This window comes from Triticum urartu, chromosome 1, assembly GCF_003073215.2.
Source record: "Triticum urartu cultivar G1812 chromosome 1, Tu2.1, whole genome shotgun sequence".
Taxonomy (NCBI): Eukaryota; Viridiplantae; Streptophyta; class Magnoliopsida; order Poales; family Poaceae; genus Triticum; species Triticum urartu.
The window spans coordinates 77,287,606-77,431,784 of NC_053022.1; positions in this window are offsets into that span (position 1 = coordinate 77,287,606).

The following is a 144,179-nucleotide window of genomic DNA, read 5'->3' on the forward strand; positions in this document are numbered from 1 at the left end:
CGACCCAATCCAAGGGCTGGCGAAGTGGTTGTTTTTACTGACCATATGAACCGTGGCTTCTCACCGCCCGGCTCAAATTTCTTTAGAGAGGTCCTCCATTTTTTCAAACTCCACCCTCAAGGTATTGGGCCCAATTCCATTTCTAACATCTGTAACTTCCAAGTGCTCTGTGAAGTGTATCTTCAACAAGAGCCGACCGTGGAGCTGTTTAGAGAATATTTTTATCTGAACTGGCAGAACGAGTGCACCAATGGCCTTAGCTTGGAGCTTGGAGGCATCTCAATTCAGTGTCGGCAAGGCGCTGTCTTCCCCCTCATAGTCTTATCGAGTCATCCCAAAGACTGGAACCAGACTTGGTTCTACTGTCAAGATATTTCACCAACAAATGAGAAGCCACTGCTGGGTTATCGCGCCGAGCGTCTTGACTCCAAATTCGCGCTCCCTGACAAGCTTACGGCTGCTGAACGTAGGAAGCTGATCCCATCCATAAAAAGGATTAACGCCTTATTAGGCAACGACTTGACTGGAGTTGACCTGACCCGCTGCTGGATCTCATGGCGGGTTATTCCTCTGAGCCGTCGATCAATATTGATGTACGAGTATGGTGGAGGCCCAGACGACTCTCTTCGTCACAGCCCCGTTCAATTAACGGAAGCAAATATTGTTTCAATGTCAACCCTTGTGGTGAACGGGAAGTACGAAGACTGCAGTATCGTCGGGTTAAACCCTTTCTGCAAGCTTAACCCGACGCCAGAAGTAAGGATACTCTGATCTCTCTCCTTTGTATTTTTCTCAGCCGTATTATTTAACACTTGCCTAACCTTTCATTTTGTTTTTACCTGTTTGCAGGCCAAATCTGACTTCTGGAAGGTGAAATATGACCACGAAGCTGCCAAGAAAGCAAGAGTCGCTGCCATAACCGCCAAGAAAACGACCCGGAGGTCCAAAAAGAAGAAGAGGAGCACTGTTGAAGACATGATGAAACTCGACGAAACTTCTAAGTCAGAGGTAGCCCTTGACTCCCTTGGCCGACTCTTTTATAATCTTATTAACACTGATCATTACCAGTACGACACTGGGGCCAGTCAGGCCGTGGAAGAAGAGGTAACTATTTCCTTCGACTCAACACATTTGCCAAGACAGAAACTTCGAGTCGTAACCCGAAAAGTAAGGTTTTCACACCCTTTGGCTTATCTGGACCCTCACTTTCTTTTGAAAAAGCAGCAACATGAGAGCCGCCATCAAGCCCGGACCGAAGACGAACCGACTGTTGTTCTTCAACAAACTCCCAAAAATGCCAGAATGAGGTTTATTTCTTTGTCTTCGACTTTTTGTTAATGGATGTCCTTCCTTGTATTACTTACTTTGTCTTATCTTTGCAAGAGGTATCTCGCTCTTCTGGCGACTCGTCTCAAACCCAGTTTCCGGCCTTCAAGACTGTCTGTCGGTGTCAAAACCGGCGGATCTCGAGTAGGGGGTCCCGAACTATGAGTCTAGGAGGATGGTAACAGGAGACGAGGGACACGATGTTTTTACCCAGGTTCGGGCCCTCTCGATGGAGGTAAAACCCTACGTCCTGCTTGATTAATATTGATGATATGGGTAGTACAAGAGTAGATCTACCACGAGATCAAGGAGGCTAAACCCTAGAAGCTAGCCATTGGTATGATTGTTGTTCGTCCTACGGATTAAAACCCTCCGGTTTATATAGACACCAGAGAGGGCTAGAGTTACACAGAGTCGGTTACAATGGTAGGAGATCTACATATCCGTATCGCCAAGCTTGCCTTCCACTCCAAGGAAAGCCCCTTCCGGACACGGGACGAAGTCTTCAATCTTGTATCTTCATAGTCCAGGAGTCCGGCCGAAGGTATAGTCCGGCTATCTGGACACCCCCTAATCCAGGACTCCCTCACTGCCCCTGGGTAAGAAAAAACCCTTTGTCTTCCGTGTTTTTCAAATTGTCTCTTTATAATGACAGTCCGATAAGCTTTCACTTAGTGGCCAAGCTAAGTCTAAGAAGGCCAAGGTGATTAAACCAGCGGAATACCCGCCAGTACTTGCTCCTAAACTAGCAAGGCGACCTTCTCCTCCATCAACTGAAACTCCAGAAGACCCGCCTGTCAATGCAGAAGCAAATCCTCTTGAGCCGTCGTTTGATGACACCACCGTGAACCCTTCCGCAACTGGACCATTAAGCTCAGCCAACCCGCCATCACCGTCTGCGCAAGATGTTTTGATCACCGGGAGCTGCTTTGTTGAGTCGGGGAATCCAACCGTGTTGGCTCGCCACACGGAGAAACAAGAGGCATTGGAGAGACAGAAAGTGCGCTTTGATGTTGCACATTATGATCATCTGAATGCCAATGATATTTTATCCGGATATCTCAGCCATGTGCACTCCAGTCGCGACTCAGAGATCGAAATGGTCAAACAGATGCAGCTGAAATACGAAGTATGTTCTTCTGGCTTATCTATATTCTGCCAGCCCCCAAGTTTTCAGATTATGAGAGAACTGGAATGATCTGTAGACTTTATAATATAGGCCAATACTTTTACCGTTGAAACCTTTCTTGAGTTCAATAAAATAGAATAAAGCTTCACCTGTAGTCCCCAAGGGCCTGTTTATTTTGATCATAAATAAGCCGGTACTTTAAATTGTCTTGTACCGTATTCAAAGGACTTCATAATCCGGCTTAACCTTGAGAAACTTGCTGAATAGCATACATTAGCCCCCAAGTGCCAAGTGTTGTTAGTTTGTAAAGTACTTGGGACTTAAAGTATGTCTTTAGAGTCATAAGAAATTGTTTTGGCATACATTAGCCCCCAAGTGTCAAGTGGTTTTTTGTAAAGTACTTGAGACTTGAATCTTGATTTTTGAACTTTAAGTGAAATCTTGACTCATCTGGGTATGTTTTTTGCAGAATGCCTTATCTGAACTGAGCTCGCAATTGACTGACGTGAAGACTCGGCTAGCAGGTCAAGAGGCATAAATCCAGTCTGCTAACTCCAAATTGCAAATAAGTCTCTCTGAGACGGAAAATTTGAAGACTAGCTTCATTGCCAAGAAGAAAACCTGGGCAGAGGAAAAAACGCTTCTGACACAATGCGCCGAGAAGGCCGAAGCAGCCCTTGAAGAAGTTTCAACAGAGCTGAACGGTTTAAAGGGCCGGGTGTCTCAAATGGTGGCCGCCATCTTTGGTAAGCCGTATGTCTTTAATCTTGTGTACTGTTTCCTAATCCAGAATATAACCTGCCAGCTGACTTTGTTTACAAAATATGTGCAGGCCCACGAAGCAAGAATCTAAGCCAAGATCATGTGATTAAACTGAAGGCAGTGTATACCTTAGTGGAGCAATTATATATTGGCGCACAACGGGCACTTGCTGCCATCTCTCCTGTCAATCAAGGTCCCAACCGGCTCAGCGATGTTTTAAAGAAGCTGTCAATTTTGCCCGCCAGGTTCGAAGAGGTTAAGTGCTCCTATGCCAGAGCCGGAGCTTTGACTGCCCTGAGCCGCTCCAAGGCTTGGGTGCCAGATCTAGACCCGACTAATGTAGCCAGAGGGTACCCCACGGTAAAGGAAGACGGGTCACTGTTTGAACAGGACGACTTCATTGCTTGCGTGAGGGAGGTGCGACCACATGCGACTATTCTTGGAGATGAAACCAACATCGACAAGTATTAGCCGGGTTTTGATGTTGAAAATAAGAATATGGCAACTCCCTCGTACAAGGTGACAGATTTAATCCCGCCTGTTCGTGAAAATACATTTGCCCCGGAAGTTGACCCGACCGGCCTTATTGACGAAGAAGCAGAATTTGTCGCCCTGAATGGTTTTGACTGGTCAAAACCCAGCTTCCAGTCAACAGAGGGTGGTGAACCGGCGAGGGAGGAGCAATAACCATCTTCATGGGCTTATAAAAGCCTTGTAATAGTTTAGCTGTGAAAACACTGCATGCTTTGCTTATGCCATCGCGCATAAAACCCTTGTATGTGATTATGTGTTTCCTGATGTCAATATATGCATCATATTTATGGTTGTCCCTGTAATACTTCAGCTCTGCTCCTGTAAATACAAGAGAAAAAATTGGCTTGGCGGCTTAGTACCAAACGGGTTAAAACACCCAGCTTATAGCCAATATGTTTACCATAATAGAAAATAGAAACAGATATAAAAAGAGAACAAGGCTGAAACTAACCCTTTGGTTAATGCAGTAGACAATTGCGTAAAAATAATAGTCATACTTGTACCTCTGATCCTTAGACTACCGGTTTAAATAACCCGGGTAATGAAGTTGATAACTCCATCTTTGTGAGAAGTCAATACTTCTGAATACTTAATGATCATCATACCTTGGTGGCTTCGTTGTCAAATAGTCCACCCAGCGAAAAAGACCATGCTAATTATTTGTGAAATTAAGACAACAAAGAACTAAAAGGCAAATAACAGGTAATAAATATGATTTAACCTTGTATTTGAAGGTTGGGGGTTTCTGATTCGAATACGATCAGTAAACCAGACCAAAGGGGTTAAGCTAAGGTTCGAATACGACCATATACCCCCAGTGGTTTTGGCGTTGCACCGACCAAGAGGGTACCGACAGCTATGTTCTCTTTGGTTTGAATACGACCTATGTTTGAACAGGAAGCCCCCAAATGACCTTGAGAGGTTTTTAACGACCCTGATTCGGATACAATCCAAGTCGGACCCAAAAGGGGTTAAGCTATGATTCAGATACGATCAAGAAGCCCCCTAGTGAGTTTGGCCTTGAGCCAATCAAGAGGGTTACGACAGCTATGTTCTCTTTGGTTCGAATATGACCTATGTTTGAACAGGAAGCCCCCAAGTGACCATGATAGTTGCAGCTAGATTCGAATACGATCATAAGCTGGACTAAAAAAAGGTTAGACTTGATTCAAATATGATCAGCTCCTTAATAGTCATTTGAAAATAAGAAATAACAAAGATGCGCAATCTTTGAAAAGAAAAGAGACCGATGGTCTTGCTTTATTACTTATCATGGTATATACAATGTTAAAGTATGTACATGATGAGAGCCGGTGGCTCAGGTGTAGTATGGCCGAAATTGAGCAATGTTCCACGGCCGGCGGGTATCCTCTTCCGACTTACGTGAGTCTTTGTGCTCTCGAACATCAATGAGGTACTATGACCCGTTGTTTAAGTTTTTGCTGACCACAAAGGGTCCTTCCCAAGGCGGGGATAACTTGTGTGCATCGGACAGATCCTGGATGAGCCAGAGCACCAGGTCACCTTCCTGAAAAGTCCTGGATTTAACCCGGCGGCTGTGATAACGGCGCATGTCCTGTTGATAAATTGCTGATCGAGCCGCTGCTAAGTCTATTTACTCATCCAACTGTTGGGGAACGTTGCAGAATTTTTTTTTCCTACGGTTTCACCAAGATCCATCTATGAGTTCATCTAGCAACGAGTGATTGGATTGCATCTACATACCTTTGTAGATCACGCACGGAAGAGCGTTCAAAGAACGGGGATGAGGAAGGCGTACTCGACGTGATCCAAATCACCGGAGATCCTAGCGCCGAACGGACGGCACCTCCGCGTTCAACACACGTACGGTCAGCGTAACGTCTCCTCCTTCTTGATCCAGCAAGGGGAGAGGAGAGGTTGAGGAAGATGGCTCCAGCAGCAGCACGACGGCGTGGTGTTGATGGAGCTGCAGTACTCCGGCAGGGCTTCGCCAAGCACTATGGAGGAGGAGGATGTGTTGGAGAGGGAGAGGGAGGCACCAAAGATGTGGGGTAAGAAGTCTCCATCTCCCCCACTATATATAGGAGGCCAGGAGATCCAATCTCCTAGGGGGCTGTGGCCAAGGGAGGAGGAATCCCTCCTCCCCAAGGCACCTAGGAGGTGCCTTCCCCTCCTAGGACTCTTCCTTTAGGGTTTCCCCCACCCTAGGCGCATGGGCCCTAGGGGGAAGTGGCACCCCAGCCCACTTTGGGCTGGATCCCTTCCCACTTCAGCCCATGGGGCCCTCCGGGATAGGTGGCCCCACCCGGTGGACCCCCGGGACCCTTCCGGTGGTCCCGGTACAATACTGGTGACCCTGAAACTTGTCCCGATGGCCGAAATAGCACTTACTATATATAATTCTTTACCTCCGGACCATTCCCGAACTCCTCGTGACGTCCGGGATCTCATCCGGGACTCCAAACAACATTCGGGTTACTGCATATACATATCCCTACAATCCTAGCATCACTGAACCTTAAGTGTGTAGACCCTACGGGTTCGGGAGACATGTAGACATGACCGAGATCGCTCTCCGGTCAATAACCAACAGCGGGATCTGGATACCCATGTTGGCTCCCACATGCTCCTCGATGATCTCATCGGATGAACCACGATGTCGAGGATTCAAGCAACCCCGTATACAGTTCCCTTTGTCAATCGGTATGTTACTTGCCCGAGATCTGATCGTCAGTATCCCAATACCTCGTTCAATCTCGTTACCGGCAAGTCACTTTACTCGTACCGTAATGCATGATCCCGTGACCAGACACTTGGTCACTTTGAGCTCATTATGATGATGCATTACCGAGTGGGCCCAGTGATACCTCTCCGTCATACGGAGTGACAAATCCCAGTCTTGATCCATGTCAACCCAACAGACACTTTCGGAGATACCCGTAGTATACCTTTATAGTCACCCAGTTACGTTGTGACGTTTGGTACACCCAAAGCACTCCTACAGTATTCGGGAGTTACACGATCTCATGGTCTAAGGAAAAGATACTTGACATTGGAAAACTCTAGCAAACGAACTATATGATCTTGTGCTATGTTTAGGATTGGGTCTTGTCCATCACATCATTCTCCTAATGATGTGATCCCATTATCAATGACATCCAATGTCCATAGTCAGGAAACCATGACTATCTGTTGATCAATGAGCTAGTCAACTAGAGGCTTACTAGGGACATGTTGGTGTCTATTATTCACACATGTATTACGATTTCCGGATAACACAATTATAGCATGAATAAAGACAATTATCATGAACAAGGAAATATAATAATAATGCTTTTATTATTGCCTCTAGGGCATATTTCCAACAGTCTCCCACTTGCACTAGACTCAATAATCTAGTTACATTGTGATGAATCGAACACCCATGGAATTCTGGTGTTGATCATGTTTTGCTCTAGGGAGAGGTTTAGTCAACGGATCTGCTACATTCAGGTCCGTGTGTACTTTACAAATATCTATGTCTCCATTTTGAACATTTTCACGAATGGAGTTGAAGCGACGCTTGATGTGCCTTGTCTTCTTGTGAAACTTGGGCTCCTTGGCAAGAGCAATAGCTCCAGTGTTGTCACAGAAGAGCTTGATTGGCCCCGACGCATTGGGTATGACTCCTAGGTCGGTGATGAACTCCTTCACCCAAATTGCTTCATGTGCTGCCTCCGAGGCTGCCATGTACTCCGCTTCACATGTAGATCCCGCCACGATGCTCTGCTTGCAACTGCACCAGCTTACTGCCCCACCATTCAAAATATACACGTATCCGGTTTGTGACTTAGAGTCATCCAGATCTGTGTCGAAGCTAGCGTCGACGTAACCCTTTACGACGAGCTCTTCGTCACCTCCATAAACGAGAAACATTTCCTTAGTCCTTTTCAGGTACTTCAGGATATTCTTGACCGCTGTCCAGTGTTCCTTGCCGGGATTACTTTGGTACCTTCCTACCAAACTTACGGCAAGGTTTACATCAGGTCTGGTACACAGCATGGCATACATAATAGAACCTATGGCTGAGGCATAGGGGATGACACTCATCTCTTCTATATCTTCTGTCGTGGTCGGACATTGAGCTGAGCTCAATTTCACACCTTGCAACACAGGCAAGAACCCCTTCTTAGACTGATCCATATTGAACTTCTTCAATATCTTATCTAGGTATGTGCTTTGTGAAAGACCTATGAGGCATCTTGATCTATCTCTGTAGATCTTGATGCCTAATATATAAGCAGCTTCTCCAAGGTCCTTCATTGAAAAACTCTTATTCAAGTAGGCCTTAATGCTATCCAAAAGTTCTATATCATTTCCCATCAAAAGTATGTCATCTACATATAATATGAGAAATGCTACAGAGCTCCCACTCACTTTCTTGTAAACGCAGGCTTCTCCATAAGTCTGCGTAAACCCAAACGCTTTGATCATCTCATCAAAGCGAATGTTCCAACTCCGAGATGCTTGCACCAGCCCATAAATCGAGCGTTGGAGCTTGCACACCTTGTCAGCATTCTTAGGATCGACAAAACCTTCCGGCTGCATCATATACAATTCTTCCTTAAGGAAACCATTAAGGAATGCCGTTTTGATGTCCATTTGCCATATCTCATAATCGTAGAAAGCGGCAATTGCTAACATGATTCGGACAGACTTTAGCTTCGCTACCGGTGAGAAAGTCTCATCGTAGTCAACCCCTTGAACTTCTCGATAACCCTTAGCGACAAGCCGAGCTTTATAGATGGTCACATTACCATCCGCGTCTGCCTTCTTCTTAAAGATCCATTTATTTTCTATGGCTCGCCACTCTACGGGCAAGTCAGTCAAAGTCCATACTTCGTTTTCATACATGGATCCTATCTCGGATTTCATGGCTTCTAGCCATTTGTCAGAATCCGGGCCCGCCATCGCTTCTTCATAGTTCGAAGGTTCGCCGTTGTCTAACAACATGATTTCCAAGACAGGGTTGCCGTACCACTCTGGTGCGGAACGTGTCCTTGTGGACCTTCGAATTTTAGTAGGAGCTTGATCAGAAGTATCTTGATCATCATCATTAACTTCCTCTCTTGTCGGTGCATGCACCTCAGAAACATTTTCTTGAGTTGCGCCATTTTCCGGTTCAAGAGGTAATACTTCATCAAGGTCTACTTTCCTCCCACTTACTTCTTTCGAGAGAAACTCTTTCTCTAGAAAGGACCCATTCTTGGCAACAAAGATCTTGCCTTCGGATCTGAGGTAGAAGGTATACCCAATAGTTTCTTTAGGGTATCCTATGAAGACGCATTTTTCTGATTTGGGTTCGAGCTTTTCAGGTTGAAGTTTCTTGACATAAGCATCGCATCCCCAAATTTTAGAAACGACAGCTTAGGTTTCTTCCCAAACCATAATTCAAACGGTGTCGTCTCAACGGATTTCGACGGAGCCCTATTTAAAGTGAATGCGGCAGTCTCTAAAGCATAGCCCCAAAAAGATAACGGTAAATCGGCAAGAGACATCATAGATAGCACCATATCCAATAGAGTGCGATTACGACGTTCGGACACACCATTACGCTGAGGTGTTCCAGGCGGCGTGAGTTGTGAAACTATTCCACATTTTCTTAAGTGTGTGCCAAACTCGTGACTCAAGTATTCTCCTCCACGATCTGATCGTAGGAACTTGATTTTCCTGTCACGTTGATTCTCAACCTCACTCTGAAATTCCTTGAACTTTTCGAAGGTCTCAGACTTGTGTTTCATTAAGTAGACATACCCATATCTACTCAAGTCATCAGTGAGGGTGAGAACATAACGATAGCCACCGCGAGCCTCAACGCTCATTGGACTGCGCGCATCAGTATGTATGATTTCCAATAAGTTGGTTGCTCGCTCCATTGTTCCTGAGAACGGAGTCTTGGTCATTTTACCCATGAGGCATGGTTCGCACGTGTCAAATGATTCGTAATCAAGAGACTCTAAAAGTCCATCTGCATGGAGCTTCTTCATGCGTTTGACACCTATGTGACCAAGGCGGCAGTGCCACAAGTATGTGGGGCTATCATTATCAATCTTACATCTTTTGGTATTCACACTATGAATATGTGTAGCATTACGCTCGAGATTCATTAAGAATAAACCATTCACCATCGGAGCATGACCATAAAACATATCTCTCATATAAATAGAACAACCATTATTCTCGGATTTAAATGAGTAGCCATCTCGTATTAAACGAGATCCTGATACAATGTTCATGCTCAAACTTGGCACTAAAAACAATTATTGAGGTTCAAAACTAATCCCGTAGGTAAATGTAGAGGTAGCGTGCCGACGGCGATCACATCGACCTTGGAACCATTCCCGACGCGCATCGTCACCTCATCCTTCGCCAGTCTCCGCTTATTCCGCAGCTCCTGCTTTGAGTTACAAATGTGAGCAACTGCACCGGTATCAAATACCCAGGAGCTACTACGAGTACTGGTAAGGTACACATCAATTACATGTATATCACATATACCTTTCGTTTTGCCGGCCTTCTTGTCCGCTAAGTATTTGGGGCAGTTCCGCTTCCAGTGACCACTTTCCTTGCAATAAAAGCACTCAGTCTCGGGCTTGGGTCCATTCTTTGGCTTCTTCCCGGCAGCTTGCTTGCCGGGCGTGGCAACTCCCTTGCCGTCTTTCTTGAAGGTTTTCTTACCCTTGCCTTTCTTGAACTTAATGGTTTTATTCACCATCAACACTTGATGTTCCTTTTTGACTTCTACCTCTGCTGATTTCAGCATTGCAAATACTTCAGGAATGGTCTTTTCCATCCCCTGCATATTGAAGTTCATCACAAAGCTCTTGTAGCTCGGTGGAAGCGACTGAAGGATTCTGTCAATGACCGCGTCATCCGGGAGATTAACTCCTAGCTGAGTCAAGCGGTTATGCAACCCAGACATAGTGAGTATGTGCTCACTGACAGAACTGTTTTCCTCCATCTTACAGCTGAAGAACTTGTCGGAGACTTGATATCTCTCGACCCGGGCATGAGCTTGGAAAACCATTTTCAGCTCTTCGAACATCTCATATGCTCCGTGTCTCTCAAAACGCTTTTGGAGCCCCGGCTCTAAGCTATAAAGCATGCCGCACTGAACGAGGGAGTAGTCATCGGTACGTGCCTGCCAAGCGTTCATAACGTCTTGTTCTCCAGGGAGAACAGGTGCGTCACCTAGCGGTGCTTGTAGGACATAATCTTTCTTGGTAGCTATGAGGATGATCCTCAGGTTCCGGACCCAGTCCGTGTAGTTGCTGCCATCATCTTTCAGCTTGGTTTTCTCTAGGAACGCGTTGAAGTTGAGGACTACGTTGGCCATTTGATCTACAAGACATATTGTAAAATATTTAGACTAAGTTCATGATAATTAAGTTCATCTAATCAAATTATTCAATGAACTCCCACTTAGATAGACATCCCTCCTGTAATGTAAGTATAACATGATCCGAGTTAACTAGGCCGTGTCCGATCATCACGTGAGATGGACTAGTCAACATCGGTGAACATCTTCATGTTGATCATATCTTCTATATGACTCATGCTCGACCTTTCGGTCTTCTGTGTTCCGAGGCCATGTCTGTACATGCTAGGCTCGTCAAGTCAACCTCAGTGTTTGCATGTGTAAATCTGTCTTACACCCGTTGTATGTGAACGTTAGAATCTATCACACCCGATCATCACGTGGTGCTTTGAAACAACGAACTGTCGCAACGGTGCACAGTTAGGGGGAACACTTTCTTGAAATTATTATGAGGGATCATCTTATTTACTACCGTCGTTCTAAGTAAACAAGATGCATAAATATGATAAACATCACATGCAATCAAATAATAAAAGTGACATGATATGGCCAATATCACATAGCTCCTTTGATCTCCATCTTGGGGCTCCATGATCATCTTGTCACCGGCATGACACCATGATCTCCATCATCATGATCTCCATTGTCGTGTCTCCATGAAGTTGCTCGCCAACTATTACTTCGACTACTATGGCTAACGCGTTTAGCAATAAAGTAAAGTAAATTACATGGCGTTTCTCAATGACACGCAGGTCATACAAAAAAATAAAGACAACTCATATGGCTCCTGCCGGTTGTCATACTCATCGACATGCAAGTCATGATTCCTATTACAATAGCATGAACATCTCATACATCACATATAGATCATTCATCAATCATCACAACTTTGGCCATATCATATCACAAAGCACTTGCTGCAAAAACAAGTTAGACGTCCTCTAATTGTTGTTGCAAGTTTTACGTGGCTGCTATAGGTTTCTAGCAAGAACGTTTCTTACCTACGCCAAAACCACAACGTGATTTGTCAACTTCTATTTACCCTTCATAAGGACCCTTTTCATCGAATCCGCTCCAACTAAAGTGGGAGAGACAGACACCCGCCAGCCACCTTATGCAACTTGTGCATGTTAGTCGGTGGAACCGGTCTCACATAAGCATACGTGTAAGGTTGGTCCGGGCCGCTTCATCCCACAATACCGTTGAAGCAAGATAAGACTAGTAGCGGTAAGAAAGTTGACAACATCAACGCCCACAACCAATTGTGTTCTACTCGTGCAAGAGAAGTACGCATAGACCTAGCTCTGATACCACTGTTGGGGAACATTGCAGAAAACAAAAATTTTCCTACGGTTTCACCAAGATCCATCTATGAGTTCATCTAGCAACGAGTGATTGGATTGCGTGTACATACCTTTGTAGATCACGCGCGGAAGCGTTCAAAGAACGGGGATGAGGAAGGCGTACTCGACGTGATCCAAATCACCTGAGATCCTAGCACCGAACGGACGGCACCTCCGCGTTCAACACACGTACGGTCAGCGTAACGTCTCCTCCTTCTTGATCCAGCAAGGGGAGAGGAGAGGTTGAGGAAGATGGCTCCAGCAGCAGCACGACGGCGTGGTGTTGATGGAGCTACAGTACTCCGGCAGGGCTTCGCCAAGCACTATGGAGGAGGAGGATGTGTTGGAGAGGGAGAGGGAGGCACCAAAGGTGTGGGGTAAGAAGTCCTCCATCTCCCCACTATATATAGGAGGGCCAAGGAGATCCAATCTCCTAGGGGGGTGCGGCCAAGGGGAGGAATCCCTCCTCCCCAAGGCACCTAGGAGGTGCCTTCCCCTCCTAGGACTCTTCCTTTAGGGTTTCCCCCACCCTAGGCGCATGGGCCCTAGGGGGAAGTGGCGCCCCAGACCACTTTGGGCTGGATCCCTTCCCACTTCAGCCCATGGGGCCCTCCGGGATAGGTGGCCCCACCCGGTGGACCCCCGGGACCCTTCCGGTGGTCCCGGTACAATACCGGTGACCCTGAAACTTGTCCCGATGGCCGAAATAGCACTTCCTATATATAAATCTTTACCTCCGGACCATTCCGGAACTCCTCGTGACATCCGGGATCTCATCCGGGACTCCGAACAACATTCGGGTTACTGCATATACATATCCCTACAATCCTAGCGTCACCGAACCTTAAGTGTGTAGACCCTACGGGTTCGGGAGACATGTAGACATGACCGAGATCGCTCTCCGGTCAATAACCAACAGCGGGATCTGGATACCCATGTTGGCTCCCACATGCTCCTCAATGATCTCATCGGATGAACCACGATGTCGACATTCAAGCAACCCCGTATACAGTTCCCTTTGTCAATCGGTATGTTACTTGCCCGAGATCTGATCGTCGGTATCCCAATACCTCGTTCAATCTCGTTACCGGCAAGTCACTTTACTCGTACCATAATGCATGATCCCATGACCAAACACTTGGTCACTTTGAGCTCATTATGATGATGCATTACCGAGTGGGCCCAGTGATACCTCTCCGTCATACAGAGTGACAAATCCGAGTCTTGATCCATGTCAACCCAACAGACACTTTCGGAGATACCCGTAGTATACCTTTATAGTCACCCAGTTACATTGTGACGTTTGGTACACCCAAAGCACTCCTACGGTATCCGGGAGTTACACGATCTCATGGTCTAAGGAAAAGATACTTGACATTGGAAAACTCTAGCAAACGAACTATACGATCTTGTGCTATGTTTAGGATTGGGTCTTGTCCATCACATCATTCTCCTAATGATGTGATCCCGTTATCAATGACATCCAATGTCCATAGTCAGGAAACCATGACTACCTGTTGATCAACGAGCCAGTCAACTAGAGGCTTACTAGGGACATGTTGGTGTCTATTATTCACACATGTATTACGATTTCCGGATAACACAATTATAGCATGAATAAAGACAATTATCATGAACAAGGAAATATAATAATAATGCTTTTATTATTGCCTCTAGGGCATATTTCCAACACTAACAAGTCAAGTGCATCCTGTCTGGCTTGTTCATTATTAGTTTCAAAATAAGCTGCCACACAGGGCGAGTCATGACGGATGTCACTAGGCAACACTTCTTCTGCTCCATACACCATGAATAAAGGTGTGTAACATGTAGACCTGTTAGGTGTGGTGTTGATACTCCACAACACCGAGGGTAGTTCCTCTACCCAACAACACGATGTTCGCTATAAAGGAACCATAAGCCGGGGTTTGAGACCTTTTAAAATTTCCTGATTTGCTCTCTCAGCTTGACCATTGGATTGAGGATGAGCTACAGAAGAAACATCAAGCCGAATATGCTCATGTTGACAAAACTCCTCCATAGCCCCTTGGGATAGATTAGTGCCATTGTCAGTGATAATGCTGTGTGGAAAACCAAAACATAATATCACCTTTTTCATGAACTGAACCGCCGTGGCCGCATCACACTTACTCACCGGCTCTGCCTCAACCCACTTTGTGAATTTATCAACTGCCACTAAAAGATGTGTCTTTTTATCCTTAGACCTTTTAAAAGGTCCCACCATGTCAAGCACACAGACCGCAAACGGCCAAGTGATTGGAATCATCCGGAGCTCTTGAGCCGGCACATGTGCTCTTCGTGCGAACTTTTGACATCCATCACATCTGCTGACCACATCCTCTGCATCGGCGTGAGCCGTCAACCAGTAAAAACCATGACAAAAAGCCTTGGCCACCAGAGATTTTGACCCGGCGTGATGACCACAATCGCCTTCATGGATCTCACGAAGAATTTCTTGGCCTTCTTCAGGGGAAACACACCGCTGAAACACTCCAAAGACGCTGCGATGGCATAATTCTCCATCAGAAATCATCATTGACTTAGACCGCCGGGTTATCTGTCGAGCTAGGGTCTCATCCGCTGGCAACTCTCCCCGGGTCATGTAAGCCAAGAACGGCACTGTCCAATCTGGGATGACATGAAGAGCCACCACCAACTGTGCCTCCGGGTCAGGAACGGCTAGATCTTCTGTGGGTAACTTAACAGACGGGTTATGCAAAACATCCAAAAAGGTGTTAGGTGGCACCAGCTTACGCTGAGATCCCAACCGGCTTAAAGCATCAGTCGCTTCATTCTTCCTACGGTCAATGTGCTCCACGTGATAACCTTTAAAATGCCCTTCAACAGCATCAACTTCACGGCGATAAGCCGCCATGAGAGGATCTTTGGAATCCCACTTACCTGAGACTTGTGGAGCCACTAAATCTGAGTCGCCAAGACACCGGAACCGGCTTAGGCTCATCTCTCTGGCCACCCGAAGACCATGGAGCAAAGCTTCATATTCCGCTGCGTTGTTAGTGCATGGAAACATTAGCCGCAACACATAACAAAACTTGTCACCTCGAGGGGAGATTAGAACAACTCCAGCCCCCGAGCCTTCCAGTTGTTTGGATCCATCAAAGTGAATAGTCCAATATGTGTTGTCTGGTTTCTCTTCCGGCATATGCATCTCTGTCCAGTCATTAATAAAATCAACCAGTGCTTGAGACTTGATCGTAGTACGTGGTACATACTTCAACCCATGAGACCCAAGCTCAATGGCCCACTTGGCGACTCGTCCAGTGGCTTCTCTGTTTTGAATGATGTCTCCCAAAGGAGCAGAGCTAACCACAGTGATTGGGTGACCCTGAAAATAATGTTTAAGCTTCCGGCTCACCATGAACACCCCATATACAAGCTTTTGCCAATGTGGATATCGTTGTTTGGATTCAATTAACACCTCACTGACATAGTAAACCGGCCGTTGAACCGGGTGTTCCTTGCCAACCTCCTTGCACTCGACCACAATCGCCACACTAACATCTCGTGAGTTGGCGGCTATGTATAACAACAGCGGCTCTCTCTCAACTGGAGCAGCAAGGACCGACGGCTCAGCAAGATGTGTCTTCAGATCTTCAAAAGCAGAGTTTGCAGCATCGCTCCAAACAAAACCATATGTGTTCTTCATCATCTGATACAAAGGCATCGCCTTCTCCCCTAACCGGCTTATGAACCGGCTCAAAGCAGCAACACGACCCACCAGCCGTTGAACGTCATTGATGCACGTTGGTTTGGCCAGGGATGTAATTGCCTTGATTTTCTCCGGGTTAGCTTCAATACCTCGGTTGGACACCAAAAAACCCAAGAGCTTGCCGGCTGGGACTCCAAAAACACACTTAGCCGGGTTAAGCATCATTTTGTAGACCCAGAGATTATCGAAGGTCTCTTTCAGATCTGCGACCAAGGTTTCCTCTTTCCTGGATTTTACCACTATATCATCCACATAAGCATGAACATTACGCCCAATCTGATCATGAAGAAAATTCTGCACACACCATTGGTAAGTCGCCTGGGCACTCTTAAGCCCAAAAGGCATAGACACATAGCAGAAAGCTCCAAAAGGAGTGATAAAAGTCGTCTTCTCCTGATCTTTGACTGCCATCTTGATCTGATGATAACCTCAATAAGCATCCAAGAAACTCAACCATGCACAACCCGCCGTAGCATCGATGATTTGATCAATACGGGGGAGGGTAAAAGGGTCAGCCGGACAAGCCTTGTTTAAATCGGTGTAATCCACACACATACGCCAGGTGCCGTTCTTTTTGAGTACAAGCACCGGGTTGGCTAACCACTCTGGGTGAAAGACTTCTACATTGAACCCGGCCGCCAAGAGCCGGTCCACCTCTTCTCCAATGGCCTTGCACCTTTCTTCATTGAACCGCCGGAGAAACTGTCTAACATGTTTAAATTTTGGATCAATATTGAGAGTGTGCTCAGCGAGTTCCCTCGGGACACCCGGCATGTCGAAAGGTTTCCATGCAAAGATGTCCCGGTTCTCACGGATGAACTCGATGAGCGCGCTTTCCTATTTTGGATCCAAGTTTGCACTGATGATGAACTGCTTGGATGAGTCGCCAGGCACAAAGTCAACCATCTTGGTGTCATCAGATGATTTGAATTTCAACACCGGCTCATGCTCTGTTGTTGGTTTCTTTAACGACGTCATGTCTGCCGGGTCCACGTGATCCTTGTAAAACTTTAACTCCTCTGTTGCACAAACAGACTCAGCATAGGCAGCATCACCTTCTTCACACTCCAAAGCTATTTTCTGGCTCCCATGTACTATAATGGTGCCCTTATAACCCAACATCTTGAGCTGTCAATATACATAACACGGCCGAGCCATGAACTTGGCATAAGCCGGCCATCCAAATAGAGCATGATATGGGCTTTTGATCTTAACCACCTCAAAGGTTAATGTTTCTACTCTAGAGTCATACTCATCTCCAAAGGCTACTTCCAGTTCAATCTTACCAACTGGGTATGCCGACTTGCCAGGTACCACACCGTGAAAAACATTGTTGGATTGTTTAAGACTTTTATCAGTCAATCCCATATGGCGGAACGTCTCATAGTAGAGGATGTTGATGCTGCTGTCTCCATCCATGAGTACCTTAGTGAATTTATATCCACTGACCTGAGGCGCCACTACCAAGGCCAAGTGACCCGGATTATCAACCCGGGGTGGGTGATCTTCTCTGCTCCACACAATAGGCTGCTCTGACCAACGTAAGTAACATGGAATCACCGGCTCAATGGCATTGACGGCCCTCTTGTGAAGCTTCTGGTCCCTCTTACACAAACTAGTGGTGAACACATGGTATTGCCCACTATTCATCTGTTTTGGGTTGCTCTGATATCCGGACTGTTGCTGCTGATTACCTTGGCCGGGTTGTGGATTATATCCTCCTTGGTTACCAGGATGGCCCTGACCGTGAAATCCTCCTCCACCTGAACCGGCGCCCGGGCCATGGAAACCGCCTCCACCTGAACCGCCACCTGGGCCGTGACCTCCATCAAACGTGTTTGAATTTTTAAACGCCTTCATGATTGTACAATCTTTCCACAGGTGGGTGGCTGGCTTCTCCCGAGTGTCGTGCCTTGGACAAGGCTCATTCAATAGTTGCTCAAGGGTGGGACCTAACCCACCCGACCGAGGGGGTTGCCTGCCCTTGCGCCGTTAATTTCCGCCCTGCGCATTGGTGTTAGCAACAAACTCATCAGCCTTACGTTTATTACCTCCTTGATTTGCCGGGTTATGCTGGTGACCCTTGCCGTTGCCGTTCTTCTTTCCCTTCGCTGTCTTTTCTTCGTCAGACACCGGGTCTTTGGTACTATCAGAATCAGCATACTTGATGAGAGCCGCCATCAACTGGCCCATGTCATTGCAGTCATGCTTGAGCCACCCCAAGTTCTGCTTCACAGGTTCAAAACGGCAATTTTTCTCCAACATCAAGATTGCTGAGCCGGCATCCATCTTATCAGACGAATGTATTATCTCCTTTACCCGATGCACCTAATGGGTTGTAGACTCACCATCCTCTTGCTTACAATTAGTCAGGTCCACAATCGACATAGGCTGCTTACACGTGTCTTTGAAGTTGTGGATGAACCGGGCCTTCAACTCAGCCCATGAGCCGATGGAATTGGGTGGCAACCCCTTCAACCAAGTATGAGTCGTTCCATCCAACATCATAGTGAAATACTTGGCCATTGCCGCGTCGCTGACCTCCAACAACTCCATAGCCATCTCATAACTCTCAATCCAAGCCCCAGGCTGTAAGTCGGCCGTGTAATTAGGCACCTTACGGGGCCCCTTGAAGTCTTTTGGCAAACACTCATTACGTATGGCTGGCACCAGGCAAGGGACACCTCTGGTTCTTGTGGTCACCCCTGCCTCAACTGAGGTTGCTGGGTAAGCCGGAAAGGTTTGATGAACCGCCTGCTCTGCTGCCAGTTCAAGCGCTTGCTCCGCCTCTTGCCGGATCCTCTCCTGATCCGCCAAGTTAACGGCTCCAACCTGCACCGGCTCATACCTGTGCAGCCAGTTGCGGCGTTGAGCATTGCTTGACATGTCAGCTGACTCCATATGCCTACTGTAGCTTGGGCTCCGGCTTGGGCGAGGAGTTGAATGGATCCTGTCTCGACTGTAGGAGTATGCATCCTGCTGTGCCAGAGCTATTTGAAGAAGTTCTCTCATCCTTCGTGTTTCGATCGCTGCCGGAGAGTCACCTTCCATTGGGAGAGCCGCCAAACGGGCCGAAGCTGCAATGAGGTTCTCCAGGGAATTGGAGAAGTGACCCGGTGGTGTTGGCACATAAAGAGGCGGAGCAGTGTGTATACGAGGTGGTTCCATGGTGCGCGGCTGAGCTGGTGCTCCGGGCGTCGTGATCTGATTTGCCTCCGACGGGTTACTTGCCCTGGCCCCGGGTGTATGAAAAAGGTTCCTAGGATCAAGTGTCAGAGGCAGACGTGACTGAGTTTTCTGGTGCCTTCTCCTCATGACCTTGTTCGACGCGTAAAGGTCCATCGAGAGCCGAAAAGTCTCTGCCTGAAGCTGCTAAGCACGTGCGTCCAAAGCCTCCCGCTCCGCGGCCATCCTGACCTCCTCTGCTGCTAAGTTTTCCTTGGCTTGTACCATCTCCTCATGTACACATGCCACCTCTGCATCATGATGAGCTTGATTCGCCGGTTCTACCACGGTAGTTAACAGGATCGTCAGTTTATCCATGAGGTCCATCAGAATCTGAGTCGAGGGGCGCGCGGGGTCTCCTGACCCGGCGGCAGCCGACCCGATGGCTGTTGCTGCTGCTGCTGTGGAGTTCTGTCCGGGCTGTGTTCCTGCCATGAAGACTCCGGCCCAATTTGGCGGCTCAAGGGGGTCCGGAATACTGCTGCCATCGGAACAACCCCCGAGCATGCCATCCTGAAGCTGATACAAAGAGTCCATCTCACCTGTTGATGATGTAGCGTCAGAACAGATGACCGTCTCAGCGCCTTCCACCGATCCTTCAAAGTATTCACCGCCGTGGACGCATCCTACGAAAGCATGCTTCACGATAGATTGAACACGGGTGGTCCTCGCGTGCTGAGCCGTCTCGACGAGGTTGGTGTGGATGTCCGGCTCAGGGCCTGACTCGCCGATCCGGCCGATGAAGACGTGAATTCTGCCGAATGGGACCCGGTACCCATACTCAATTGAGCCGGCCTCGGGGCCCCAGCCTTAATCGTCGATGTAGAGCTTGCCGCGACGACTCTTGGTCATCCGGCCCATAGCGTATCCCTTGAGCCCTTCGAAGTTGCCCTTCAAGAACTCAAATCCACCATGCGCTGGCCCCATGGTGGGCGCCAACTGCCATGGAATTGTCACGGCAGATGTCCTAGCGAAAGGACTTAGTCGTAGGGTCATCGCAACTAGGAAGCTTAAAGGGGTTAATCGGGACAAAGGACACGAGAGGTTTTATACTAGTTCGGCCCCTTACGATGAAGGTAAAAGCCTACGTCTAGTTGTGTTGGTATTGCTGGGGTTTCGATCACCAAGAGGCTTAACTCGCCGGCTTGGTTATCGATCTCTTGTTTCTTGCCCTAAGCCGCCACCGGGTCGTCCCCTTATATACACGGGTTGACGCCTGGTGGCCTACAGAGTCCCGGCCGGCTCATAATCGTGTCCGGCTCGGTGACTTCCTTCACATGCCTTTCTTTACAAGTCTTTCCTTACATACGACGGTTTGCAATATTGGGCCTTAAGCCACCTCTAGGCCTTTGGGCCTTCTATAAGATTTGATAAACTATCATCTTAATGTTTACTGGGCTTCTTGTGTAACCCGCCATTGGGGCTGACCCGGCCCCTCCTAGGCGGGGCATAACTGATAGCTACATCCCCAATAGAAAGGAATTACTATGTCAGCATGATATCACTGTGACATCAGCAGTCAACATGACGGCTGACCAGGTGAAACTAACCAGTGGGTCCCACCTGTCATAGAGAGTGGGGCTAACAGGGGTTTATTTTTAAATAGACAAAGTTAATTAGCAGTAGGGCCTGACATGTCAGTGACTGATTAGGTTAACTAGTTAGTTTTATTTATAAAAATGTTTTAATTAGTTTAATTACACGGTGGGGCCCGCATGTCAGTGCCACTGGGCTGCCCAGTCAGCACGTTGACTGGGTCAACCCAGTCAACGGGCCCCCCATAGCCCACTGGCAGTGACCCAAGGCTGGGGCCCGCCTAGCCACGTCGACGGACGGCGCCGGAGTTGCGCCGGAGTTGCCCCGGCGAGCCAAAACGCGACGAAGGGCGCCGGCGAGCCTTGAGATTTCGCCACGGTGGCCCAAGACGGGCGCGGCCAGGCTCTCTGGAACGACCACTTTGCGCTTCGTCCGATGGAGGGGAGCACGACGGCGGGGTGGCCGGAATGGTCGCCGGTGACGACATCGGGCGAACGCCGAGGCCCGACGAGTTTGAAGGCGAGGCCATGGGGCACGGTTTGTCACGGGGATGGGTGCGTTCAAAAGCAGAGACGAAGGTTCGTCGAATGGTAACGATACCATGGCCGGAGAGGCAGTGTAGCGATAGTGGCGAGCGGCGCGGCGGATGCCGCCGTTCGGCCACGAGAGGGATTGGCGATGCGGCGCGTTAGCGAGCAACATGAGAGGCTGGGCAGGGCGTACACGTTGCGGCGAGGCCAACGGTCGTGAGCCCGTGACCATTTGGGCACCAGAAGCACGCCGGCGGTGAGCGGAGGCGGCGACGCGTTCGGGCGCTCGTCGAGGTAGGTGCTAAGGGGCACGGGGAGGGAAGCAAATGTCACGGGTGGCCTCAGCGAGCAGCCCTGAGCATGCTCATGTGCTCGGGTGAGCATGATGATGCCCACAGCGACGGCGGTGAGCTATGCGGCGGAGCTGTGTTCGGCGGTGATGGCAGCGGTGGCTACGGCGATAGAAACACATGGGAGATGGAGGGGAACGTCGCGTGGGCTTACAGTGAGCCTGCAGTTGTGCTTAAGCACGCTCGGGGAAGATCAACGATGACGAATCAACGACGAAGGCGAAGACGGCCGTAGGGGAAGAAGAGGTTGCTGGGCTCGCTGTGGTGGCTCCCAGCTTGCGCTGGTTAGATCCTATGGCGTAGTCGACGACGGCGGTGCTTGCGAACGCGTTGGAGAGGTGCGGCATGTATGGTGGCCACATTGACGGCGATCAGTGGCGACGAGCTCGCGCGGCCGAGCTCGGGATCGAGCGAGAGGAGAGGGGAGAGGTGGATCTGGGGAAGGAGAGGCGCAAGTGGGGGAGTGGGAGTGGCGGTAGGTGGGGGAGGACTCGAGGAGCCGGGGCGGCCTTATCCCATCGACGCTGGCGAGCTGGTGCGGCTGCGCGCGCTCGGCCGTGCACCGGGTCGGTGGAACAGGAGGGAGGGGAGAGTGACCAGGGAGGAGGCGTGGGCCGGCCTGCTGGGATGGGCCGAGGCCCATGGGAAGGCCAGGGGCTCTCCCACCCCTTCTTCTTTCCTTTTCTTTTCTTTTCTTTTTCTCTTTTTAGCAGCTTTTGCTTTTTCCTTTTAGCCAATAATGACTTGCAAAATTATGCCACTGGCCAAAACAATTTCAAAGAATGAAAGTGCACCGCCACAAAATGATTGTGAGACCTTTTTGAAAAAGTATGCCAATTTTATAAAATAAAAAGTCATTTAATATATTGCTTAGGTCACTATTTTAATCAGCTTAGGCTACTTAAACCCTTTGCAAAAATGTTGGTTCACCACCAATTTTAGTTGTGGATTATTAGGCACATGATGAACATTTTAGTTTTCATGTTTGAGCAATTCTGAATTTCACTCAGAATTTGAAATTGAAATCAACTGGAAGTTGAAATGAGAGAGAACCAAGGATGATCAAACACTTGTTTAGCAAAATGATTAACTTAACCCTAGGGGTTACTGTAGCATCATTACACAGGGGTGTTACAGAGACCACGCAAGTCGCCTAGTACCTGCACAAACAAACAAGAACCTCGCAACCAATGCGATAAAGGGGTTGTCAATCCCTTCACGGTCACTTACGAAAGTGAGATCTGATAGAGATAATTAGATAAATATTTTTGGTATTTTTGTTGTATAGATTGAAAAGTAAAGATTGCAAAATAAACAGCGACAAAAATAGCTAGTTGATTGGAAAATAATATGATGTAAAGTAGACCCGGGGGCCATAGGTTTCACTAGTGGCTCTCTCAAGATAGCATATATTACGGTGGGTGAACAAATTATTGCAGAGCAATTGATAGAAAAGTGCATAGTTATGGTGATATCTAGGCATGATCATGAACATAGGCATCACGTCCGTGTCAAGTAGACCGAAACGATTCTACATCTACTACTATTACTCCACACATCGACCACTATCCAGCATGCATCTAGAGTATTAAGTTCATAAGAACAGCGTAACGCATTATGCAGGATGACATGATGTAGAGGGATAAACTCAAGCAATATGATATAAACCCCATCTTTTTATCCTCAATGGCAACAATACAATACGTGTCGGTTCCCTTTCTGTCACTGGGATCGAGCACCGCAAGATTGAACCCTAAGCTAAGCACTTCTCTCATTGCAAGAAAGATCAATCTAGTAGGCCAAACCAAACTGATAATTCGAAGAGACTTGCAAAGATATCAATTCATGCATAGAAGAATTCAGAGAATAATCAAATATTGTTCATAGATAATCTTAATCATAAACCCACAAATCATCGGATCTCGGCAAACACACCGCAAAAAGAATTACACCAAATAGATATCCAAGAACATCGAAGAGAACTTTGTATTGAGATCCAAAGAGAGATAAGAAGCCATCTAGCTAATAACTATGGACCCGTTGTGGTAAACTACTTACACATCATCGGAGAGGCTATGGTGTTGATGTAGAAGCCCTCCGTGATCGAACCCCCCTCCGGCAAATTGCCTAAAAGGTCCCCAGATGGGATCTCACGGGTACAGATGGTTGCGGCGGTGGAGAAGTTGTTTCATGGCTCCCCTCGATGTTTCCAGGGTATAAGAGTATATATAGGCGAAAGAAGTAGGTTAGTGGAGCTACGAGGGGCCCACGAGGGTGGGTGGCGCGCCACCCTACCTCGTGGCCGCCTCGTTGCTTCCTTGAACTCCACTCCAAGTCTCCTGGAATGCGTTTGTTCCAAAAAATATCCTTGCGAAGGTTTTGTTCCGATTGGATTCCGTTTGATATTCCTTTTCTGCGAAACACTAAAATAGGCAAAAAACAACAATTTGCACTGGGCCTTCGGTTAATAGGTTAGTCCCAAAAATAATATGAAGGTGCATAATAAAGCCCATTAAACATCCAAAACAGATAATATAATAGCATGGAACAATCAAAACTTATAGATACGTTGGAGACGTATCACTGGCCCATTATGGATTTCTCATCATTGCGGCTCATGGTCACTTCTAGCCCGTTAACAATCCTCTATGTATTTGGGCCGAATTATAGCCTGGTGTGTTCCTGGCCTATTTAAGGTCCTGCTACATTTGGGCCCATTTGTTGGCAAATGAATCTCTTGGACCATAAATAGATCGTGATGGAATTGGGCCATTTTCGGCCAGCTTTGACTTTCGGCCTATTAGCGGCCCAATGTAGATTTGGGCCACTTCCATCCTAATGTGTTTTTCGGCCTGTTAACTACCGACACAATCCATGGGCCATATGTGGCCCGACATCACATCGGGCCTATTAATGGCCCATATTCTCAATGACACAAACCTACCAAGTTCGAGCTCTTGCTCACTCTATTTCGTGAGGGGCATCAAATTATTTTACAAAAGAAACTCCGGTTTCAAAAGGAATGGCACCGAAAGGTAAATGTCGGTTAAGTGTGGAGTATATAGGTTGTTTAAGAAGAGAGAATCGTTGGTTCCTTATAGTCATTTCTCCCTAGCCCGCCCGCACTTCCGTCCTGTTAAAGGCCCGTCTAGTAGGTCGGCGCAATTACGACCCGTGCTGACTTTCAGAGTGTTAACGATCCGCCATGTAAATGGGCCAATATAAGTTGAGATACATTTCGGCCTGCTAAAGACCATTGGGATATTTAGCACATTTTAGGCCCAATCATCTTTCGGCCAGCTATAAGCCCTGTGTATATTCCGGCACAATGATGGCCAAATCTGCATTTCGGCCGGTTAAAGGCCCGAGTCATTTATGGGCCAAATAAGGCCTGCGAGATATTTAGACATGTTAACGACCCATTATTACTATGGTCACGGGCCTACAAATGGAACGAACAGAAATAAGAAGAGCTTACGCTGATTTAGGCTCAGTTATTTTCTGTTGGCTACATGCCGATTATGGCCCATAATCGTTTTTAGCTCCACTCGAGTTGTGGGCCAGACGAATATTGGCCCTTTGGGCTCCTACGATGCTTTCGGCCAATAGGAGACTGATGATGCCGAATACATTACTAAGAATAAACCTACACTATACAAAAATAGCTTGCTAATTTCTATGGCCTTTGACATCACAATATATATTGTATCGCAGCAAAATAAATTGCAGCCATACAACAAAAGGCCTGTTGGCATAAAGGTTTATAGTCCTTGCAGACAAATGCACCATGAGATGCATAGAAGCAAAGATCATTTGACCCGAGTGGTAGTGTTTTAGGCTGTAGAATTTGATAGAGCAGCATGACTTTCCACTTTTTCCGCCATTGCTCTTGAACAACGAAGCAAATGTCTGATAGTCTGGTTTAAAAACCATTCATATCTTGAAGGCATTTGTCAACCACTATTCTTATTTCAGAAACGACCTCCATTAGGGATTGGAATTGTGTTTGGAGCATAGATATATCACTCTGTCTAGCTGGAAGATTTTGTTCAGTAGGCAGTTTTGATGAGGTTACCTTAACAACCAACCTAGAATTATATAGGAAGGTACTTTTTGCACTATTAGTGGAGAGATACTGACGCACTGCAGCAAGAGGTGACATTGTGCTTGTGGTAGCCTCATCACCTTCAGGAGGTTGTGGTTGCTCAATCATTTGTTCCATAGCTTGCTAAAAGTTTAAATTTTGTACATTAGTGTACCAGATAAGAAGTTTCTAATGAGACAAAAAACAAACAAAATAGCTTTCATGTTTGTACATAAATTATTTTAGTGAACCCACCGTAGTACATTAGCATGTATTTTAGTGCTAAGTACATAATGAAATCACGTTTGAACATATGTCCATGTAGCACGCCTAATGTATTGTCTATTTCCTCACATTTATTGACATATAAGGATAAAGAGACACGGTTTAAAATATGATGAACATAGTATGACATCATTCATATCACGGGCAAACGGATATCAAACAAACAAGCTATTGTATCATTGTGTGGCCATGTGAACATCACAACTATAGTACAAATCAAGACCAAAAGAATATCCTTCCTCTCTTTTAAACCATATAAGGTGAAATGACACGTTAAGACAACTATGTATAAAAGTAACAGAGTAACTGACATTGGCTGCAAAGCAAGCAGTTAAATGAACACGCCACAGTAACAAGCAGTTCAAAGGCATGAAGAGTAAGGACTACAACATCAGCCTGGACTGGTGTAGTCATGCTCTTCATCTTGCTAGTGTGACAATCCTTGAAGATTTGCACTACATCCGGTTCATGTTCTTTTTGGTACGCACGGGCTTTTCTCTGTTTTTTGGAACATGTCAATATAGATACGATAATATGGCACAACAAAAAGAAGGAAATAACAGCTATTTACAAGAGCCTCACAGTTTGCAATATAGCCACGAGATCGAGTTGTCTCTTGAAATTTCACTTTAGAACGATTGGTCTTGTTCTTCAAACAGTTAGCCTAGAAGACGATATACTTGTAAGGCACATTCGTAAATACGAGTTCAATATATGATCTGATCACATACATATACCCTACCTGATACTTCAGATCAGACCAATGTTTAACAAGGGCTATCCACTTCTCGTCCGTAATATATTCCACTGGAGATGTTTGGGAGATTTCATTGTTAGCCTTGCCTTCAAAGTGAGTTTTTCTAAGGTGTTACCAATACTATCGCAAAGCAGACTGAAAAACATGAGTGCATGCTTGTTTGGTTGCACCATCTTTCAGATCCAACTTAAACCTCATCTATTGACAACAGGATGGGAGTCTCATTAGGAGCAAGCTAGAAAGTATGGGATAGAGCAAGAAAATATTACAAATGGCGATGAATAACACTACTTATGGATAAATGGTCAAGGAAGGTGTTAAACCGTGTTCCGTATATTTCATTCCTGTACTGGATCCACTTTGGGAGGATACGTGCTTCACATCTAACGGCAACGGTTGCCTCTGATACTAACTTGGCTGACTCTGTAGCATCACGTGGCCTTTTTAAACCTGCCTCGAAATGGATCTCCATTCTTCCTCCTTAAGATTTTGTTAACCTGTCAAGCATTATACCTGATGTCTGTTTCCTCTTGCGCCGAGGTGCTAGTTCAACAACGTATATGGAAAGTGTTAGTGCACATCAAACTGTGAGAGTACATATAAAGGAGCATGCAACTACAACATGACTTGGTCACATACCGTTTTGGTGTTGATGCTCATGAGGTTCATCTGATCTTTCCAAGTCCTGTAGTGTCAGCAGTGCTTCGGAAGTAGTGTTAGGTCGGAAGGCAGCTTGGGAACATGCCACTTGCGGAGCATTCGAACGAGTAACTCGTTGAGATATCAGTACTATGGAAGGAGGTGCTGTAGCTGGTGGAGCAGGGGATACTATGTTTGTAGATTTAGCCGGTGAACTTCGACCTTGTACAACACTATAAGTGCCAGCAAAATCTCAAGGGAAGCTCCTTTTCTGTTTCACCTGACGACTAACACCATCCCCTACCATACTATTTTCCTTGCTCTTTTTTGACTTTGCCATGTCAAGCCATACCCACAACACAAAAGAATAAAATTTGCCCTTCACAACTAATTGATGCAAGATATAGACAAGCAATACTTTGATGTAAATCAACCATATGAGTTGGATGGAATATGTATGAAAAATAGGACGACATGAAATATTCACACCTATGATGTGTAAAGTAAGCACAAGGATTTTCAAGAAATTAGAATCAATGCAAGTGAGACACCATATGAAAGATGCAACCAATATCACTCTGCCAAGTTATGAGTGTCTAGTCATAAGTGGCATTTCAAAAATGAGAAGCAATATGATACGTCTCCAACGTATCTATAATTTTTGATTGCTCCATGCTACTTTATCTACTGTTTTGGACTATATTGGGCTTTATTTTCCACTTTTATATTATTTTTGGGACTAACCTATTAACCGGAGGCCCAACCCAGAATTGCTGTTTTTTGCCTATTTCAGTATTTTGAGGAAACAGAATATCAAACGGAGTCCAAACGGAATGAAACCTTCGGGAACGTGATCTTCTCACCGAACGTGATCCAGGAGACTTGGACCCTACTCCAAGAAGTTTCCGGGGAGGTCACGAGGGTGGAGGGCGCGCCCCCCTGCCTCGTGGGCCCCTCGGAGCTCCACCGACGTGCTCCTTCCTCCTATATATACCTATGTACCCCCATTAGACCAGGAGGAGCCAAAAAACCTAATTCCACCGCCACAATTTCCTGTATCCACGAGATCCCATCTTGGGGCCTGTTCCGGAGCTCCGCCGGAGAGGGCATCCATCACGGAGGGCTTCTACATCAACACCATAGCCCTTCCGATGAAGTGTGAGTAGTTTACTTCAGACCTTCGGGTCCATAGCTAGTAGCTAGATGGCTTCTTCTCTCTTTTTGGATCTCAATACAATGTTCTCCCCCTCTCTCGTGGAGATCTATTCGATCTAATCTTCTTTTTGCGGTGTGTTTGTTGAGACCGATGAATTGTGGGTTTATTATCCAACTTATCTATGAATAATATTTGAATCTTCTCTGAATTCTTTTATGTATGATTGAGTTATCTTTGCAAGTCTCTCCGAATTATCCGTTTGGTTTGGCCAACTAGATTGGTAGTTCTTGCAATGGGAGAAGTGCTTAGCTTTGGGTTCAATCTTGCGGTGTCCTTACTCAGTGACAGAAAGAGTTGCAAGGCACGTATTGTATTGTTGCCATCGAGGATAACAAGATGGGGTATTTATCATATTACATGAATTTATTCCTCTACATCATGTCATCTTGCTTAAGGCGTTATTCTGTTTTTAACTTAATACTCTAGATGCATGCTGGATAGCGGTCGATGAGTGGAGTAATAGTAGTAGATCCAGGCAGGAGTCGGTCTACTTGTCATGGACGTGATGCCTATATACATGATCATACCTAGATAACCTCATAACTATGCTCAATTCTATCAATTGCTCAGCAGTAATTTGTTCACCCACCGTAGAATATCTATGCTCTTGAGAGAAGCCACTAGTGAAACCTATGGCCCCCGGGTCTATTCTCATCTTATCAATCTCCATTACTTTATTTTACTTGTTTTGCTTTTACTTTTTACTTTGCATCTTTATACCAAAAATACCAAAAATATTATCTCTATCAGATCTCACTCTCGTAAGTAACCATGAAGGGATTGACAACCCCTAAGCGTTGGTTGCGAGTTGCTACCGTTTTGTGCAGGTACGAGGGACTTGCGCGTGACCTCCTACTGGATTGATACCTTAGTTCTCAAAAACTGAGGGAAATACTTACGCTACTGTGCTGCATCACCCCCTCCTCTTCGGGGAAAGCCAATGCTAGCTCGAGACGTAGCAAGAAGGATTTCTGGCGCCGTTGCCGGGGAGGCCTACGCCAAGTCAAGTCAAGATTTACTCTCTCGTCAACGAGCCATTTCTGGCGCCGTTGCCGGGGAGGCCTACGCCAAGTCAAGTCAAGATTTACTCTCCCGTCAACGACCATTTCTGGCGCCGTTGCCGGGGAAGCCTACGCAAAAGTCAACATACCAAGTACCCATCACAATCTCTATCTCTCGCATTACATTATTTGCCATTTGCCTCTTGTTTTCCTCTCCCCCACTTCACCCTTGCCGTTTTATTCGCCCTCCTCTTTTTCCCTTTGCCTTTGGTTTGCTTGTGTGTTAGTTTGCTTACCTGTCGCTATGTCGAATTCCTTATCTTCTCCGTTATCTCCCGAGAATGAAGTGCTAAATTTTAAACAAAGGGAGGGAGAAAATCTAAAAGATGCTTGGTATAGAATTTGCAATGCTCAAAATAGATCTACCAGAAAGCAATCTACTTTAGTCCTTCTTCAAAATTTTTATGTAGGTGCTAATCCTTGGTATAGATATATCCTTGATACCATTACCGGAGGGAATTTTTTGGGTAGCCATACTTTTGATTCCTATAATGTTTTAATAGATTTATTTGGCTCACCTCCCCTTTTGGTTAATGGAACTGTGTTAACCTTGGAGCATGTTATGCAAAGGCTTGAAATTATTGAAAACAAAGTTGCTACCATTGAATCCCTTGAAAATCTAGATAAAAAGATTCATAATCAAATTACTCAATATGGATCTAAGGTAGGAATGACTTTGAAAAATATTAAGGAGAAGGAACCCATGGTTAATGAAAAAATAAATCTAGACTCTACTCGAATCGATAAACTTGAGGGTATCATTACCAACTTGGGAACTGCTTTTTCTTCCGTAAAAAGTACTCCTAGTCCTCCCACTAAAATTGCCAAGTTTATGTATGTTCCTAAAAATAAGGGTGAATCATCTAGTAAGGAAAATGCGGATCTTAAATCTATAAGTATTCACCCCGATCTTTTTACAATCATTAAGGAACCATATGCCACGAATGAATTTTTCGATCTTATGACTAAAAGTTTGATAATCACTAGAAAGAAAGAAAATTCTAAAGGAGGTGGATGCCTCATTGAAGAATTGCCTACCAAAGATGGCAATACCTAGATCTATCCTTGCTTTTATGCCTAGCTAGGGGCGTTAAACGATAGCGCTTGTTGGGAGGCAACCCAATTTTATTTCGTGTTTTTTGTTTTTGGTTCTGTTTAGGAATAAATAATACATCCAGATTTTGTTTAGATGTGGTTTTATCTTTTAATTAGTGTTTGTGCCAAGTTAAACCTATTAGATCTTCTTGGAAGATAGTTATTTGATCTTGCTGTAATTTCCAGAATCTTTGCGCTCAGTGCCCGAATTATCAAAAATAACCAGAACGTGATAAAATAGTGATTCCAATTGCTTCTGATCAATAAACAAATTGCCCAGGTCTTCTAATTTTGGTAGAATTTTTTGGGTTCCAGAAGTTTGCGTTTGTAACAGATTACTACAGACTGTTCTGTTTTTGACAGATTCTGTTTTGCGTGTGTTGTTTGCTTATTTTGATGAATCTATGGCCAATAAAATAGTTTATAAACCATAGAGAAGTTGGAATACAGTAGGTTTAACACCAATACAAATAAAGAACAAGTTCACTACAGTACCTTAAAGTAGTCTTTTGTTTTCTTTCTCTAACGGAGCTCACGAGATTTCTATTGAGTTTTGTGTTGTGAAGTTTTCAAGTTTTGGGTGAATTCTTTTGATGGATTATGGAACAAGGAGTGTCAAGAGCCTAAGCTTGGGGATGCCCATGGCACCCCCAAGATAATCCAAGGACACCAAAAAGTCAAAGCTTGGGGATGCCCCGGAAGGCATCCCCTCTTTCGTCCACTTCCATCGGTAATTTACTTGGAGCTATATTTTTATTCACCACATGATATGTGTTTTGCTTGGAGCGTCTTGTATTATTTGTGTCTATGCTTGTTAGTCTACCACAATCATCCTTGCTGTACACACCTTTTGAGAGAGCCATGTATGAATTGAAATTTGTTAGAATACTCTATGTGCTTCACTTATATCTTTTGAGCTTGATAGTTTACTCTATGTGCTTCACTTATATCTTTTTGAGCGTGATAATTTTTGCTCTAGTGCTTCACTTAGATCTTTTAGAGCACGGTGGTGGATTGTTTTAAAGAAAATTGATCTCTCATGCTTCACTTAGATTATTTTGAGAGTCGTTAATAGCATGGTAATTTGCTTAATGTTAATATACTTGGTATTCAAGATATGTGAAACTTTCTTTTTAGTGGGTTGAACACTAAGATAAGTTTGATGCTTGATAATTGTTTTGAGATATGGAGGTGATAATATCATAGTCGTGCTAGTTGAGTAGTTGTGAATTTGAGAAATACTTGTGTTGAAGTTAGCAAGTCCCGTAGCATGCACGTATGGTTAAAGTTGTGTAACAAATTTGAAACATGAAGTGTACCTGGCTTGTGCATCCTTATGAGTGGAGGTCGGGGACGAGCGATGGTCTTTTCCTACCAATCTACCCCCCTAGGAGCATGCGCGTAGTACTTGATTTTTGATGACTTCTAAATTTTTGCAATAAGTATATGAGTTCTTTTGACTAATGTTGAGTCCATGGATTATACACACTTTTACCTTTCCGCCATTTGCTAGCCTCTTCGGTACCATGCATTGCCCTTTCTCACATTGAGAGTTGGTGCAAACTTCGCCGGTGCATCCAAACCCCGTGATATGATATGCTCTTTCACACATAAACCTCCCTATATCTTCCTCAAAACAGCCACCATACCTACCTATCATGGCATTTCCATAGCCATTCCGAGATATATTGCCATGCAACTTCCACCATCGTCATCATCATCATGACATGCTTTACTTTTGTCATATTGCCATTGCATGATCTTGTAGTTGACATCGTATTTGTGGCAAAGCCACCATGCATTATTTTTCATACATGTCACTCTTGATTCATTGCACCATCCCGGTACACCGCCGGAGGCATTCATATAGAGTCATATCTTGTTCTAGTATCAAGTTGTAATCATTGTGTTGTAATCAATAGAAGTGTGATGATCATCATTATTAGAGCATTTCCCAATCAAAAAAATAGAGAAAGGCCAAAAATAAAGGAAAAAAAAGAAAGGCCCCCCAAAAAGAGAAAATAAAAAGGGCAATGCTACTATCTCTTTTTCCACACTTGTTCTTCAAAGTAGCACCTTGTTCTTCATGTAGTGAGTCTCATATATTGTGCTTCAAAGTAGCACCATGATTTTCATATAGTGAGTCTCATAAGTTGTCTTGTTCATACTAGAGAGAATTTTTCATTATAGAACTTGGCTTGTATATTCCAACGATGGGCTTCCTCAAAATGCCCTAGGTCTTCATGAGCAAGCAAGTTGGATGCACACCCACTAGTTTTCTTTTGTTGAGCATTCTTAGCTCTAGTGCATCCGTTGCATGGCAATCCATACTCCTTGCATCAACATCAATTGATGGGCATCTCCATAGCTCATTGATTAGCCTCGTTGATGTGAGACTTTCTCCTTTTTTGTCTTCTCCACACAATCCCCATCATCATATTCTATACCACCCATAGTGCTATGTCCATGGCTCGCGCTCATGTATTGCGTGAAGGTTGAAAAAGTTTGAGATTATTTGAGTATGAAACAATTGCTTGGCTTGTCATCGGGGGTATAGAAGTTGGGAACATCTTTGTGTGACAAAAATGAAGCATAGCCTAACTATATGATTTTGTAGGGATGAACTTCCTTTGGCCATGTTATTTTGAGATGACATAATTGTTTAATTAGTATGCTTGAAGTATTATCATTTTTATGTCAATATGAACTTTTGTCTTGAACCTTTCGGATCTGAATATTCATACCATGATTAAGAAGATTTACATTGAAATTATGCCAAAGTATCACTCCGCATCAAAAATTCTCTTTTTATCATTTACCTACTCGAGGACGAGCAGGAATTAAGCTTGGGGATGCCTGATACGTCTCCAAAGTATCTATAATTTTTGATTGCTCCATGCTACTTTATCTACTGTTTTGGACTATATTGGGCTTTATTTTCCACTTTTATATTATTTTTGGGACTAACCTATTAACCGGAGGCCCAGCCCAGAATTGCTGTTTTTTTGCCTATTTCAGTATTTCGAGGAAACAGAATATCAAACGGAGTCCAAACGGAATGAAACCTTCGGGAACGTGATCTTCTCACCGAACGTGATCCAGGAGACTTGGACCCTACTCCAAAAAGTTTCTGGGGAGGTCACGAGGGTGGAGGGCGCCCCCCCTGGGCGCGCCCCCTGCCTCGTGGGCCCCTCGGAGCTCCACCGACGTGCTCCTTCCTCCTATATATACCTACGTACCCCCATTAGACCAGGAGGAGCCAAAAAACCTAATTCCACCGCCGCAACTTCCTATATCCACGAGATCCCATCTTGGGGCCTGTTCCGGAGCTCCGCCGGAGAGGGCATCCATCACGGAGGGCTTCTACATCAACACCATAGCCCTTCCGATGAAGTGTGAGTAGTTTACTTCAGACCTTCGGGTCCATAGCTAGTAGCTAGATGGCTTCTTCTCTCTTTTTGGATCTCAATACAATGTTCTCCCCCTCTCTCGTGGAGATCTATTCGATGTAATCTTCTTTTTGCGGTGTGTTTGTTGAGACCGATGAATTGTGGGTTTATGATCCAACTTATCTATGAATAATATTTGAATCTTCTCTGAATTCTTTTATGTATGATTGAGTTATCTTTGCAAGTCTCTCCGAATTATCCGTTTGGTTTGGCCAACTAGATTGGTAGTTCTTGCAATGGGAGAAGTGCTTAGCTTTGGGTTCAATCTTGCGGTGTCCTTACTCAGTGACAGAAAGAGTTGCAAGGCACGTATTGTATTGTTTCCATCGAGGATAACAAGATGGGGTATTTATCATATGACATGAATTTATTCCTCTACATCATGTCATCTTGCTTAAGGCGTTACTCTGTTTTTAACTTAATACTCTAGATGCATGCTGGATAGCGGTCGATGAGTGGAGTAATAGTAGTAGATGCAGGCAGGAGTCGGTCTACCTGTCACGGACGTGATGCCTATATACATGATCATACCTAGATAACCTCATAACTATGCTCAATTCTATCAATTGCTCAACAGTAATTTGTTCACCCACCGTAGAATATCTATGCTCTTGAGAGAAGCCACTAGTGAAACCTATGGTCCCCGGGTCTATTCTCATCATATCAATCTCCATTACTTTATTTTACTTGTTTTGCTTTTACTTTTTACTTTGCATCTTTATACCAAAAATACCAAAAATATTATCTCTATCAGATCTCACTCTCGTAAGTGACCGTGAAGGGATTGACAACCCCTAAGCGTTGGTTGCGAGTTGCTACCGTTTTGTGCAGGTACGAGGGACTTGCGCGTGACCTCCTACTGGATTGATACCTTGGTTCTCAAAAACTGAGGGAAATACTTACGCTACTGTGCTGCATCACCCCCTCCTCTTCGGGGAAAACCAACGCTAGCTCGAGACGTAGCACAATACAAGCTAGAAATCAATGCAAGATGCAACCAATATCACATTGCCAAGTTAAAAGTGTCTCATCATGTTCACAACAATAGTATTTTGATGTAAGAACATGACATGATAGATAGATGCAGTGTATTCTAGAAACAGAAAGGCATGTCATATTCACATGTATAATGTATAAACTCAGCAGGTGAAATTTAATCAAATTAGAAGAAATACAAGCTAGAAACCATATGCAACATGCAACCAATTATCACACTGTCGAGTTAGAGCAAGCACCCGTGATGGTGAAGTAGGGGAGATGAACTCATCACATAGACTTGGAACTTCAACTACAGTAGTCGTAGCAGTGGCAAATATAGAGAGCCTCCGTTTGCGTTGGTCCGGAGGACCACCAACATCCCCTAACACACTCGTTTCCTTCCTCTTTTTTGATATTGCCTTCCAAAGTTAAAACCACAAGAAAAGGGATAAAATTGGCTCAGCATAACTCACTGATGCATGATACAGATGAACACTACTTTGATGTAAGGCAACTGCGGGGATATACCCCGCGGTATGAGCCGGCCGGATATATGACCCGGCTGGGGCTTGGCATTTCTTCGGTGACCCGCCGGAGGATTGGCGACTCACGTGTCTGGCGGTTCACTGGTATGACGACTCATGAGCCTGAAGACTCATTGGTGACCCGGTGGGTGTTTCAGATGGATGACAAGTCCCAAGGCCCAGAAGGCCGACTCATGTTATGATGGGCCGGATTAAGAGGAAAGGCATAAGGAATATTCTCCTACAAAGGAAGCAAAACTAGGACTCCACTTGTAATAGATTAATCGTAATCCTAATAGGACTGGTCATGTAACCCGCCCCTTCAACATATATAAGGAGGGGCGGGGCACCCCAAGAGGGAGAGGGAAAATAATGGCTAAGGCTAGACACAACTAAAGGGGAGCCGACTTATGCGGCGACTCCCTCATGAGCATAATGAGACCTAGCCACAAACAACATGTAGGGCTATTACCGGATGATGTTTCCCGGGGCCCGAAGCTGTCTAAATCCTTGTCTTGTGTGTTGATCCGCCGGCGTCTCTCGATTCTGACCAACCCCTTCGAGATACCGCATAGATGCGTTGGCCTCACGACTAAGTCCTCACACTAGGACATCTGCCGTGACAATTCCACGACAGTTGGCGTCTGCTACATCTTGAGCTTGCGTTGGTTTTCCCCGAAGAGGAAGGGATGATGCAGCAGAGTAGCGTAAGTATTTCCCTCTGTTTTTGAGAACCAATGTATCAATCCAGTAGGAGGCCACGCTCAAGTCCCTCATACCTGCACAAAACGATAGCTACTCGCAACCAACGCGATTAGGGGTTGTCAATCCCTTCACGGTCACTTACGAGAGTGAGATCTGAAAGATATAATATTTTTGGTATTTTTGGTATAAAGATGCAAAGTAAAAAGTAAAAGCAAAGTAAAAAAGCAAAGCAAGATTAAAGTGATGGAGATTGATATGATGAGAATAGACCCGGGGGCCATAGGTTTCACTAGTGGCTTCTCTCAAGAGCATAAGTATTCTACGGTGGGTGAACAAATTACTGTTGAGAAATTGACAGAATTGAGCATAGTTATGAGAATATCTAGGCATGATCATGTATATAGGCATCACGTCCATGACAAGTAGACCGAAACGATTCTGCATCTACTACTATTACTCCACTCATCGACCGCTATCTAGCATGCATCTAGAGTATTAAGTTAAAAACAGAGTAACGCTTTAAGCAAGATGACATGATGTAGAGAGATAAATTCATGCAATATGAAATAAACCCCATCTTGTTATCCTCGATGGCAATGATGCAATACATGCCTTGCTGCCCCTTCTGCCACTGGGAAAGGACATCGCAAGATCGAACCCAAAGCTAAGCACTTCTCCCATTGCAAGAACTACCAATCTAGTTGGCCAAACCAAATGGATAATTCAAAGAGACTTGCAAAGATAACCAATCATACATAAAAGAATTCGGAGAAGATTCAAATATTATTCATAGATAGACTTGATCATAAACCCACAATTCATCGGTCTCAACAAACACACCGCAAAAAGAAGATTACATCAAATAGACCTCCACAAGAGAGGGGGAGAACTTTGTATTGAGATTCAAAGAGAGAGAAGAAGCCATCTAACTACTAACTATGGACCCGAAGGTCTGAGGTAAACTACTCACACTTCATCGGAGAGGCTAGGATGATGTAGAAGCCCTCCGTGATGACGGCCCTCTTCCGGCGGAGCTCCGGAACAGGCCCCAAGATGGGATCTCGTGGATACAGAAAGTTGCGGCGGTGGAATTAGGTTTTTGGCTCATGTTCTGATCGTTTGGGGGTACGTATGTATATATAGGAGGAAGGAGTACGTCGGTGGAGCACCGAGGGGCCCACGAGGCAGGGGGCGCGTCCTAGGGGAGGGGGTACCCCCCACCCTCGTGACCGCCTCTCTGATGCCTTGGCGTAGGGTCCAAGTCTCCTGGATCACGTTCGGTGAGAAAATCACGTTCCCGAAGGTTTCATTCCGTTTGGATTCCGTTTGATATTTCGTTTCTTCGAAACACTGAAATAGGCAAAAAACAGCAATTCTGGGCTGGGCTTCAGGTTAATAGGTTAGTCGTAAAAACAATATAAAAGTGGAAAAATAAAGCCCAATATAGTCCAAAACAGTAGATAATATAGCATGGAGCAATCAAAAATTATAGATACGTTGGAGACGTATCAGCGCCCACCGTGGGGCTGGCGCACGGTGGTGTTGAGTTCTTGGAGGGATCACTTCAAGGGATTGATAAGCTCACGATTAGCCGGATGAGAAAAGAGCCGATGCAAAGGATTTACATCGTCTACACGACGAACAGTCAGAATAACAGAGACCGGATTGAGATAAAAGATAATTAAGGTTTGACGTTCTGTGCGCCGCCGGCAACAAGATGCGATACGTCGAAACCAACAGGAAATTTATCCGCGTACGACCATGCAATGGAGGGCAGGCGATCAGCTTTTTTCAACGATTGTCGTTTGCAGTATCTAGTCATCCATCAAAGCCAAGATCCGTCAATCGAGGGCATCAAGTGGTCCACTAGATCCAAAAAAAGAACGAAAATGTTAACGCCCACACGTGTGGGCGTCTGGCAACTCGCCCACACGCATGGATCCTCGTCCAACCAATTATGCACGAATCTTGGCGCGTTCTAGCAGTTTTTGTGTGCCACATAGGACTAAGCTGGTGTGTGGGCATTCATCCGGTTGCCCACACATCCTTTTTTCACCACACGGTTGGCTGGTGTGTGGGCGTTTAGCAATTCGCCCACACACTAGTTTCACGCACGCAGAGGGGCTGGTGTGTGGGCGTTTATCACTTCGCTCACATGCCCGTCTCCTAGCCCACACCCAAAGCTGGCAATTGCCATGTGTTTCTGCAGGTATATGGCAACTGCCCTAGCTTTGCTTGTAAGCAGATGGCAATGCTTTTTACCCGAGTTGCCATGTGTTTTTCCATGGTACATGGCAACTGCCGTAGCGTGCACGTAAGCAGATGGCAACTCTTTCTTTTACATGGCAACTGCCCTAGCATGCTTGTGAGCACATGGCAACTCTGTCTTTTACCCAACCATGTTTTTTTGCCATGCCTTCTTGTAGTGCTACATGGCAACTGCCTAGTGTTTAATGGGTGGCAACTCCTAAAGTTTTGAAAATCATGGCAACTGCAGTAGATCAGACCATACATGGCAACTGCAGTTGAGCAACCATGGCAATTGTAGTTGTACGACATGGCAACTGAAGTTCAGCGACATGGCAACTGCAGTTAAATGAACATGGACGAGGGTCTGAACCATAGCAACTGCGGGATGCACGGTGACTGTCACGCGGGCATGCGGGACCACGAGGTACGAGGCCTGACGTAGGGGGCGTGTGGGCGTTATCTATTTCGCCCACACACACGCGTGTGAGAGGGATCGGGAGGGAAAAAAGAGGTGTGTGGGCATTACTTTTTTTGCCCACACGTGGGTGTGTGGGTTGTTCCTCTTATACACCAAACAAAATGTGTGGGCAGCCTCCCTAACGCCCACACATGTGGCACTTATCGGCGTCCAAAAAGAAAGAAGAAGAGCCACGACCCAGAATTGGATACATCCATGACTCAGGAACGGATACGGCCACTTCTGCGGCTTCGTTCGTTTGTCGTCGCCGTGCCACGAATCGGCCTACCAAGCCGCCTCGTCTCTGCATCGCCGGCCGTCCCCGCCTCCGAGTCTCCACCTGACGCCATCTCCGAGTCACCCCGAGCACCTTGTTCTACATCGAGCCGCCGCCGTGGCTCGCCTACGCGCCCGCCGCTGTGCACCCTCGCCTCAGCGCTCGACCGCGTGCCCGTGCCGCTCCCATGGTCGTGCCCACCTGCCGGCTCACTGTCGCAAGCCGCCACTACTTCAGTCGCCGGTCTCGTCTCCGAGCGGCCCGGGCCTCGGGTTGCCTTTGCGGGAACAGGTCTGAGCTGTTGCTTCGTCTAATCGCCGCCCCCACGGCCCTTGCTTGAGTTGCCGCTCTACCTTCGGCCGTCCGAGCTGCTCCTGCCGGTGCGCCACTGAGCTGTCACACCCGCAGCATTCCTCTGCCGCGGCCGCCCCGTGTCACCTAGCCATAGCCTAGTTCTGCCACTGGCCCTATAGACGACCCACCGCCACTGAGTCGCCCCGGCTTGGCGCCGCTTCCGAGCTGCCCGGCCACGCGAGCCCGAGCCATCCCACTCGCCTCCATTGTCAGCGCCTAGAGCCGCCTTCGCCACCCCGTCAGCAGCCGGCACCGTGGCCTCGCCTTTGCCTCAACCGGCCGTCTCTTCATCAGCAACAACTTTGATATTGAAGATTGCAGTTTTCCTTTCACATCTTTGACTTGTGGAAGGCGCCATTGCCCCTTCTATGGAGACTTGAGCCACTTCAGTCTTCAGGTGTTATTAATCAATTACAACAGTAATGCCATGCATGAGGATCTGGTTGAGTTTTCTTGTTGGAAGTATTAAATATAAAAAGCAACAAACACACTGAGAAAATACTGCCAAGTTCCTATATTAAATCATGAGAAGTCAGTCCTGAAGAGAGCAAAAAAGCTTGCTATGATCATAGTGGTTAAAGCAGTTTTGGGTGCTGATTGGACACGCCGGGGATGCAAATGTGAAAATATTATATGCGAAGGCATCTGCGCGTAGCCAGTGGGTGTTAGTACTGCTTCACATCAGTATACACAAAACATCTGCTTCGTCCAACTATGTCCAGCATTACCCAACACCAACATCCTGTTCATCTGGCAAAAATATCAGGTGATATCCATCCAAGTTTATTTTCTTAAACATATTATTTTCATCAAAGAACAATTACTTGGTCTTATAATATTTTCGCAGGACCGTTATTCATTACAAAGGTGTCGTAAAGGGGCATGTGCCAACATTATTTTTTCGCTAGCACTTGTCCGTGCCGTACTGCTCGACGAATATGTGCACAAGTCGGCGCCCCCGCTACATCAACACACGCGACTGAATCATCGTCCGCGCCCATGGCTGAGCCGATTCCAACGCTGCGGGTGACTCTCTCGTCCGCACTGGCTTACAATGCCGCTACCGACTCTCTCGTCCGCGGCGGCTTACAATGCCACTGCCGACTCACCCATCCGCACTGGATTATAATGCCACAGCCGACTTGCCCGCCTGCACCGGATGATTCAATGGATAGGGCACACAAGTCTCTTCAACAACCAGCTAGGATGAACCACTGGCTGAATTATTGACGCAAAGCATACGGGGCCATTCACAACCCGCCATAGTCGACCTCAAGTTTCCGTGGATTCACATTGCATTATCAACGCCAAGGATATACAATGAGTGTTGCGAAGATCATTAACTTGCCACCTTGCTTCCACCGTCAACATATGACATCGGTCCGCTGTTCAGTTATATGCCGGTTCATATTAGGGCCAAGTATGAAGAATCTCAAGCCAACTCCTCGAGTCCTCTTGAGACTCGGGGGCTACAATGACATGACTCAGCAAATCTTACCAGTTCCAGCAGATTCAAGAAACTCCGGGTCATTGGAGGGAAGATAACCCGGTCCCGGAGGCTACCGTCATATTGGTGAAAATTTAAAGGCCATCAGAAAATTTCCGGCTTAAAAAGAAGGATTCCGGTTTAAAATCCAGCTCAAGGGAAATCTGTCTCCCACAAAGCTCTGAAGCTCTCAATATCCGATTCACAATCCGGCTCAAGGATAATTTGTCTCCCACAAAGTCTTGAAGATTTCAAAGCCGGTTTAAAGTTCTGGTTCAAAAAGAATTAATCTCTCGCAAGTTCGAGTTCTCAGAAAAATTACAAGGACCGAAGAGAGTTGGATGCACAGCATAACTCAAATATAGGTACCCGGCAAGCACAGCTCATGAATATGTCACTTGGGGGCTTCCTGTTCAAACATAGGTGTATTCACCAAAGAGAACATAACATTACTACCCTCTTGACTGGCTTGGAACACCAGGTGTATTCACCAAAGTTTCCAGGTTATTTTGTTCAAACATAGGTGTATTCACCAAAGAGGACATAACCTTTCCGGGTCATGCTACCTGTATACCAGCTGCTTCTTCATCAGGTAATCCTGATTGACCCGCCGAACTCTTAACAATCAATCTTTTACGGTGTATTCACCAAAGATCATGAGCTTGTTAAGGTTAAAACACCGGCTGTTATGTGAGAGCATGACTTATAGATAGTCAGGATAGATCCAGGCTACTAAGCCACCTTCATTGAAACTTGGTTAAACCTGCCTATTTGCTTGATGCTACTCTGACCTCGTATACTCTTGGTAAGTCATATCTGAACTTATCCAGGTTAAAACATCGATTGGGTCATGTGAGAGCCGACTTATAGAAAGCGAGGATACTCCAGTGGCTACCATGCTAGTTTCATTGAAGTATTCTGTTATCATACACATACATCATCATATATTGCATCATACATTGCATCATACATTGCATCATCATTACATCATCATATATTGCATCATCATATCATGCATCATATGTGCATGGATATACTAGTTTATATGGCAGGTTTTCAGGCCGAGTTATATTATTCAAATCTTTAATAGCCAACATGGCTGGATTTTTATTATGGTTATCAATAACCAGTATTATGATTAAGGTTTTCAAAGTCGCTTCAACACAATGGCTATTATTTATCAATGGATATGATTTATTCTACAATGAAAGAAATAGCCCCGAGTCGCTACAGGCTTATGACCCGGCACTTGGGGGCTACATTATTCAAGTTGAGATTACATCAAATATGCAGTCTCATATCGCTGCAAGCATGCACCATGACACTTGGGGGCTAATGCAAAGTCATTTTTACTGGCCTTATTGAAGACCCGACTCATCACATCATAATGAGCCGGCCCTTGGGGGCTACCAATTGCTCCTGTCAACAATTCCAGGTACACAAGTATTATTCCATTATACTGAAGGGTCCACTGCTCAGTTGGTAAAGCATAAAGCTCTTAACCTTGTGGACGTGGGTTCAAGCCCCATGATGGGGGTTACATCATATGATGTAGTTTCAGATTCAGCCCTAGTTGCCCCTCCCAGCGCCCCAATGGACGGCCTCCTCCATTGGGATTTCTCCCCCGGCCTCAGGGTCGAGGAATAGGTGTGTAAACGTTTTGGATCTACGGTCCATTTCGTCCCCAACCCTAACTCCAAGGAGTTCTTCCTTGAAGTTTCCTTCTCCTCGGCCTCATTTACTCTCTCGGTTGAATCGGTGGGATTGGCCTTACAATCTTGTATTGGAGGTCTCAGTGAAGGTTTCAATGTGCTACGACTGGGTGATCGTCGTTTTCGGTTCTCGGTGGCTTCCAATCGAGTGGGTCATTTTATTTTTGGCTTACGAGATCGCATCTGGCCGGACTTCATATGTCATTTCCATCTCCATCATGGTGCAACTTCTCGGTCTCGGATTGTTGGTTTGCATGTGGATACTGAACTCAATGGATTGGCATCTTCGCCTGGTCCGGCAATTAAATCCAAGTATCTCTCTTCCAACTCCAAGGATGGTATTGATCCAACATCGCTCACGGTTTTTCAAAAATTGGGGTTGTTCCACTCGCCGACGGTGGCACATTCCGGCGCTGGCCACTCACCGGAGATCTCTTTTGGAGGTTTATCGGGGCCGGATTCTCAGGAACTTCCTTATCCTTTTCGTATTGGGGCCATAGACATACCGAATCTGTCTGGATCTCATGTCACATTACCATCCTTCCGAGGGCATCTGTTCTTCCAAGGTTTGTGGGATGATATTCCAGAAGAAAAACTTTTGCATAGTCTTGATGGTTGGCAAGCTGGATATGATAATGAGAGTGTCAAGTTAATGGTGGATCTCTCTATTATACCCACTAAAGAATATATTTATGAACGGCTTAAGCACTGTTCTCGCTGTGATAGGTTTGGTCACTCACCTTCAATTTGCACTGGAATCTTTTGTCAAACGTGTGGGGATATCTCTGGAAAATGTTTGTGTTATTCATCTGATTCACTGCAACCAGTTGATCCGACCCCGTCACATCATGAGCCATGCATACTAGGCCGCTCTTTGTCCATATTGACCTGCTTGGCTTGTTCAGCTACTAGACACCGGACCGCCAACTGCCCTGGGCTTCGCCGATGCCTTTTTTCAACACCTGGGTCATAGGGCCCGTAAGCCCAACGTTTACTGCAGGTTGCCTAAAGTGCATTGGACACATATTAGACTACATGCAACTCCTTCTATTGAGATCCTACCTAGGAAAATCCCGCTATCTTCTATGGCAGATAACCCTGCGGAGGTTGGTATGGCCTGTACTAATCAGGATATGCAGGTACACAAGGTTTGGGTTCAGAAACAGAATATCTCATGCCTATCGAACGTGGCTCCTTCCCATTGCTTCTCGATACGACTCCCTCCTCCTCGTGTAGTCAAGTCCGCCTGCCAGACTCACCAATCGACTGCAGAGACACCTCCCTCGAGCACGCCACCACTGCCACCTCCACCAAAAACCACCATCGCTCCTCGCCGCCGGTGGTCCCTACCCCTGCTCTTCGCCAACGGACTGCTACTATGGCGAACTTCCCGGTGCGCCCATTAGACTTTGCTCCAGTGGGATCTACCTTTGGCAGAGGCCCAGCTCATCGCGTTCAATGCCATGTCATGGTGGTGGATGATCCTCCGCTCAACCATGATAGGTATGCCATCGTCTCCGTCAATCCCCCCATTCCTGATCATTAGAAGGAGTTCTGGCTGGCTGAAGTTTGCCGCATCATCACTATTGATCTTGAGTACGACTTACTTGATGATTTCATTTATCCGCTTAGCATTGGGGGTGTGGTTTTTGCGGATATGGAAAGTAGAGATGCAGTGATTCGGGAGGTACCTCATGCCTTGACTGATGATTCCACGTTTTCTTTAGTCCCGCATGATGAAGGTCTTAATATGCGCATGCCTGCCTTTGAATATGATGTCTGGATTATGTTTCTTTCCTTCCCTATGGATTATCAGACTGAGCATTACATTCATAAGGCTGTCTCTAATTTCAGTAAACTGCTTGTCTGGCCACGCCCAGGACAAAACAAAACCCGTGTTCTAGTTAAACGTCATATCAAAGATGTTGCTGAAGTTCCACACAGTCTTTTGGTCACTCGAGTTGGTCTGCTGCCTGGACTTGGCCGCTCTTGGTCTGTCCCAGTCTATGTGCTTAATGGAAGAAACACCATCCCTGATCTGGTTGGCACGGAGGAAGCTCCTCCCCTCCTTAATGCATCCCCGCACCCGTATCAGCTCCCGTTCTACACTGTTATGCAGCAGGCCAGGCTCGATGAGATGGCTGCACAGGAGGCGCCGAATGAAGCTGCTTGGAATGCCCCTGCACATGCACAGGAAGAGCTTCAGGAAAATGGGTGGCGTGCCTGGCCAGTTATTCCTCCACCTTATTCAGGTTTCAGCTTCAGAACCTTTCTTCAGTATGATGGGCCGTCTCTGATGGATGGAGTTGATCCTGGGCATAACATCCACGATAATTTGTCTGATGTCTGGGCGTATGATGAGGAAATTGAGGCGGTTGAAGCTTTGGCAGATGGTTTTGTTCTTGGGAATCCTATGGCACGTTCAACATTTCTCAGAGTTGGTGGTGATTCAGTTAATCTCATGGTTGCTCTTGACCAGGAATTTCTGCTTTGGATGGGAGAAATGCTCAAACACATGTACACTCGGTCCCTTACTTATGTGCAGCAGGAGACTGTCATGCTCCCACTTAACCCCTTCAGGGTCATTCAGCAGCACCTGAACTCTGTCCGAGCTGTGTGGCTGTCCAGTATGGTGCCCGAGCCAGACCTCATGTCTATGTTTTTTGGTGCTCACTTCCAGATGGGAGCCAGCATTATTCCTCGCAACTTGCTACAAGAGGACGAACCTGGCATAGCTAATGTTGTTGATGAGGAATGGATCTTGGCTGACCGATCCCCTGGAATTAAGGCCATCACGGCACATTTTATTTCTGAACCTGTCGAATCTCAGTCAGTTCCTGCTGCTCTACCTATTCATGGGATTGTTGTCCAGATGCTTGCTTCTTCGTCTCTCTTTGCGGTCACCAGTTCGCGTAATGCTAATGTGCCCCTTGACACCATTGCGGTTAGAAGGAGCACCAGGTCAAACAAGTACGATGGCTTCAAGGTCAACCAGGCCAATGACATCAAGCAGACAAGATCGAGGGTGAGAGCTCATGTGCTGCCTTCTGTTAAGGCCATTTCCATGGCGGCTGCTCCTACACAGGTGGCCTCTGCTTCCTGCCTGCCTCCTACCTCTATCGAGGAAATTCAACAGGTGGGTGTGGCCGCTGCAGGATTGATCTTGATGATTTATCTGCAGAGAAGCTGCTGGATGGCTAGCAGATGACTTCTACTACTGAAGACTGATCCTCTCGGCCGTCATGAATAAATCCTGGAACGTGTTATCATGGAATGTCAGAGGCATAAACTCTGAAAGCAAACTTTTGGCTCTTAGAAACGCAATTGATGCTAGCGGTTGTTCGGTCCTATGTATCTAGGAAACTAAACGTGAATTGTTTGATTTAGCTTTTATTAAAACTTTCTGTCCTAAGCGCTTTGATAAGTTTGCGTTTGCACCTTCCATGGGTGCTTCGGGTGGTATTATCACAATTTGGAACAACTCTCTGTTTGTGGGCACGCCGTGGTTTATTGACTCCTTTGCGGTGGGTGTTTCTTTTGTTTCCACGCAACCTAATGAGGCCTGGAATTTAGTCAATGTTTATGGCCCTTGTCCTGGACAGCGTCGGGTGGATTTTAGTTCTTGGCTGTTTGATCTCAATATACACAGCCGTGAAAATTGGTTGATATTGGGGGACTTCAACTTCATTCGTTCCACGGCTAATAGAAACAAACCTGGCGGAGATGCTACCGATATGCTCCTGTTCAATGAATTCATCCATGCACAATCCCTAATGGAACTCCCTGTCAAGGGCCGATCATATACTTGGAGTAACATGCATGATGATCCCTTGCTTGAACGGCTCGATTGGTTCTTCTCGTTGTCTAATTGGACCACTGCCTTCCCAAACATGATGGTCTTACCTCTTGGCAAACCAGTTTCTGATCACATCCCATGTGTTGTGGCCATTGACTCTAAAATCCCCAAGTCCAAGCTCTTCCGGTTTGAAAACTACTGGGTCAATCATGAGGGCTTCTCTGACGTGGTCGCACGCTCCTGGTCCAAGCCATGTCATGCTCCCAACTCCGCGGCACTTATCTCCAAAAAGATGAAAAATCTGCGATATGAGCTTAAACGTTGGAGCCGTGGTATCTCCAAACTGAAAATCATGATTCAAAATAGTAACGAAGCTCTCACTCAGTTGGATAATCTTGAGGATAAACGGGCACTCTTTATACAAGAAAAAAATTTCAGGCGTATCTTGAAATTGCATCTGAATATGCTGTTGAAATATGAGAATGACTATTGGAGGAAACGATGCACTATTAGATATTTGAGATTCGCAGATGAAAATACTAAACTTTTTCAATCCCTCGCGACTGAGAGGTTTAGGCAAAACTCGATTGCTAACTTACGGGACGGGGACGTGGTAGTGAGTGATCACATCGGCAAAGAAGGGGTTTTGTACAAAACATATAAGGAATGTTTGGGCTCTTCCAAACCTACTACCATGCGCTTCAACCTCTCCCGGATCATTAGACGGATTCCTGGTTTAGATGAATTGTCAGTACCCTTTTCTAAGGAGGAGATTGATGCAGTGATAAAAGAAATGCCGGTCGACCGGGCCCTGATGGTTTTAACGGTTGCTTTCTTAAGAGTTGCTGGCAGATTATTAAAGAGGATTTTTACAGGATGTGTCAGGATTTCCATGAGGGCAACCTTGATATCACCAGCATTAGCAAGGGATATATTACCCTGATACCAAAGACCTCATCTCCTAAAACTGCCAACGATTACAGGCCAATAACCCTGATGAACCGTTGTCTGAAAATTGTCACAAAAATCTTGGCCAATCGCTTGCAGAAAGTTATCTTGAAGATCATCCATAGGAACCAGTACTGCTTCATTAAGGGAAGAACCATCTAGGACTGTCTTGCATGGTCATTTGAATACATTCACCAATGTCAAAGGTCGTCACGTGAGATTATACTGTTCAAACTCGACTTCGCCAAAGCCTTTGACACCATAGAGCTTGTCCCAATGATGGAGATCATGAGACACATGGGGTTTGATGACAAGTGGCTGGGTTGGATGGAAACAATCTTTGGCTCTGGTGTGTCCTCTGTCCTCCTTAATGGGGTCCCTGGCAGAAAGTTTTAGTGCAAATGTGGGGTGCGACAAGGCGACCCCCTCTCTCCACTGATTTTTGTCCTCGCTGCTGATCTTATCCAAGCCGCGGTCAATACGCGTTTGCTCGTAGGTTGATTGAACTGCCCATCCCATGCAATCGTGACGGTGACTATCCGGTGGTGCAATACGCGGGCAACACCATTCTGGTGATGCCAGCCTGCCCTGATCAAGCTGCCCGCATGAAAACAATCCTAGAGGGCTATGCAACATCGGTTTGTCTGAAGATCAACTTCCACAAATCCACCCTCATTCCCATTAACCTTGATCTGCAGCGCGCACTGGAATTGGCGCATGTCTTTGGCTACTCGGTTGGCTCAATGCCGTTCACATATCTCGTCCTCCCCATGGCCACGACCAGGCCGACACCGCTAGAGCTCATGCCACTTGCGCATGGAGTGGAAAGAAAGATGTCCATGGCACTGTCTTTGATGTCATCCGGGGCAAAACTCACTTTAGTCAATTCAGCAGTAACATCGATGCTAATTTATGCCATGTGTACGATTAAGCTTTACCCAAAAGTGATCGAGCACCTTGATAAGCTGCACAGATACTGTCTTTGGGCGAAGAACTCTGAAGATGGTGTCAAGAATAACTCCCTAGCAGCCTGGGAGTTGGTTTGTAGGCCCAAATGCAAAGGTGGGATTGGGATCATCGATATCATAACCCAGAATGTGGCCCTCCTTCTAAAGCATCTGTTTAAGTTTTATAACCACCAAGACGTCCCCTAGGTGACTATGATCTGGGATACCTATTACACGGGGAGAATACCGCATGCAATGGAACCAGTTGGCTCTTTCTGGTGGCGCAACGTAATGCAGCTCAGTGATGTGTTCCGTGTGATCACCAGAGTCACTTTGGGCAACGAATCCTCCTCCCCGTTCTAGAAAGATGCCTGGTTCGATGACCGTGATGCCCCCCCTAATGGAGATCTTCCCCAGAGCTTTCTCTTTCTGCTTGAACGAAGATGAGCCTGCTGTCAATGTTCTAACAGCTGCGGACCCGAGCTTGATCTTCTACCTGCCGCTATCGACACAAACTAGAGAGGAGGTTAGAGAAATCCAACAAGGATCGATGCATGTGCTTCTTGACAGGGAATGCAACGATATCCGGGAGTGCAACCTTGGTGGGGCATTTTCCTCCAAGACATACTATGATCACTGCTTCAGAGAAACGGTTGCTGATGATGCCTTTGGCTGGCTATGGAAGGCTAAGAGTCCGATTAAATTCAAAATTTTTGGTTGGCTGCTGTTGGTTGATCGCCTAAACACTAGGAACATGCTGAAACACATACACTTTGTCGTGGCGGGTAACACTTACACATGCATGCTCTGCCAGCACCCTCCCGAGGAAATAGTTGAGCACCTCTTCTTCACCTGCCCGTTTAGCCAACAATGTTGGGACAAGGTTGGCATGCTTTGGCCAAGCCTTGGGAATAGGCTCACTTTGCTGCATGCTGGCAAGGAGCATTGGCGGCGACAACTGTTCATGGACATCTTCTTAATGGCTGCATGGAGCCTGTAGAAAGAGAGAAATAATGTACACTTCAGAGGGATTCCACACTCTTTTGGTTCATGGTTGGCTAGATTCAAAGAGCTTTTGGCCTTCTTGGTTCACAATTGTAGGGAGGAACTGCGTTCTTTCCTAAACACTTACATACAAGACTTGTAATTTTGTTAAAGTAGCATCCTAAGATACATGGCCGAGGGCCACAAAAAACCCACATGTAACAAATGTTGTAACTGGTTCTTTGTGAGTAATACAAAGTCAGTGGGAGCCTCTCCTACTGTCGTTCATATTAAAAAAACATCATATGATGTTCTTTTCAAAGATATATATATATATATATATATATATATATATATATATATATAAAGTCCCAGCTCAATATTATCTTACTGAGCCGGCCCTTGGGGGCTACACGTTGTTGTTCAAGTCTACATGATCATATTTATAAAGTCCCTGCTCATTATTGTATAATGACCCGGGCCTTGGGGGCTACAATGGTTGAAGTTTTGATGAGTATAAGGCAATTACAAGTCCCAGGTTGCTGCAAGCATGACAACCCGGCTCTTGGGGGCTATATATATGGAGTATTCATTCTTTACTAGTGACTAAGATGAAAAACATGGATTTCTTCAAAGTGGCAGTACTTATATTAAAGCAAGTCTTAAGTCATCACTTTGTTTCTGCTCAAGACTTGAGGGCTACAGGTAATATGGATATAAGGGAGAAAAATCTTCAAATTCTCAGTTTTGAGTAAACCAGATTGACCCGGCGTCACCAATAACTATGACCCGGCGTCGGCAACAATTATGACTCGGTGATATCAATATTTACAAACTGGATATTTTGGCAATGATAAACCGGCAAGTTCTACAAGCCGGCTGAAGATCAGATGAGTATTTCAAAGACCAATATTTTTTGTTCATCATTGGGAGATGAGTCAAATGAATTATTCTTCACATTATTTCTCTGTGAGAAACCAACGTCAGCAAATTGATTATGAAGATGGCCTATTGAACCGGATTTTCTAGAAGAAGGAAATGACAAGGAGTTAAGGATGATCAGGTGCCGGCTTACAAGAATATTTAACCCGGAGCACAACCTGTCAAATTTGTTCTTGAGTTATTTTGCAGTATCAGTTTGACATGGATAAATCCAAATTAAACTGGGGCTAATGTCAGGGATATACCCCGCGGTATGACCCGGCCGGATATATGACCCAGCTGGGGCTTGGCGTTTCTTTGGTAACCCGCCGAAGGATTGGCGACTCACATGTCTGGCGGTTCACTAGTATGACAACTCACGAGCCTGAAGACTCATTGGTGACCCAGCGGGTGTTTTAGATGGATGACAAGGCCCAAGGCCCAGAAGGCCGGCTCATGTTATGATGGGCCGGATTAAGAGGAAAGGCATAGGGAATATTCTCCTACAAAGGAAGCAAAACTAGGACTCCACTTGTAATAGATTAACCCTAATCCTAATAGGACTGGTCATGTAACCCGCCCCTTCAACGTATATAAGGAGGGGTAGGGCACCCCAAGAGGGAGAGTGAAAATAATGGCTAAGGCTAGACACAACTAAAGGGGAGCCGGCTTATGCGGCGACTCCCTCATGAGCATAATGGGACCTAGCCACAAACAACATGCAGGGCTATTACCGGATGATGTTTCCCGGGGCCCGAAGCTGTCTAAATCCTTATCTTGTGTGTTGATCCGCCCGCTTCTCTCGATTCTGACCAACCCCTTCAAGCTACCGCATAGATGCGTTGGCCTCACGACTAAGTCCTCACACTAGGACATCTGCCGTGACAATTCCGCGACAACAACCGTGATACGTCTCCATCGTATCTATAATTTGTGAAGTATTCATGCCATGTTTACAAGAATTTTATATGGTTTTGGTATGATTTGAATGGAACTAACCCGGACTGACGTTGTTTTCAGCAGAACTACAGTGTTGTTGTTTTTTGTGTAGAAATAAAAGTTGTCGAAATGGGCTGAAACTTTTTGATAATTTTTTTGGAACAAAAGAGACCCCCGAAGCTTCGTGGGAGGATCAGAAGAGCCACGAGGTGCCCACGAGGCACTTGGGCATGCCTAGGGGGTGGTGGTGCCATGGTGCCTCGTGGGCCCATCTTAGCCCATCTTGACGTGAGACTGACACCAATCCTATAAATAGAGAAACCCCCAGAAATAATCCTAGAACTTCGACTCCGTCGCCGCAAGCCTATGTACCAAAGAGATCTCATCTGTAGCTCCGTTCTAGCATCCTGTCGGAGGGGGAAATCATCAACGGAGGTAATCTTCATCATCCCGGCGGCCACCATCACGAGGAGGGAGTAGTTCACCCTCGGGGCTAGGGGTATGTACAAGTAGCTATGTGTTTGATCTCTCTCTCTCTCGTGTTCTTGATTTGGTACGATCTTGATGTACCGCGAGCTTTTTAAATATATTTGGATCATATGGTGTTTCTCCCTCTCTATCTTGTGGTGATGAATTGAGTTTTTACCTTTGAGGTTTCACTACTATCGGATTGAATATTTTGGATTTGAGAACACTTGATGTATGTCTTGCATATGAATACCCATGGTGACAATGGGGTATTATATTGATTCACTTGATGCATGTTTTGGCACTCAACTCGCAGATTCCCGGGGTGACATTGGGGTAATCTATGCATAGGGGTTGATGCACATTTTCGTCCTACTTTCTCTGGTAGAAATCTTGGGGCACTCTTTGAAGTTCTTTGTGTTGGATTGAATATTATGAATCTGAAGTTGTTTGATGCATATCAAATAATCAACTCACGGGTACTTGTGGTGACATTGGAGTATCTAGGTGACATTAGAGTTGGTTGATGTGTATCATATGGTGTCATTTTAGTATGAACTCTAGGGCTGTTTGTGACACTTATAGGAATAACTCAACAGATTGATCGGAAAGGATACCCTACAAACAATTTCATCTTATGTTCTCTGCAAGATAAGAACTTTGGAGTGATTCGTTGTCACACATTGAGGGACTGTTATATGATTCAATTATGTTAGGACTGTTCAGAGATTGCACTAGTGAAAGTATGGACCCTAGGCCTTGTTTTCAAGCATTGCAATACCGTTTGTGCTCCGTTTTATCACTTGGTACCTTGCTTTTTTTATTTTTAGATTGAAAACCTATATCTACTATCCATATACTAAACTTATATCACCATATACTCGCCGAACTAGTGCACCTATACAATTTGCCATTGTATTGGGTGTGTTGGGGACATAAGATATTTCTTGTATTTGATTGCAGGGTTGTTTTTGTTGGAAATATGCCCTAGAGGCAATAATAAATTGGTTATTATTATATTTCCTTGTTCATGATAATCGTTTATTATCCATGCTAGAATTTTATTGATAGGAAACTCAGATACATGTGTGGATACATAGACAACACCATCTCCCTAGTAAGCCTCTAGTTGACTAGCTCGTTGATCAATAGATGGTTACGGTTTCCTGACCATGGACATTGGATGTCGTTGATAACGGGATCACATCATTAGGAGAATGATGTGATGGACAAGACCCAACCCTAAGCCTAGCACAAAGATCGTGTAGTTCGTATGCTAAAGCTTTTCTAATGTCAAGTATCATTTCCTTAGACCATGAGATTGTGCAACTCCCGGATACCGTAGGAGTCCTTTGGGTGTGCCAAACGTCACAACATAACTGGGTGGCTATAAAGGTTCACTACAGGTATCTCCGAAAGTGTCTGTTGGGTTGGCACGAATCGAGACTGGGATTTGTCACTCCGTGTAAACGGAGAGGTATCTCTGGGCCCACTCGGTAGGTCATAATCATAATGTGCACAATGTGACCAAGGAGTTGATCATGGGATGATGTGTTACGGAACGAGTAAAGAGACTTGCCGGTAACGAGATTGAACAAGGTATCGGGATACCCACGATCGAATCTCGGGCAAGTACAATACCGCTGGACAAAGGGAATTGTATACGGGATTGATTGAATCCTCGACATCGTGGTTCATCCGATGAGATCATCATGGAACATGTGGGAGCCAACATGGGTATCCAGATCCCGCTGTTGGTTATTGGCCGGAGAGTTGTCTCGGTCATGTCTGCATGGTTCCCGAACCCGTAGGGTCTACACACTTAAGGTTCGGTGACGCTAGAGTTGTTATGGGAAATAGTATGTGGTTACCGAAGGTTGTTCGGAGTCCCGGATGAGATCCTGGACATGACGAGGAGCTCCGGAATGGTCCAGAGGTGAAGATCGGTATATTGGACGAAAGGTATTGGAGTCCGGAAGTGTTCCGGGGGTATCAGGCTATGGCCAGCATGACCGAAAGGTGTTTCGGGAGCCCCGGCAAGTGTGGGAGGGCCTCATGGGCCAAAGGGGAAGGGTCAAACCAGCCCACTAAGGGGTGGTGCGCCCCCCACACCCTTTCCCACGTTACTTGGGGGTTGGGGCGCCTCCACCTGCTTGGCTTGGGGGGCAAGTCTCCCTAGGATTTTCCCTAGGGAGATCCAATCTGCCTAGCCGCCGCCCCCTAGGGGAAACCCTAGGGCGCCTCCCCCTCTCCCCTTGCCCCTATATATAGTGGAGGGGTGGGAGGGCAGCCGTGACCTCTTCCCTGGCGCAGCCCTCCCTCCTCCTACACCTCCTCCTCCTCCATAGTGCTTGGCGAAGCCCTGCTGGAGAACCACGAGCTCCATTGCCACCATGCCGTCGTGCTGCTGGAGTTCTCCCTCAACTTCTCCTCTCCCCTTGCTGGATCAAGAAGGAGGAAACGTTCCCGGGCTGTACGTGTGTTGAATGCGGAGGCGCCGTCCGTTCGACGCTAGATCGGAATCAACCGCGATCTAAATCGCTGCGAGTACGACTCCTTCATCCGCGTTCTTGCAACGCTTCCGCTTAGCGATCTACAAGGGTATGTAGATGCACTCTCCTTCCCCTCGTTGCTAGATTACTCCATAGATTGATCTTGGTGATGCGTAGAAAATTTTAAATTTCTGCTACGATCCCGAACAGTGGCATCATGAGCCAGGTCTATGCGTAGTTTCTATGCACGAGTAGAACACAAATTGTTGTGGGCGTCGATTTTGTCAATTTGCTTGTCGTTACTAGTCTTATCTTGATTCGGCGGCATCGTGGGATGAAGTGGCCCGGACCGACCTTACACGTACTCTTACGTGAGACTGGTTCCACCGACTGACATGCACTAGTTGCATAAGGTGGCTAGCGGGTGTCTGTCTCTCCCACTTTAGTCGGATCGGATTCGATGAAAAGGGTCCTTATGAAGCGTAAATAGAAATTGGCATATCACGTTGTGGTTTTCGCGTAGGTAAGAAACGTTCTTGCTAGAAACCTATAGCAGCCATGTAAAAACTTGCAACAACAATTAGAGGACGTCTAACTTGTTTTTGCAGCATATTCCTTGTGATGTGATATGGCCAAAAGGATGTGATGAATGATATATGTGATGTATGAGATTGATCATGTTCTTGTAATAGGAATCACGACTTGCATGTCGATGAGTATGACAACCGGCAGGAGCCATAGGAGTTGTCTTAATTTATTTATGACCTGCGTGTCAACTTAAACGTCATGTAATTACTTTACTTTATTGCTAAAGCGTTAGCCATAGTAGTAGAAGTAATAGATGATGAGACAACTTCAAGAAGACACGATGATGGAGATCATGATGATGGAGATCATGGTGTCATGCCAGTGACAACGATGATCATGGAGCCCCGAAGATGGAGATCAAAAGGAGCAAAATGATATTGGCCATATCATGTCACTATTTGATTGCATGTGATGTTTATCATGTTTTACATCTTATTTGCTTAGAACGACGGTAGCTTAAATAAGATGATCCCTCACTAAAATTTCAAGAAAAGTGTTCCCCCTAACTGTGCACCGTTGCGAAGGTTCGTTGTTTCGAAGCACCACGTGATGATCGGGTGTGATAGATTCTAACGTTCGAATACAACGGGTGTAAGCCAGATTTACACACGCAATACACTTAGGTTGACTTGACGAGCCTAGCATGTATAGACATGGCCTCAGAACACGGAAGACCGAAAGGTCGAGCATGAGTCGTATAGAAGATATGATCAACATGAAGATGTTCACCGATGTTGACTAGTCCGTCTCACGTGATGATCGGACATGGCCTAGTCGATTCAGATCATGTTTCACTTAGATGACTAGAGGGATGTCTATCTGAGTGGGAGTTCATTAAATAATTTGATTAGATGAACTCAATTATCATGAACATAGTCTAAATTGTCTTCGCAAATATGTTGTAGATAAATAGCTCACGTTGTAGCTCCCTGTTTCAATACGTTCCTAGAGAAAGATTAAGTTGAAAGATATTGTAAGCAATGATGCAGACTAGGTCCATAGTCCGAGGAGTGTCCTCACTGCTACACAGAAGGCTTACGTCTTTGATGCACCACTTGATGTGCAAACCCCTACAACGTCGTCTGTGGATGTTATGAACACCTAACAGACACGTCCTGATGATTACTTGATAGTTTAGTGCACCATACTTTACGGCCTAGAATCGGGATTCCAATGACGTTTTGAACGGCATGAGACATATGAGATGTTCCAAGAGCTGAAATTGGAATTTCAGGCTCATGCCCATGTTGAGAGGTGTGAGACCTCTGAAAAGTTCTTTTGCCAACAAGATGGAGGAGAATAGCTCAGCTAGTGAGCATGTGCTTAGAATGTCTGGGTGCTACAATCACTTAAATCAAGTGGGAGTTAAACTTGCAGATAAGATAGTGATTGATAGAGTTCTCTAGCCACTATCACTAAGCTACTAGATCTTCATGATGAACTATGACATGCAAGGGATGGAGTTCATCCCGGAGCTATTCGCGGTGCTTAAGACCGCAAAAGGTAGAAATCAAGAAGGAGCATCAAGTGTTGATGGTTTAACAAGACCACTGGTTTCAAGAAGGGTAAGGGCTAGAAGGGAAACTTCATGGATGGCAAACCAGTTGCCGCTCCAGTGAAGGAACCCAAGGTTGAACCCAAACCCGAGACTAAGTGCTTCTATTGTAAAGGGAACAGTCACTGGTAGCGGAATTACCCCAAATGCATGGTAGAGAAGAAGGCTGGCAACTTCAACAAAATTTATACGTGTCATTAATGTGTACCTCACTAGTACTCCTGGTAGCACCTGGGTATTGGATACCGGTTCAGTTACTATTATTGGTGACTTGAAGCAAAAGCTACGGACTAAACGGAGACTGGCTGAGGGCGAGGTGATGATGTGTGTTGGAAGTGTTTCCAAAGTTGATGAGATCACCATCGCACACTCCATCTGCCTTTGGGATTAGTATTGAACCTAGAGAAATGTTATCAGGTGTCTACGTTGAGCATGAATATGATTAGATCATGTTCATTGCAATACGGTCATTCATTTAAGTTAGAGAATAATGGTTATTCTGTTTACATGAATGATACCTTTCATGGTCATGCACCCTATGTGAATGGTTCATTGAATCTCGGTCGTGGTGATACACATGTTCACGCCAAAAGATGTAGAGTTAATAATGATAGTACCACTTTCTTATGGCACTGCCGCTTAGGTCATATTGGCGTAAGATGCATGAAGAAACTCCATATCGATGGATGTTTGGAGTCACTTGATTTTGAATCGCTTGACACATGCGAGCCATGCCTCATGGGCAGGATGACTAAGACCCCGTTTTTAGGTACAATGAAACGGGCAAGTGACTTGTTGGAAATCATACATGCTGATGCGTGTGATCCAATGAGAATTGAAGCGTGCGGTGGATATCGCTATTTTCTCATCTTCACTGACGATTTGAGTAGATATAGGTATATTTACTTAATGAAGCACAAGTATGAAACGTTTGAAAAGTTCAAGCGATTTCAGAGTGAAGTTAAGAATCATCATAACAAAAAGATCATGTTCCTACGATCTGATCAAAAGGGGATTTTCTAAGTTATGAGTTTGGCAATCACTTAAGACATTGTGGAATTGTTTCACGGTTGAAGCCACCTGGAACACCACAGGGTAATGGTGTGTCCGGATGTCGTAATCGAACCTTATGAGATATGGTGCGATCTATGATGTCTCTTACCGATCTATCGTTTTCATTTTGAGGTTATGCATTAGAGACAGCTGCATTCACTTTAGATAGGACACCATCTAAGTCCGTTGAGACAACATCGTATGAACATTGGTTTGGCAAGAAACCAAAGTTGTCGTTTCTTAATGTTTGGGGCTGCGATGCTTAAGGCTTCAGCCGGAGAAGCTCGAACCCAAAGCGGACAAACACATCTTCATAGGATACCCAAAGGTGACAGTTGGGTATACCTTCTATCTCAGATCCGAGGGCAACTTGTTTGTCGCTAAGAACGGGTCCTTTCTCGAGAAGGAGTTTCTCTCGAAAGAATTGAGTGGGAGGAAGATAGAACTTGATGAGGTTGTCGAACCTTCACTTCAACCAGAGAGTTACGCAACACAGAAAGATGTTTTCTGTGGTGCCTACGTCTGTTGAATAGGAAGTTAATGATAGTGATCATGAAGCTTCGGATCAAGTTGCTATCAAACATCGTAGGTCAACAAGGATATGTACTACTCCTAAGTGGTACGGTAATCCTGTCTTAGATATCATGTTGTTAGATAACAATGAACCTACGATCTATGGAGAAGCGATGGTGGGCCCGCATTCCGACAAATGGTTAGAAGCCATGAAATCCAAGATAGGATCCATATATCAGAACAAAGTATGGACTTTAGTGGACTTGCCCGATGATCGGCAAGCCATTGAGATAAATGGATCTTTAAGAAGAAGACGGACGTGGGCGGTAATGTTACCGTCTATGAAGCTCGACTTGTGGGAAAGAGTCTTTTCACAAGTTCAAGGAGTTGACTACGATGAGAATTTCTCACCCGTAGCGACGCTTAAGTCCGTCGGAATCATGTTAGCATTAGCTGTATTTTTCGATTATGAAATCTTACAGATGGATGTCAAAACAAGTTTTCTTACCAGTTCTCGTAAGAAAAGTTGTATGTGATACAATAAAAGGTTTTGTCGATCCTAAGGATGCTAAAAGGTATGCTGGCTCCAGCAATCCTTCTATGGACTAGAGCAAGCATATCAGAATCGGAATATATGCTTTGATGGAGTGATCAAAGCTTTTAGGTTTATACAATGTTTGCTAGAAACTTGTATTTACAATAAAGTGAGCGGGAGCACTACAACATTTCTGATAAGTATATGTGGATGACATATTGTTGATCCGAAATGATGTAGAATTTCTGGAAATCATAAACGGTTGTTTGAAGAGTGATTTTCGAAGGAAGACCTGGATAAAGCTGCTTACATATTAGGCATCAAGATCTATAGAGATAGATCAAGATGCCTGATGATACTTTCAAATAACGCACACCTTGACATGTTTTTGAAGGAGTTCAAAATAGATCAGTCAAAGAAGGGGTTCTTACCTGAGTTGTAAGGTGTGAAGTTGAGTAAGACTCAAAGCTTGACCATGGCAGAAGAAAGAGGAAGGACGAAGGTCGTCCCCCATGCTCTTGTCATAGGCTCTATACGGTATGCCATGCTGAAGTACCGCACCTGATGTGTGACTTGCCACGTGTCTGGCAAGAGGGTACAAAGGTGATCTAGGAGTAGATCACCAGATAGCGGTCAAAATTATCCTTAGAGGAATAAGGAAATGTTTCTCGGTTATGGAGGTGATAAAGAGTTTGACGTAAAGAGTTACGTCGATGCAAGCGTAACACCTATCTGGATAGCTCTGAGTAGAGATACCGGATACGTATAATGGAGCAACAATTTGGAATAGCTCCAAGTGGAACGTGGCAGCAGCATCTACGATATAAAGTTTTGCGAAATACATAGGGATCTGAATATGGCAAGACCCGTTGACTAGAACCTCTCTCACAAGCATAACATGATCAAACCCAGAACTGTTTGAGTGTTTATCACATAGTGATGTGAACTAGATCATTGAGTCTAGTAGACTCTTGGATGTTGGTCACATGGCGATGTGACCTGTGAGTGTTAATCACATGGCGATGTGAACTACATTATTGACTCTAGTGCAAGTGAGCGACTGTTGGAAATATGCCCTAGAGGCAATAATAAATTGGTTATTATTATATTTCCTTGTTCATGATAATCATTTATTATCCATGCTAGAATTGTATTGATAGGAAACTCAGATACATGTGTGGATACATAGACAACACCATGTCCCTAGTAAGCCTCTAGTTGACTAGCTCGTTGATCAATAGATGGTTACGGTTTCCTGACCATGGACATTGGATGTCGTTGATAACGGGATCACATCATTAGGAGAATGATGTGATGGACAAGACCCAATCCTAAGCCTAGCACAAAGACCGTGTAGTTCATATGCTAAAGCTTTTCTAATGTCAAGTATCATTTCCTTAGACCATGAGATTGTGCAACTCCCGGATACCGTAGGAGTGCTTTGGGTGTGCCAAACGTCACAACGTAACTGGGTGGCTATAAAGGTTCACTACAGGTATCTCCGAAAGTGTCTGTTGGGTTGGCACGAATCGAGACTGGGATTTGTCACTCCGTGTAAACGGAGAGGTATCTCTGGGCCCACTCGATAGGACATCATCATAATGTGCACAATGTGACCAAGGAGTTGATCATGGGATGATGTGTTACGGAACGAGTAAAGAGACTTGCCGGTAACGAGATTGAACAAGGTATCGGGATACCGACGATCGAATCTCGGGCAAGTACAATACCGCTGGACAAAGGGAATTGTATACGGGATTGATTGAATCCTCGACATCATGGTTCATCCGATGAGATCATCGTGGAACATGTGGGAGCCAACATGGGTATCTAGATCCCGCTGTTGGTTATTGGCCGGAGAGTTGTCTCGGTCATGTCTGCATGGTTCCCAAACCCGTAGGGTCTACACACTTAAGGTTCGGTGACGCTAGAGTTGTTATGGGAAATAGTATGTGGTTACTGAAGGTTGTTCGGAGTCCTGGATGAGATCCCGGACATGACGAGGAGCTCCGGAATGGTCCGGAGGTGAAGATCGGTATATTGGACGAAGGGTATTGGAGTCCGGAAGTGTTCCGGGGGTATCAGGCTATGGCCAGCATGACCGAAAGGTGTTTCGGGAGCCCCGACAAGTGTGGGAGGGCCTCATGGGCCAAAGGGGAAGGGGCAAACCAGCCCTCTAAGGGGTGGTGCACCCCCACACCCTTTCCCATGTTACTTGGGGGGTTGGGGCGCCTCCACCTGGCTTGGGAGGCAAGCCTCCACCTGCATGTTACTTGCCCAAGATTCGATCGTCGGTATCTCAATACCTAGTTCAATCTTGTTACCGACAAATCTCTTTACTCGTTCCGTAATGCAACATCCCGCAACTAACTCATTAGTCACATTGCTTGCAAGGCTTATAGTGATGTGCATTACCGAGAGGGCCCAGAGATACCTCTCTGGCAATCAGAGTGACAAATCCTAATCTCTATCTATGCCAACTCAACAAACACCATCAGAGACACCTGTAGAGTATCTTTATAATCACCCAGTTACGTTGTGACATTTGATAGTAGACAAGGTGTTCCTCCGGTATTCGGGAGTTGCATAATCTCATAGTCAAAGGAACATGTATAAGTCATGATGAAAGCAATAGCAATAAAACTAAATGGTCATTTATGCTAAGCTAATGGATGGGTCTTGTCCATCAAATCATTCTCTAATGATGTGATCATGTTCATCAAATGACAACACATGTCCATGGTCAAGAAACTTAACCATCTTTGATTAACGAGCTAGTCAAGTAGAGGCATACTGGGGACACCCTGTTTTGTCTATGTATTCACACATGTATTATGTTTCCGGTTAATACAATTCTAGCATGAATAATAAACATTTATCATGATATAAGGAAATATAAATAACAACTTTATTATTGCCTCTAGGGCATATTTATTTCAGTCTCCCACTTGCACTAGAGTCAATAATCTAGTTCACATAGCCATGCAATTTAACATCAATAGTTCACATCTTTATGTGATTAGTTCACATCTCCATGTGACTAATACCCAAAGGGTTTACTAGAGTCAATAATCTAGTTCACATCGCTATGTGATTAACACCCAAAGAGTGATCATGTTTTTCTTGTGAGAGAAGTTTAGTCAATGGGTCTGCCACATTCAGAGCCGTATGTATTTTGCAAATTTTCTATGTCTACAATGCTCTGCACAGAGCTACCCTAGCTAATCGCTCCCACTTTGAATATGTATCTAGATCGAGACTTAGAGTCATCCAGATTGGTGTCAAAGCTTGCATCGACGTAAGTCGTTACGATGAACTCTTTGTCACCTCCATAACCGAGAAACATTTCCTTATTCCACTAAGGATAATTTTGACCGTTGTTCAGTGATCCACTCTTGGAACACTATTGTACCCTCTTGCCAAACTCATGCTGAGGTACACAATAGGTCTGGTACACCGCATAACATACTTTATAGAACCTATGACTGAGGCATAGGGAATGACTTTTCATTCTCTTTCTATTTTCTGCCGTGGTCGAGTTTTGAGTCTTTACTCAAGTTCACACCTTGAACACAGGCAAGAACTCCTTCTTTATCTGTTCCATTTTTAACTACTTCAAAAACTTGTCAAGGTATGTACTCATTCAAAAATTTATCAAGCGTCTTGTTCTATCTCTATAGATCTTGATGCTCAATATGTAAGCAACTTTACCAAGGTCTTTCTTTGAAAAATTCCTTTCAAACACTCCTTTATGCTTTCCAGAAAATTCTACATTATTTTCGATCAACAATATGTCATTCACATATACTTATCTGAAATGTTGTAGTGCTCCCACTCACTTTCTTGTAAATACATGATTCACCGCAAGTCTGTATAAAACTATATGCTTTGATAAACTCATCAAAGCATATATTCCAACTCCGAGATGTTTGCACCAGTCCATAGATGGATCGCTGGAGCTTGCACACTTTGTTAGCACCTTTAGGATTGACAAAACTTTCTTGTTGTATCATATACAACTCTTCTTTGAGAAATCCATTAAGGAATGTAGTTTTGACATCCATTTGCCAGATTTCATAAAATGTGGCAATTACTAACATGGTTCGGACAGACTTAAGTATCTCTACGAGTGAGAAAATCTCATCGTAGTCAACACCTTGAACTTGTCGAAAACTTTTGCGACCATTCGAGCTTTGTAGATACTACTATCAGCGTCCGTCTTCCTCTTGAAGATCCATTTATTCTCAATGGCTTGCCGATCAACGGGCAAGTCAACCAAAGTCCACACTTTGTTCTCATACATGGATCCCATCTCATATTTCATGGCCTCAAGCCATTTCACGGAATCTGGGCTCATCATCGCTTCCTCATAGTTCGTAGGTTCGTCATGGTCTAGTAACATAACTTCCAGAACAAGATTTCCGTACCACTCTGGTGTGGAACGTACTCTGGTTGACCTACGAGGTTCGGTAGTAAATTGATCAGAAGTTTTTTCATGATCATCATCACTAGCTTCCTCACTAATTGGTGTAGGAATCACTGGAACTGATTTCTGTGATGAACTACTTTCCAATAAGGGAGCAGGTACAATTACCTCATCAAGTTCTACTTTCCTCCCCATTCACTTCTTTCGAGAGAAACTCCTTCTCTAGAAAGGATCCACTCTTAGCAACAAAGATCTTGCCTTCGGATTTGTGATAGAAGGTGTACCCAACAATTTCTTTTTGGTTATCCTATGAACACACACTTCTCTGATTTGGGTTTGAGCTTATGAGGTTGAAACTTCTTCACATAAGCATCGCAACCCCAAACTTTAAGAAATGACAACTTAGGTTTCTTGCTAAACCACAGTTCATACGGTGTCGTCTCAATGGATTTTTAGACGGTGCCCTATTTAACATGAATGCAGCTGTCTCTAATGCATAACCCCAAAACAAAGGGACATCATAGATTGTACCATATCTAATAAAGTACGGTTATGATGTTCGGACACACCATTACATTGTGGTGTTCCAGGTGGCGTGAGTTGCGAAACTATTCCACATTGTTTCAAACGAAGACCAAACTCGTAACTCAAATATTTGTTTCCGCGTTCAGATCGTAGAAACTTTATTTTCTTGTTACGATGATTTTCCACTTCACTCTGAAATTCTTTGAACTTACCAAATGTTTCAGACTTATGTTTCATCAAGTAGATATACCTATATCTGCTCAAATCATCTGTGAAGGTCATAAAATAACAATACCTACCGCGAGCCTCAACACTCATTGGACCGCACACATCAGTATGTATTATTTCAACAAGTCTGTTGCTCGCTCCATTGTTCCGAAGAACGGAGTCTTAGTCATCTTGCCCATGAGGCATGGCTCGCAAGCATTAAGTGATTCATAATCAAGTGATTCCAAAAGTCCATCAACATGGAGTTTCTTCATGCGCTTTACACCAATATGACATAAACGACAGTGCCACATATAAGTTGCACTATCATTATGAACTTTGCATCTTTTTTCTTCAATATTATGAATATGTGTATCACTATGATCGAGATTCAATAAACCATTTATATTGAGTGTATGACCATAGAAGGTTTTATTCATGTAAATAGAACAACAATTATTCTTTGACTTAAATGAATAACCGTATTGCAATAAACATGATCCAATCATATTTAACGCAAACACCAAATAACATTTATTTTAGGTTCAACACTAATCCCGAAGGTAAAGGGAGTGTGCGATGGTGATCTTATCAACCTTGGAATCACTCCCAACTCACATCATCACCTCGCCCTTAACTAGTCTCTGTTTATTTTGCAACTCCCGTTTCGAGTTACTACTCTTAGCAACTGAACCAATATCAAATACTGAGGGGTTGCTATAAAAACTAGTAAAGTACACATCAATGACATGTATATCAAATATACCTTTGTCCACTTTGCCATCCTTGTTATCCGCCAAGTATCTAGGGTAGTTCCACTTCTAGTGACCATTTCCTTTGCAGTAGAAGCACTCAGTTTCAGGCTTGGGTCTAGCTTTGGGCTTCTTCATGGGAGTGGCAACTTGCTTTCCATTCTTCTTGAAGTTACCTTTCTTTCCCTTGCCCTTTTACTTGAAACTAGTGGTCTTGTCAACCATCAACACTCGATGCTTTTCTTGATTTCTACCTTCACTGATTTTAGCATCGCGAAGAGCTCGGGTATCGTTTTCGTCATCCCTTACATATTATAGTTCATCACGAAGTTCCAGTAACTTGGTGATAGTGACTAGAGAACTCTTTCAATCACTATCTTATCTGGAAGATTAACTCCCACTTGATTCAAGCGATTGTGGTACTCAGACATTTTGAGCACATGCTCACTGGTTGAGCTATTCTTCTCCATCTTGTAGGCAAAGTACTTGTCAGAGGTCTCATACCTCTCGACTCGGGCATGAGTCTGAAATGCCAATTTCAGCTCTTGGAACATCTTATATGCTCCGTGGCATTCAAAACATTTTTGAATTCCCGGTTCTAAGCCGTAAAGCATGGCACACTAAACTATCAAGTAGTCATCATACAGAGCTTGCCAAAAGTTCATAACATTTGCATCTTCTCCTGCAATAGGTCCGTCACCTAGCGGTGCATCAAGGACATAATTCTTCTGTGCAGCAATGAGGATAATCCTCAGATCACGGAGCTAGTCCGCATCATTGCTACTAACATCTTTCAACATAGTTTTCTCTAGGAACATATCATAAATAAAACGGGGAAGCTATACGTGATCAATTGATCTACAACATACATATGCAAATACTATCAGGACTAAGTTCATGATAAATTTACGTTCAATTAATCATATTACTTAAGAACTCCCACTTAGATAGACATCCCTCTAATCATGTAAGTGATCACGTGATCCATATCAACTAAACCATGTCCGATCATCACGTGAGATGGAGTAGCTTTCAATGGTGAACATCACTATGTTGATCATATATCTACTATATGATTCACGCTCGACCTTTTGATCTCAGTGTTCCGAGGCCATATCTGCATATGTTAGGCTCGTCAAGTTTAACCCGAGTATTCTGCGTGTGCAAAACTGGCTTGCACCCGTTGTATGTGAACGTCGAGCTTATCACACCCGATCATCACGTGGTGTCTCAGCACGACGAACTGTCGCAATGGTGCATACTTAGGGAGAACATTTATACCTTGAAATTTTTGTAAGGGATAATCTCATAATGCTATCGTCGTACTAAGCAAAATAGGATGCATAAAAGATAAACATCACATGCAATCAAAATATGTGACATAATAGGGCCATCATTATCTTGTGCCTTTGATCTCCATCTCCAAAGTACCGTCATGATCTCCATTGTCACCGGCTTGACACCATGATCTCCATCATCTTGATCTTTATCAGCATGTCGTCACATGGTTGTCTCGCCAACTATTGCTTTTACAACTATTGCTATCGCATAGCGATAAAGTAAAGCAATTATATGGCGCTCGCATGTTATGCAATAAGGAGACAACCATAAGGCTCTTGCCAGTTGCCGATTATTTTAACAAAACATGATCATCTCATACAACAATTTATATCTCATCACGTCTTGACCATATCACATCACAACATACCCTGCAAAAACAAGTTAGACGTCCTCTACTTTGTTGTTGCAAGTTTTACATGGCTGCTACGGGCTTAGAAAGAACCGTTCTTACCTACGCATCAGACCACAATGTGGTACAGTGATTGCTTTTTGATCTTCAGAAAGAACCCTGTTCATTGAATCTGATTCAACTATAGTTGGAGAAACTGACACCCGCCAGCCACCTGTGTGCAAAGCACGTCAGTAGAACCAGTCTCATGAATGCAGTAATGTAATGTCGGTCCGGGCCGCTTCATCCAACAATACCGCCGAATCAAGAAACAACTAGTGACGGCAAGCAATATGTATATATACCCACGCCCACAACTCCTTTGTGTTCTACTCGTGTATATAACATCTACGCATAGACCTGGCTCGGATGCCACTGTTGGGGAACATAGTATTTCAAAAAATTTCCTACGATCACGCAAGATCTATCTAGGAGAAGCATAGCAATGAGCGGGGAGAGTATGTCCACGTACCCTCGTAGACCGAAAGCAGAAGCGTTAAGTAACGCGGTTGATGTAGTCGAACGTCTTCGCGATCCAACCGATCAAGTACCGAACGCACGGCACCTCCGCGATCTGCACACTTTCAGCTCGGTGACGTCCCTCGAACTCTAGATCCAGCTGAGGCCGAGGGAGAGTTTTGTCAGCACGACGGCATGTTGACGGTGATGATGAAGTTACCGATGCAGGGCTTCGCTTAAGCACTATGACAATATGACCAAGGTGGAAAACTGTGAAGGGGGCACCGCACACGGCTAAGAAATCAACTTGTGTGTCTATGGGGTGCCCCCTCCCCCATATATAAAGGAGGGGAGGATGGAGCCGGCCGGCCCTTCATGGTGCGCCCCAAGGGGGGATTCCTACTCCTACTAGGAGTAGGTTTCCGCTTTTCCTGAGTCCAAGTAGGAGAAGAATGAAGGAGAGGAGAGGGAGAAGGAAAGAGGGGCGCGCCGCCCCTCCCTAGTCCAATTTGGACCAGCCCATGGGGGGCGCGTGGCCTCCCCTTCTGGCCCTTCTCTCCTTTCCACTAAGGCCCATGAAGGCCCAATACTTCCCCCGGCGAATTCCCGTAACTCTCCGGTACTTCGAAAAATATCTGAACCACTCAGAACCTTTCTGATGTCCGAATATAGCCTTCCAATATATCGATCTTTACGGCTCGATCATTTCGAGACTCCTCATCATGTCCGTGATCTCATCTGGGACTCTGAATAACCTTCGGTACATCAAATCACATAACTCATAATACAAATCATCATCGAACGTTAAGCGTGCAGACCCTACGGGTTCGAGAACTATGTAGACATGACCGAGACTCACTTCCGGTCAATAACCAATAGCGAAACTTGGGTGCTCATATTGGTTCCTACATATTCTATGAAGATCTTTATCGGCCAAACTGCATAACAACATACATTGTTCCCTTTGTCATCAGTATATTACTTGCCCGAGATTCGATCATCGGTATCTCAATACCTAGTTCAATCTCGTTACCGGCAAGTCTCTTTACTCATTCCGTAATGCAACATCCCGCAACTAACTCATTAGTCACATTGCTTGACAGGCTTATAGTGATGTGCATTACTGAGAGGGCCCAGAGATACCTCTCTGACAATCGGAGTGACAAATCCTAATCTCGATCTATGCCAACTCAGCAAACACCATCGAAGACACTTGTAGAGCATCTTTATAATCACCTAGTTACGTTGTGACATTTGATAGCACATGATACGTCTCCAACGTATCTATAATTTTTGATTGCTCCATGCTATTATATTATCTATTTTGGATGTTAATGTTCTTTATTTTACACTTTTATATCATTTTTGGGACTAACCTACTAATTGGAGGCCCAGCCCAAATTGCTATTTTTTGCCTATTTTAGAGTTTCGCCGAAAAGGAATATCAAACGGAGTCCAAACGGAATGAAACCTTCGAGAACGTGATTTTCTCAACAAACGTGATCCAGGAGACTTGGAGTGGGCGTCAAGAAACAATCAAGGAGGCCATGAGGCAAGGGGGCGCGCCTACCCTCCTGGGCGTGCCCTCCACCCTCGTGGGCCCCTCATTGCTCCACCGACCTACTTCTTCCTCTAACATCCAGAAGCACCACGAAAACATAATTCCACCGCCACAACCTTCTGTACCCGAGAGATCCCATCTTGGGGCCTTTTCTGGAGCTCCGCCGGAGGGGGCATTGATCATGGAGGGCCTCTACATCAACTCCATGGCCTCTCCGGTGATGTGTGAGTAGTTTACTTCAGACCTTCGAGTCCGTAGTTATTAGCTAGATGACTTCTTCTCTCTCTTTGAATCTCAATACAAAGATCTCCTCGATCTTCTTAGAGATCTATTCGATGTAATCTTCTTTTGCGGTGTGTTTGTTAATCCGTGAATTGTGGGTTTATGATCAAGTTTATCTATGAACAATATTAGAATTCCCTCTGAATTCTTTTATGTATGATTGGTTATATTTGCAAGTCTCTTCGAATTATCAGTTTGGTTTGGCCTACTAGATTGATCTTTCTTGCAATGGGAGAAGTGCTTAGCTTTGGGTTCAATCTTGCGGTGTCCTTTCCCAGTGACAACAGGGGCAGCAAGGAATGTATTGTATTGTTGCCATCGAGGATAAAAAGATGGGGTTTATATCATATTGCATGAGTTTACCCCTCTACATCATGTCATCTTACTTAAAGCATTACTCTGTTCTTATGAACTTAATACTCTAGATGCATGCTGGATAGCGGTCGATGTGTGGAGTAATAGTAGTAGATGCAGAATCGTTTCGTTCTACTTGTCACGGACGTGATGCCTATATACATGATCATACTTAGATATTCTCATAACTATGCTCAATTCTATCAATTGCTCGACAGTAATTCGTTTACCCACCGTAATACTGATGCTCTTGAGAGAAGCCACTAGTGAAACCTATGGCCCCCGGGTCTATCTTCCATCATATTAATTGTCGGTGTACTAGAGTAGGGGTACCCTAGTATCCCGAACTTGTGCACGGGCAGTCGCAGCATCCCGCGGCAAGGCTTGCCGGGTGACCGCCAAGGCCCTCCGTGGTTCCTTTGGAGCCATTCAAGGACAAAGTATCCAAGCCAAGGAGACAAGACCCCGGCAAGAGGAGCTTGCCGGGAAGGCCAACCAAGGCATATCCGAGATAAGGAGACAAGACCCCGGCAAGAGGAGCTTGCCGGGAAGGCCAACCAAGGCATCTCAAGGAACTTGCCGCGACGCGCCACGCGCCCCGGCAAGGCCCGGTGAGCGACAAGCTCCCGGATGCGACAAGACAACGACCGCGGCAAGGCGCTTGCCGCGGCAAGACACCACTCTGTGTCCGCACTCCAGCACATCCACCAACGTGTCGCTCTGGGACCCTTTCAAGCGTATGTGGCAGGAGGCTGTGCAGCCAGCGGTGCGCGGTGGCAAGCGGCGCTGACAAGATTGCCATCGTGGCGGGCGGTGGCGTCCCTGACGGTCCCTTTTGCACTATTTAGGCGACGCAAACGGGCATTTAATGCCCTTGTCCCCTGCCGTCAGGGTTAGGTATGATACACTGTAACAGGTAGCTGTACCAACCGCAGCACCTTTCCATTTTTACCCTTGTCTACGTTGCCACCTGTCGGTGACCCCTTGAGCATATAAAAGGAGGCCCATGCGCAACGTAGGGGGGGGGGGTTCGAACTCTCACGCTCGGTCTCGTTAGCTGCTGGAGTGTACTGTAGCACTCCGTGCTCCCGAGCAAGAACTCAATACAAACCACAAAGTAGGAGTAGGGTTTTACGCATCCGTGCGGCCCGAACCTGGGTAAACTGCTCGTGTGTTTCGCCTCGATCCGCTCTTCGTGCGACCTCCGCCCCCGCCGAACCAAAAGGGACTCGGCCAGCCGGTCCCATAGGTGCCCGTGGATCAGTACCCCGGCATCTTTGGCGCGCCAGGTAGGGGGCGTCGAGGTTGTGTGAACCAGATCCGGCGTTCACACGAGCTAGATCTTCATCATCTTCATCGACATGCCGCCGAAGAAGAAGGCTTCGGAGGCGGCTGCTCCGTCCACGCCGAACCCACCACCGCCGGAGCAAACGGCTGATGGGGCGGGCGCCGGCGGAAGAACGGGCGTCGACGAGGGAGCTCACGGTGCTGCCAGGTCCAAGGACAAGGCTGCGCTGCCCATCGGCGGCGTAGCCGGCTCCCACAACGACCGGGCGCACTCCAAGACCTCGGCGTCCGTACATGCACCGCGCCCATCTCAGGAGGCGCGGGACCGGCAGCGTCATGGTATTCATGCTACCATGCGTTTGCTGGACCAAGATCGAGCTGGTGGATCACGAAGTGCTCAGGACCAGCATGCACGCCAACATGCTGGCACGAGCGGGGCACGGTCGCCTGGACGGGATACTGCTCCTTCTAACATAGTTAGAAGTCCGAGCATATCCCACTCCTTGCACCGTTCGCCACTGCCACCCGCCACTGCAGCAGAAGCTTTGGCGCGAGCTCAACTGCTCCTGGACTACCCTCCAACGGCAGACAAGATCGACGACTGGAGGGCCACCATTCAAAGTCTCATCGGCTTCGCCAACGGCGACACTCAACGGCAGCCGAGCACGTCGCAGCCGCGGCAAGTCAGCCAGGCATGAGCCGGTGGCGACAAGACCGGTGGGGGTGCAACCACTGTGCACTCTCCGCCCCGAAGGCCAAGATCGCCGACTCGCCGGATCCACCTCGACAGCGACTCCACCGCGTCATCAGATCCACGAGCTCGTCGCGATCAGCGCCAAGTTCTTCACGAACGACAGCAAGAAGACGCTCGTACTCGCATCGAGCGCCGAAGAGAAGCGCGGCATCAATCAGACCAGCGCACTGGGCCCTCTGTCGACATGCATGCGCTAGAGGAACCAGGCGGCTTGCCGTACGCGGTAGGTTGCCCTGCGTTTACTCATGAGCTGCGGCAAGTCCAGTGGCCCAGCACGAAGAATTTCAAGCCAGATGTACCAGAGAAGTACGACGGCAAGTCGCATCCGTCGGAGTTCCTCAGCATCTACACCATCGCGGTGCAGGCTGCCGGGGGGCGCGACGACAAGATCCTTGCCAACTACTTCCCGCTGGTGCTCAAGCCCAACGTCAGGTCCTGGCTCATGCACTTGCCGGACAGCTCCATATCTTCCTGGGCAGACCTATGCCATCAGTTTGTCGGCGCCTTTACAGGCGGCCACAAACCTCATGGCCAAGAGAGTGACCATCATATGCTCGCCCAGAAGGAAGGAGAGCCCCTGCGCAAGTACATCCAGAGATTCAGCCGTGTACAGCACAACATCCCAGATGTCCACCCTGCCGCGGTCATCAGCGCGTTCCATCAGAACGTGCGTAACCGCAGGATGCGGGAGGAGATGGCGATGTGCAAGATCAGAGACGTCAGTGAGCTGTATGCCCTGGCCGACAAGTGTGCACGTGCTGAGGAAGGGAGGAAACTCCCCGGAGAGAATGCAGGAGCAGGAGGATCTGACAGCGAGGATGCTGCCCCGGCAAAGAAAAACCGGCGGCGAAACAACAGGAAGAAGAAAGGCAAAAATGTGCTAGTCGTGGAGCAGTCCAGCAATGAAGGTGGAGCCAAGAAAGCCAAGGCTGGTAGCTCCGGCAAGGAGATTACCGCATGAACCAACTGCCAGGCTGTGGCAGTCGCCGACAAGCAGGACGGCACCGACAAGTAGTACTACAAGATCCACCGCACCAAGGGCCATGACCTCCAGAGCTGCAAGAAGGTCGAGCAGCTTGTCTAGTAGCAAAAGGCTAAATACGAGCGACGTGACAAGGAGAGGGCCCAAAGAGGTGCTGGAGAATCCGGCAAGAAGCGCGCCGGCCGGGGAGGACACCGCGGCAAAGCCAAGCAGCGACAAGGAGACAGACCTCCCCGCGGCCGCGACAAGGATGAAGATGACGACGACGACGAAGACATGGATGATGTCGAGACCAGTGAGCAGGAGTTCCAGAAAGCCACAGAGGTCTTGTGCGTTGACGGCGGTGCTTCTCTGCATACTTCACATCGCCAACTCAAGCAGTGGGTGCGGGAAGTCAATGCGGTGGAACCACCTGTCGAGTCACGCAAGCTTCTGAAATGGTCCAGCACACCTATCATCTTTGATATTGAGGACCACCCTGATCGCACAACTGCGGTCGGGTGCTTGCCAATGTTGGTTTCACCAACTATCCGCAACCTCAAGGTCACTAAGATGCTAGTTGACGGCGGGGCCGGCTTGAACCTGATCTCCTCCGCTGTACTCCACAAACTCCAGATCCCTGACAGCGAGCTTGAAGAGACCGGCACATTCCAAGGAATCAACCCGGCAAGGAGCAAGCCGAAGGGGAAGGTCACGTTGCCAGTAACATTTGGCAGCAAGTTGAACTTCAGGACTGAGAGGGTCACTTTTGACGTTGCCGATTTTCCATTGCCTTATAATGGGATACTCGGTCGTCCAGCACTCGCCAAGTTCATGGCAGCCTCTCACTACGCATACAACATGCTGAAGATGCCAGGCCCGATAAGCGTCATCTTTGTCCCTAGCGACAAGAAGGATGCTCTTATCTGCGCCGACAAGATCTACCGGGAAGCAGCAGCCGCAGCAGATCGCAAGTCACCTGCCGTTGAAGCTCCCGGGGGGAAGAAGAAGACCAAGTCCGGCAAGAGTTCTGATGCCCACTCCGGCAAGCGCACCTCTTCGGAGTGCTGCGCTGCCGTCGAGGATGCACCATCGAGCTCCACCGGCAAGTGTAAGAAGGCAATGGCAGCTCCGCCAGGACAGGACAACTTTGATTCAAGATTTAGACGAGACCTTTGCAAATCTGCGCAAGATCAGCCTCAAGCTCAACCCCGAGAAGTGTGTGTTTGGAGTCCCCTCCGGCAAGCTTCTCGGGTTCTTCGTGTCTCAGCGGGGAATCGAAGCCAATCCCGACAAGATCAAGGCCATTGAGTAGACTGAAGCACCCAAGCGCGTCAAGGATGTACAAAGACTTGCCGGTTGCGTGGCTGCTCTCAGTAGGTTTATCTCTAGGTCTGCTGAGCGCGCCCTGCCGTTTTTCAAAATATTGAAAAAGGCAGGTCCAATGAAATGGACTCCGGAAGCGGAGGCTGCGCTACAAGACTTGAAGAGATACTTGTCCTCCGCTCCAATACTTGTCGCACCTAAGCCACAAGAGAAGTTGCTGCTGTACATAGCGGCAACCAATCAAGTGGTTAGTGTTGCGTTAGTAGCAGAGAGGGAGGCAGATGACGAGCCAGCAACCACGGCAAGCGCACCCAGCGACAAGCAGGGGGCTTCCTCGACAAGCTCTGGTCCCGACAAGGATGGATCTGCGTAGACGCGCGAGGAGATACAGAAGAGAATGGTGCAGCGCCTAGTTTACTTTGTCAGTTCCCTTCTGCAGGGGGCTAGGACAAGGTACTCTGGCGTGCAGAAATTGCTTTTCGGCCTTCTCATGGCCTCGAGAAAGCTGCGCCATTACTTCCAAGCACATGAGATCACAGTTTTCACTCGCTTTCCGCTGAAGAGGATACTACAGAATCCAGAAGCGACAGGCAGGATTGTTGAGTGGGCACTGGAATTGTCAAGCTTTGGCCTCAAGTTTGAGAGTACTCCAACTATCCAAAGCAGAGCATTGGCAGAATTCATAGCAGAATGGACGCCAACACCAAATGAAGAAATTCCAGAAACGAGCATCCCCGGCGAGGAAGCAAGCAAAGAGTGGCTGATGTACTTTGATGGTGCCTTTTCGCTGCAAGGCGCCGGCGCTGGCGTACTGCTTGTCGCACCCAGCAGAGAGCACCTCAAGTACATAGTCCAGATGCACTTTCCCAAGGAGCAAGCAACAAACAATACTGCAGAGTATGAAGGCTTGCTTGCCGGTCTCAGGATCGCGGCAGACCTTGGGATCAAGAAGCTCATTGTCAGGGGTGACTCGCAGCTTGTCGTCCGCCAAGTAAACAAGAGCTATCAGAGTCCATTGATGGAAGCCTACGTCGACGAAGTGAGAAAGCTAGAAGAGCACTTTGGCGGCCTGCAGATGGAGCATGTTCCAAGAGCTCAGAACGACATTGCCGATGGCCTATCAAAGTGCACAGCACTTAAGTTACCTGTGGAACCAGGCATCTTCGTGCTCAAGCTGACTCAACCGTCTGTAACGCCATCAACTGGACAGAGCAAGAAGAGGAAGTTGATTTCTGGTAACTATTTTCCGGCAAAGCTTCCCAAAGCCGCCGCCAAGAAGGTCCCCAAGATCAACACCAAGAACGCTGAGGAGCAGTCTGCTCCGGCAAGCCCTAGGGTTTGTTCCGTTGAAGCAGAGGCTCCCGATAAGTTTTGCTCCGGCAAGCTTGTCGGGGAACGTCAAGCTCCGGCAGAGCCGCAGGTTCTTGCCGTAGAAGCGGATGTTCCCGCAGCAGCTGAGATCAACGCCAAGAGTGCTGAGGAGCAGTCTGCTCCGGCAAGCCCTAGGGTTTGTTCCGTTGAAGCACAGGCTCCCGACAAGTTTTGCTCCGGCAAGCTTGCCGGGGAACGTCAAGCTCCGGCAGAGCCGCAGGTTCTCGCCGTAGAAGCGGATGTTCCCGCAGCAGCAAATTTGCCTTTAGTCCTTGTTGTCGAGTCACAAGCTCCAGCATGGGCACAGCAGATTGTCCGTTTCCTTCAGACAGGAGAACTTCCCGAAGAGCAAGAAGAAGCAGAAAGAGTAGCCCGGCAGTCAAGTATGTACCAGTTTGTCGACAAGACACTGTACAGAAGAAGACTCAACGGTGTGAAATTGAAGTGTATTCACCGGGAAGACGGACAAAAGCTGTTGGCAGAGATACATGGAGGCATATGTGGTCACCACATTGGCGCAAGAGCACTTGCCGGCAAAGCATTCCGGCAAGGTTTCTTTTGGCCGACAGCCCTCCAGGATGCAACTGCACAAGTAACCAAGTGTGAAGCGTGCCAGTTCCATTCCAAGCAGATACACCAACCAGCTCAAGCTCTCCAAACGATCCCTTTATCCTGGCCATTTTCGGTCTGGGGGCTCGACATCCTCGGCCCCTTTCCCCGAGCAATCAGGGGCTTTGAGTACTTGTACGTTGCAATCGACAAGTTCACAAAGTGGCCGGAAGTGGAAGCAGTGAGGAAGGTGACAACACAGTCAGCAGTCAAGTTCTTCGGGTCGATTGTTTACCGTTTCGGGATCCCTAACAGGATAATCACCGACGACGGTACGCAATTTACGAGCCGCACCTTCGTGCAGTACGTCCAAGATCTTGGCGCCAAGGTCTGCTTCGCTTTTGTTGCTCACCCGAGAAGCAACGGTCAAGCGGAGAGGGAAAATGCTGAAGTGCTGCGTGGGCTCAAGACCAGGACTTTCGACAGGCTGCACAAGTGCGGAAGAAACTGGATCGAGGAGCTGCCGGTGGTTCTTTGGTTGATCAGAACGACGCCAAATCGAGCCACTGGCCAGACACCTTTCGCTCTAGTCTATGGAGCAGAGGCAGTTCTCCCCACGGAACTCGTATACGGGTCACCTCGAGTGCTCGCTTATGATGAGCTTGAGCGAGAGCAGCTGCGACAAGATGACGCGCTGCTCCTTGAGGAAGACCGTCTGCAGGCTGTTGTACGAGCTGCTCGCTACCAGCAAGCTTTGCGCCGCTACCATAGCCGCAAAGTTATTGCCAGAAGTCTCGAGGAAGGCGACCTTGTTCTTCGGCGTGTTCAGTCCGCCAAGAATTCCAACAAGTTGAAGCCGAAGTGGGAAGGCCCTTACCGGGTGAAACGAGTCACTAGGCCTTGCGCTGTCCGCCTTGAGACCGAAGATGCCATTTCGGTGAGCAACTCCTGGAACATTGAGCATCTTCGTAAGTTTTACATGTAAGGCGCGGTTGCCGGAACCCGTTCCGGCAACCACCTTTTGTACAAGTCTTGCCGCTGTTGCATGTAATCCTTTGTACAAAGCCGGGCGCAGACCCCGTGCATAAGTAAAGCTCATGTGCTCCGCACATCTTGTCAATTTCATGCTTTCTATTTTTTGCATGTGTTATCTGACACTTTGTGCAGCACCTACTCCCCGGTAAGCAATAACGAGTCGTAAGGCTCCATATCTTTATTTTCTCCTCTTTCTTTTTTCTCAAGGAAAGGAAGGTTCCCTCGCCCACAAGTTTGCCGGGGGGAAAGGAGAAGATAATGGTATGGACCAGGCGTCGTTCAAGAAAGTTTTGCCTTGCCGGGAAGCAAACAACAGAAAATCTAAGTTGCCAAAGTTTGAGCAATTAGATTTTTAAATTTTTTAAGTTATCTCCCTTGAACGACCGCACTTTGTATGGAAAACCTGTGCGCGGAGGAACCAACTCGTAGCTAGTTGCGCCCTTACTTTGTTTCGAGTCCGCTCAGCAACTTAAGTGAGCTGCGACTAGTTGCGACAAGGTTTCTTGTCGTTAGCGGCACTGCCAGCAGGCCGCTGACGTCCCGCATTCAGCGCTCGCGGCTAAGGTGCCTGCACCGGCAAGTTCCCTAAAAGCGTAGGGCAAAAACATACAAAGGAGTAATCAAGTAAAGGGAATAACATTGCAATCATTACCCAGAAAAGATTTATATTGTAAAGTAGCTTGTCGCGGCCCTAACAGATTGTTCTCGTAACATGACCAGCAGCGACAAGAACAGAAGGAAACGGGCGGCCTAGTCTACACGATCGCCCTCAACCCTCTTGATCCCGCTCACCTTGTCCACAATGGGTGCGACAAGGGTCTTGAGCGCCTCCAGATCAGCATCCGGCGGCAGAGTCTTCAGGGCGTTGGTGAGGTTGAGGCCTGGGTTGCAGAAGGCCACCTTCACCAACACCTTCTGGAGAGCTCCCGCGCAGATCTTGCGCGACTCCTCGGCCAGCTGCTTCGGAATCTTCTCCCGGAGCCGCTGGAGGGCCGTCGCCACGCCTTTGAAAAACAAGGTGAGCTTGGCACTGGGTTGGAGGTTCTCGTTAGAGGGATACCCGAGATCCTCCACCCCCAGCTGCGCCAGCTCCCTGTCGATATCTGCGGCAGCACTCACGAGACCATCCGTCCAGTGCTCCACTTTCTCCAGCGTCTTGGTCAAAGTGGTCAGCTTCAACTCAAGATCTGCGTTGGAGTCCTTGGCGGCGCTAAGCTCTTTGCCCTTCTCGGCGAGACGAGCCTGCATCTCTGAGTTGCTCTGGGCGTCCTTCTCCCGCTCAAGCTTGAGCGCGGCAAGCTCTTCACCACTCGCCTTGAAATCGGCCTCCAGCTGCGCCACCTTCGTCTCCAGCTCCTTCTTGGCGGCCTCGGCAACTGCGGCAGCATCCTCTGCTTGCTTAAGGGCTCTGCCGAATTCCTGCTCACGCGCGGAAAGCTCCTCCTCGTGGCTGTCGAGGTTGACTTTCCGCTGCGCCAGCTCGCCCTCCTGCGCAAACAGCTTCTCAGCGGCAAGCCGCTGTTGCTCTTCAACTTTGGCCTTCTCGAGGAAGAAGGCCTTCTGCGATTCGGCAAGTTGCTCCCGCTCCTCTGCCAGGGACCGGAGAGCTTCCTGGTGGAGACCCCGGAGCTCCTCTTCGCGCTTCTCGATATCTGCTCCCGCCTTCGTGACAAGCGCCTCGCAGGATTCCAGCTTGGCTTGCCGCGCGCGGTAAAGCGACAACAGCTTCCGCAGCAGCCGCTCCTCCTCAGGCTCGCCGCTGCTGCTGCTCGGCGCGTCAACTAGCGTCGGCCCAGCGGAGGCGAGCACCTCTCCGTCGAAGCTCTCTCCCTCGACCGGCGCCCTGGAGCTTGACGCCCAGGGGAGGTTGATGAAGACGCCATCGCCGGCCTTCAAGTAGACGCTTGGCCGGGGCTCTTCGGAGCCTGGCGCTGCGGCAGCGGCGGACGGGTCGGCGGTCGACGTAGCGCCTGGTGCTCCTGCGGCCTCAGGGCCGTCAGTGTGATCGCCAGATCCCCCGCCAGCTGCTGCGGCGGCAGCTTTGGCAGCCTCATCGCCGGCGGGATCATCAGCGCCGGCTGCTTCCTCGATCTCCATCGGCTCCGCAGCAGATGGGTCTAATTGCCGGAAAAGGGGAGAAAAGTCAAGAAAATATCCAAGAAGAAAAAGAACCCAAGGGAAGCTTCGAAGAGAAGATTACCTCTACTGGGTTCAGCGGTCGTAGTCTCCGTCGCCGGGGGGACGCTGGTGCTGTCCCTTGCCGGGGAATTCCCCCTTGCCGGAGGACTCTCCCTTGGCCTTTTGGGGGCAGTCTCCGGGCGCTCCTGGTGGGGCTGCTCTGGGCCTACACAAACCAACAATCAGATATTAGCAAATACAGAGTATCCATGCGCGCCTCACAGCGGAAAGCGAACCATATGCTTACGCTGGGGGCTGCTCTGGAGAAAAGTTGCCGGGTCCGGCAAGGTTGTCTCGGGCGCACCCCCTGCTGTCGCAGTGGGTTCGTCCTCGATGATAATCACCGGGACCTTGGCCCTCTTCGCTGCTCTCTGGGCCAGAGTCCTGAAAAGGAACAAGTTCAGAGTCAAGCAAATGAGATACAAGATAAAACAGCAAGAATTGAAGAACTACAAGTACAACAAGAGAAGCTTACTCTTCTTCTTCTTCTTCCTCGTTGGGGCTGAATGTGGAGAAGTCGAAGTCCGGCCCATGTCCAGCGCGAGGAGGCAGAGGAGTAGGTTCCCTTGGCCTCTTGGCGGGAATGGTGGCGGTGGCCTGAGACGACCCCGCTCCAGTTGCCGCAGCAGCATGAGGTGTTCCCGCAGCACCAGTGCTTGCCGCGGTGGAGCGCGTCACACGGCGCGGCGATTGTTCACCCGTCTGCTGCCCCGCTACGTCCCCGACCTTGCGGAGACGCCTTCTTGGCGAGGATGGAGGCTCTGCTTGCGGCGAGCTGCCTGAAGATGAGGAGGAAGAGGAGTTGATCTCCAGCGAGCCGCTCGTATCCTTGGCGGGCTCGCTCGACTCGGCGTTATGCCCGGCAAGCCCTTTCCCGCCGGCGGGCTCCCCTCGCTCGGCATGGCTTGCCGCCTCTGCTGCATCTGCCTCCTCCACGGTGAACCCAAATTCGCCCGCGGCTGCGGCTGCCGCCGCCTCTTCTAGCCTGGTGGCGATGCGTTTCATCTCCTCATCGGTGGTGTCGCGGGTGAGCCTATCCTTTTCATCGGAGCAGATCGGCACTTCTACCAAGTCGTCGAAGAACTGCTGCACAACGTCATCTGCAGGCTCTTGCCAAGTTGGGACAATTCCATGCGAATCGCACAGCGGCATCATTGCACGGATGCGGTCGAGTGCAGAGTTGTTGCACAGCGGAACAACACCCCCCGGCAACCTGAACACTTCGAGATGCTGAGGGTCGTACTTGAACAGCTCCTGGAGCATTGCGTTGAGCTCCAAAACAGTGAAGTTGAAATTGAGGCCTGGACGCAGCCTCATGATATCCGCCGCATTCTTGAATTCCCAAGTGGGCCTCCCCCGTTCCTGCAGGGGGGCAATGCGGCGGCGAAGAAAGTCTGCGCCAACAGCGCCTACAGTGAGCCCGGCAAGCCTGAGGCGTAGGATCCGGGTGACGACAATCTTCACCCTATCATCTTCCGGGGCCACGTCACTCCAATCGCTGCCGCATGCTACTGGGGTTTGGCGCCGGGCGGTAAACGGCTGCGGATTCTCCTCGTCAATCCAGCACCAGTCTGCTCTCCATTCTTCCCACTTGCCGCGGAACTCTCCCTCCAAATAAGTGTCCTTCTTGCCGGCCCTCGAGATCCAGGCGATTCCGCCGGATAAAGGTTCTCCTCTCTCTACTCGGGGCATAAAGAAGTGGCGAAAAAGGGCTACGTTGGGATGGACTCCGACAAAGTTTTCGCAGAGATGTGCGAAAACTGCCATGGTCAGAACAGCATTGGGGGTGAAGTCAAGGAGGTGGAATCCATAGGTGTTCATGATATCGTAGAAAAACTCAGAGAAGGGCGGGCAGAGCCCGCAGTAGAAGAACAAGGCGAAGAAAGGATATCCATTTGGAGCCATTTTCCAAGCGGCGGCTGGAAGTACCTTTGTGCGCGGATGCGCTCGCGTCTCCGTCGACCAGAAGAGATAGTAATTCTCCCTCAGCTCCTTCGCGGCAAGCTTGGGGGGGAAGACTGCCCGCTCCTTTCGCAGCGCCGCAAGCCGCTGCGCCTCGGTCGACTTCACAACCTTCCCCTTGTCGGCTTTCGGAGCCATGGCGGAAGTGGTGGAGGAGGTCGACGACGTTGGTGGTGTTGGTGGCGATGGGGGGCGGGGCGCTGCTCTCTTTTCAACTTTGGGAAGACGAGGGAGCGGCGGAGATTTCTGAGATTGGAGTAGCAACCGGCGAATGGGCGAACTGCCCCTGTTTCCCCTGCTTATAAGGAGGGAGGGGGCGGACGTTCCGCATTTCCGAATAAAGAAACCACCCACGATCTCTCCCACGACGCCGCATTCAACGCGTGCCGTTCGGGGAGGGCGCGGTGGATACGGAGAAAGATACGGCGTAACCTAGGCCGCGCGTGCCCGTGCCCTGTTTTGGGCCTGGCCCAACAGCGCTCGGCACCGTGTATGGCCCAGGCCCGGGGGCTCCTGTCGGTGTACTAGAGTAGGGGTACCCTAGTATCCCGAACTTGTGCACGGGCAGTCGCAGCATCCCGCGGCAAGGCTTGCCGGGTGACCGCCAAGGCCCTCCGTGGTTCCTTTGGAGCCATTCAAGGACAAAGTATCCAAGCCAAGGAGACAAGACCCCGGCAAGAGGAGCTTGCTGGGAAGGCCAACCAAGGCATATCCGAGATAAGGAGACAAGACCCCGGCAAGAGGAGCTTGTCGGGAAGGCCAACCAAGGCATCTCAAGGAACTTGCCGCGACGCGCCACGCACCCCAGCAAGGCCCGGTGAGCGACAAGCTCCCGGATGCGACAAGACAACGACCGCGGCAAGGCGCTTGCCGCGGAAAGCCACCACTCTGTGTCCGCGCTCCAGCACATCCACCAACGTGTCGCTCTGGGACCCTTTCAAGCGTACGTGGCAGGAGGCTGTGCAGCCAGCGGTGCGCGGTGGCAAGCGGCGCTGACAAGATTGCCATCGTGGCGGGCGGTGGCGTCCCTGACGGTCCCTTTTACACTATTTAGGCGACGCAGACGGGCATTTCATAATGCCCTTGTCCCCTGCCGTCAGGGTTAGGTATGATACACTGTAGCAGGTAGCTGTACCAACCGCAGCACCTTTCCATTTTTACCCTTGTCTACGTTGCCACCTGTCGGTGACCCCTTGAGCATATAAAAGGAGGCCCATGCGCAACGTAGGGGGGGGGGGGAACTCTCACGCTCGGTCTCGTTAGCTGCTGGAGTGTACTGTAGCACTCCGCGCGCTCCCGAGCAAGAACTCAATACAAACCACAAAGCAGGAGTAGGGTTTTACGCATCCGTGCGGCCCGAACCTGGGTAAACCGCTCGTGTGTTTCGCCTCGATCCGCTCTTCGTGCGACCTTCGCCCCCGCCGAACCGAAAGGGACTCGGCCCGCCGATCCCATAGGTGCCCGTGGATCAGTACCCCGGCATTAATCTTCCAACATATAGCTATTTCTATTGTTGTTTATTTTACTTAGCATCTTTATTTATCTTTATCATAAAAATACCAAAAAAATTATCTTATCATATCTATCAGATCTCACTCTCGTATGTGACCGTGAAGGGATTGACAACCCCTTTATCACGTTGGTTGCGAGGTTCTTATTTGTTTGTGTAGGTGCGTGGGACTCGAGCGTGATCTCCTACTAGATTGATACCTTGGTTCTCAAAAACTGAGGGAAATACTTACGCTACTTTACTGCATCACCCTTTCCTCTTCAAGGGAAAACCAACGCAGTGCTCGAGAGGTAACAAGAAGGATTTCTAGCGCAGTTGCCGGAGAGATTTGCGCCAAGTCAAGTCAAGATTTGACTCCCGACAACGAGCCATTTCTAGCACCGTTACCGGGGAGTCTGCGCACAAGTCAAGACATACCAAGTACCCATCACAAAATCTTATCCCTCGCATTACATTATTTGCCATTTGCCTCTCGTTTTCCTCTCCTCCACTACACCCTTGCTATTTTATTCGCCCTCTCTTTTTCCGTTCGCCTCTTTTTCACTTGCTTCTTGTTTGCTCGTGTGTTGGATTGCTTGCTTGTCACGATGTCTCAAGACAATACTAAATTTTGTGACTTTGCCAATACCAACAACAATGATTTTCTTAGCACTCCGGTTGCTCCTCTTATCGATGCTGTGTGGCGACCCGACCCGAATGGATCAAGTGCTCTGTGCTCCGGTGTCATCCCTGGATCAGTAATGCTGACACCACACAGTACATCGAAGGATTTATAGCAGAGTGGCAATCACACACTTATTACATCGTTGTCTCAAAGAGAACTTATTACAATAAAAATGGCTTAAGGCCATCTAATAATGATAACAGCGGAAGACTCGGAAGATAAATGGGTCCATCAACTCCAACGGCATCACTGAGTATAGAACCACGACCTAAAAGCACCTTACTCGTCGTCTGAAAAGTCTGCAACATGAGAAGTTGCAGCCCGAAAATGGGTCAGCACATGGAATATGCTGGCAATGTAACACATAGAGAGTAATGGAATGAAACAGCTATACTACATGCATATATGGCTGGTGGAAAGCTCTATGGTTACAGTTTTGCGTAAAGCCAGTTTTCCCTACTGCAAAGGAATAAATTTATTTAACTATCATGGTGGTTGTTAAACATCGAGAATGGTTGGCAGCATTCCGATCCCAATTAAGTAATTAAAACCCAACAACATTAATTAGAAGTAACGTGATGAGATTCACATGATATTCAAGTACTAGATACTCAAGTTGTCCATAACCGGGGACACGGCTAATCATGATTAGTTTGTACACTCTGCAGAGGTTTGCGCACTTTTCCCCACATGACTCGATCGCCTCCGTTTGTTTTCTCGCACTACATGGTGTTTGAGAAACGGATGACCGAGACATTGTCTTTCAGAAGCGCTAGCACCTTACATGTGGGGTAGACCGTACCACCTACAACCCCTACATCTGCTAGTCCACCCCGTAAGAGTTCGCACAACTTAGTCAACTATGCCAGAGCCCATAGTAGCATGTGGCTGCACACGGAAGTTTCTAGCATGAATTATCTTATGATCCCTTTGAGCCTGGGTGGCGGTCCAAAATAAAACAGGCAAGTCCTGATAGACATCAGGTGCCTCAATCCACCCAGATGTGTGTTTAAGTGGCCACCTTAGATAAACAATTAAAAATTATCAACTCACATCTGTCATGGATATCACTCACCCAATCCACGTCTACTAGCATAGCATGGCATAATAAGCAAACGTAGAAGTAACTCCCAAAGGTTTCATAATAATACAGGTAATAGGTACTACCTCATCTACTTCCCATCCCACAATTTAATTAGATCCTAATCATGCAATGTGAGAGGATTGATCTAATGCAATAAAACATGGGTTGTAGAAAAGGTATGATCAAAGTGTTACTTGCCTTGCTGATGATCCGCGAGTCCTAGGGTTTCGAAGTAACAAGCGGCGCAATCCGGGTGATCTATCGCAGACAAACAACAAGCATACAATAAGTACTCATCTAATGCACAGGTAAAACTCGAATAAGAGAACGAACCCGAAAGTTCAACTTAGGAACTCCGGTTGCAAAGAAAGAACGAACCGAACAAAGAAACGGAAAACAAACGGCGGAAGAAACAACTCGGTTCTAGCAAGTTGAAACTAGGTCAAATTTTACTGTAGCAAAGGCTGGTTCAAGTTGATTAGATGGAACGGCGGTTTCTAAACGAAACTCCAGGCGCTTGAATCACTTGATTCCGATAAGCGAGCGGAAAGAAAGACTAGAACGAAGATCGGATCTGAGATCACGATCGCGGAATAAATCCGACGAAAAGAAAAAGAAGAACGATTAAACGAACGGGCGTCGTTAACCGGGAAAAATCGGTGATCACGTTCGTTGAGACGAATGGTCCGAAAGAAGAACGAAAACCGATCTAGGGTTTTCGGAAAAGAAAACCGAAACAAAGAACGAAAGAAAACCGGAACAGTTAAGAAAGAACCGGAACGGTTTAGAAGAAAAACTGAACCGAGGGGAGAAAAAGAGACGCAGCGCGGGACAACCTCGGCGAGGCTCCGGCGTACGGCGGCGACGGCGGCTATAGGGCGGCGGCGGTGGGTGAGGGGCGTGGGGTGGGGCACGGCTAAGGAGGAGAGGGGCTTGGGATTGATGTGAGGAGAGGGGGGGTTTGGGGTGTATTTATATAGGTGGGGGGATTACTTGGGGTAGGAGGCAAGCAAAAGAGGGAAAACAAAACAAGGAAAGGGGGGGCTAACCGGCCTAGAGTCCCTCTGGGACTCGGCCTAGAGCGAGGGAGGCGGCGGCCTGGCGCTGCGCCTGGCGCGCGCGCTGGCTGGGGAGGCGGCCGGCTGGCTGGGCCTTTGGCCCGGCTGGCCTTGGTCCTTTTTTTTTGACTGGATTCACGCGCAGAAAAACAAAAGAAAACTAAACTAAACGAACTCCAAAATTACTAAAGTAAATTTTCCCCGACTCCTAAAAATGAGTCGAACAAAATGAACTTTACTCCGGACCTAGAATGCAATTTTTGAAAACGCGCATTTTTTTCCCTATCCAAATAAAATGCAAACAAACACCGGAAACCAAAATTTGATTTATTCATTAGATCTTCATTTTTCCTAAATTTGGGAAAGTCATATTATTCCCTCTCTTATATTTTTGATATTGGAAAAATAATTGAAGATGCAATAAATAAATCAAATGATCCTCGTTTCAAATTTGAGAAAACTCTCAAATATGAAAATAACGAAATCTCCAACTCTCTCCGAAGGTCCTTGAGTTGCGTGAAATTTCTAGGATCGACCAAAATGCAAGAAAATATGCTATGCATGATGATCTAATGTATAACATTCCAAATTGCAAAATTTGGGATGTTACAAACCTACCCCCCCTTAAGATGAATCTCGCCCTCGAGATTCGGGTTGGCTAGAAAATAGGTGAGGGTGGTCCTTGAGCAAATCTTCTTCTCTCTCCCAGGTGGCTTCATCCTCTGAGTGGTGGTTCCACTGAACTTTGCAAAACTTGATGACCTTGCTGCGGGTAACTCTGCTGGCATAATCAAGAATCTTGACTGGTTTCTCCTCATATGTTAAGTCATCCTTCAACTGAATCGCTTCAAGCGGCACTGTATCTCTTAGCGGTATCTCCGCCATCTCGGCATGACATTTCTTCAGCTGAGAAACATGGAATACATCATGAACTCCTGACAGCTCCTCGGGTAATTCCAACTTATAAGCGACTTCTCCCATACGTTGCAAGATCTTGTACGGTCCAATGAAACGCGGTGCTAACTTTCCCTTAACTCCAAAGCGCTTAACTCCTCGGAGTGGGGATACTCGAAGGTAAACTCTGTCTCCGGTTTCGTAAACTGTCTCCTTGCGTTTAGAATCTGCGTAGCTCTTCTGCCTGGACTGGGCTACCTTGAGCCTATCGCGAATCAACTTAACCTTCCGTTCAGACTCCTTAATCAAATCTGGTCCAAAGAATTGACGGTCTCCAACTTCGTCCCATGACAATGGTGTCCTGCACCTCCTTCCGTATAAAGCTTCGAAAGGTGCCATCTTCAAACTAGTTTGATAACTATTGTTATAAGAAAACTCCGCATACGGCAAGTTATCGTCCCAACTAGATCCATAATCTAGTGCACAAGCTCTCAGCATATCTTCCAAAATCTGATTGACTCTCTCGGTCTGTCCATCCGTTTGTGGGTGAAAAGCTGTGCTGAACTCTAGTCTAGTTCCTAAAGTTTCATGCAACTGATTCCAAAATTTTGAGGTAAATTGAGTTCCTCTATCTGATACAATACTCCTCGGAACTCCATGCAAACAAATGATCCTAGTCATGTATATCTTTGCCAACTTAGCACTGGTGTAAGTGGTCTTAATTGGAATGAAATGTGCTACCTTTGTCAAACGATCAACTACTAGCCATATCGAGTCATAGCCTGCTTTCGTCCTGGGTAGTCCTGTGATAAAATCCATGCCTATCTTATCCCACTTCCATTCGGGTATCGGCAATGGTTGTAACAATCCTGCTGGCTTCTGATGCTCTGCCTTTACTCTCTGACATACGTCACAAACTGCTACATATGCTGCAATATCCTTCTTCATTCCGGTCCACCAGAATGTTTCCTTAAAATCCAAATACATCTTGGTATTCCCTGGGTGAATCGAATACGGTGAATCATGTGCCTCGTGCAAAATCAACTTCCTGATCTCCGGGTCATTGGGCACATAAACACGGTCCTCAAACCATAAGGTATCGTGCTCATCCTCATGAAATCCCTTTGCTTTTCCTTTTCTCATTCTCTCTTTTATAGCAGCAATCTCCTTGTCAGATTTCTGAGCTTCTCTGATTTTATCCATCAATGTTGACTGAATCTCCAATGCTGCTACATAGCCTCTCGGAACTATTTCCAAACATAGCTCATGAAGGTTTTCTGCTAACTCCTTTGGTACTTCTCCTGTCATTACCATATTGACATGGCTCTTACGGCTCAATGCGTCAGCTACCACATTAGCTTTTCTGGGATGGTAATGCAATCTCATGTCATAATCCTTGATGAGCTCCAACCATCTCCTTTGTCCGAGGTTCAACTCCTTCTGCGTGAAAATGTACTTCAAACTCTTGTAACCCGTGTACACCTCACAATGATTTCCAATGAGGAAATGTCTCCATGTTTTCAATGCATGCACTACGGCTGCTAACTCCAAATCATGTGTGGCATAATTCAACTCATGAGGCTTCAGTTGCCGTGAAGCATACGAAACAACTCTCCCTTCCTGCAGAAGCACTGCTCCAAGTCCTCGACGTGAAGCGTCGCAATACACCTCATAATCCTTGGTCTGATCTGGCAATATCAATACCGGTGAGGTGACCAAACGTTTCTTCAACTCCTGGAAACTAGCCTCACACTCTTCAGTCCATTTGAACTTAGTATCCTTCTTCAACAACTCCGTCATAGGCTTCGCAATCTTTGAAAAGTTCTCAATGAATCTCCGGTAGTACCCTGCGAGTCCAAGAAAACTCCGGATCTCTCCAACTGTCGTTGGTGATTCCCATTCGGTTACGGTCTCAACCTTAGTGGGGTCAACTGCTATACCTTCTCCGGATATAACGTGTCCGAGGAATCCAACTTCCTTCAACCAAAACTCACATTTGCTGAATTTGGCGTATAACTGATGTTCCCTTAGTTTCTCCAAAACCAAATGCAAATGTTCCTTATGCTCCTCTTCATTCTTTGAATAAACCAGGATGTCATCAATGAACACTACGACGAACTTATCCAAAAACTCCATAAACACTTTGTTCATCAGGTTCATAAAATAGGCAGGTGCGGTAGTCAATCCAAATGACATAACGGTATACTCATACAGTCCATATCTTGTGGTGAATGCTGTCTTAGGTATATCCTGCTCTCGAATCTTCAACTGATGGTACCCTGATCGCAAATCGATCTTGGAAAACACTTTAGCTCCTTGCAAACGATCAAACAGATCATTAATCATTGGCAGTGGGTACTTATTCTTGATGGTTACTTCATTCAATCCCCGATAATCTACAACCATCCTTAATGATCCATCCTTCTTTTCCACTAGAAGTACGGGTGATCCCCAAGGCGAAGAACTTGGGCGAATGTAACCTTTATCCAATAACTCCTTAATCTGATTCTTAATTTCCACCAAATCCTTTGCTGGCATCCGGTACGGTTGCTTCGATATTGGGCCTGTACCTGGCAATAACTCAATCAAAAACTCAATGTCTCTATCCGGTGGCATGCCTGGTAATTCCTCAGGAAATACATCAGGAAAATCCTTTACCACTGGTACTTCCTCTTGCACAACTCCTGTTAGGCAGTTTACTTGCGTCCTGTTTGGCACATGCCGGGATACATACTTGATCCTTCTTCCTTCTGGTGTGGTAAGCAAAATTGACTTACTAGCACATTCAATGTTCCCTTCATACTTCGATAACCAATCCATGCCTAATATCACATCCAATCCTTGAGATTCCAATACTATTAGTTCTGAGGGAAACACATAGTTACCAATCCTTAATGGTAACCGATCACACCATCGTCTAGCCATATACTCCGCTCCTGGTGAGCTTACTAACATGGGTGACCTAAGGGCTTGGGTTGGCAGGTTATATTTATCCACAAATCCCCTTGATATGTATGAATGCGATGCACCAGTATCAAAAAGAAACGAGTGCGGTAAATGTCTTAACCAAAAACTTGCCGATTACTGCATCAGGCTGATCTTCAACCTCCTCCACATTAACGTGGTTCACCTGTCCTCTATTGAAAGGGTTCGGCTTCTTCCCAGAGCTTCCATTGCCATTTCCATTCTGGCCTTCGGGACATTCATTGGCATAATGTCCGGTCTTGGAACACTTGAAACAAGTGACTTGACTCAGGTCTCTCTTGGTTGGGGTCGATGGGGTGGTACGGTTCTGGCCGTTGCTTCCTCCATTCCCATTACCATTCTTGTGACCGTTATGGTTGTGCGAGCTACCTCCTCCATGGGTATGCTGAAACTGAAATCCCGGTTTAGGGGTAAAACGGGGCTTCTGCCGGGCTCCAGAGTTATACTTCCCCTGTCCATACTTCCTCTTACGGTTCTCAATCTGCTGTTGCTTTCCTTCAATCATGATGGCACGATCTACCAACTCCTGGTAGTTGTTGAAACTCGCTACCATCAACTTCATGCTTAGTTCATCATTCAGTCCTTCCAGAAACTTCTCGTGCTTAGCTGCATCCGTAGCAACGTCATCTGGGGCATAACGTGCTAACTTGCTGAAATCGTCAACGTACTGGCCAACTGTCCTTCCTCCTTGGCGTAAGTTGCGAAACTCACGCTTCTTCAGGGCCATAGCTCCTGCTGAAACATGGGCAGTGTGGAAAGCTTGCTGAAACTGATCCCATGTGACAGTGTCAACTGGGTAAGTGGCTGTGAAATTCTCCCACCATGCTGCCGCGGGTCCGTCAAGCTGGTGAGCAGCAAACTTCACTTTCTCACCATCCGTGCATCCTGCAGTGGTCAACTCCCTTCCTATCTTGCGGAGCCAATCGTCTACTACTATCGGCTCGGTGCTACTGGAAAACACCGGTGGATTCAGCCTAAGGAAACGGGCTAAGTGGTCAACAGGTGGTGGTGGTGGTGGGTTGTTGTTCTGTTGGTTCTGGACTAACATCTGCATCAATTGATTCTGCTGCTGGATCAACTGAGTGAGCTCCGGTGGGAATCCATTGTCACGTCTCGGAGGCATCTGAGGGTTTAGAAAAGACGAGAATTAAGAATAGAGTGAGGTCTAAAGGGAAAACACTACCCCAATGCACATGAGCAAAAGCACACAAAATCACTTCATTCAATCAAACAAGGGCTTACAATCGGTCTAACTATCGCAAAAGTGCTCGAACTATGATGTTTACATGGGGGAATACTACTACTATCTGGTGGTCATCTAGAAATTTGAACCGATGGAAGACTCCATGATATCTGCTCCAGCTTCGTCTTCAAAGTCGGGTTCACTTGGATCCGAATCGGTGTCGTCGATGATGATGTAGTTGTCCGGACATGCGACGTACTCGTCTTCCTTCTTGGATGCTAACTTCCTCTTGAGTTCTTCAATCTCCTGCTTAAGATCTCCATTGTGTCTTGCTAGAGCTACGATCTCGTCCATGTAGTCCTTGCGGGTAGACTTCAGTTCTCCTTCTAGCTCGATGATCCTTGCCTTCGCATTCTTCAACTCTATCATATCATTGCACATCTGGTTCTCGTGGCGTCGAATGTGCTGGTTTAACTCCTGGATGAAAGATGCAATGGATCTATCCTTCTTGGTGCTGACTAACTCCCATTGTTCATCTCGGCGTCCGCAAATCTGGTAGATAGTATCCTTGAGGTCTTCTTGATAAACTTCTCCAATGCGTCCTATGGTGATATGAGCTGCCATGCTCCTTCCCAGACTCCAGGTTGGTGCATTGAAAACACTATCTATGGGCTTCGTAATTGGTGCGAATGTCCTTCCCGGAACGTGAGCTTGAATCTTCCAGCGCTCCTCTTCAGGTAGAGTGGCGTTGAAGGTTCCCGTGAAGCTTGGTAATCCAATGTTCAGGTACTTGGTGACTTCCTTCAGGTGAAATCCAAATGGTGTGCCTTCATCCGGTTGGGCGTACTTAATCTTCGCGTTCGTCATCCTAAAAGAGTAGAAAAGATGAGGAGTTAGAAAATGAGAAGAGAATGGTGATCTAGGGCTTTAACTTAGTGGTCGTGTCCTACAGTCAGCGTGTGCTCTGATACCATCTCTGTGGCGACCCGACCCGAATGGATCAAGTGCTCTGTGCTCCGGTGTCATCCCTGGATCAGTAATGCTGACACCACACAGTACATCGAAGGATTTATAGCAGAGTGGCAATCACACACTTATTACATCATTGTCTCAAAGAGAAGTTATTACAATAAAAATGGCTTAAGGCCATCTAATAACGATAACAACGGAAGACTCAGAAGATAAATGGGTCCATCAACTCCAACGACATCACTGAGTATAGAACCACAACCTAAAAGCACCTTACTCGTCGTCTGAAAAGTCTGCAACATGAGAAGTTGCAGCCTGAAAACGGGTCAGCACATGGAATATGCTGGCAATGTAACACATAGAGAGTAATGGAATGAAACAGCTATACTACACGCATATATGGCTGGTGGAAAGCTCTATGGTTACAGTTTTGCGTAAAGCCAGTTTTTCCCTACTGCAAAGGAATAAATTTATTTAACTATCATGGTGGTTGTTAAACATCGAGAATGGTTGACAACATTCCGATCCCAATTAAGTAATTAAAACCCAACAGCATTAATTAGAAGTAACGTGATGAGATTCACATGATATTCAAGTACTAGATACTCAAGTTGTCCATAACCGGGGACACGGCTAATCATGATTAGTTTTGTACACTCTGCAGAGGTTTGCGCACTTTTCCCCACATGACTCGATCGCCTCCGTTTGTTTCTCGCACTACATGGTGTTTGAGAAACGGATGACCGAGACATAGTCTTTCAGAAGCGCTAGCACCTTACATGTGGGGTAGACCGTACCACCTACAACCCCTACATCTTCTAGTCCACCCCGTAAGAGTTCGCACAACTTAGTCAACTATGCCAGAGCCCATAGTAGCATGTGGCTGCACACGGAAGTTTCTAGCATGAATTATCTTATGATCCCTTTGAGCCTGGGTGGCGGTCCAAAAAAACAGGCAAGTCCTGATAGACATCAGGTGCCTCAATCCACCCAGATGTGTGTTTAAGTTGCCACCTTAGATAAACCATTAAAATTATCAACTCACATCTGTCATGGATATCACTCACCCAATCCACGTCTACTAGCATAGCATGGCATAATAAGCAAACGTAGAAGTAACTCCCAAAGGTTTCATAATAATACAGGTAATAGGTACTACCTCATCTACTTCCCATCCCACAATTTAATTAGATCCTAATCATGCAATGTGAGAGGATTGATCTAATGCAATAAAACATGGGTTGTAGAAAAGGTATGATCAAAGTGTTACTTGCCTTGCTGATGATCCGCGAGTCCTAGGGTTTCGAAGTAACAAGCGGCGCAATCCGGGTGATCTATCGCAGACAAACAACAAGCATACAATAAGTACTCATCTAATGCACAGGTAAAACTCGAATAAGAGAACGAACCCGAAAGTTCAACTTAGGAACTCTGGTTGCAAAGAAAGAACGAACCGAACAAAGAAACGGAAAACAAACGGCGGAAGAAACAACTCAGTTCTAGCAAGTTGAAACTAGGTCAAATTTTACTGTAGCAAAGGCTGGTTGAAGTTGATTAGACGGAACGGTGGTTTCGAAACGAAACTCCAGGCGCTTGAATCACCTGATTCCGATAAGCGAGCGGAAAGAAAGACTAGAACGAAGATCGGATCTGAGATCGCGATCGCGGAAAAAATCTGACAAAAAGAAAAAGAAGAACGATTAAACGAACGGGCGTCGTTAACCGGGAAAAATCGGTGATCACGTTCGTTGAGACGAATGGTCCGAAAGAAGAACGAAAACCGATCTAGGGTTTTCGGGAAAGAAAACCGAAACAAAGAACGAAAGAAAACCGGAACGGTTAAGAAAGAACCGGAACGGTTTAGAAGAAAAACTGAACTGAGGGGAGAAAAAGAGACGCGGCGCGGGACAACCTCGGCGAGGCTTCCGGCGTACGGCGGCGACGGCGGCTATAGGGCGGCGACGGCGGGTGAGGGGCGCGGGGTGGGGCGCGGCTAAGGAGGAGAGGGGCTTGGGATTGATGTGAGGAGAGGGGGGGTTTGGGGTGTATTTATATAGGTGGGGGGATTACTTGGGGTAGGGGGCAAGCAAAAGAGGGAAAACAAAACAAGGAAAGGGGGGGCTAACCGGCCTAGAGTCCCTCTGGGACTCGGCCTAGAGCGAGGGAGGCGGCGGCCTGGCGCTGCGCCTGGCGCGCGTGCTGGCTGGGGAGGCGGCCAGCTGGCTGGGCCTTTGGCCCGGCTGGCCTTGGTCCTTTTTTTTGACTGGATTCACGCGCAGAAAAACAAAAAAAAGTAAACTAAATGAACTCCAAAATTACTAAAGTAAATTTTCCCCGACTCCTAAAAATGAGTCGAACAAAATGAACTTTACTCCGGACCTAGAATGCAATTTTTGAAAATGCGCATTTTTTCCCTATCCAAATAAAATGCAAACAAACACCGGAAACCAAAATTTGATTTATTCATTAGATCTTCATTTTTCCTAAATTTGGGAAAGTCATATTATTCCCTCTCTTATATTTTTGATATTGGAAAAATAATTGAAGATGCAATAAATAAATCAAATGATCCTCTTTTCAAATTTGAGAAAACTCTCAAATATGAAAATAACGAAATCTCCAACTCTCTCCGAAGGTCCTTGAGTTGCGTGAAATTTCTAGGATCGACCAAAATGCAAGAAAATATGCTATGCATGATGATCTAATGTATAACATTCCAAATTGCAAAATTTGGGATGTTACATGCTGAATCTTGTGAAATTAATGCTGCTTTGTTGAATCTTGTCATGAAAGATCAATTCGCCGGCCTTCCTAGTGAAGATGCTGCTACCCATCTAAACAACTTTGTTGATTTGTGTGATATGCAAAAGAAGAAAGATGTGGATAATGATATTGTTAAATTGAATCTATTTCCTTTTCCCTTAGAGATCGTGCTAAAGCTTGGTTTTCGTCTTTGCCTAAAAATAGTATTGATTCATGGAATAAGTGCAAAGATGCTTTTATCTCTAAGTATTTTCCTCCCGCTAAAATCATCTCTCTTAGAAACAATATTATGAATTTTAAACAACTTGATCATGAACATGTTGCACAAGCTTGGGAGAGGATTATATTAATTATACGTAATTGCCCTACACATGGTTTGAATCTTTGGATGATTGTACAATTTTTTGTGCCGGATTGAATTTTGCTTCTAGAAATCTTTTAGATTCGGCCGCGGGAGGCACTTTTATGGAAATCACTTTAGGAGAAGCTACTAAACTCCTAGACAATATTATGGTTAATTATTCTCAATGTCACACCAAAAGATCTACTAGTAAAATAGTGCATGCGATAGAAGAAATTAATGTTTTGAGTGGAAAGATGGCAATACCTAGATCTATCCTTGCTTTTATGCCTAGCTAGGGGCATTAAACGATAGCGCTTGTTGGGAGGCAACCCAATTTTATTTTTATCCTTTGCTTTTTTCTCCTGTTTAGTAATAAATAATTTATCTATCCTGTGTTTTGGTTGTATTTTTTGTGTTTAATTAGTGTTTGTGCCAAGTAGAACCGTTGGGAAGACTTGGGGAAAGTCTTTTTGATCTTGCTGTAAAAAACAGAAACTTTAGCGCTCACGAAAATTGCTTCCATTTTTATTTGGAGAGTGCTATTTAGTTAATTATTTTTGAAGATGATTAATAGATAAGTTCCTCACGTCCAGAAATTTATTTTAGAATTTTTGGGGTTCCAGAAGTTTGCGTTAGCTACAGATTACTACAGACTGTTCTGTTTTTGACAGATTCTGTTTTTCGTGTGTTGTTTGCTTATTTTGATGAATCTATGGCTAGTAAAAGAGCTTAACGGAGCTCACGAGATTTTCTATTTAAGTTTTTTGTTGTGAAGTTTTCAAGTTTTGGGTAAAGATTTGATGGATTATGGAACAAGGAGTGGCAAGAGCCTAAGCTTGGGGATGCCCATGGCACCCCAAGGTAAAATTCAAGGACACCAAAAAGCCTAAGCTTGGGGATGCCCCAGAAGGCATCCCCTCTTTCGTCTTTGTCCATTGGTAACTTTACTTGGAGCTATATTTTTATTCACCATATGATATGTGTTTTGCTTGGAGCGTCTTGTATGATTTGAGTCTTTGCTTTTTAGTTTACCACAATCATCCTTGCTGTACACACCTTTTGATATAAACTCACATGATTTGAAATTTATTAGAATACTCTATGTGCTTCACTTATATCTTTTGAGCTATATAGTTTTTGCTCTAGTTCTTCACTTATATCTTTTAGAGCACGATAGTGGTTTTATTTTATAGAAATAATTGATCTCTCAAGCTTTACTTATATTATTTTGAGAGTCCTTTAGAACAACATGGAAATTCACTTTTAGGAATAATATAAAAACTTTCATAGAAGTGCATTGAATACTATGAGAAGTTTGATACTTGATAATTGTTTTGAGATATGGAGATGGTGATATTAGAGTCATGCTAGTTGAGTAGTTGTGAATTTGAGAAATACTTGTATTGAAGTTTGTGATTCCCATAGCATGCACCTATGGTGAACCGTTATGTGATGAAGTCGGAGCATGATTTATTTATTGATTGTCTTCCTTATGAGTGGCGGTCGGGGACGAGCGTGGTCTTTTCCTACCAATCTATCCCCCTAGGAGCATGCGCATAATACTTTGTTTCGATAACTAATAGATTTTTGCAATAAGTATGTGAGTTCTTTATGACTAATGTTGAGTCCATGGATTATACACACTCTCATCCTTCCACCATTGCTAGCCTCTCTAATACTGCACACTTTTCGCCGGTATCATACACCCGCCATATACCTTCCTCAAAATAGCCACCATACCTACCTATTATGGCATTTCCATAGCCATTCCGAGATATATTGCCAAGCAACTTTCTACCGTTCCATTATTATGACATGCTTCATCATTGTCATATTGCTTTCATGATCATGTAGTTGACATCGTATTTGTGGCAAAGCCACCGTTCACAATTCTTCATACATGTCACTCATACATCATTGCACATCCCGGTACACTGCCGGAGGCATTCACATAGAGTCATATTTTGTTATAAGTATTGAGTTGTAATTCTTGAGTTGTAAGTAAATTAAAGTGTGATGATCATCATTATTAGAGCATTGTCGCAAGTGAGGAAAGGATGATGGAGACTATGATTCCCCCACAAGTCGGGATGAGACTCCAGACGAAAAAGAAAAAAGAGAGGCCAAAAAAAGAGAAAAGGCCCAAATAAAAAAAGAGAAAAAGAGAGAAGGGACAATGCTACTATCCTTTTTCCACACTTGTGCTTCAAAGTAGCACCATGATCTTCATGATAGAGAGTCTCTTATGATATCACTTTCATATACTAGTGGGAATTTTTCATTATAGAACTTGCCTTGTATATTCCAATGATAGGCTTCCTCAAAATGCCCTAGGTCTTCATGAGCAAGCGAGTTGGATGCACACCCACTTAGTTTCTTTTGTTGAGCTTTCATATACTTATAGCTCTAGTGCATCCATTGCATGCTAATCCCTACTCACTCACATCGATATCTATTGATGGGCATCTCCATAGCCTGTTGATACGCCTAGTTGATGTGAGACTATCTTCTCCTTTTTTGTTTTCTCCACAACCACCATTCTATTCCACATATAGTGCTATATCCATGGCTCACACTCATATATTGCGTGAAGATTGAAAAAGTTTGAGAACATCAAAAGTATGAAACAATTGCTTGGCTTGTCATCGGGGTTGTGCATGATTTAAATATTTTGTGTGGTGAAGATAGAGCATAGTCAGACTATATGATTTTGTAGGGATAACTTTCTTTGGCCATGTTATTTTGAGAAGACATAATTGCTTAATTAGTATGCTTGAAGTATTATTATTTCTATTTCAATATTAAACTTTTATCTTGAATCTTTTGGATCTGAACATTCATGCCACAATAAAGAAAAATTACATTGAGAAATATGTTAGAAAACATTCCACATCAAAAATTCTTCTTTTATCATTTACCTACTCGAGGACGAGCAGGAATTAAGCTCGGGGATGCTTGATACGTCTCTGATATGTCTCCAACGTATCTATAATTTTTGATTGCTCCATGCTATATTATCTACTGTTTTGAATGTTTATTGGCTTTATTATACACTTCTATATCATTTTTGGGACTAACCTATTAACCCAGAGCCCAGTGCCAGTTTTTCTGTTTTTACCCTGTTTTAGGGTTTCAAAGAAAAGGAAAATCAAATGGAGTCCGATTGACCTGAAACTTCACGGAACTCATTTTTGGAAGGAAAGAAGCCCAGAAGACTTGGAGTGCACATCGGGGGATCTACGAGGAGGCCACGAGGCAGGGGGCGCGCCCACCCCCCTGGGCACGCCCTCCACCCTCGTGAGCCCCTCGTGGCCCCCCTGACATACTTCTTCCGCCTATATATCTCCATATACCCTAAAAACATCCGTGAGCACAATAGATCGGGAGTTTCGCCGCCAGAAGCCTCCGTAGCCACCGAAAACCAATCTAGACCCATTCCGGCGCCCCGCCGGAAGGGGCAATCCCTCTCCGGTGGCCATCTTCATCATCTCGGTGCTCTCCATGACGTGGAGGGAGTAGTTCTCCCGCGGGGCTGAGGGTATGTACCAGTATCTATGTGTTTGATCTCTCTCTCTCTCATGTTCTTGAGGTGATACGATCTTGATGTATCACGAGCTTTGCTATTATAGTTGGATCTTATGTTTCTCCTTCCCCTCTTCTCTCTTGTAATGAATTGAGTTTCCCCATTGGAGTAATCCTATCAGATTGAGTCTTTAAAGATTTGAGAACACTTGATGTATGTCTTGCCGTGCGTATCTGTGGTGACAATGGGATACCACGTGATTCACTTGATGTATGTTTTGGTGATCAACTTGTGGGTTCCGCCCATGAACCTATGCATAGGGGTTGGCACACGTTTTCGTCGTGATTCTTCGGTAGAACTTTGGGGCACTCTTTGAGGTCCTTTGTGTTGGTTGAATAGATGAATATGAGATTGTGTGATGCATATCGTATAATCATACCCACGGATACTTGAGGTGACATTGGAGTATCTAGGTGACATTAGGGTTTTGGTTGATTTGTGTCTTAATGTGTTATTCTAGTACGAACTCTAGGGCTGTTTGTGACACTTATAGGAATAGCCCAACGGATTGATTGGAAAGAATAACTTTGAGGTGGTTTCGTACCCTACCATAATCTCTTCGTTCGTTCTCCGCTATTAGTGACTTTGGAGTGACTCTTTGTTGCATGTTGAGGGATAGTTATGTGATCCAATTATGTTAGTATTGTTGAGGGAACTTGCACTAGTGAAAGTATGGACCCTAGGCCTTGTTTCCTAGCATTGCAATACCGTTTACGCTCACTTTTATTATTAGTTACCTTGCTCTTTTTATAATTTCAGATTACAAAAACTATTATCTACTATCCATATACCACTTATTTCACCATCTCTTTATAATGGGGAAGCTATGTTTGATGAAGATGATATTTTTTGTCCCCCTAGATTTTATGAGAAAATTTATTATGATGAAAGCATGCCTCCTACCTATGATGATTATTGTGATGACACGTATGCTTTAAAGAATAATAATAACAATGAACCTTGTCATCTTGATCTTAATTTTCAATCACATGATAGTTATTTTGGTGAGTTTGCTCCCACTATTATTCATGAGAAGAATTTTGCTTATGTGGAGAGTAGTAAATTTTCTATGCTTGTAGATCATGAGAAGAACGCTTTAGGTGCTGGTTATATTGTTGAATTCATTCATGATGCTACTGAAAATTATTATGAAGGAGGAACATATGCTTGTAGGAATTGCAATAATATCAAGTTTCCTCTCTATGTGCTTAAAGTTTTGAAGTTTTGCTTGCATTACCTTCCTATGCAAGTTGATTCTTGTTCCCATAAGTTGTTTGCTCACAAAATCCCTATGCATAGGAAGTGGGTTAGACTTAAACGTGCTAGTCATATTCTTCATGATTCTCTCTTTATGTTTCAATTCTTATCTTTTATGTGACCATCATTGAAATCATCATGCCTAGCTAGAGGCGTTAAACGATAGCGCTTGTTGGGAGGCAACCCAACTTTATTTTTGTTCCTTGCTTTTTGTTCCTGTTTAGTAATAAATAATTCATCTAGCCTCTGTTTAGATGTGGTTTTATGCTTTTAATTAGTGTTTGTGCCAAGTAGAACCTTTGGGAAGACTTGGGGAATGTCTTGTTGATCATGCTGTGAAAAACAGAAACTTTAGCGCTCACGAGAATTGCTGCCATTTTTATTTGGAGAGTGCTATTTAGTTAATTATTTTTGCATATGATTAATATATACATTCCTCAGGTCCAGCAATTTATTTGAGAATTTTATGAGTTCCAGAAGTATACGTTTGATACAGATTACTACAAACTGTTCTGTTTTTGACAGATTATGTTTTCTATGTGTTGTTTGCTTATTTTAATGAATATACGGCTAGTAAAAGAGTTTATAAACCATAGAGAAGTTGTAATACAGTAGGCCTAACACCAATATAAATAAAGAATGAGTTCATTACAGTACCTTGAAGTGGTGTTTTGTTTTCTTTCGCTAACGGAGCTTACGAGTTTTCTGTTAAGTTTTGTGTTGTGAAGTTTTCAAGTTTTGGGTAAAGATTCGATGGACTATGGAATAAGGAGTGGCAAGATCCTAAGCTTGGGGATGCCCAAGGCACCCCAAGGTAATATTCAAGGACAACCAAAAGCCTAAGCTTGGGGATGCCCCAGAAGGCATCCCCTCTTTCGTCTTCGTTCATCGGTAACTTTACTTGGAGCTATATTTTTATTCGCCACATGATATGTGTTTTGCTTGGAGCGTCATTTTATTTTATTTAGTTTTGCTTGCTGTTTTAAGAAACTACCAAGATCTGAAATTATTAAATGTTAGAGAGTCTTCACATAGTTGCATAATTATTCGACTACTCATTGATCTTCACTTATATCTTTCGGAGTAGTTTGTTGCTTGCTCTAGTACTTCACTTATATCTTTTAGAGCATGGTGGTAGTTTTATTTTGAAGAAATAGATGAACTCTCATGATTCAATTAGATTATTTTGAGAGTATTAAATAGCATGGTAATTTGCTTAAATAATCCTAATATCCTAGGCATCCAAGAATAGTAAAAACTTTCATATAGAGTATTGAATACTAAGAGAAGTTTGATGCTTGATGATTGTTTTGAGATATGGAGGTAATAATATCAAAGTCATGCTAGTTGAGTAGTTGTGAATTTGAGAAGTGCTTGTGTTGAAGTTTGCAAGTCCTGTAGCATGCACGTATGGTAAACGTTATGCAACAAATTTGAAACATGAGGTGTTATTTGATTGTATTCCTTATGAGTGGCGGTCGGGGACGAGCGATGGTCTTTTCCTACCAATCTATCCCCCTAGGAGCATGCACGTAGTACCGAGGTTTTTGATGACTTGTAGATTTTTGCAATAAGTATGTGAGTTCTTTATGACTAATGTTAAGTCCATGGATTATACGCACTCTCACCCTTCCATCCTTGCTAGCCTCTTCGGTACCGTGCATTGCCCTTTCTCACATTGAGAGTTGGCGCAAACTTCGCCGGTGCATCCAAACCCCGTGATATGATACACTCTTTCACACATAAACCTCCTTATATCTTCCTCAAAACAGCCACCATACCTACCTATTATGGCATTTCCATAGCCATTCCGAGATATATTGCCATGCAACTTTCCATCATTCTGTTGATCATGACACATTCATCATTGTCATATTGCTTAGCATGATCATGTAGTTGACATTGTATTTGTGGCAAAGCCACCGTTCATAATTCTTTCATACATGTCACTCTTGATTCATTGCATATCCCGGTACACCGCCGGAGGCATTCATATAGAGTCATCTTTGTTCTAGTATCGAGTTGTAATCATTGAGTTGTAAATAAATAGAAGTGTGATGATCATCATTATTAGAGCATTGTCCCAAGTGAGGAATAAAAAAAGGCGATAAAAAGAGAAGGCCCAAAAAAAGAGAAAGTCCATAAAAAAAAGAGGCGGCCAAAAAAAGAGAAAAGCCATAAAAAAGAAAAGGCCCAAAAAATGAGAGAAAAAGAGAGAAGGACAATGTTACTATCCTTTTACCACACTTGTGCTTCAAAGTAGCACCATGATCTTCATAGTAGAGAGTCTTTCATGTTATCACTTTCATATACTAGTGGGAATTTTTCATTATAGAACTTGTCTTGTATATTCTAACAATGAGCCTCCTCAAGTGCCCTAGGTCTTCGTGAGCAAGCAAGTTGGATGCACACCCACTAGTTTCTTTTGTTGAGCTTTCATACATTTATAGCTCTAGTGCATCAGTTGCATGGCAATCCCTACTCCTTGCATTAACATCAATCGATGGGCATCTCCATAGCCCATTGATTAGCCTCGTTGATGTGAGACTTTCTCCTTTTCTCCTCTCCACATAACCCCCTCATTATTCTATTCCACCCATAGTGTTATATCCATGGCTCGCGCTCATGTATTGCGTGAAAGTTTATGAGTTTGAGATTACTAAAGTATGAAACAATTGCTTGGCTTGTCATCGGGTTTGTGCATGATGAGAGCATTCTTGTGTGACAAAAATGAAACATGACTAAACTATATGATTTTGTAGGGATGAACTTTCTTTGGCCATGTTATTTTGAGAAGGCATAATTGCTTAGTTAGTATGCTTGAAATATTATCATTTTTATGTCAATATGAACTTTTGTCTTGAATCTTTCGGATCTGAATATTCATACCATAATTAAGAAGAATTACATTGAAATTATGCCAAGTAGCATTCCACACCAAAAATTCTGTTTTTATCATTTACCTACTCGAGGACGAGCAGGAATTAAGCTTGGGGATGCTGATACGTCTCCAACGTATCTATAATTTTTGATTGCTCCATGCTATATTATCTACTGTTTTGAATGTTTATGGGCTTTATTATACACTTTTATATCATGTTTGATCTCTCTCTCTCTCTCGTGTTCTTGAGGTGATACGATCTTGATGTATCGCGAGCTTTGCTATTATAGCTGGATCTTATGTTTCTCCTCCCCCTATTCTCTCTTGTAATGAATTGAGTTTCCCCTTTGGAGTAATCTTATCGGATTGAGTCTTTAAAGATTTGAGAACACTTGATGTATGTCTTGCCGTGCATATCTGTGGTGACAATGGGATACCACGTGATTCACTTGATGTATGTTTTGGTGATCAACTTGCGGATTCCGCCCATGAACCTATGCATAGGGGTTGGCACACGTTTTTGTCGTGATTCTCCTGTAGAACTTTGGGGCACTCTTTGAGGTCCTTTGTGTTGGTTGAATAGATGAATCTGAGATTGTGTGATGCATATCGTATACTCATACCCACGAGTACTTGAGGTGACATTGGAGTATCTAGGTGACATTAGGGTTTTGGTTGATTTGTGTCTTAATGTGTTATTCTAGTACGAACTCTAGGGCTGTTTGTGACACTTATAGGAAGAGCCCAATGGATTGATTGGAAAGAATAACTTTGAGGTGGTTTCGTACCCTACCATAATCTCTTCGTTCGTTCTCCGCTATTAGTGACTTTGGAGTGACTCTTTGTTGCATTTTGAGGGATAGTTATGTGATCCAATTATGTTAGTATTGTTGAGGGAACTTGCACTAGTGAAAGTATGAACCCTAGGCCTTGTTTCCTAGCATTGCAATACCGTTTACGCTCACTTTTATTATTAGTTACCTTGCTGTTTTTATAATTTCAGATTACAAAAACTGTTATCTACTATCCATATACCACTTGTATCACCATCTCTTCGCCGAACTAGTGCACCTATACAATTTACCATTGTATTGGGTGTGTTGGGGACACAAGAGACTCTTTGTTATTTGGTTGCAGGGTTGCTTGAGAGAGACCATCTTCATCCTACGCCTCCTACGGATTGATAAACCTTAGGTCATCCACTTGAGGGAAATTTGCTACTGTCCTACAAACCTCTACACTTGGAGGCCCAACAACGTCTACAAGAAGAAGGTTGTGTAGTAGACATCAGTCTCCAACGTATCTATAATTTTTGATTGCTCGATGCTATTATATTATCTGTTTTGGATGTTAATGGGCTTTATTTTACACCTTTATATCATTTTTGGGACTAACCTACTAATCGGAGGCCCAGCCCAAATTACTGTTTTTTGCCTATTTTAGAGTTTCGCCGAAAAGGAATATCAAACGGAGTCCAAACGGAATGAAACCTTCGGCAACGTGATTTTCGCAACAAACGTGATCCAGGAGACTTGGAGTGGGCATCAAGAAACAATCGAGGAGGCCACGAGGCAGGGGCGCGCCCTCCACCCTCGTGGGCCCCTCGTTGCTCCACCGACCTACTTCTTCCTCCTATATATATCCACGTACCCCCCAAACATCCATGAGCACCACGAAAACCTAATTCCACCGCCGCAACCTTCTGTACCCAAGAGATCCCATCTTGGGGCCTTTTCCGGAGCTCCACCAGAGGGGGCATTGATCACGGAGGGCCTCTACATCAACTCCATGGCCTCTCCGGTGATGTGTGAGTAGTTTACTTCAAACCTTCGGGTCCATGGTTATTAGCTAGATGGCTTCTTCTCTCTCTTTGAATCTCAATACAAAGTTCTTCTCGATCTTCTTGGAGATCTATTCGATGTAATCTTCTTTTGCGGTGTGTTTGTCGAGATCCGACGAATTGTGGGTTTATGATCAAGTTTATCTATGAACAATATTTGAATCTCCTCTGAATTCTTTTATGTATGATTGGTTATCTTTGTAAGTCTCTTTGAATTATCAGTTTGGTTTGGCCTACTAGATTGATCTTTCTTGCAATGGGAGAAGTTCTTAGCTTTGGGTTCAATCTAGCGGTGTCCTTTCCAGTGACAGCAGGGCAGCAAGGCACATATTGTATTGTTGCCATCGAGGATAAAAACATGGGGTTTATATCATATTGCATGACTTTATCCCTCTACATTATGTCATCTTACTTAAAGCATTACTCTATTCTTATGAACTTAATACTCTAGATGCATGCTGGATAGCGGTCGATGTGTGGAGTAATAGTAGTAGATGCAGAATCGTTTCGGTCTACTTGGCACGGACGTGATGCCAATATACATGATCATACCTAGATATTCTCATAACTATGCTCAATTCTATCAATTGCTCGACAGTAATTTGTTTACACACCATAATACTTATGCTCTTGAGAGAAGCCACTAGTGAAACCTATGGCCCCCGGGTCTATCTTCCATCATATTAATCTTCCAACACTTAGCTATTTCTATTGCCATTTATTTTACTTTGCATCTTTATTTCTCTTTATTATAAAAATACCAACAATATTATCTTATCATATCTATCAGATCTCACTCTCGTAAGTGATCATGAAGGGATTGACAACCCCTTTATCGCATTGGTTGCGAGGTTCTTAATTGTTTGTGTAGGTGCGTGGGACTCGAGCATGATCTCCTATTGGATTGATAACTTGGTTCTCAAAAACGGAGGGAAATACTTACGCTACTTTACTGCATCATACTTTCCTCTTCAAGGGAAAACCAACGCAGTGCTCAAGAGGTAGCAACACACAAGGTGTTCCTCCGGTATTCGGGAGTTGCATAATCTCATAGTCAGAGGAACATGTATAAGTCATGATGAAAGCAATAGCAATAAAACTAAATGATCATTTATGCTAAGCTAATGGATGGGTCTTGTCCATCACATCATTCTCTAATGATGTGATCCCGTTCATCAAATGACAACACATGTCTATGGTCAGGAAACATAACCTTCATTGATTCAACGAGCTAGTCAAGTAGAGGCATACTAGTGACACTCTATTTTGTCTATTTATTCACACATGTACTATGTTTCCGTTTAATACAATTCTAGCATGAATAATAAACATTTATCATGATATAAGGAAATATAAATAACAACTTTATTATTGCCTCTAGGGCATATTTCCTTCAGTCTCCCACTTGCACTAGAGTCAATAATCTAGATTACATTGTAATGCTTCTAACACCCATGGAGTCTTGGTGATGATCATGTTTTTCTCGTGAGAGAGGCTTAGTCAACGGGTCTGCAACTTTCAGATCCGTATATATCTTGCAAATCTCTATGTTTCCCTCCTTGACTTGATCGCCGATGGAATTGAAGCGTCTCTTGATGTGCTTGGTTCTCTTGTGAAATATGGATTCCTTTGCCAAGGAAATTGCACTAGTATTGTCACAAAAGATTTTCATTGGACCCGATGCACTAGGTATGACACCTAGATCGGATATGAACTCCTTCATCCAGACTCCTTCATTTGCTGTTTTTGAAGTAGCTATGTATTCCGCTTCACACGTAGATCCCGCCACGACGCTTTGCTTGGAGCTGCACCAACTGACAGCTCCACCATTTAATAAAAACACGTATCCGGTTTGTGACTTAGAGTCATCCGGATCAGTGTCAAAGCTTGCATCGACGTAACCGTTTACGACGAGCTCTTTGTCACCTCCATATACGAGAAACATATCTTTAGTCCTTTTCAGGTATTTCAGGATATTATTGACCGCTGTCCAATGATCCACTCCTCAATTACTTTGGTACCTCCCTGCTAAACTAATAGCAAGGCACACATCAGGTCTGCTACACAACATTGCATACATGATAGAGCCTATGGCTGAAGCATAGGGAACACCGTTCATTTTCTCTCTATCTTCTGCAGTGGTCGGGCATTGAGTCCGACTCAACTTCACACCTTGTAATACAGGCAAGAACCCTTTCTTTGCCTGATCCATTTTGAACTTCTTCAAAACTTTATCAAGGTATGTGCTTTGAGAAAGTCCAATTAAGCGTCTTGATCTATCTCTGTAGATCTTGATGCCCAATATATAAGCAGCTTCACCGAGGTCTTTCATTGAAAAATTCTTATTCAAGTATCTTTGTATGTATTCAGAAATTCAGTGTCATTTCCTATCAACAATATGTCATCTACATATAATATCAGAAATGGTACAGAGCTCCCACTCACTTTCTTGTAAATACAGGCTTCTCCAAAAGTCTGTATAAATGCGTATGTTTTGATCACACTATCAAAGCGTATATTCCAACTCTAAGAGGATTGCACCAGTCCATAAATGGATCGCTAGAGCTTGCACACTTTGTTAGCACCTTTTGGATTGACAAAACCTTCTGGTTGCATCATATACAACTCTTCTTTAAGATATCCATTAAGGAATGCAGTTTTGACATCCATTTGCCAAATTTCATAATCATAAAATGCGACAACTTCTAACATGATTCGGACAGACTTAAGCATCGCTACGGGTGAGAAGGTCTCATGGTAGTCAACTCCTTGAACTTGTCGAAAACCTTTTGCAACAAGTCGAGCTTTGTAGACAGTAATATTACCATCAACGCCAGTCTTCTTCTTGAAGATCCATTTATTCTCTATGGCCTGCCGATCAGCGGGCAAGTCAACCAAAGTCCATACTTTGTTCTCATACATGGATCCCATCTCAGATTTCATGGCCTCAAGCCATTTTGCGGAATCTGGTCTCATCATCGCTTCCTCATAGTTCGTAGGTTCGTCATGGTCAAGTAATCATGACTTCCAGAACAGGATTACCCTACCACTCTGGTGTGGATCTTACTCTGGTTGACCTACGAGGTTTAGTAGTAACTTGATCAGAAGTTTCATGATCATCATCATTAGCTTCCTCACTTACTAGTGTAGGAATCACTGGAACTAATTTTAGTGATGAACTACTTTCCAATGAGGGAGAAGGTACAATTACCTTGTCAAGTTCTACTTTCCTCCCACTCACTTATTTTGAGAGAAACTCCTTCTCTAGAAAGGATCCATTCTTAGCAATGAATATCTTGCCTTCGGATCTGTGATAGAAGGTGTACCCAACAGTCTCCTTTGGGTATCCTGTGAAGACACATTTCTCTGATTTGGGTTCGAGCTTATCAGGTTGAAGCTTTTTCACATAAGCATCGCAGCCCCAAACTTTAAGAAACGACGACTTGGCTTTCTTGCCAAACCACAATTCATAAGGTGTCATCTCGACGGATTTAGATGGTGCCCTATTGAACGTGAATGTAGTCATCTCTAAAGCATAACCCCAAAACGATAGCGGTAAATCAGTGAGAGACATCATAGATCGCACCATATCTAATAAAGTGCGGTCACGACGTTCGGACACACCATTATGTTGTGGTTTTCTAGGTGGCGTGAGTTGCGAAACTATTTCGCATTGTTTCAAATGAAGTCCAAACTCATAACTCAAATATTCACCTCCATGATCAGATCGTAGAAACTTGATTTTCTTGTTATGATTATTTTCCACTTCACTATGAAATTCTTTGATCTTTTCAAATGTTTCAGACTCATGTTTCATTAAATAGATATACCCATATATGCTCAAATCATCTATGAATGTGAGAAAATAACGATATCCGCCGCGAGCTTCAATGTTCATTGGACCACATACATCAGTATGTATGATTTCCAATAACTCTATTGCTCGCTCCATTGTTCTGGAGAACAGAGTTTTAGTCATCTTGGACATGAGGCATGGTTCGCAAGTACCAAGTGATTCATAGTCAAGTGATTCCAAAAGCCCATCAGAATGGAGTTTCTTCATGCGCTTTACACCGATATGACCTAAACGGCAATGCCACAAATAAGTTGCACTATCATAATCAACTCTGCATCTTTTGGCTTCAATACTATGAACATGTGTATCACTACTATCAAGATTTAGTAAAAATAGAGCACTCATCAAGGGTGCATGACCATAAATGATATTACTCATATAAATAGAACAACCATTATTCTTTGATTTAAATTAATAACCTTCTCGCATCAAACAAGATCCAGATATAATGTTCATGCTCAACACTGGCACCAAATAACAATTATTTAGGTCTAAAACTAATCCCGAAGGTAGATGTAGAGGTAGCGTGCCAACGGCGATCACATCGACTTTGGAACCATTTCCCACACGCATCGTCACCTCGTCCTTAGCCAATCTTCGCTTAACCCGTAGCCCCTGTTTCGAGTTGCAAATGTTAGCAACTAAACCAGTATCAAATACCGAGGCACTACTGCGAGCATTAGTAAGGTACACATCAATAACATGTATATCAAATATACCTTTCACTTTGCCATCCTTCTTCTCCGCCAAATACTTGGGGCAGGTCCGCTTCTAGTGACCAGTTCCTTTGCAGTAGAAGCACTCAGTCTTAGGTTTAGGTCCAGACTTGGGTTTCTTCACTTGAGTAGCAACTAACTCATTAGTCACATTGCTTGCAAGGCTTATAGTGATGTGCATTACCGAGAGGGCCCAGAGATACCTCTCTGGCAATCAGAGTGACAAATCCTAATCTCTATCTATGCCAACTCAACAAACACCATCAGAGACACCTGTAGAGTATCTTTATAATCACCCAGTTACGTTGTGACGTTTGATAGTAGACAAGGTGTTCCTCCGGTATTCGGGAGTTGCATAATCTCATAGTCAAAGGAACATGTATAAGTCATGATGAAAGCAATAGCAATAAAACTAAATGATCATTTATGCTAAGCTAACGGATGGGTCTTGTCCATCAAATCATTCTCTAATGATGTGATACTATTAATCAAATGACAACTCATGTTTATGGTTATTAAACATAACCATCATTGATTCAACGAGCTAGTCAAGTAGAGGCAAACTAGTGACACTTTGTTTGTCTATGTATTCACACATGTACTACGTTTCCGGTTAATACAATTCTAGCATGAATAATAAACATTTATCATGATATAAGGAAATATAAATAACAACTTTATTATTGCCTCTAGGGCATATTTCCTTCATAAAGATGGTGATATTAGAGTCATGCTAGTGAGTAATTGTGGATTGGTAGAAATACTTGTTTTAAAGTTTGTGATTCCCGTAGCATGCATGTATGGTGAACCGTTATGTGATGAAGTCGGAGCATGATTTATTTTTTGACTGTCTTCCTTATGAGTGGCGGTCAGGGACGAGCGATGGTCTTTTCCTACCAATTTATCCTCCTAGGAGCATGCATGTAGTACTTTATTTCGATAGCTAATAAAGTTTTGCAATAACTATATGATTTCTTTATGACTAATGCCGAGTCCATGGATTACATGCACTCTCACCTTTACACCTTTGCTAGCCTCTCTAGTACCGCGCAATTCTCATTGGTGCATTAAACCCACCATATACCTTCCTCAAAACAGCCACCATACCTACCTATTATGGCATTTCCATAGCCATTCCGAGATATATTCCCATGCAACTTCCACTGTTCCGTTTATATTATGACACTAACCATCATTGTCATATTGCTTTGCATGATCATGTAGCTGTCATAGTATCTGTGGCAAGGCCACCGTTCATATTTTTTATACATGTCACTCTTGATCATTGCACATCCCAGTACACTGTCAGAGGCATTCATATAGAGTCATATTTTGTTCTAGTATCAAGTTGTAAGTAAATAAAAGTGTGAATATCATCATTATTAGAGCATTGTCCCATGTGAGGAAAGGATGATGGAATCTATGATTCCCTCACAAGTTGGGATGAGTCTCCAGACTTTGTAAAAAATAAAAGAGGCCAAAGAAGCCCAAAGAAAAAAAAGAGGCCAAATAAACCCAAACAAAAAATGAGAGAAAAAGAGAGAAGGGACAATGTTACTATCCTCTTTCCATACTTGTGCTTCAAAGTAGCACCATGATCTTCATGATAGAGAGTCCCCTATGTTGTGACCTTCATATACTAGTGAGAATTTTTCATTGTAGAACTTGGCTTGTATATTCCAATGATGGGCTTCCTCAAATTTCCCTAGGTCTTGGTGAGCAAGCAAGTTGGATGCACACCCACTTTGTTTCTTTTTGAACTTTCATACACTTATAGCTCTAGTGCATTCGTTGCATGGTAATCCCTACTCACTCACATTGATATCTATTGATGGGAATCTCCATAGCCCGTTAATACGCCGAGTTGATGTGAAACTATCTCCTTCTTTTTGTCTTCTCCACAATCACCATATTCTATTCCACCTATAGTGCTATAACCATGGCTCACGCTCATGTATTGCATGAAAGTTGAAAAAGTATGAGAACATAAAAAGTATGAAACAATTGCTTGGCTTGTCATCGAGGTTGTGCATGTTAAAATACTTTGTGTGATGAAGATGGAGCATAGCCAGACTATATGATTTTGTAGGGATAACTTTCTTTGGCCATGTTATTTTGAGAAGACATGATTGCTTTATTAGTATGCTTGAAGTATTATTGTTTTTATGTCTATTAAACTATTGTTTTGAATATTATGGATCTGAATATTCATCCCACAATAAAAAAATTACATGGATAAATATGTTAGGTAGCATTCCACATCAAAAATTCTATTTTTATCATTTACCTACTCGAGGAAGAGTAGGAATTAAGCTTGGGGATGCTTGATACATCTTCAACGTATCTATAATTTTTGATTGTTCCATGCTATTATATTATCTATTTTGGATGTTTTATATGCATTAATATGCTATTTATATTATTTTGGGACTAACTTATTAACCTAGAGACCATTGCCAGTTTCTGTTTTTCCTTGTTTTTGAGTTCTATAGAAAAGGAATATCAAACGGAGAACGGAATAAAACTTTAATGATGATTTTTCTTGGACCAAAAAACACACAACAGACTTGGAGAGGAGGCCAGAAGAGTTTCGGCGACTCCACAAGCCCTCAGGGCGCGCCCTAGGTGGCGTCCCTAGGTGGAGAACGGAATAAAACTTTAATGATGATTTTTCTTGGACCAAAAAACACACAACAGACTTGGAGAGGAGGCCAGAAGTGTTTCGACGACTCCACAAGCCCTCAGGGCGCGCCCTAGGTGGCGTCCCTGGCTTGTGGGCCCCGTGTGACTCCTCTAACCCTAATTTTTTCTCTATAAATTCCCAAATATTCCCAAATGACCAGAAGCGTCCATGAAAATACTTTTCCTCTGCCGCAAGCCTCTATTTCCGCGAGATCCCATCTTGGGGCCTTTTCCGGCATCCTGCCGGAGGGGGATTGGATCACGGAGGGCATCTACATCAACTCTATTGCCCTTCCGATGAAGCGTGAGTAGTTTACCACAGACCTAGGGGTCCATAGCAAGTATCTAGATGGCTTCTTCTCTCTCCGTGATCTTGAATACTATGTTCTCCTAGATGTTCTTGGAGTTCTATCCGATGTAATATTCTTTTGCGGTGTGTTTGTCGAGATCCAATGAATTGTGAATTTATGATAAGATTATCTATGAATATTATTTGAGTCTTTCCTGAATTCTCATATGCACGATTTGATATCTTTGTATTTCTCTTCAAATTATCGGTTTGGTTTGGCCAACTAGACCGGTATTTCTTGCAATGGCAGAGGTGCTTAGTTTTGGGTTCAATCTTGTGGTATCCTTACCTAGTGACAAAGTAGGGGTAGCGAGGCATGTATTGTATTGTTGCCATCAAGGTTAAAAAGATGGGGTTTTCATCATATTGCTTGAGTTTATCCCTCTACATCATGTCATCTTACTTAAGGCATTATTCCGTTCTTATGAACTTAATACTCTAGATGCATGCTGGAGAGCGGTCGATGTGTGGAGTAATAGTAGTAGATGCAGGCAGTAGTCAGTATACTTGACACGGACGTGATGCCTATATTCATAATCATTGCCTTGGATATCCTCATAACTTTGTGTTTTTCTATCAATTGCTCGATAGTAATTTGTTCACCCACCGTATTATTTTCCTTCAAGAGAGAAGCCTCTAGTGAAACCTATGGCCCCGGGTCTATTTTCCATCATATATTTTCAGATCTATAAACAAAAAAAACCCAAAAATACCTTGCTGCAATTTATTTACTTTTACTTTGTATTACATTTTGGTAGTCTTTTATATCTATCTCTATCAGATCTCATCGTTGCAAGTGACCGTGAAGGGATTGACAACCCCTTTATCGCGTTGGGTGCACGTGTTTGATTGTTTGTTGATAACCCACAAGTATAGGGGATCGCAACAATTTTCGAGGGTAAAGTATTCAACCCAAATTTATTGATTCAACACAAGGGGAGCCAAAGAATACTCTCAAGTATTAGCAGCTGAGTTGTCAATTCAACCACACCTGGAAACTAAATATCTGCAGCAAAGTATTTAGTAGCAAAGTAATATGATAGTAGTGGTAACGGTAGCAAAAGGTAACAGTAGTAAAAGTAATGTTTTTTGTATTTTGTAGTGATGATAGCAATAGCAATGGGAAAGTAAATAAGCGAAGAACAATATATGGAAAGCTCGTAGGCAATGGATCGGTGATGGAGAATTATGTCGGATGCGGTTCATCATGTAACAGTCATAACCTAGGGTGACACAGAACTAGCTCCAGTTCATCAATGTAATGTAGGCATGTATTCCGAATATAGTCATACATGCTTATGGAAAAGAACTTGCATGACATATTTTGTCCTACCCTCCCGTGGTAGCGGGGTCCTTACGGAAACTAAGGGATATTAAGGCCTCCTTTTAACAGAGTACCGGAACAAAGCATTAACACATAGTGAATACATGAACTCCTCAAAATACGGTCATCACCGGTAAGTATCCCGATTATTGTCACTTTGGGGTTAACGGATCATAACACATAATAGGTGACTATAGACTTGCAAGATAGGATCAAGAACACTCATATATTGATGAAAACATAATACGTTCAGATCTGAAATCATGGCACTCGGGCCCTAGTGACAAGCATTAAGCATAGCAAAGTCATAGCAACATCAATCTCAGAACATAGTGGATATACTAAGGATCAAACCCTAACAAAACTAACTCGATTACATAATAGATCTCATCCAACCCATCACCGTCCAACAAGCCTACGATGGAATTACTCACGCACGGCGGTGAGCATCATGAAATTGGCGATGGAGGATGGTTGATGATGACGGATTCCCCTCTCCGGAGCCCCGAACGGACTCCAGATCAGCCCTCCCGAGAGGTTTTAGGGCTTGGCGGTGGCTCTGTATCGTAAAACGCGATGAATTCTTCTCTCTGATTTTTTCTCCCCGAAACACAATATATAGAGTTGGAGTTGGAGTCGGAGGAGCTCCAGGGGGCCCACGAGGTAGGGGGGCGCGCCCTAGGGGGGCAGGCACGCCCCCACCCTCGTGGACAGGTGGTGGGCCCCCTGGCCTTCATCTTTTGCAGGTATTTTCTATATTTTCCAAAAAGTTTCTCCTTGAAGTTTCAGGTCATTCTGAGAACGTTTGTTTCTGCACATAAATAACACCATGGTAATTCTGCTGAAAACAGCGTCAGTCCGGGTTAGTTCCATTCAAATCATGCAAGTTAGAGTCCAAAACAAGGGCAAAAGTGTTTGGAAAAGTAGATACTACAGAGACGTATCAACTCCCCCAAGCTTAAACCTTTGCTTGTCCTCAAGCAATTCAGTTAACAAACTGAAAGTGATAAAGAAAAACTTTTACAAACTCTATTTGCTCTTGTTGTTGTAAATATGTAAAGCCAACATTCAAGTTTTTAGCAAAGATTATAACTAACCACATTCGCAATAACTCTTAGGTCTCAAGTCTACTCATATCAATAGCATAATCAACTAGCGAGTAATAATAATAAATCTTGGATGACAACACTTTCTCAAAACAATCATAATATGATATAACAAGATGGTATCTCGCTAGCCCTTTCTGAGACCACAAAACATAAATGCAGAGCACCTTTAAAGACCAAGGACTGACTAGACATTGTAATTCATGGTAAAAGAGATCCAGTCGAGTCATACTCAATGTAAACTAACAATAATGAATGCAAATGACAGCGGTGCTCTCCAACTGGTGCTTTTTAATAAGAGGATGGTGACTCAGCATAAAAGTAAATAGATAGGCCCTTCGCAGAGGGAAGCAGGGATTTGTAGAGGTGCCAGAGCTCGGTTTTGAAATAGAGGTGAATAATATTTTGAGCGGTATACTTTCATTGTCAACATAACAACCAAGAGATGGCAATATCTTCCATGCTACACACATTATAGGCGGTTCCCAAATAGAATGGTAAAGTTTATACTCCCCCTTCCACCAACAAGCATCAATCCATGGGTTGCTCAAAACAACGAGTGCCTCCAACTAACAAGAGTCCCAGGGGGAGTTTTGTTTGCAATTATTTTGATTTAGTTTGCATAAAGCATGGGACTGGGCATCCGGTGACCAGCCATTTATCTCGTGAGTGAGGAGCAGAGTCCACTCCTCTTGAGAATAACCCGCCTAACATGGAAGATACAGACAGCCCTAGTTGATACATGAGCTATTCGATAGCATGTTGGCATGCAAGGTAAACCATTATAACTCATAACTAATCAAGCATGGCACAAGAAACTAGTATCTCTAGTCGTCATAATTGCCTTTCATTTGCACGACCAAACAATGTGAATAATAATAATAGTGCACGTGCATTGGAGTAAGCTGGAATCTGCAAGCATTCAATAAACAGGAGAAGACAAGGCAATATGGGCTCTTTTGTCAGATCAACAATAATGTATATAAGAGCCACTTCAAAAATTTAATTATGGTCTTCTCCTATCGACCCCCAAAGAAAAGAAAAGAAAAGAAACTATTTACACGGGAGAGCTCCCAACAAGTAAAAGAAGAACAGGAAATCTTTTGGGGTTTTCTTTTTAATTACTACTACAAGCATGGAAAGTAAACTAATTAAAATCTACAACTAATTTTTTTGGTTTTTCTTAAGGTTTATCAAACACACAAGAAGAAAGCATAAAAAGGAAATTAAACTAGCATGGATGATACAATTGAAAAAGTATGAGCACCGACATCTAGCAATGAGTGTGTGAACATAAATGTAATGTCGGTGGGAAATACGTACTCCCCCAAGCTTAGGATTTTGGCCTAAGTTGGTCTATGGCCACGGCTGGCCTGGCGGATATCCATAATAATTGTTGGGGTCATACTGAGATGCAGCGACTATCGCCTCCTGAGCTACAGCGTGGCGATGAGAGGCCTCCGCTCTCCTCTCGTACTCATCTGCCTCCTCTCTGGTAATAACATATCTTCCTTTTGCCTGATCATCAAAGAAGGTAGGAGCAGGGAGAGTAATATGGAAAGCATGGCGTCTGTCAAAGATTAGTCGATACTGGAGAGGTGATTCGTTCCTCTCGACAAACTGGTGGTGAACCATAGCATTAAAGTCTAGGTAAGCAGGGGTAATTCAATATCATCTTCGCGTATGGCTATACCCAGAAAATTAGTTATGCGGGTTGCATAAATTCCTCCAAAGAAATTTCCATTAAATCTATTAAGATGCAACCTACGTGCAACAATGGCGCCCAAATTATAAGATTTATCTCCTAACACAGCACTCCTAAGAATACTGAGGTCAGGGACACACATGTGACATGCCTCATCTTTACCATGCATCTACCTATGAAGAGAGCAAAATAATGTATAGCAGGAAAGTGAATGCTCCCTATGGTGGCTTGTGTTATATCTCTAGATTCTCCCACAGTTATGCTAGCAAGAAAATCTCTAAATTCAGATTTGCGAGGATCCCTTATACTACCCCATTGTGGAAGTTTGCAAGCAGTGGTAAAATCCTCTAAGTCCATAGTATAAGAATTTTCATAAAGATCAAACAAGACAGTTGGAGAATTACGTGAAGATGAAAATTCAAACCTCCTCACAAAGGTACTAGTGAGATTGTGATACTGGCTGCACTTCTCTTCCTCGAAGCTCACAAGATCGGCGTTATGCAAATATGCGTTGAATTCTTCCTTAATTCCTGCTCGATTGCTACCTCTTGAGCACTGCGTTGGTTTTCCCCGAAGAGGAAGGGATGATGCAGCAAAGTAGCATACATATTTCCCTTAGTTTTTGAGAACCAAGGTATCAATCCAGTAGGAGGCTACACGCGAGTCCCTCGTACCTGCACAAAACAAATAAATCCTCGCAACCAACGCAAATAGGGGTTGTCAATCCCTATAAGGCCACTTACGAGAGTGAGATCTGATAGATATGATAAGAAAATATTTTTGGTATTTTTATGATAAAGATGCAAAGTAAAATAAAGGCAAAGTAAATAGCAAAGGAAATAACTAAGTAGTAGGAGATTAATGTGATGAAGATAGACCCGGGGGCCATAGGTTTCACTAGTGGCTTCTCTCGAGAGCATAAGTATTCTACGGTGGGTGAAAAAATTACTGTTGAGAAATAGACATAATTGAGCATAGTTATGAGAATATCTAGGTATGATCATGTATATATGCATCACGTCCGAGACAAGTAGACCGACTCCTGCCTGTATGTACTACTATTACTCCACTCATCCACCGCTATCCAGCATGCATCTAGAGTATTAAGTTAAAAACAGAGTAACGCCTTAAGCAAGATGACATGATGTGGAGGGATAGACTCATGCAATATGAAGAAAACCCCATCTTGTTATCCTCGATGGCAACAATACAATACGTGCCTTGCTGCCCCTACTATCACTGGGAAAGGACACCGCAAGATTGAACCCAAAGCTAAGCACTTCTCCCATTGCAAGAAAGATCATTCTAGTAGGCCAAACCAAACTAATAATTTGAAGAGACTTGCAAAGATAACCAATCATACATAAAATAATTCAGAGAAGATTCAAATATTATTCATAGATAGACTTGATCATAAACCCACAATTCATCGATCTCAACAAACACACCGCAAAAACAAGATTACATCGAATAGTTCTCCACAAGAGAGGGGGAGAACATTGTATTGAGATCCAAAAAGATAGAAGAAGCCATCTAGCTACTAACTATGGACCCGTAGGTCTGAAGTAAACTACTCACACTTCATTAGAGAGGTTATGGTGTTGATGTAGAATCCCTCCGTGATCGATGCCCCCTCCGGCGGAGCTCCGGAACAGGCCCCAAGATGGGATCTCATGGATACAGAAAGTTACGGCGGTGGGATTAGGGTTTTGGCTCCGTATCTGATCGTTTGGGGGTACGTAGGTATATATAGGAGGAAGGAGTGCGTCGATGGAGCAACAGGGGGCCCACGAGGGTGGAGGGCGCACCTCGGGGGGGGGGGGGGGGGGGGGGGGGCCCCCGGGGGGGGGGGGGGGGTAGGCGTGCCCCCTACCTCATAGCCTCCTCTTTTCTTTCTTGACGTAGGGTCCAAGTCTCCCTGGTCTTGTTCGTTGAGAAAATCATGTTCCCAAAGGTTTCATTCCGTTTGGACTCCGTTTGATATTCCTTTTCTTCGAAACCCTAAAACAGGCAAAAAACATCAATTCTAGGTTGGGCCTCTGGTTAATAGGTTAGTCCCAAAAATAATATAAAAGTGGATAATAAAGCCCAATAATGTCCAAAACAGTAGATAATATAGCATGGAGCAATCAAAAATTATAGATACGTTGGAGACGTATCAAGCATCCCCAAGCTTAATTCCCGCTCGTCCTCAAGTAGGTAAATGATAAAAACAGAATTTTTGATGCGGAGTGCTACTTGGCATAATTTTAATGTAATTCTTCTTAATTGTGCTATGAATATTCAGATCCGAATGATTCAAGACAAAAGTTCATATTGACATAAAAATAATAATACTTCAAGCATACTAACAAAGCAATTATGTCTTCTCAAAATAACATGGCTAAAGAAAGTTATCCCTACAAAATCATATAGTCTGGCTATTCTCTATCTTCACCACACAAAATATTTAAATCATGCACAACCCCGATGACAAGCCAAGCAATTGTTTCATACTTTTGACATTCTCAAAACTTTTTCAATCTTCACGCAATACATGAGCGTGAGCCATGGATATAGCACTATAGGTGGAATAGAGTGGTGGTTGTGGAGAAGACCAAAAGGGAAAAGATAGTCTCACATCAACTAGGCTTATCAACGGGCTATGGAGATGCCCATCAATAGATATCAATGTGAGTGAGTAGGGATTGCCATGCAACGGATGCACTAGAGCTATACACTACAAAAAAATACACTTCCGTGATGATACGTGTTTGTCACAGTAGGTCCCGTTTTTTTGTCATGCATGTACATCCATGACAAATTTGTGACAGAATCAAGATAGTCATACCTGTGCTGTCGTAGAAGTGTTCCATGACATTACCAAAATTATCATCACGGAAGTGTCCACTTCCATGACGATAAATCGTGCATCACAGAAGTGCTTTCGTCAAGGGTGACCGACACGTGGCATCCACCCTAGCGGAACGCCGTTAAGCTATCGGGTCGGATTTTGGATCCAATAACCTATTAACAGTCCCGACCAATGGGGATTTTCCACGTGGAAAATCATCATTGGCTGGAGGAAACACGTGTCGGCTCACCGTTGGGACAGATGTCATTCGCGCATTGGACCGAAGGCACCTATGATACAACGACACGTGGCATGGCCCAACAGAGGCCCATTCCTGTAAAAAGGTCGGCCCGTTTCACTTGGTCAAAAGGTGGCGGGCCGGCCCACGGAAAGCTTGTTAACGGCCTGTTCGCATATAGCCCATTTACAATCCACTAACCCAGGGCCCGTTATGCCCTTTTCGAATTAGGCCCAGTAGCGTCATCTGGGCCGTCCAATATGATTCAGCCCGTTTTAACTTCCGGCCCATGTGTGGCCCATGACTTCTTTCGGCCCATATGAGGACCTTTGTAACTCTTGGCCCATTAATGACCCGTGGTGAAACTGGCCCGTAATGAACAGTGTATCACTTTATACCCATTAATGGCCCGTTATTCCATTGGGCCATTTCCAGCCCAAGTTATCTTTCGGCCTTCTCAGGGCCCATTGATTCTTGGGCTCATTTGCAGCATTTGGTTACATACGGCCCGTTACTGTCATTTTCTGCTTGTGGGCCAAATTCAGGCCATCGTTACAGTCGGCCCGTTTGCGGACCGTTAATACGTTGGGCCGTTTTCATGTAAAAAAACCCGTTGGGTTGTTTTCATAGAGTTATCAAATACGGCCTATTAACGGCCCATTATGGTCCACGAATAGTACGGCCCATGATTGGCGAAATGATGATACACCCCATAGAAGGCCCATGGATCCTACGGCCCGTATGAGGCCCATGGATAGTATGGCCCGTAGAAGGCCCATGGATCGTACGGCCCATAGAAGGCCCATGGACCCTACGGCCCGTAGAAGGCCCATGGACCCTAAGGCCCGTATAGAAGGCCGATCGATCCTACGGCCGGACGAAGGCCCATGGATCATACGGCCCGTAGAAGGCCCATGATTATTTTGGCCTAGTTACCAAAAATAGGCTATTGTGGCCACTAGAAAAATATAGAAAGAGAACTGCAGTGACTACAAGCAAACAACTAAACAAGACAATAAGGAAATAAATAAGAAAGCAATTAACGCTAGCCTATTACTGCTATTACACATATTACCTCCACTGGCATCAAAGTTCGCCACTAGTGCAAATATAGGGAACAAAGCAGCACATTACATACACTGGCCGTCAAAATTGGCCACCAGTGCAAATAAACGCGGCAGCAAAACAAGAGCATAACTGAAACAACTTCAGAAGAGCTCAAGAAACGTTATACTGGGTATCCACCATGCTGGCAATAAGCTTAGCAAGCTGATTTGCTTTGTCCTGTTTGGCGCTAAAATCCTCCAACGCTTGCTGTTGCACCAGAAAGTATGCATCTGAATGCTCTAGGGACTTCCACAGTCCTTCTGCTTGTTGTCGCAACACTGCTGATCGATGTCTTTCAGCTTGTAGTTGAGACTCAAGAAACCGAACTGATTCAGATAGTGAGTTTGAATAGCTTGTGCAAGCGGTAGTGGCCAGTAACTCGAACACTAAACCAAGACAGGACTTTGGGGTTGTCTCGCTGTCTTCAAGATAGTCTTCCTTAGCTGTTTTATCAGCTTTGTTGGAGACCAACAAGGATGTGTCACTATCTTGAACCTTATCTGCATTACTTTCTTTACCATTGCTTAATAAGGCACTCTTCCCCAATATTCTATCAGCATTCTAAAAGAAGAAACAAGCAGACACATAACAAGTTTAGCATGTACTAGTATATGAAACTCATTTCAGTGAACCAGTTCATTAGTAAGGTGGACATGATTAAACTACCAAGTCTTCTATTGCCAAGTACTAGTACATAATAAAAGCATCAAACAAACATATATCTATGTCCTATGGTCACTGCATTGTCTTGCCAAATCAAAATAGAGACACTGTTCAAATCATATCAGTTCAAGACAAAGCAACAGTGAAAGAATACAAAGCGTGGGAAACTACACGGCACAACAAGATTTCAGATGGGTACCACAGGTCTACATGTACAACAACACTATTGGCTCTGTTGTGATGCTAGTAATGTGCATGATATGAAAGTCAACTGTATAAACAATTGAAATTGAAATCAACAGAGCTTTGATAAGAGCAAACCTGTTAAAGAAACATGCGTGAACATACCTGCTGTGCCATTGGAGTTTCGATTGGATCCTTCAATTTAAAAATAAGTTTGTATGAGTAAATACAGTGATGCAAGAGCAAAGCAATCATAGTTAAAAAAGGCGCGCCTAAGCGAGCGCTTAAGCGCGCCTAGGCTCTAGGCGTTGGCAAAACACATTGCGCATAACTACACATAATCTGTGCATAACTGTGCATAAGCATGTGCTTTGGTCAGTAAAGCGCAAGGCGGTGGCAAAACGCACAATTAACGCCTAGCACTTTTTTGAACTATGATAGCAATGGAATCTTAAATTAGAACAGTTGTTCTTCAGGTTTAGGCACTTGTTCTACATGAACAGAGTACAGTAAGACGCAAGAATATAATACTTAAAAATAGAAAATGAGCTCATAGACCTTACCACATTCTTGGTTCGGGACCAGTACAGAACAAGGTGTTCCTAGTCATCGTCCCGTAAATGTGTCTCAGGAGAACGTAAGGGAATTTGATGAGTTTCTTTGCCAGTGAAGTACGTTTTCTTCAGGTAATTCCTATACTGCCACCAAGAATTCTTCAAGACAGCAGAGGTATTAGCACAGGTTACCTCATCCTGAGTTTCCAAATCGGTCCTTCTCTATAGAGAAAAATGGGAAAATTTGTTGTATTATAACCATCATGGAGGTATGATGTATGGGACGAAGCAAAGTAATTGCCATGAATAACATTACTTACACATAACTCCTAGACAAACACCTGCAACTAGCATTTTCCTTCATATTCAGTATAATATTTCCAAGATGGGAAGATACACACATACGATTTAACAACATCAAATGCGATAGATGCTAAACTACGACTAGCTGGTTGTGCTTCCTCCACAGGAATATGCGTACTAACTTGTGGAGTTGGGGTTCGCCGTGATAGTACTGGCCCTTTGGGCACTGGAGCTGCCTTACTAACTGCTCTTGTTTGGGAGCTCTGTGGTGGAGATGCTGCTGTGTCAACAGGAACTGGGTTACTATCGGCTGGGGTTGGGGTTAGATTGGGTGAAGCTGGTTCTCTGTCCATCGCAGTAGGGGTACAATCTGCGAGAGTTTGTGTTATGTGTGGTAGGGCTAGTTCTTGTGCATGTACAACTGGGGTGATATCTCCACCAAGAGGTAGCACTGTTTTATTTGAAGACCGTGTTTTTAGTCCGCTAGATACTGGCATCACCCGCTCCAATTCAAATGGCTGATAAACAGGAAACATAGTTGAATGTACAGACATTGTATGAGAGAAAGATGCAATAGATAGTGTGGAAAAAAGAGGGCATGAAATAGTTGACATGTATATTGTTTAACTAAAACGGATAGCATGACATAATTTCACATATATGATGTCTATTAAACTGGATAGCATAGCATAACATAACTCAAAGATATGATGAATAACTAAACATGATCGCATGGCATAATTCACCTACATGTTATGTAAGTAAGTAGGATCACATCATTTAATTCACATATGTGATTTATATGCTAAACAGAGGGCATTCGTTATGATGTCTGAACTAAGAACATGGTGTTGAATATTGTGTATATGATGTCTAAACTATGCAATGCAAGACACCGTATGCATGATATGAGCAGTATAACCGTGCCAAGTTAGAGCATACACCTCAGTGGGGGAATAGGACTGCTCATCTGTCTCTGAATCCATCTATGAGGAGCTATCGGGACCCAACAAGAGATCTGCTTTGACAGGTAGCACTGTTTGCTCTGAAGTCCTTTTTCACTCCAGATTTTTCCATCTCCCACCCAAATGGCTGATTCACAGGAAGAGTAGTTTAATGTACAAACATTGTCGATAAATGGTAATGTAATGAAGAAAAGGATGGGCAAGATATCATTCAAATATATGATGCCTGGTTAAACAGGATGGCATTGCACATTTCACATATATTATGGCTGGCTAAAAGACATGAGACTGCATAATTCCCATATATGATATAGAAACTAAAAAGGTGGCATTACAGAACATGTCTAAACTAAGCAGATGACATATATGATGTCAAAAGTAGGCACTGCAAGGCAACATATGCATGATATGACTAACATCATCATGCCAAGGTAGAGCAAACACCTTGGGGGGTAAATAGGAGTGGTCAGCAGCGTCTGAATCCGTCTCAGAACAGATATCTTCCTCTGGATTACAATCTGGAGAGGGGTGGGGAGGGTTTGCCATTGAACCCACCATGGAGCGATGTTTGCATGGCATTGTATTGCCGCGCAAAACTCTTCTCTTTTTCTCTACATGTTCAGCATGTCTGTGTACAATATCTGACATGCATACGAAAAAAATATGGTGAGATTATGTAAGGAGGGCATGCAGAAATTTAGAGTGATGGTAACAACCAGTGGATCGACGTTTTTTCCGTTGAACCAAAATAGCCCTAATGGATCGACGTGAATGTATAGTAATAAGTGATGCAACAAGTGTACAACCTCTTTGCCATAGCCGTGTCGACCTTAGCATCATTGGGTTGGTCGCTGAAGTAGTTGAGGCAGAGGTGGCTGTCGGAGGTGTGGAGGAAGATCTGAGGAATCTGTAGACAGCGTCCAGGGCACTACTCTGTTGTGATGGATCGTTCTGTCATTGGAGCAGCTCCGGTGAGCTGTAAGACGTCAAGGCTGAAGCAGCACAAGACAGACATCGTCAATCTCAAGTGAGATTCTAATAGCATCTCTAATAGATGATGTAAAATGGATCTAAAATTAACATCACCAAAAACCACCTGACTACAACAGATGAGGTAAAAACTATTGACTCTGAACTTAACTGTCGAAACTGAAATTTACTGTGGAATCTGAATGCTACTGCCAAAACTGAATGCAATGGTAGCAGAGAGGCACTTGACATGTAGTTTAGGGAGGGCCTGTAGTTCATCTTCAACCTGCACCCCCCTGAGCCGCCAGCCACCACCGACCGAACCACCGGCCCCAGCGCCGCCTCGCCGCCCCGAAACAACTCGCCACCGCCGCCCCGGCCAGCCCTCTGCCCCCCCCCCCCGCACCCACCCTGAACCCTAAGATAGATAGTGGGGTACCTGTCCGGCCAGCCCCCATCCCCGCTGCGGGTGGTTCTTCCTTAACTCCGGCGAGCCCCCCCAACCCCTGAAAATTGACTGACCCAAAAGTCGATTCGGTCGGCTAAAGTGTGGCTTAATCGGAGCAGAGCAGCAGCACGAGCGAGGGGGAGAGCAGCAACAGTAGTTGGGCGAGCGAGCGATCAAGCGAGAGCCGGAGCAGCAGCAGCAGCGCGAGTGAGCGAGCGAGAGCCGGAGCAGCAGCAGCAGATCCGGCTAGTATGGCCGCCGCCGCCGAAGGGGCCTCGCACTGGGGGAGAACCGCTGTGGAGATGTCGCCCGCGGCGTCGGCTTCAAGGTAGCCGCTCCATGGGGGTGCGGGATGGAGCACCGTCGGCGCCGGGAGGTCGAGTTAAGGAGAAGGTGCGATGTGATGAGTGTACAACCTCTTTGGTGGCGCCGAGTAGGCCTCGGCTTCGTCCAAGGAGTCGGTGAGGATGTTGCGGTTCCGGTGGAGCAGGTTAAGGCGGCGCTATGGGGATGGAGCAGCCGCGATAGACGAGGCGATCGTCGGAGCAGCTCCTTGGAGGTGGAGGACGGAGCGGCTGAACCAGCGGGACGGTGAGATGGACGACGGATCCTCATCCAGGGAGGTGGACGAGGGACGTCGAGCTGTTGCGGTGGACGACGTCGTCGAGGAAGAGGCTCCGGCTGGGCAGCGGTGACGTGGCGGACGGAGGAGGGTGGGGTTCCGTGGCTGGAGCAGAGAGGTTATGGCGGCCTGGGATTTCGAATGGCGAAAAGGGGGCGATGGGAGGGGGTGAAGCATGACATAGGGACGCGCTTGTCCAAAATGTAGGGCATGTTACAAAAGTACCCCCCACCAATTTGAACTAGCAGCCCTTTCGGCTCAGGGTTAGAAGGGGGATTTCGCTTGTCGGGATTTGGCAGCTGCAGGGAGTTTTCGCGCGCATTGTAATTTCAGGATAGCAAGGCGCCGGTTGTGAAGGCGCCAGTTTTGGGAGCACGATATCTGAATTTTTGGGATATAACAAGACGCGGGTTGAATTTTAGGGACAAGCCTAACATGTAGTAATATTGTACTTGTACGTACCAAATCAATTCCCACTTCCCTCAACCAAAAAGGAAACGAAAAAAAACTATTCACACCACACAAAGAGAGAGTCTTGCCCCGTTTTACTATACAAATGCTATTCAAAGCTACTCCCTCCTTCCATCTATATAGGGTCTAATGCGTTTTTTGATGCTAACTTTGACCAAATATTAGAGCAATGATATATGACATGCAACTTACACAAAGCACACCGTTAAATTAGTTTGTGAAAGGTTCTTTCAATGATATAATTTTCACATTGTGCATGTCATGTACTATTAATCTTGTCAATAGTCAAAGGCGGTCTTAAAAATCTCATTACGCCCTATATAGATGGAAGGAGGGAGTATGAATCCATGTTATGTCTGATTAAATTTTTTTCGCTTGCTATATAATGCATGTAACCAACTCATACCAACATTTTAGTGCATTCCAAATGTCTATACTACCGCTGCAATTCGAACTAAATTTGAATTTGTTTCTCTATTTCAATAAGAATCTACAATCATGATTGTTGCCAACTTCAACCATCATAGTTTCCTTGCTATCCGCCAGATATAAATTGGACGGCCTATAATGCAAGATGGCAGGCACACCATCATCAACAACCCCGTTTTTTATAAGAGTAGAGATAAAATATATTAAATGTAGTATAACATGTTCATAACCACACCATGTGTATCACCGCTATATATATTCACACATGCGTCGGTTTGAAACACTATGATAAATTCTTCAAATATCCGAATTCGCTTTTTATAATGAAGTATATATGATCTCTATTCATCTTTTACACCCACACAACCCTCTTATCTTTGTAGCTAGCGTTAACTTTCTCTTGTGCATGCACACGCCCGCATCCCTCTCACCCTCCCTCAGCATTCTCTAGCTCCATCGCGCAAATTCGTCTTTACACTTTAGGTCGTTCACCCATGGTGTGTGTAGGCCCCCCAGCTCCTTCTTTACGGCACACATCGATCGATATGCCTCTCTAGCCAGGTGTGCCTAGCACAAACACAAGCTTCCCCTCTTCTCTTGTCACCGTCCATGCCTCACTCCCACCACTCTTTTCATCATTCTCGTACTCGCACACTCCTCCCCCCTTGATTTAGTATGCCTCTGGTACCACCTCCTACATGCATCCCTCTCTCTCTATCCTTCTCCTCGTGCCTCATTTGCTTCTAACACACACACATGCATTGTGACACCCCCGATTCAATCGTACACTAATCATACACGCAAACATGTACGATCAAGATCAGGGACTCACGGGAAGATATCACAACACAACTCTACAAATAAAACAAGTCGTACAAGCATCATATTACAAGCCAGGGGCCTCGAGGGCTCGAATACAAGAGCTCGATCTTAGACAAGTCAGCGGAAGCAACAATATCTGAGTACAGACATAAGTTAAACAAGTTTGCCTTAAGAAGGCTAGCACAAACTGGGATACAGATCGAAAGAGGCGCAGGCCTCCTGCCTGGGATCCTCCTAAACTACTCCTGGTCGTCGTCAGTGGGCTGCACGTAGTAGTAGGCACCTCCCGAGTAGTATTATTCGTCATCGACGGTGGCGTCTGGCTCCTGGGCTCCATCGTCTGGTCGCAGCAATCGAGTATAGAAAGGGGGAAAAGGGGGAGCAAAGCAACCGTGAGTACTCATCCAAAGTACTCACAAGCAAGGAGCTACACTACATATGTATGCACTGGTATCAAATGGAATAAGGGTATCATATGTGGACTGTACTGCAGAAAGCCGGAATAAGAGGGGGATAACTAGTCCTATCGAAGACTATGCTTCTAGCCACCTCCATCTTGCAGCAGGAGACGAGAGTAGATGGTAAGTTCACCAAGTTGCATCACATAGCATAATCCTAACCGATGATCCTCCCCTCGTCGCCCTGTGAGAGAGCGATCACCGGTTGTAACTGGCACTTGGAAGGGTGTGTTTTATTAAGTATCCGGTTCTAGTTGTCATAAGGTCAAGGTACAACTCCGGGTCGTCCTTTTACCGAGGGACACGACTATTCGAATAGATTAACTTCCCTGCAGGGGTGCACCACATAACCCAACATGCTCGATCCCATTTGGCCGGACACACTTTTCTGGGTCATGCCCAGCCTCGGAAGATCAACACGTCGCAGCCCTATCTAGGCACGACAAAGAGGTCAGCACGCCGGTCTAAATCCTATGGCGCAGGGGTCTGGGCCCATCACCCTTTGCACACCTGCACGTTGCGAACGCGGACGGAAGCAGACCTAGCCTAGCAGGCGTTCCAGTCCAATCCGGCGCGCGCCGCTCAGTTGCTGACGTCACGAAGGCTTCGGCTGATACCACGACGTCGAGTGACTATAACTGTCCCCGCGTAGATGGTTAGTGCGTATAGGCCAGTAGCCAGACTCAGATCATATACCAAGATCTCATTAAACGTGCTATCTTGAAGACACCGCGAACGCCGACCAGGGCCAGGCCCACCTCTCTCCTAGGTGGTCTCAACCTGCCATGTCGCTCCGCCACAAAGATCCACCCAGAGGGTCGTCGGACAAAGGTCCTTTCAGCCCCCAATCCGTGGATCACTCGCGGGGTACTCCTACAAGCCGACCCGTCTTTAGTCATCATCAGTATAATATATTATGTATAAATATATACCCGTGATCAACTCCCGAGTGATCACGGCCCGATAGTATAGCATGGCAGATGGACTAGAATGTAGGGCCACTGATGGATTACTAGCAACCTATACTAAGCATGTAGGATTGCAGGTAAGGTATCAACAGTAGTAGCAACAATGACAGGCTATGCATCAGGATAGGATTAACGGAAAGCAGTAACATGCTACACTACTCTAATGCAAGCAGTATAAAGGAGAGTAGGCGATATCTGGTGATCAGGGGGGGGCTTGCCTGGCTGCTCTGGCAAGAGAGAGGGGTCGTCAACACCGTAGTCGTACTGGGTAGCAGCGGCGTCGGTCTCGGTGTCTAGCAAGAGAAGAGGGGGAAGAAATAATAAATATAATGCAAACAAGTGCATGGCGATGCATGACATGACAAAGCGTGATGCTAGGTGTGCCCTAACGCGGTACGAGGTGGTACCGGTGAAGGGGGGAAATCCGAGAAAGTATTCCCGGTGTTTCGCGTTTTTGAACAGAGGAGCCGAAGGGGGAAAGTTGCGTGTTCGCTATGCTAGGGATGCGTGGCAGATGAACGGGCTGCGTATCCGAATTCGTCTCGTCGTTCTGAGCAACTTTCATGTTGAAAATAATTTAATCCGCGTTACGGATTAAAAGATATGATTTTCTAAAGATTTTATTAATTTCTGGAATTTAATTAATTATTTAAATTAATTCGAAATGGATTTATGACATCAGCATGATGTCATGCTGACGTCAGCAGTCAACGGGGGTTGACTGGTCAACCTGACCAGTGGGTCCCACTGGTCAGTGTCACATTTTAATAAACAATTTAATTAACCTAATTAGTATTAATTAGGGGGTGGGCCCCACTGTCATACTCTGTTAGATTAATTAACAGTAGTTAACTAGGTTAATTAGTCATTAGATTAATTAATCTTAATTAGTTAGTTTAATCAGAATTAATTAGTTAATTAATTATTTTTATTATTTATTTTTATTATTTTATTTTTATTATATATATATATATATTTTTATTCCCTTTTTTTAAACCGTTCTGGGCCGTGGGGCCATTTGGTCAGTGGCCCAGGGGGCCTATCGGGCGCTGGGCACTAACGGGGCGGGTCGGGCGTTGCGGCGCCCGACTAGGCGTTCACCCAGATCGCCGTGGCGAGGAGGGCCCGGGCACTGGCAAACAGGAGCTGGGTGAGGCAAGCACCGGCCGGCCACCGCAGCTGGGTGAGGCAAGCACAGGGAGTCGGCGAGGGAGAGCGGGGCGGGGCCAGTAGGGCGCGAGCAAGGAGGTGGGGCGACGGGGCGCAAGCTGGTGGCTGTGGGTGCGGGGCGGGATGCGCCTGGAGCGTGCATGGGAACGGCGAGGCCGGAGCGAGCGGCACGGCCAGGGCGCGTGCAGCAAGTGCGGCCGGCGGCGAACGGCGGTGGTCGGGCGGCGTTGTGAGGCTGCGACAGGGAGGGCCAGCAGCCAGTAACGGTTGACGGCAAGCGACGGCCGTGGGCATGAACGGCAAGACGCCGGCGAGCTAGGGCGAGGCCATGGCGGGGGTAGCGGCGACGGGGAGGAACGGGGCGGCGCGGTGAGGGAGAGACGAGGAGAGGGAGGCGCTCACTGGGGCCGTAGGGTTAAGGGCAGTGGGGCGCAAGGTGGGGGTCGGAGACGTCCGCCGGAGGGGAGGCAGTCTGGCGGGGAGGTCCAGTGAGGTCCAGGCGGCGGTGTGGTTTGTTCCGGGCAACGGAGTCGTTCCCCCAATCCAGATCGGATCGGGAGGGGGGAGGGAACGAGGGAGTGGGGGAAGTGGGTGGTTGGGTCGATCTAGGTCACGGGAGGAGTGGGGGTTATGGGGGCGCCGGCTGGTGGCCGGTTGGGCCGGTGGCCGAATGGGTCGGCCTGCTGGGCCGAAGCCCAGTGGGGGGCCTTTCTCTCTTTTTCCTTTTTTTGTTTGTTTTCTGTTTTTGCAGTTTCTTTTCTTTTTATTTAGTTCCTCATTGTATTTTAGTTTTGTAAAGTACAAAAATGATCCCTAAATTGGTAATAGGAAATATACCACTGCCACAATTAACTTGGTACCTAAATATATTAGTTTGTAATTGTTTATCATTTTAAAAGCATTTAAATAATTGTTTTTGCTACTGTTTAAATCGTTTTAGATTATTTGAACATTTTATAAAAGTGTAGTTCCTCTGCCATAATTACTTATGCATTATTTTGCTCACTCTGAACATTTTAGTTTTAATTTTTGAAAACTTTTGTTGTTTGCCTGATTTTTAAATCGAATTCAAATCGGTTTCGAACTAATGCGAGATTAGCCACAGTAATCGAGGTGACGTGGCATCATTAGTGGAGGATTACTGTAGCACGATTATTCGGGCGTTACATGCATGTATACCGATCGATCTCCCAACATATACCTAGATCGACTTTAACTACCCCCCCCCATCGATCGTCGTACCTCACAAGGTATGTCTCTCCTTTCTCTAACAAAGGGCGATTGATCTTCCCATGTAGTTACGTCTGCTTACCACAGCCACATCGTCCCCCCTCATCATTCTTGCATACCTCCTGACCGGTCTCTCACACGCACGTGCACATACAACAAGCAGCCATCTCCTCTCTTATTGATATTGCGGTCATGCCCTCCGTTTGTCTAGCAAGCCTATCCCACCATTTGTTAGAAGCAACTCCACTACCACCCCCTCCAACACTCTAGCTTTGTCTCTCTCCCAACCTTATTCCTCTCCTGCACATATGCATGGATGCCGATCGATCTCCCTTAATACATGAGGCAGATCGATCTCCTTAATACATGAGGTAGGCCTCTCTCCTCCTCCACACATATACCAGCCATTGTACCTCTATAGTTAATTGGGCCTCCCTCTTCCCCCACCACACACCGATAGTCGAGCGCTGCAGGTAGGTATCCATGCCATAGAGACAAACTGCACATGTCCCATCTCACGTTCCAGTAGGACAGCCACTCTATATCTTTGATGTGGGCACACACAAATTCGATGGCACTCTTTATCGATCGCGCGCGCGCACACACACACATCATCCCTCTCTTCGATTCTATGGACACCTCAAGATGCATTTGTATGATTAGTTTATCTTGTGAGAGAAAAGGTTGAACGAGGGAAGGCCTTATTTGCGAATGTGGAGAGACGTCTGGGTATATTTTTGCAAAATTTCCATAGTTTCTTTCCTATCCGTTAGATATAAATCCGACGGCCTATATTACAGGATGGCACACACACCATCATCACCAACTCTGTTTTCTACTCCCTCCGTCCGAAAATACTTGTCATAAAAATGAATAAAAAGGGATGTATCTAAAACTAAAATACGTCTAGATACATTTCTTTTACCCATTTTGATGACAAGTATTTTCAGACGGAGGGAGTATTTGTCTTTTTAGAGATTTCAACAAGTGACTATGACCGGACCTTACCAACATACTCAGAAAAGTAGTCCATAATTTTGATGTTACCCTCTTTTCTTGGCGGTGCAGTGCCATATGGATACCTCATAAATAAATAAAGTACTACATGATACTAATATATGATACATGGCGCAGGAGTACTAAGTATTATTAATACAGTTTTGCTAGAACTCATCTAGATGAGATATAATTTGGTCTCATTCATCTGTTATAGCCATTGGATGTGATGCTATATAAGATGCGTGTGTGCTGATGTGGGTTGTATTTGTTCTTGTGCAACAAACTGACCACTGCATGTCATGTTTGATAGTCTCAAGTCATTAAAAGCATACAAGCCCCACATCTCTTCTTGGTTGATTCCTCTATTTATGTCAAAAAATAAGAAACAACATGAGAGTTAATGCACCACGCCTATGTGTTTACTATTTGGTTTTCGTAAGATGACTTAATACTCACCTAGATGGAGGGAGTATTCGATTTGACAGCGGCCAACGCAGTTCCCGATATGGCTTTAATGCAGATGAGGGAGGGAGTAGCGGTTCCCGATATGTTGAACGACCAATGCATCCACCTTCAATTAATGCATGAGGGAAGTAATGGGAGGAGGTCCAGGAAAAGAGGCTGCATGATGTGAATGCAACGCAGTTTGCCCTCATTGCCCTCATATAAAGGCACCCCTCCATTCCAATGCATCTATCACATCGTACGCACCTAAGCATTTGCCTAAGCACCTACACTAAGCACAAAAGAGCTCACTCCAGACCCATGGTGGCGATGCTCGTGAGTGGCCAGCGGCTGCGCCAGATGGTCCACGACGCTGGCCTGCGGCATGGCGCAGAGGATCGTCTCCAGACGGTGTTGGAGACCGCCTGGTGGATGGCCGCCTTCGACACAACTACGACTCTCAGTTGGACCAGATGATTGTTGCCACCAGCAACAAGTTCACCATCCTCAAGAAGCTCGCGGACGACATCGCCGTACTCCTCCAGCCCGCGCGCCCGGGCTCCTCACTGCCTACCACCCTAATCGGCCTCCATGGCCGGAGCCTCTTTCAAGCACTGGTGGCCCTGTGACTGCCCGCCGACGCCACGAAGAATGTCCACCTGGAGGTCGCGCTCGCCGCGAGGCGCCTCGCCCTGCAAGAATTCGTCGACCTACACATCCACATGCACGAGGAAATCATGTACATAGGTATCTACAAGGCTAGTGAGGATGCTACAACGTTGGCCTTCCTCAACCGGCTGGAAGCCTTGGATGCCTTTGCTGAGAAGCACCTCGACCTCGCCACAAAAGCCATCGCTCCTTAGCCGCCAGTCGGTGGCCCGGCGCACTAAGTTGAGGAGGAGGAGGTCGTACGTTCGTGGATCCATATTTCTTCTTGCCTTCTGTAACCACCACTGCGATCGCATTATCGTAGCCTTAATTCTTATTGTGTTGTTGCATTCTCGTTCCAGTCAATACCGACATGTGCGATCCCTTTACTTAATTATATGCATCACTGTAACTAGTACTCCATCCATCAATTTATAAGTTGTGCTTACCTTTTCCATCAACTTCGTGCAACGCACGGGCATCTTGCTAGAAACACTAGAATATGTCTATATAATCCGTATGTGATAATCCATTTGAAATCTCAAAAAAGACAAATATTTAGGTACGGAGGGAGTAATATATTAGGAGTATATCAAAACAATAGTGATTTCTTTCAAGTTTGTGAACAAATACTACTATTCTACTACTTTGGATCCGTTGCAATGCATGGGCACATTGCTGGTAAAAGGAAAAGGCCTGCCGCGTTCGCGTCGCACCCCTACACGCCCGGGAATCGGGAGTACAACACGGCCCGTCCGGCACGACACAGAGCTTAGGGAAGGCGTGTCGCCTAGCATTTTAACTTTCATGTGGGACCGCCGTTGAGCAAACCGACACCCCGCCTGCCGCCGGGTTGGAAAACAGAAACGAGGGGAAGATCTAGCTGTAGCACGGAAGCCAAGAAATTTGGTGTCAGACGGGGCTCATTGATAGAGTAGGAGCATTCCATACTAGTACTACTCCTACTAGTACCAAGTTTGTACTCCTAATACTATATTACTAGTACTACCACTATACAACTAGTAGGTACGTGCACGACACAACATCGTAGGAACAAAAAACGGGAAGATCTTATTTTGGGTGATTTATCTTTTTTTCAATCAACGTAGTGTGAATAATATGATGTGGGGGGCACCCATGAAGCTTATGTGGCTTGGTTGCATGGCTATGGAAGGTTAGAGAAAAATAAATAGATAATGTGTTTAGAGTGCACTCCACTAAATATATATATACTTTGGATCCATTGCAACGAACCGACACATCTATATCTATACCCCCTATATAGTGTGTGAAAAACTTTGAAAGTTGGTCGTTGGATGAAGCCAATCCGATGGTACAAAGATGGCAAATCCGAGCACTACTGGCCGTTGGATATCATCCACCAGATTCTGCCACATGTATAATCTAGAAGACTCCATGGTTGAACTTAATTCATGACTAAGGGCCTCTTTGATTCATAGGATTGCAGAAACACAGGAATAGGAAAAAAGTATGATTGGAATGGCATGTTCATTGGATCCCTATAGGATTTGAGTTTGGTTGATTGTGTCACATGAAAAACAAAGGATTTCTTTCAAGAGGTTGTAGTGCATGTTAGAATTCCTATGAAACGTAGTACAAATGAATCCTTAGGAAAATATTCTACATGATTCAATCCTACGAATCAAATGACCAACATAGGAAAAATTCCTAAGGATTCTAATCCTTCAAAGATCCTATGAAAAATCCTTTGAATCAAACAGACCCTAACTTTGCCACAACTAAGCTTAGGCAAAGTTATTAGTTCTTCAAAATGAGAGAAACAAGTAGGCAGGCCTAAGGGAATCTTGCCACATTTTTTGTGTGTATGTCATGTGGGGCCTTAGTGTGGCTTGCCTAAGGTGTGGCTTGAACCAAACACTCACCTAAGTTAATCAAACTTGCCTAACCTTACATTCCACCAGATTTTGCCACATGTTAGAATCCAGAAAGCTCCACATGTAGAAGCATAATGCACAAACCACCAGAATCTAATGCGTGCAATGCACATGTACCTTACTAGTAATAGTTGGTAGTAGTAAGAAACAAATTCCAGTTTTGGCACGAGCTCGTACTGCGCGAGCACCACAAGGCCTGCCACAGGAGTTACATTTCCCTCTCGGGGCCCACAGGACCGAACTTCAGTGGCTTAGTGCCTGACCTATGAGTCAATGACATGCGGACCTTAAATGCGCCTGGCCCACATGTCATTCTCATGGTGGTGGCATGGTTCGCGACTCACTCGTTCGAGATGAACCGGTCGGTGGTGGCGTGGCCGTGGCGAGGGTGCCACAGCTGGGCGTCGGGGCGTTACGAGGCGTAGATGGGCACACCGGCGGGTACTACCTGTAGTACTCCCTCCGGTCCTTTTTACTCTGCATATTAGGTTTGTCCGAAGTCAATCTCATCCAACTTTGACCAAGTTTATATAAAAAATTATAGACATTCACATAAAAACACCAATATCATTAGATTCATCTTGGAATATATTTTTCATATTATATTTATTAGATATTATAGATGCTAATAATTTCTAATATAAATTTGGTCAAATTTAGCAAAGTTTGTGTGGGGACCCTGACTCATAAGTCGTGATCACTGAATGCACGTGTACAGTGATCCCAGAGATCAATGCTCACTGAACACACAGAAGCTGAATAACAAGAGTCTTACATCCACACATATCGTCTTACACAAATTATGACCATTATGGTCAAGTCTAACATAGATAAAGCCACAAGGGCTGAATATCAAATAAACTTAAGCAGCGGAAATCTTCGTTGATAAGTAGAACCCATGCCATCTGCCTTAACCCTACAGGCATTCTGACTAGGAAACGTCCTAGTTCGCATGTTCGTCTCCAAAGAACTCTTCTTCGAACTCCAGTTCTTCCATGCCTGGCCAATTAAATAACCAGTGGCAAGCCAATGAGTACTTTGAATGTACTCTCAAGCAACCCATGTTTTGGCTCAAGATACAACAATGCATGCCATAGGTAAATTTTTGTAGAAAGCTAATTTTTGTTGCGATATGACATGTTCAATAACTGGTAAACTATGCATCGCATGAATTCAAGTAACCATAGGGGTTGGTTACATATACCAACATAAAGGGAGTGGGCTCCAACCCAATCCATTCATGTCAAGTCCTTTGACTTGACCCAAGAAGTACTTCCCACACACACTGGTTTGTAAACAAGTGGACGTAGCCCAAGAGCGGTTACCCAACTGTCCTTGACCGTGGACACGGCTATTCGAATAGTTTTACACTCTACAGAGGTTGCACAGTTTACCCACAAGATCCGGGGAACTTCCGTGTCATCCACGACCCACGGTACCTCAAGTACCCGGGGTAAGCACCCGATCACTATCTTTCCCTAGATGACACTAACATGGAGTCCACTCGATTGGTAGTAACCCCCGTGCCCAACCTTTCACAACTTAAAATTGTGGAGCCTTGCTCCCATATTCATCACATACCACTGGCACGGGGTACCAACGGTGTGTCCGGTGCCCCATAAAAATGTTCTTGGCCGCCCTACCTAGCACGACCCCGTCCCGAGAGAGAGCACCAACTCTCCCCTGTCACTAGTAATGCGGGCTCCAAGCTAGTATCGGCCTAGGTAATCAATAATGCCCTTTCCCATATAAGGGTAGAGTGGTTGCGCATGTAAGGTTGGAATAACGGTCGCAACTTAAACCAATCCGTTTTGAAAACAACACACACTTGCCTCGGTACAGCACTTCGTCATCAAGTGGCTACCCAACTCATCATCTCCCCCGGGCATAAGTGTCACCCGATGGGGTTTTCGAAAAGTCTTTTGAAAATACTATGTCTCCATCACCATGCATATTCCCGTCCCTTTTTGCGTAGCACTACTTTAGCATCCTATCTACTCCCACCGACATAACCCTCATAAGGAGGTAGGGTCATGCACAATGCAAGTATCAGCAAGGAAGTAATAGAGGCAACCCATCAAAGTGGTTACCTTCTCATCATGATTCTGATGCAACACTAATAAAGTGCTATATGACATGCATAAAAAGGGTTTCATAGACATGGTCAAAGGGCTGCTTGCCTGGCTCAGCAAAGTCTTCTGGGTCTTCTGGTCCAACTCCTTCGTCGGCAACGCAATCTATCGTCACAAATAATAACGAGAAAAAAATAAGGTAATAATAAAACAGAAAAACCAAGGTGCTCAGAAAAATGTCAACTTATTTTTGTTAAATATTAGGATGAAAACTAAGAAGGCGAAAATTACTAGTTTTGGATTTGGAGTGGCAGAAGAGAAGAAATGGATTTGTAGAGGGGTCTAAATATATTCAAATTTGAATTTGAATATGGATAGTACATAAAAGTTGTTTGGACATGAGTGAAAATTATACCATTAAACAGGTGGGATTTTTATAAGATTTTAGGAACTGGAATTGTTGCATTTGGATTAATATTTAATCCTGTGGAATTTTTTGGAAAAGTGACAGAAAAAGAAAAGGAAAAAGGGCTCTGTGCCTGTTGGCCCAGAACAGCCGCAGGGCAGCGGCCCAGCCAGTGACGCGGCCCAGCCGAGCGGTCGCGCGCGCCAGGTTTGAACCTGACGGGTGGGGCCCAGCTGCCAGTGGGAGAGAGAGGGGAGGGGTCAGAGACGCCGCGCGTGTGAGCCGTGCCATTGGCACGCTCGGGCGGCCATCGCACGTGCGAGCTGGGGCGAGAGGAGGGAGAAGGAAGAGGGGGACCAGGGTTTAGCGTGCCGCGGATGCCGAGGTGCATCGTTGGGCGTGCTAGGGAGGCCCGAGGTGGCCGGAGGCGGTTGGAAGGGGGAGGCTACAGTGCGGGAGCGCACTGTAGCGCGCTCCAGAGCATGCAAATGGCTGGCATAGCCATTTTTTATGCAACATGGGCGTGTCCAAAGGTGTCTGGTAGCTCTAGGGGGAAGTAAAGAAGTGCGCTGTGGCCTTGGATGCCTTGGGGAGTCAGTAGGAGAGGAGAGAGGTAGAAGAAGAGGGAGAGAGGGGCTGTCCAGGGAGGTAAATGGGGTTATTTTACCCTTCAATCATTGATCTGAGGCCAGGGAAGAGTTACTGGAGGTAGGAGAGGACTAGGAGGAGTTGTGGTAAAAAGTTGAGCTCAAGGAGAATAGTGTTAGTGGTCAAAATGGTGATTTTTGAAAAGTGGCAGAAGGTGTTTGATTATGGTTTGGGTAAGAAAAAGATTTCCAATTGCCATGAGACTCCACAGGGTGAAATGACACATATAAATAGGGTCTTCCACCAATTTGGAGCTTATAAGGGAAAAGTTGCCAATGCAACTTTTGTAAACCCTAGAAATTAGCAGAAATGAACTTGTGTAGATCTAGTTGAGCAAGTCACTTCCCCTTGATGCACCACTTGGTGTAGTGGCCTCATTTGGTCATGTGAACATGCTCACAAAAGTTGGGATCAAGGAGAGAAAGTTGGTAGTACAAACTTGTTCAAATTTGATTCTGGTCAGAGAGGGTTTTGGGTCATTTTGGTGAACCAAAATGACCTTAATTGACATGAGGCTTTGTATGGTGATAACAATATGCATTTGTGACTTGCTGGATTTTCCTTGGATTTTTATGAAAATATTTCTTGTAGAAATATTTCAAATCCTTGAAATGGGCAGAAATGGTTTTGGGAGGTTTTGTCCAATATTTTGATCATGACCATGTGTTGAAACTCATATATATGGGAAATATATGTCCACTGAGTTTCCCTGATTTTTCTCAAATATTTTTAAAACAATAAAATAATTTTCCCTATTAAAGACCATTTCTGGCCTTAAGAAAAAGCTTTTAAATAAAATGGGAAAATAACTTTTAAAATTATATCTTTGTGGTTTATGGGAATCCTTTATCTAATAGGTTTCAAATATAATTTTTGAAATATTTTTCATACCCCAAATCAAGTACTTGTAGTGCAAACCTCAATTCAGGGGTTTTTGGAAAACTAAATTTTGAAAATACTATTTGGCCAAATTATTTTTGTAGGAAAATACTATATTGCACTATACACATGGCATGATCACTGGGCAGAAGTTTGGGGCAAGCAGATGAAGTAGAGAAGGTGGAGTAGTTGACTTTAAAGAGCACTTGAAAAACCACACAGAGAAATCCAACTCCAAAATAAAAGCCAAATAATGCAGAAGTTTTTGTTGATCTAAATTTTAATGCTTTATTAATGCAAATGAAATGTTACAAAATGCAGGGTGTGACAGACCTACCCCCCTTACAAGAATCTCGTCCCCGAGATTCCTAAACTAGGATTTAAAGAGATACGGAAACTCAGATCTAAGGTAGTCTTCACGTTCCCAGGTTGCTTCTGCTTCAGTGTGGTTGCTCCACTGGACCTTGAAGTACTTGATGGTGCGGCTTCAAGTGCGTCGTTCAGCCTCGTCCAAAATGCAGATGGGTCTCTCGCAGTAGGTCAAATCGGGCTGAAGGTCAATGGCTTGGTGACACGTGGAATACGTTGTGCACATCGGATAGTTCAGGTGGCAGTTCCAACTGGTAAGCCACTTCTCCTCGCCGTTCAGTGATCTCGAAGGGGCTGATGTATCTTGGTGCGAGTTTTCCTTTGACATGGAAGCGCTGGGTTCCCTTGAGAGGTGTGACCCGGAGATAGACATGGTCTCCAACTCGGAAGGTCATGTCTCTCCGACGTGAGTCAGTGTAGCTCTTCTGCCTTGACTTGGCAGTCTTCAAACGCTCTCTGACAAGCTGGACTTGCTCTTCTGCTTCACGGAGGATATCGGGCCCAAAGACTAGTCCTTCTCCGGTCTCTGACTAATTGAGGGGTGTGCGACCCTTGTGTCCGTACAACACCTCAAATGGTGCTATCTGGAGGCTTGACTGATAACTGTTGTTGTAGGAGAACTCGGCGAAAGGGAGGCAATCTTCCCACCTAGATCCATATGCTAAGACACAGGCTCGGAGCATGTCTTCGAGTATCTGATTCACTCGTTCTGTCTGACCTCCGGTCTGTGGGTGGAAAGCAGTGCTGAAGGACAACTTGGTCCCCATGGCCTCTTGGAACTTCTTCCAGAACCTTGAGGTAAAATGGGTTCCTCGGTCTGACACAATCTCCTTGGGAACACCATGAAGCCTTACAATTCTGTTGATGTAGAGGCTAGCTAGCTGGTTTCCCTTGTAAGTCGTTTTGACAGGAATGAAATGGGCTACTTTGGTCAAATGGTCGACTATGACCCAGATGGAGTCATGTCCCTTATTTGACCTGGGTAATCCAGTGATGAAGTCCATTCCGACTTTATCCCATTTCCATTCAGGCACCTTGAGAGGCTGTAACAATCCAGCCGGTCGCTGATGTTCATCTTTGACCCTTTGGCATATGTCACACATAGCGACGAAAGTGGCTATCTCTCTCTTTATGCCATGCCACCAGAATCTTTCCTTTAGGTCTTGATACATCTTGGTTCCTCCAGGGTGGATGGAATACGGGGTGTCATGAGCTTCTTGCAAGATCAAATTCTTGAGCTCAATCTTGTTAGGTACACAAATGCGATTCCCAAACCACACAATTCCTTGCTCATCCTCTGAGAATCCTGGGGCCTTGCCTGCCTTGATCTTCCTCTTGATGCCTTCAATACTTTCGTGTCCCTTCTGAGCTTCCTTAACATCATCTATCAAGGTAGGCCTAACTTCGAGGTTGGCCAAGAATCCTGGTGCAACCAGTTCCAACCCAAAGCTTTCAAGTTCTTCATACAAGGCGGGTAGCCTGTCCTTAAGCATAGCATTCAAGGAACAAGCCTTTCTGCTTAATGCATCTGCTACCACATTAGCCTTTCCAGGGTGGTATTGAACACTAAGGTCATAATCCTTGATCAACTCTAGCCATCTTCTTTGCCTCATGTTCAATTCCTTCTGAGTGAAAATATACTTTAGACTTTTGTGATCCGTGTATATCTCACACTGCTTCCCTAGGAGGTAATGTCGCCATGTCTTCAGGGCATGAACTACAGCTGCCAACTCGAGGTCATGAGTAGCATAGTTCTCTTCATGAGGCCGTAGTTGCCTCGAGAGGTAAGCTACGACTCTGCCATCTTGCATCAGAACACCTCCTAGTCCGGTTCTCGACGCATCACAATATATCACAAATTCCTTGTGTATATCTGGTGTGGCCAAAACTGGGGCGGTGGTCAATCTCTTCTTCAGCTCCTGGAAGCTTTCTTCGCACTTTGGCGTCCATTCAAACTTCTTGTCCTTCTTCAAGAGCTGAGTCATGGGTCGTGTAATGCTTGAGAATCCTTCAACGAACTTGCGGTAATATCCTGCAAGTCCGAGGAAGCTTCTGACTTCCTTCACATTGCTTGGGGATTGCCATTCAGTCACGGCTTCAATCTTAGCGGGATCGACCGACAATCCTTCTTCGGTCAAAACATGACCCAAGAATCCAACTTCACGCAGCCAAAATTCGCACTTGCTGAACTTGGCATACAGTTGGTGCTCTCGAAGCTTGTCTAGGACCATCCTCAAGTGTTGCTCGTGCTCTTCTTCCGTCTTCGAGAAGACAAGAATGTCATCAATGAAGACAACGACAAACTTGTCCAAATATTCCATGAAGATTCATGAGATACATGAAGTAAGCTGGGGCATTGGTCAATCCAAAGGACATGAACGTGCACTCATACAGGCCATATCTGGTTACAAATGTCGTCTTCGGAATATCTTGGGGTCTGATTTTCAGCTGGTAGCACCCAGATCTGAGGTCGATCTTGGAGAACACCTTGGCCCCATTGAGTTGATCAAACAGATCTTCAATCTTGGGAAGTGGATACTTGTTCTTGATTGTAACTTCATTGAGGGAGCGGTAGTCAATGCACAAGCAGATGGTACCGTCCTTCTTTGCCACAAACAGAACAGGTGATCCCCAAGGGGAGGCACTAGGGCGGATAAATCCCTTCCTCAACTGCTCTTCCAGTTGCTTCTTCAACTCTGCTAACTCTTCCGATCCCATTCTATAGGGCTTCTTATAGATGGGTCCTGCTCCGGGCATGACCTCGATGATGAACTCAATGTCTCGGTCTGGAGGCATTCCCGGTAGCTCATCAGGAAAGACATCAGGGTATTCGCATACCACCGGCACTTGCTCCAATCCGACTTCAGTCAGACAGTTGACTTGGTTGGCTTGAGAAGAGGAGGGGTTGGAGGCAAATTTAACTTCGACTCCTTGGTCATTGGTTACAGTGACGGTCCGGTTGGCGCAATCTAACAAGCCTTGGTGCTTGATGAGCCAATTCATTCCTAAGATCACATCCAAGCCTTGTGATCTTAAGACGATAAGGTTTGCTAGGAACTCTACCCCATTGATAACAATTTTGACTCCTTTACATCCTATCTTGGCTCTCATCTCTGCTCCGGGGGTTTGCACCACCATAGGGTTATTCAGGGGTGTAGGGGTCATGCCACTTTTTAATGCAAACTCTTGGGTGACAAATGAATGCGTGGCTCCAGAATCAAACAAGACAGTTGCAGGTGCTGAGTTAACAAGGAACGTACCCAGCACGACATCCGGGTCTTCCTGGGCTTCTTCTGCAGTGACATGATTCACACGACCCTTGCCATTGTTGGGCGGGTTGCGGGGGGCTTGGTTCCTTGGTGGCATTCCACGGCCTTGCCCTAGGTTCTGCGCATTAGGGCGCGGGGCATCGGGCTTCTTGTTAGGGCAATTCTTGGAGTAGTGTCCTGGCTGACCACATCCGAAGCAAGTGACTTAATTGGGGTTGCTGCTCTTGCCGATATTGTTATTGGGGTTGTTGTAAGTTGGCCTGGGGTTGGCATACGGCTGAGGCTGATAGTTGATACGAGGTGCAGGGCTCTTGGCTGTTGATAGGTTGGCTTGACCGGGGCTGGCTGCCACGGGCGAGGCCTCTGGTTGCTGGAGCTACCCTTGCTGATCATCTTGCGCTTACGAGTATCGTCCAAAGCACGTCGCTTGTCCTCAAGCATGAGTGCCTTGTTCACCAGATCAGGAAAGGTTGGGCAGTCACACACAACAAGCGAGTACTGCAGAGTCTGGTTAAGGCCTTCCATGAAGCGCTCCCTTTTGGCAGCATCAGTGCTGACATCCTCAGGAGCATACCTTGAGAGAACACTGAACTTCTGCATGTACTCCTTGACAGTGCTACTTCCTTGCTTCAGGGCTCGGAATTCACGCTTCTTGATGGCCATGATTCCGGAAGGAATGTGGGCCTCGTGGAATTCTGCCTTGAAGTCATTCCAAGTGATGTTTTGCTCAGCATGCATGGCCTTGAATCCATCCCACCAAGCTCTGGCAGTTCCCCCGAGACAGTGAGCAGCATATGCCACCTTCTCACGTTCCTCAGTGCATCCGACTAGTTCCAGCAGATCCTCAATGGTGCGGACCCAGTCGTCTGCATCCAGGGGTTCAGCAGTCTCGATGAAGGTGGGTGGTGCATGCTTCTTGAACTCCACCAACGTGGAACGTCCATTGCCGTTTCCCGCCGGTTGGCGATTGACAGCTTGAGCAATCATCTGGAGGGCTGCAGTGTTGGCTTGGCGTTCCTCTCGGAAGGCTTGGAGAAGCTGAGCCATGTCCATGTTTGGAGGTGGTGGCGGTGGTGGAGCTTGTCCTTGGGTTTGGTCCTGACTAGCTTCTGCTCCGGCTGAACTTCTGGCTTCTTGCTGCTGGGTAGAGGTACCAGTACGAGTTACAACAGGCATCATGTTGGAGCGGTCAAGGTCTCATGATTGGGAAAGATGGGGAAAGCAATATAGATGGGATGCCTAGTAAAGGGGTTGGTATGACACTAATTGTTTTCATGCAAGGGCCAAAAGGCCAAACACATTCATTAAAATCCAAATGGGTGATGTTGTCACTTACAAGTTCCCGTAGGAAAGCATGATGTCCATCAAACACATCAAAAGCAAACACAACACTACATGGCTTCATATGAATCATTTCAAGGACTCGACTTCACATAGGGGTACACGACCTATCCTACCGTAGGGGTTACTAACGGGCATATCCGGGTTGCGAATGATGCCTAAGTGGTGGAATGCTCGATCGCGTAGTCTGGCTCTTCTGGGTCTTCCTCCTCGTCATTGGTGGCCTGACTTCCTTCATTGCTCGAAGGGGTGGGGGAGTGGAGGAGCTCAACACGGCGTTGCTTTGCCGGTGGTGTGAAGAGCTTGTGGTAATCCCTTGCGCTCATGCGGTGCTGATGTGGTGGTTCCCCATCCTTTGGGGGTCTTCCGGCTCGGTATGCGATCGCGGGCTGACCAGGGGGAGCACCTTCCTTCTTGATCCTATCCGTCTTCCCTTGTGCTTGGCGAAGAAGTGCCTTGGTCTCATGAAGTTCCTTTCGGAGCTCCATTGATTCCGAGGCCAAGTGTTGTGCCAAACTATCTGCACAAAGGCTGAAGTAGGTCTGGAATCGGAGTGGAAGTCCTTCTTCTAATGGTGGAGCTGGCGCACTACTCTCATCCTCACCTTCCTTCCAATAAGGCAAGAAGCGGGTTGCCAACTCGTCTGCCATCTCTGGAAAAAGGTCTCGGAGGCGGGTGAGTGCCTTGAGGGTTGCCGTCTCGACGGCAAGAACCAGTGTTGCCATCTGGGGTCCCTTGAAGAACCAGCTTGTTGGAGAGTCATTAGCCTTCACGATCACTTCCACATGATACTCCGTCTCGGTGTCATTGATCCAATGCTCATGGTAGGTGAAAATGGGGGCTCGGTGAAACTGGCACTTCTTGAGGCTATCCTCCAAAAGCACGGGAAATCCGATGGTCAGGAAGTCTTCGGGTACGGCAGCCATCTACAAAGGTTGAATGGGAGAGGTCAATAAGGGAAATATATCTTGGGTGGGGTAAGCTTTAGAAAAGAAGAGAAGTTTATATGGTCTCAAGCTAACTAATGTCCATGTTAACTAAGGCTTCCTACAGTCAGGATGGCTCTGATACCAGCTTTGTGGGGACCCCGACTCATAAGTCGTGACCACCGAATGCACGTGTACAGTGATCCCAGAGATCAATGCTCACTGAACACACAGAAGCTGAATAACAAGAGTCTTACATCCATACTACCGTCTTACACAAATTATGACCATTATGGTCAAGTCTTACATAGATAAAGCCACAAGGGCTGAATATCAAATAAACTTAAGCAGCGGAAATCTTCGTCGATAAGTAGAATCCATGCCATCTGCCTTAACCCTACAGGCATTCTGACTGGGAAACGTCCTAGTTCGCATGTTCGTCTCCAAAGAACTCTTCTTTGAACTC